Genomic DNA, 143154 nt, shown 5'->3' with positions numbered 1-143154 from the left:
CAAATCTGTTGACAAATTAACCCTACATTACTGTTAATATTATTAAGCCATACAAATTCAAAAAGGGGGGCTTATTACTTTATTGGACGCTCTCAAGGATCTCAAAGGCAGACAAATAATTATAAGAGACCAAAGTAAAGGACAAAAATAAAAAATTCAAAATAAAAAAAAATCAGCAAACCAATTATAAAAAACACACAATATACCATTTTTAATTAATTATATTATATATAAAAAACACGAGGAAAACCGTAATCGAAAACCGTTAAATCGCAGGTGCGAACAAATCAAAGTTAACGCTAGGGATAAATATATCAACAATAGCAAGATCGGCTGGATACCATAGCTTTGGAGAGTTTGATCGTCCTTTAGGATCCGACCCTTGTAAATCAGACGCTGTTGATCGGCGGGGATGTCGCAGTTGCGAGCTACAACATCCTTGAAGGATCTGACGGTCGAATCGAGGCTAATCTGAACAGAAAACTTGGAACCATTGGAACAGCGAATGTTGATGTTGACTCCTCCAGCGGCGTTGGGCTCCGTCGTGGCACCCTCAGCGGCAGCGTCACCTCCCATGGCGTCCTCCGTACAAAGCACGGGAGGGGAATCAGGTCCCACACTCCTTAACTGAATGCGCAGATCGAATCGAAGGAGAAAGGGGATCGAAACCCTAACCCTAGAACGATTGAAGCCGAATGGGAATTTGAGAGCTGTGGATTTGAGGGAAAAAAATAACAGAGAGAAACGGCGACGAAAAATAATTAAGAAAAAAATAAAATAGCCGAGTGTTATGCTTATGCTATTTGCTATGTAATCGGAAAATTAAAATAAATAAATAATAATAAATAAAGAGAGAGAGAGAGAGAGAGAGAGAGAGAGAGAGAGAGAAGAAGGACCCTACACTTCTTAACCCACCTAAGCCGGGAAAGAATTGATGTTGGTCTTTTTCAGGAAACTTAGATCCACGTGCTCAACCTGCGCGTGACTAAAGATGGTAACCGTCTCATTATCTTTTATACTTTCGTAACGCTAGAGAAGGAGTTCGAGACAAGCACGCTCTTTCGAAAGCGCGTGAGGATTTCTAGTTATGGGTTTGTTTTTAATTTTAAACTGTGTTGGGGTGTAAATAAAAATACTATTAATATAAATGTAGGACTTTGATGAAAATAATGGTATCTTTTTATGAGAAAAATCAATCAGTAATGGAAAATGGTGATGCCACTACTGCATAAAACCTGAATGGAGGATATATAAATAAATGTAAATATAATAGTATTAATTTTTTCGTACACTATATAAATATTATTAAATAATAATAAAATTTAAAGTATATTGAATAATTTTAATTACAAATTTATATAACCACATCCTAACATTAAAGTTGTTTTCAAATATTTAACACGATTTTGAATTTCTATTACCAAAAAAATTAGTTATTACTTTTTAATTAAAATTTTAAAGCAACGCACCTTAAATCCAGTGAGCAACACCAAATAATGGCAAAAAGTTAAAATTGTGATTGACTCCTTACATGTTTAACACTATTCCTATCCTGATTTTCGTCAAATTTGTGACTATATTTAATTTCAATTTTGCCAATAAAATAAGAAGACATTAACTTATCAAATTCAGTGGATCAAGTAAATGTTCTTTAACTCATTCAAATAACAGATGTTTTTCAATTAAAAAAAATAACAGATGTTTTTTTACATTTTTATTGTATTTGTTATATTTTTTCCTTTTTATCTGACATCTCATCACAATGCGGTATAAGAATTTCAACCTTTTAAAATAAATTTAAATGTAGATACGATGCATTAATTTAAGTTATAAATAAGAAAAAAATCTAATTTATTATGACATTTTAAATTAATATGGTAATGCAAATATTGTTAGTTTTAAAAACTTTTACTTATCACTTTTTATATTAAAATATTTTACGATGCATCAATAAAAAAAATATTAGCAACACAAAAGAGTTTATTTAACGTCATTTAAATCCATAAATCCATAAATCCATAATCCATAAATTATATGTATATTTCACCAACTCTTCTTTAAATACCATTAATTATTTCTTGTAATCTGAATTTTCTAAAATATCTAAATTATACGTCAATGGAACAACACCTAATAGACATTACATTCATAAAATGGCAAATAAACACATACATCATATATATATGTTATTGTAAAAAAATAAAATATAAATTTGTACTTCGAATAATAATATATAAAATACTTACATTATTCAATGTAGCATTTACATATTCTTGTACTTCGAATAATAATATATAAAATACTTACATTATTCAATGTAGCATTTACATATTCTGAGAAAACCATTCACAGACATCAAAGTCATATTTTAAGAATACAATATTTAAAAAAAATATAAGTTACACGTTGCATGCGTAACTTAGGTTTTCGCATATTCAGAGTTCAGGATATACAATTTGAATTTAGCCATATCTCGCAAACACAGCTAATTGTATAATAACACGTTTTTATAACAGTTAAATGATACTAACATAAATTATTATAATCTGATAAAAAAAATCACACACAGTTAAAAAAATATTTATTTTAAGAATTTTATTAACATTAACTCTTAAAATTGAATTTAAATATTTATAAATAAAAAAAATTATTAAAAAAAATACAATTATTATATTAAAATTATAAAAATATAATAAATATTTCTCTTATTAATAAAACTTTACTGCTTATCTTCGTCCCTTTGACAAAATCCTTATTTTAAATATTAACATAATCAGTTTTGATCAGTTTAATACGATTAAAATATCTACGAACGAATTAATTTCAATAGTATTTAAACCAAAAAAAAAGCGCAACTATAAAGCAGGGTTTACAACTTTTAACAACCAGCAACTTTCCAAGCAGTGCCGTTCGAAATGAACGAAGGTGGTGGGAGTTAGTGGTTAGCGCTGAAGTAGTTGTTTGATGCTCCAATTCTAATAATGGTGAATCCCCTCAGAGTGAACAACAACAACAAGCGTGGTGTGCTTGCTCGTTTGAGAACCTTCATCAACTCTCAGGTTCACTAACACCCACTAATACTCTCTTACTGTGGTTCAGGCAATTTATCAAACACCTTGTGACAATTCTCAAATCTAAATCATTGGTGCAGGGCTTTCACTCCCCTGCGCCCAGAGGACCAGTGCAAGATCAATCCTCTCCAGAAAAGGGCTCCGATTACTCCATTTACCAAGGTAAAATTATTGCACGTGCATTTTATTTCATCTGCTTAGCACCAGGATTGGAAGTTTTTCTTTTTTTACTTTGGTTCGTGTTTTTTGAATTTATTTTTCTCATGAAGTTACTGTGATATTTTCAAGCAGAATGCACATAAACACATTTGTAACTCTCATATCTGATACTGAGGGGAAGTCGTTACCCAAAATCAGTTTTCAGACCTGTGTAGAAAGTAGAAACGCATAGTAAAGTTTTGGTCATGTGCATTTTGAGACCCGGTCATAATTTTAAGCTGTTATTCAGGCCGCATTGATGTCTCGAAATGGAAGACTTTGGATGCAAAGAAGCTTGGTGTAACTAGTTCTATGATTTCACATCCATCTTGGCTTGTCCTGAAACTTCTTCGGAGCAAAGGTGAGATTTTTCTCATACTCTGTGACATTTTACTTAAGGGAGATCATATACAGGATTGTAAATCTTTTATTCTTCAATTCTTCTCGTCTTATTCCCTAATCTATCACTATATATAAATATGAGTTTTCATTCTTAAACGAAAACTTTTTCAAAAGTTAATTCTTTTTTTCATTACGCCATGCGACTTGTCTTATATTGGGTATTTAATTTTTTTAATTTAATATTAATTTTTATTTTTAATTGTAAGAATTATATTTCTTTAATTTAGTTGTATTTAATATAATAAAATATGTATTATTAATATTTAAATGTTTAATTTTATAAAAAATTATAAAATTTATTAAATTAAAAAATAACTGTATGATGTATCTTTAATTTATTATTTAAGTTTTTTATTTTAATTAAATAATACCTATGCAATGTACGGAAAACTCACCAATTACGACAAAAGATGAGCATTGCCTTCCTTGCCGGTTTATTTTGATTGTACCTTGATTTTGAAAGTCTGATCTTAGTAACTAAGTTCTCTTACTTGTTACTCCTAATCTCGTAGACAGTAGAATTGTAGATACCTGGAGCCTTGAGCAGTTGATTCAGCTTTGAGCTGATGGAATTGCTAGTCAACGAGGTTAAAGGATAATTCTGTTGAAATATAGGGCTTTGACAGAGAAAAAGAAAGAGAGACAAAAGGAATAATCAATATGAGAAGAATATAATGAAATGGTGTGTATAGCATGATACAAAATACTGACTCAATGGTCCAATTTATATTAGCTATTAGGTATAGTAGTACTACTAGTAAAAGCCCAAGCCATTAGTACGGTAAGAAGACTAACCGTATTTAAATAAGAGAGCAACACATAAACCATAATAAATAGGAAACAATTCTTAAGATTGTTTCCTCAATTTGATGACTAATTGATTCTATGATATAATCGAAAGGTTGCTAAGATATCAGAGATATGTTAAGATATTCTAAAATGTTCACAAGATAATTTGAAATATTGTCAACAATTTCCTTGTTTCCCCGCACATTTTAAAAAGGGTGCTTGCTTGATCTTAGTTGAACTAGGGGAAAAAAGCATAATCAGACTGATCTTGGAACCCCTATTTTCTTTTTTAATAAATAGATTCTTTCAACTCTTACAATTTGCAGGATTTGAATCCTATTTAGTAGGTGGGTGTGTGAGAGATCTACTACTTAATAGAACTCCAAAAGATTTTGATGTTATCACAACAGCAGAGCTTATGCAGGTTTTATGACAATGACTCAATTTATCAACTACATAGAAGCACAATGTACTTTTTGTACTGAGTTTCAAGACGCCTTTTTCCCTAATGATATCTAACAGGTGAGAAAGCAGTTTCGACGTTTAGGTCGTGCTCAAATTGTTGGACGACGTTTTCCAGTATGCTTGGTCCATATAAAAGGTTCTGTAGTTGAGGTTTGTCCATTGGGTTGTTATACAAGATTACCTTTGTCCTTTTCTTAAGCTACAAATTAAGCATGATTTAATTTGCTCTTCCTTTGGAGGGCCTTCTTTGATTAACATAATTTCAATAAATGAATTAACCTATTTATTTATATTGTATCAGGTAACCAGTTTTGAGACATTGGCACGAACTTCCAATGGTAAGGAAAAGATTTTATATTCTCTGTTGCCCAAATGCAGTAATAAAGAAGACTTATTTCGCTGCAAAAACTCCTTGAGCAGGGACTTCACAATCAATAGGTATTGTTGGAATCTTATTTTTTTTATTCTTTTAAAAAAAAATATATAGCTTATGGGATATATGCTTGCTTTGTACATAGTTAATGTTTTAAACGTTTACCTTCTCTTTAAGATGGGTTTTTGGATTATGTTGCAAAGGTGGGAAGTTGTTATAACAAGTTTTCAATTTTATCTTTATAATATTTAATCTTTAGCTCTGTCTTATTAATCCGTTTTTTTTTATTGTGGAAGCAGTTTATTTTATGACCCCTTTGCCAGTAAAATCTATGATTATACCAATGGAATGGCCGATTTGAAATCCTTAAAGGTAACTCTTTATTTGATTTGTCAATGAATTTTTACACCCTCCAACATGATTGTAACTTGTTAGTATGCTAATATATAATTATTCTTGGTGATATGGATTCAGCTTGAAACCGTTATCCCTGCTCAGCTGTCCTTTAAAGAGGATCCTGGTAGGTAGCATCATACTCTCATCAGCATCTTGAAGTTAGGAATCAGATAGATTAAATTTAACATCCACTATGAAAATGTTGTTGCATGTAAAATTTGTGTGTAGGAAGAATTTTGCGCGGCTTCAGAATTGCAGCTCGTCTTGGTTTATCATTATCAAGAGAGACTGAGGATGCAATATGGACATATTCTTCACTAGTTAAGAGCTTGGACAAGGTACCTCAATTGGAATTTTATGATGATGATGATATGCTGCCTGATTTCCGCATTAGCATTTTCCTATCATCTTTTAGTTTTACTGGTTTTGCTTCTCATATCTGTTGCCCATGGGCTGTGTAGAAATGCTCTCTCTTTTTATTGCACTTCATTTGTATTCTTTTCATTGACATTTGGAAAAAATGTAAATCTGTCTATTGCACAATATACTTGTAAGGTTTTATTTTCAGATATCAAATTAATTATAGTTTTTTACTCTCTCATTTCTCATCTTCTTGTTGCTCTTTATATATTTCAGAGCAAAATAATGATTGAATTGAACTATATGCTGTCATATGGAGCTGCTGAAACATCTCTGCGCCTACTTTGGAAATTCAAATTGCTTGAATTTTTCCTTCCTGTACATGTAAGTGGATTTGAGTTGCCGACTTTTAGTATTATGCCTATTGGCCAAATACAAGTATACTCATTAGTTGGTTATAGGCAGCATATCTCGATGAGCAGGTGATTGAAGAAGATGCTCAGCCTTCCAATATGTTGATGGTAAGTTAGTTTTGCAAAATAATGGTAGAACAAGCTTTTTATGATATTATTTTGATTTGATTCAAAGAATCCAAACTTGCAAAGATAAAGTCATTATAAGCTATATGAATATGCTACAATAATTTGATTGTTCACTGTTAACTGGATTAGGATTTGAATGCTTTGCTGTTTATAGACAAATATTGCAATTAATAATGAAAGATTGTTATTCAAAATACAATTATTTGATCAGTGAAATTGATTGAGTAATCCTATAATTAATTTGCACACATAACTAGCTGAAATTTCACTTAAAAACTTTGAAACCTAAGGACGTAGTAGACTGTTATTACCACTTTTCTGATTATTGGAGAAGAGATTGCTTTTTAAAACTAAAGATAAATTGGATAGTAAGTTACATGATATCAATCTAACACTAAGAAATGTAGTACAACTATGGAGAGAATCACACATATTCATAGGGTATATTCACATGAGTGGGCAAAAAATTGAATATGTATGACACAATAAAGTCTAGATGAAAATAATAATACAAATATGGCAAGGTATGAGGACTTGATTGTGCCCAAATACTTACTATTTTTTTCCTCCTCATTTCCACAGACTCAAATGAGCATGGCCCTAGTCATAATCATAACAAGAGCACATTTGGTATCAAAATTTTCTGCTTTCACCTCTTATGGTTCAGTTACTTTTGCAGAAATTATTCTTCCATCTGGATAGTTTGGTTGCATGTGATCGACCTTGTGATTGCATTGTATGGTGAGTTATTGTTAGTGCTGTTTGTTACACAAATCCCCTCTCCAACAGAAAAACAAATATATATATAATTAATTAACCCTAAAATTGGATTGTGATGGGTGTTTGTGCATGATTGTTTATTTGTATATATTGCAGGATTGGATTGCTAGCATTTCACTTGGCATTAGTAAATAATCCTCAAGATGCTCTTGTAGTGTGGGCATTTGCTTCTGTTCTACGTCATGGGGAGTGGGAAGAAGGTGTTAAATTTGCTAAAGAATGTGCAAAGTCAAGTGTTAATTTTGCACCTGAAATAAGAACGTCCAGTATATACAAATCAGATGAAGAAATTGCAAAAGCAGTCACTAAATTGGCATCTTTGGTGATGCACTCCATACCCGCTCTGGTTGAAAATAATAGTCTTGTTCAGTTCATGTCTAAATACCCATCTTTTCCAAAATCTGGCATGGTAAGTAAATCTACCTTGATGTTCATTTATTTAGCTAAGGTTTGAAAATTACAAGGTTGATAATTGCATAATAGTTGCACCAGTATCAAGTGCATAATGATTCATCTGAGTTTGAGATGTGTCAACTCATTCTGGGTCATGTTTTACACAAATTGTCATCTAATGCATCAATGTCGTGTTTTTGTGATTTAATTTTGATTTGGGGCATAAAAGGATAGAGTTAGTTCGTGTTCAGTCTGAAGTAACCAATATTAGACAGAAATCTCAGATGGATCAATCCCTCAGAACAAGGTCTTGAATGAGAATGGGCTAAGTGAAATTCGATAATATCAATGTCCAAGAATAGAAACTTTGCAATGAAGTTGGTTTCATTCATTAGTGTTCTCCTAAAGGTGATCTGAGAACACTGTTCTGATGATCTCTGGATATCGACTTCTGGAAGAAAATGTTTCTGCTATATCTTTGAGAACTCATTTGGTAGCTTATTTTTGCGTTGTTTCATTTTCAAATGATATTGTAAAGTAAGAAAAGGAGTAAAATTTATCCAAATAAAAACAGTTTCTTGGTGTGTCACATTTAGTCCATTTGCACTAGCAAGACATACCTCTAAAAGGTTAACATTATTTCTGTAAGTAACTTGTTAATGAATAACGTAGCTTGAGAAAAGAAAAAACATATACAATTTTCTTTTGATGAAGAAACCAAGATTTGAATGTAAGTGGCCAAACAGTCAACGGACATCACATAGCTTATTGGAAATTGGAACAAGGCAGTAGATAATTTTACATTTCTACTGGAATATTATCCTTCTGTGCTCTTTTTAGCAAACTTGTTTATAGTACATGTTTATAAACATGTCTCTTAGGTTTGATTAAGACATCTTTTACCCTCTGCAAATCAATCATTTATGTCCATTTGAAGATGTTATTTTGTGGCAATTATAAGGGCTCCAATCCAACTGAATTTTTTCGGATTTCAGGTATTTGTGTCAAGGAAAACAGCAAAACTTGTTTCTGCAATTTTTAAAGCGATGGCCAATGATGTTGAATTTTTCAAGAGTGAAAGAAGAAAAAATTCAAAGATAAATTATGCCTTGCTTGGGAAGGGCGACCTTTCAGAGACTGGATTTGTTTTGGGTAAAATTATTCTTCAAACTATGAGTAGTGGAATTGTTGGGGATGGGGAGGATTATGAAGCTGAAAAATGTCACCTTAAGACTGCGGGCACTGAAGAAATTGGTCAGTTGCAACTTTCAGATTCAGTAAACCATCAATTGGTGGCAAGGAATGAAGAAGAACAAGTTCTATCCACACCAAATCCAGAATATAGGCAAGAAAAAATCAAGAAACAGAAATTGGTTGAGAATAGGTGTATTGCAGAGGAGAAAATGAGCTCAGGGAATTATGATTTGTTTGGGAAAATTGAATACAAAGAAAGTAATGAAGAGTACCAGAAGCTAGTTGAGTTAACCCAGAAGGTTGATCTATCTAGGACAAAGGACACTTCACCAAAAAGGAAAAATTATAACAGAAAAAAGCTGATAAATGATAGGAAGAATATCATTAATGCCAATAAAAGCTCTTCAGACCAAGCTAGGCATATGAAGAAGATAGACGAACACAATACATGTACTCCACCACAATCTACAGTGTCTGAGAATCATCAGGTGATAGCTAACAACTACAACATAGACGAGGATGAAGAGACAGCAAGTGAGTCAGTTTTAAAGAAGAAAAGACCGCATTCATCACTTGTTGACATCTTCAACAGGAAAGAAAGAAAAAAACCACATAAAAACAAGCATAGTGTGCCACAACTCCCAGTCTCCAAGTGATGAATGACAAATTTTGGCGGTAGAAAATATTTTATTTCCCCCAGCGGAGTTCAAAGACGAAATAGGAAGCAGATGATATTCTTGCTAGGCCTTTGGCTAAAAGCAGGATCAGCCTCTTCTCCTTTTTCCGATTGAAACTTAGGGGTTCAAAACTAGGCATCCAGTTTCTTAGATTGTTCTTATGCTTGTACTTTATAAGGCTCTCCCGGGTCTGTATGTTGTCACCATTGGGAGATACCCCTTTCATCCACCTTTTATTGTGACAAAAAAGAGGGAAAAGTGGTTTTTCAGGTATCCGCATGAACTGCAACACAGTAAGATGGAGTTGAAAAAAAGAAAAAAACAATACTACATGGGTTATGCGAATTCATCAAAAGGATATAAACCTATAAAGAGATGAAAGTGCCGTATTGATCTATCGTGATTGCTGGAAGGTTGCATGAAAATCACGTGTGTAGTTTGATGAATAGGAAGAAATACTTGCACTTGCATTTTGGTATCATTTATTCTACTAGTTTCAGATAAAAAAACGTTTGCCCCCAACACATTTTAGTGAATGTCAAAATACTCTCACGCCTTGTTGGTGCAATGAGTGCTAGATGTTATGTAGTTTAATAAGAGTTTTTCACATAATCTTTAGACAAAGTACGCAATTCTTGTAAATTATGCAAGTTTGCACTTCAGAAATTTTCGTTCTTATGACTTGTCTTTGGTTGCAATTATGAAGAACTTTTTCTCCAAATGTAATTATAGGTAGGTAATATGGGTGGGTTGATTCAGCCTGTTCCGTTCCACAACTAAATGATTAAATTAATTAGTTTACCTAAGTTTACATGGTTAAATAGGTTGGCCTATGAGCCATCCTACACGCACACTAAATAATTTCTTTGCTCTTGGAACTAGAAATGCAGTGTTCATGGCTACAGTTTATTTTATTTTATTGTTTAAAAAATAAAAAATATATATTATTCTATTAAGATAAAAATATATAATAAAAAGTTTTGATTTTTAAGTTAAATTTTTTTTTTAATTTACTATAAAAAATTTATATTATAGCAAAAAAATATTTTTTATATCATTTATTTATTTTTCATTTTTTTACCTTTTGGTTTCAATTTTATTCATCCAAACAATACATCATTTTTACTCTATTTTCTTTCTGTTTACACTATTCCTATTTCAATTTTTTTATATTTGAATCATCTCTATTTCAACTATTATCGTAGGAAAGGCTTAAGTTTCGAACACGTTGACAGTTCTTTAGAGAGAATATTTTTTAAAAAAATAATTTTTTCGTTTTTATAAATTTTATTATTTTTATAATTAATCTTTGTAAAAAAAAATATTTATAAATGTTGAACCTCTAACTTTTTTAAATGGTCAAAAGTTAGTTTTTATCATTAAAAAAATTTGTTAAAATTTAGTCTTTAACCAAAATTAATATTTTATCTCTTTAAAATATTAAAAAATAAATAGTAATTTTTTTATAAAGACTAATTTAAAAAATAATATTTATAATGACAAAAAATTTATTTCAATCTTATTCTTCTTTCTATTTTTTAAGTTATCTCTTTGTTTGCTAGTGAAGTATTTTTTTTAATTAGATATGTTATATATGTCATATCTCATCCCTTTAAAATATTAAGAACTAAATATTAATAACTTTTTTATAAAGAATAATTTTAAAAATAATATTTATAATGACTAAAACTTTAGTTATTTATTTTTATTTTCAAGCTATCTTTTTATTTGCAAGTCAAAGTGGTTTTTTTAATATATATATTATATTTGCCGCACCTTTATTTTCATCTTGTTAGATCTTTAGCTTTTAGTGGTTTACTTTTAACACCTAGATTTAAGTGTCCTTGGCAATATTCGGATTCATCTCGGATCTCATAATTTGAATCAGTGGACCTTTTCTAAGATCAAATTTAAATTCTTGGGATGCTTATTTTCTTATTTACAAAATTTGTATTAAGATTTTGTTAAAAAAAAAGAAGAAGAAAAGAGTTTCTTATCACTAAAACTATTTAAAGTTGGTTTATTTACTCCACTTCTTTTGTTATTTATCATAAATATGCCAAAAAACAAGAGGAAAATAAAACTTATTTGGGTAACAAGCACTCATGCATAATTGTTGTCATTGACTTTCACAATTTTTTCGAAGGAGAGAGGATAAATCGCTGGCCAGATGTTAGATTCCATGGTTGAATGCCCAACCTATCATCAGATCTAAGCAGAGGTATTCATTCAGAATTTGAAATCCACCAAACTCAAATTAATGTGTTATATTATTATATACTCTAAATATCTAAAAATGTGTCATGTATTAATCTTTGTAGCAAGGAAGTGGAGTAGACCTGATAAATGATTTTCTTTTTGGTATTTAATAAATATATCATTATTTTATTAAAAATTTTAAATTATACTATTATTATTAGTAAAATTTATAACATAAATATAAAAATATAAAAATTTCATTATTATATTAGTCATATTTTATATAATAGTTAAGAATAAAAATAAATTAAATTAATTTAGACTTTGTAAAAGTAAGCCACTTATTTAATAATTTTAAAATATAAATCTAATTTATTATCTGTTATTATATATTTTCTATTTAGTTGACTTTTTTTTTTTTAGTTTTTCATCCGATTTAATCTGAATTTAACTTAGGTTATGCACCTGAATGTAGTAAATAAGTATATCATTGAAATTTTTTTGCATACATAGAAGCTCAAACTTAAGACCTTACTTAATCGATGATATTTAATTGACTCTTTTAAAAATATGATTTAATATACTTTGTGTTGAAATTTTTAATAAATTATTAATTTTTTTTATAAATAAATTATTAAATCATATAAATATGTATGACTCTATAAAAGTTAAAGATTTATATCTAAATAAGTTATAAAAAAATTATTTAACACTTTAAATATTTATAATTATATTACATATTTTTATTTATTATTTTTAAAATACATATTTAATTTAAACAATTAAATCATTAAACATACAATAAATTAAGATTCACATTATATAAATAGACAGATTAACCAGTAATAATGCAAAAGACTTTAATAAATAACTCGTTCTCTCTTAGAACATATATAATAGAAATACTTTCAAATTCAAACAAAAATATTAGAGTTTTTATTTCAAGATTTTATTTATTTTTAAATTTAATTTATTTAATATAATATTATAAAATTTATATAAATTATTAATATATTATTATAAATTTTATAAATTATAAATAAGTTATTCTATTATGTCTAATAGCTTTTTTTTAAGCTTAAATATATCATATTAATTTATTAAATATTTTAAAATAGATTAAATTGAGTTTTTTACTTAAATAAATCAACTTAAGTCATAAATTCCTGTTGGATGACTTAATGACTATTTCCATTTCTAATGGTAATGATAACGTATTTATTTAGTTACAAAGTTAAATTATGTAAATAAATAAATTTATTTGTGAGATTAACAAGGAAATAAAATTATACAGATATAAACTAATAAAAAAATTAGTACCATGAGAAAAATATATATTTTATTAATATTAATGTGAACTCTTCAGCTAAAATATGTAAATTATAAATAAAAAAATTAAGTAAAATTAATTTCTGATTCTTATAATTTCATAAAGAAAATGTAACCAAATTTTAGTTTCAACAGAAAAATTCAAATACAATTTGCAGACAATCTAATTATTTTCTGAAAAGAAGAAACGGGAAAACCGCTATTGATACTATTGAAAGTTGCAGTTCCAATGTGAATTTATTATAGCTAACAGAATCTAATTTTATTTTTTGGTGCATTTGATTTGATGTTTTTAAATTTGCATTCACCCTTCAATTGAACCAACAAAGTGCACCATTATCATGAATATGAATAGTATTGTTTTGCAACTCTTGTATTAGGGTTTTTCTAACAACTGCATTTGTGTTTACATTTGCATCCTTTTCCAAAAAATGAAGAAATAAAAATGAAAAAGTGACATAAAAAGAGTAAAGCTCAAATGGCCAAGTGCGGTAGAGCGCAGATAGGAGCGCACATGAGTTACCGTTGAGAATAATAGAAACTCACAAAGAGAGAATCACAGCAGCAAGAATGGCAATTTTCAACTCAATCATTGGAGTTCAGACTCTAGAATTTTGTCTCTTTTTTTTTTTTAAATATTATTTTAGCATATTATATTAGATAAATTAATATTAAGAACATATATTTTATCTTGTATTTGAATATCATCATATATAATTTTTTCAGACTAACAATAATTATAAATTATAAATAAAGACAAGTCTTCAACCATTAAAATTTAAAAATGTTTCATTGTCTCTAATTTATATTAATTTTTTAATAATTGCATAAATAAGTAACTTTTTAAAAAGTATTATTTTACACTAATGAAGGTAAGTTTTATTTTTTAAAAATATATCAACAATAAAAAGTATATTAAAGAATTACTAACATTTTAATTTCACATATCTATTTTTTATAACAATAAAACTAATTATTATATTTACAATATAAGCAAATAAAAGGATAAAATGTAAAGAATAAATAATTAATTAATGTTTCAGTAAGTGTGCATGCATGTGCATATGTATTCTGATAAAAATTCATTTACTTTATGTATTATATAAAAAAAATTGTTAAAAGTTGTATATAGTTAAATTATTTTATTATTTTTAAAAAATATTTAATTATTAATTAAAAATAGTCTTGATATATATATATATAAATTAAAAAAAATTATAATTTTTAACAAAACGGTCACCAGTGAATCCTTAATTTTTTGGTTTAGCTAATTTTTTTCTTAAGAATATTTATTGTATTAAAAATATAAAAAATATTTAATTTTTATTTTAAATAATTAAAATATTTACTGAAGTACACTAAATATTCTTATCCATTAATTTTAAAAACACATATTAAAAATAACTTTTTTAACTGAGCAATATATTTTGAATAGAAGTTATTTAGTGCTTTCTTTACTGTAAATTATCTTAAATAATAAATATAATTTAAAATGAAGAAAATATTAACGTTCACATATATTACTAAATGTAAGAACATAAATTATGTCCTATTATACTCTATCCACCTTGAACATTTATTTTAAGATTTTGTAATTTATAAATAGATACCAATATTTTTAATAATTAATCAACACAAATCAAGCTCTAGCATTACAATGAGGAGTGATTCACACGCAAGAGAATGAGGATGTATATATATTATTTACCTTAATGAGAAATCCCAAAAAGTCATATAGTAAAATTGTGATTTTTGAAAAGCCATTGGTGGGTTACTTACGGCGACACGCCTCTCTCCACATGGCAACAATGTTATTACCGTTAATAGGACTTAGGACAGACAACAACGTAGAAATAGAAAATAAAGTAATGTTTTTGCCAGCAAAACGATCCAACGGTCACTAGTGACTAGCCGTTGAGTTTTGAAAAGTGGTCTCCCCAGACAAATACCCCATGGTTTCAGTCTCTTCAGTGTGTAGTAGTGTCACTGTTATTGGTGTACCCTATCCTCTGCTACCTCTTCCCTATATTACCTTCCATTGTGTCACATTTCATTTGATGCCCTTCTTCTAGGACTTGGATTTCTCCTTCTGTGGGTGTGTGATTGTTTGTTTCTTCATCCAAAACATAATGGTGATTTCAGATGAGAACAGTTCTAAACCAATCAACCCCACAAATTTTCAAGGTATTGGATTTATGGGGTCAAGTCAAGTTTTCAGTTTCAATCTTGTTGCCAAGTTGAAGTTTTTTTTTTTAACATTGGGTAGTGACCAATTTTTTATTTTATTTTTATTTTTTTTGGGTTGTGATAGGAGGGTTAGATTGTGTGGGTAACAGAAAGGTGGGGCAGAACAGAAGGGCTTTGAGCATTATCAATCAGAATCTGGTGGTGGAAGGTCGACCTTACCCTTGCGTTGTTAACAAGAGAACTTTGTCAGAGTAATTTCTTTAAGACTTGCTCTTCAAATTTTTCTTGTAATTTTTCTGTCTTTTTTAGTTTTTAATGTTGATGGATCGGTTTTTGTTTTGTGGGGCACACAGAAAACATGAAGTTTGTGAAAAGAAGCAGGCGGATCCGGTGCATCGACCCATCACAAGGTTAGAGGATGTGACCCTTTTGTGTGATTTGAAGTTTTGTTTGGTGGATTGAAAAAAATGGTATTTAAATTTTGAAATTGAAATGAGTTTCAGTGCAAATTGACCCGTTGTTCTTGGTAATGAAATCTTATGTTTATTTCCTTACAAGTTCCAATGTGGCGGATTCATCTTTGATTTTACTGTTGTTTTAGGAGGTTTGCTGCACAAATTGCCAGCACACAGCAATGTCGTGCTGAGGTAGAGTGTTTTATTCTTGTGGTGAAATCGGATGCTTTGCACATATCTTTGACTATTTGAAAGTTGAAACTGAAATTCTTTAGTTGTGGGGTGTCAATGTGAACAGGAAAGCAAGAGGTCAAACATGTCAAATTCAAATTCGAATGGATTTGGGGAGTGTATATTTATCGATGATGAACACAAGCCAACTGAAGACCAGCCAGTGCCTATGGCTTTAGAGCAAACAGAACCAATGCATAATGAATCAGATCAGATGGTATTTCTTTGATATGTCTTTTATTTATTTGTTTCTGTCCCTCGAATCCATTTCAAAATTTAGTTGGTGATGGTGCAATAATTGGTTTGTTAGGAGGAGGTTGAGATGGAGGATATAATTGAAGAGTCTGTTTTGGACATTGATATCTGTGATGCAAACAATCCTTTCGCAGTAGTGGACTATATTGAAGATCTTTATTCCTACTACAGAAAAATGGAGGTACATTTGGAATGAATGAATAGTTTGGATTTGGAACACTTTTCTGACAATTTGAACTCCTTTTAATAACTTTAAATGGATAATGACTGAATTTTAGTTATACAATTCACTTTGAGAGCACTGCCTCTGAAGTTCAACCTACTATGTCCTAATTTTTATTAGATCCATGCCCTTCTCGTGTCCCAAAGCTTGAATTTTTCCTACTAAAGCAAGAGTCTATATTCTCATGTAGGCATTCAGTAGTGTTTGAATGAGCAAAGAAGATCCCAACACTTTTGAGTTGGATCTAAGAGACAATATTCTCACTGCATTGAATTAGCATAAAAATAATTAAAACTTCCCTTTAAATTTTGGAAATCTAAATTGATTTAAGAATGCCAACTAATGTTGGAATGTCTACCTATCAAATCTTCTTTATACCTAAGTGTGCTTTTGCTGCATGCAGAGTACTAGCTGTGTCTCACCGAATTATATGGTACAACAATTTGACATCAATGAAAGAATGAGGGCTATACTGATTGACTGGCTTATTGAGGTATGTTATAAAAGTTACCTCCTGAATCACGCTATGCCAAATATTGATATTCTTGTTGAACCTTATGGATCAAACATAATCAGTGATTTTATTTTCAATCAATCTAAATAGCTTCCCAAATGTTGATATTCTTGTTCTGAACCTTCAGGTGCACGACAAATTTGACCTCATGCACGAGACGTTGTTTCTTACAGTAAATCTAATAGATAGATTTTTGGCAAAGCAGAGTGTGGTAAGAAAGAAGCTTCAGTTGGTTGGCCTAGTTGCCATGCTTTTAGCATGCAAATATGAGGAAGTTTCAGTGCCTGTGGTGGGGGATCTAATCCTTATATCAGACAAAGCATACACAAGGAAGGAAGTTCTGGAAATGGTAGCATTTGTTTTTCCCTATTTGACACCTTTAACATCCACATTCGTGAAGCCACTCTACATGACAAATAACTGAGATTCACTGTAAAATAAATGCAGGAGAAGTTGATGGTCAATACATTGCAGTTTAACATGTCTGTGCCAACAGCATATGTTTTTATAAAAAGGTTCCTAAAGGCAGCTCAAGCAGACAGAAAAGTGAGTCCACATATTTCTATCAAATATTCTTTTAAAAAAATATAATATTTAATATGAAATATATTTTATAATTTTATAATTTACTATATATAATTTCTTATCATGCACAATTTTGAATAAATTATAAAAATTTTAATAAAATATCATAAAAAGTATAATGCTATGTTTCAATGAAAATATATTATTTTTAATTTTTTTTATGATTTGTCATTGGATGCACGTTAAAAAAATTATTTTTTAAATCATAACCATCAATGTCATGAATACTAACTTCACCATTTTACTCTTGATGAAACAGCTTGAGCTACTTGCTTTCTTCTTGGTAGAGCTATCTCTAGTAGAATATGAGATGTTGAAGTTTCCTCCATCAATGCTAGCAGCAGCTGCTGTCTACACAGCTCAATGCACTATTTATGGTTTCAAACAATGGAGTAAGACATGTGAATGGCACACCAACTACTCAGAAGATCAGCTATTGTAAGCAACGCTATATGCATTGATTATTATCTATCATGACATGGTAAATAGTAAAATACTAATGTGTGATTGAATATTTGTGACATGCAGAGAGTGCTCAAGTTTAATGGTTGATTTTCACAAGAGAGCTGGGACAGGGAAACTTACAGGGGTACATAGGAAGTATTGCTCATCAAAATTTAGCTACACTGCAAGATGTGAACCAGCAAGTTTTCTTCTGGAGAACCCATTGTAGGTGCTATGTATAGCCACTAACATCAAACATTATTTGACTTTCATAATTGGGTTGGGGTCAACTTCAGCAACTTTTGGGTTGCACTGTTAAATCCTCTGATGTGTTGTTTTACGTATTTCTGTTGTTTTTCTACCCGAAAATTTCTGTTTTGTTCTAAGTGAACATCATACTTTGTTGTCCAATTTGAGTCTGTATTTCTCATGTTCCCATTGAACAAAATAATGGAAACGATGGCATAGAAACAATTCCATTCATTCATGATGAAGTATTTGATTGTTTTTTATTTTTTTATTTTTTTTCTTTCTGCCACATATTCTGCTAACAAAATATGATTTTTTTACTACAGGTGAAATATATCTTATCTTTCTTTTTAATTTTCCTATTTTTTATTGCACATCTTTTTATAAAATATTTTTTAAAGAATTCATATTAATTTCTGAACAAGTGAAATATATATATATATAATGGATGTTGAAAATTAAGCTAAATAAAAAAATATTTTTAATTAATCCTTTAAATAATATTGCTTTTTTTTAGATATATGATTTTATTCTTTCAATTTGAGATATTAAGTACTTTAAATAATATTACTTATAATTTTAAAATTGCTATTCTTATTCTTTACTGAAAATTAACCAATTAAAATATTAATTTAATCCAAAACAAAAAACTTTAATTTTTTTAGTTAATTAAGTTTTTTCAAAATTTCAAAATTTAGAAATTTAAATGTTTTGTTGATATCTTTCTTTTTTTTTTTATCTAAAACTTATAAATTTTATTTTTTACTTAAAATTTTAACTTTTATAAGTTTTTAAAATAAAGAAATCTAATGTTTTAACTTTTATATAACACTTAAAATTATTCTTTAATTGTTTAAATAACTAAATATTTCACCCCTAGCTTAAAATATTTTATAAAATAGGAGGTCCATGTTAATTCCACGCTGGACAATGCAGCACATCGTTCATCACCGTGCTTTGTGCAAATTGGCCCAAAAATAAATGCTTTCTTTAAATGTCTCATTCATTTAGTTCTCTGACTCTTGTGTTTATTGGGTTCCACCAGCCCAACAATCAAGCATTCTCCAACAGTTACCCTCTCTTTTACTTTTAAAAAATAAATTTTAGAGCAGTAAAATAAGGATATGATGCTAATAACAAAAAATAAAAAATAAAAAAATACTATTTTCAAATTCAGTGAATATCTATTTTATTTTGTATATTCATTCTAATTTTCAGCATAAAAGGTTCCAAATTTCAATTTGTATACTCTCACTGCACGGTAGAAAAACATTATTTTATAAAAAATTAACTTAATTAAGCATTATTTTATTAATCTTGTCAATGGGTACCTAAATTATATATTAAAAATTGTTAATATGAAAATTTATTATTAAATAACAGTATAAATTATTATATATTTATACTTTTTGTATAATATTAAATATTTCTGAGTCTGAGTCATTAATATATATTAAAAAAAATTAATTAATATAAATTTATGATTCTTAGAAAATTCATTCATGTGAATATCAATCAGAAAAAGAAAATATAAATTTAATACTATATGATTAAAATATTAGAATTTTTTGCATTTTTAAATCTAAGAGAGAGAAAAAACAAGGCTTTGAGTGAGATGTTTGGGTGGTGTGACCCGCCAACAAAGCCCTCTGTCATTTGCAATAACAAGGAGCGCCGCCAGCTTTTAAAAAGGGCAAATTCAGAATTGGGAGTCCAAAGTCCAAAGTATATTATAATTATAAACCAAAAAACAAATATCTCACTCCCTTTTTCCTTCTTTCCAATTACAAAAGACACACCAATTTTGTTCCACCAACCACAGATTTCACAAATTGCACCTGCTAGAGTGCTAGATACCACTTTCACCATTTTTTATGACCAAAATATATTGAAAGACCCCTCAGTACTTACCCTACAGGGTTAAGGTAACCATTTCTAGGACAACTAGATACCAATTATGTTTGTGTACTCAGTAAAAGAATTTACAATATACTAAGAGTTACAAGGTTATCCACTGATACTAAAAAAATGTAATTACAGAAAATTACTGGGGGTGCTAAAAATATATTAATTAAAAATTTCAATTAATTGAATAAGTTTCATAAAAAATTCAAGAAAGATTTGTAACACATTAAATAAATTAATATCTATTTTAGTTTCTTAAATTATAAACATTAATCACTTTAATTTATAATTTTGCAAAAAAAAAACTTATTTTAACTTAAACATTTTAACAATAACTCAATTGAGTCTTTATTTATTTTCTTTATCATTTTATATAAAAAATAAATAATATTTTATCAAATTTAAGGGAAAAAAAAATTCTAAAATCAAATATTGAAATAACTGATGCTTGTAATTTAAAACATTAAATCATAATTTACCCCCGAATAAAACTCACTATTGGGTAGGTAATTGAACCCACCAACATCCCATCTCAGTATAAATTTTCCCCACTTGAGATTCAGATCTTTGCCATAAACATTTCCGACTCCATAGACATTAAAAGAACACACCAAACTCTGCACAAACAAACTCTCTCTCACTCTCTCTCCTCTGAAACAAAACAAAAACTCGGTAAGCATCACCATGCCGATGGCAACTTCACCTCACACTCACCTCCTCCACAACCCCACCAACATCAACAATCACCGTAACAACAACAACCCTTTTCCCATCTTCACCCCCAAACGCATCTCCTTCAAACCCACATCCATCAAATGCGCCACCCAAGTCCAGACCCAATCTCCACCTCTCACCCAAGGCCAAGATCGGGTCTTTAACTTCGCCGCCGGTCCGGCCACCTTGCCGGAAAAGGTGCTTCTCCGGGCACAATCGGAACTTTACATCTGGCGCGGATCCGGCATGAGCGTCATGGAGATGAGTCACAGAGGAAAAGAATTTCTCTCCATAATCCAAAAAGCGGAAGCGGATCTACGCACTCTCTTGCAGATCCCGTCGGAATATTCCGTTCTCTTTCTCCAGGGTGGCGCCACCTCCCAGTTTGCCGCCGTGCCGTTGAACCTCTGCACCCCAAACGACGCCGTTGATTATGTTGTGACTGGTTCATGGAGTGACAAGGCCTTCAAGGAGGCACAGAAGTACTGTAAACCCAAGGTGATCTGGTCTGGGAAACCTGAGAAGTACACAAATATTCCGTCTTTTGATGATTTGGAGCAGAACCCTGATTCTGGGTATTTGCATATTTGTGCCAATGAGACTATTCATGGGGTTGAGTTTAAGGATTACCCTACTCCCAAGAATAAAAATGGGATTTTGGTGGCTGATATGTCTTCTAATTTTTGTTCCAAGCCTGTTGATGTGTCCAAATTTGGGGTTATTTATGCTGGGGCCCAGAAGAATGTGGGGCCCTCTGGTGTCACCATTGTGATCATCAGGAAGGACTTGATTGGGAATGCTCAAGCTGTGACTCCTGTGATGTTTGATTATAAGATCCATCATGAGAACAGTTCACTTTACAATACCCCTCCTTGTTATGGTATTTACATGTGTGGTTTGGTGTTTGAGGACTTGTTGGAACAAGGGGGTTTGAAGGAGGTTGAAAAGAATAACAAGAAGAAAGCTGAGATTCTCTATAATGTCATTGATGGGAGCAATGGGTTTTATAGGTGCCCGGTTGAGAGGTCAGTGAGGTCTTTGATGAATGTGCCTTTTACTTTGGAGAAATCTGAGTTGGAGAGTGAGTTTATCAAGGAGGCTGCTAAGGAAAAGATGGTTCAGCTCAAAGGACATAGGTCAGTGGGAGGAATGAGAGCATCCATTTACAATGCTATGCCTTTGGCTGGGGTTGAGAAGTTGGTGGCTTTCATGAAGGATTTCCAAGCCAGGCATGCTTAGAGGAGGAAGCTGAAATACTTGCATAAATCTATTGATCCCAAGTTGGGGTGTGTTGTTTTGATGTGTCATTAGAGAGCACACTACTTGGGTACATTAGCTTTTTTATGTGAGCATTTCTTTGCCATCCATAAAGGGTCACTATAATTCAAAAATGTCTTTTGTCAGTTTTTGCTTTCTTTATTTAGTTAGCTGTCTCTTTTGTCACTTTATAGTGCCATGTTTTGATATTCAAATTTGGGTCGGCAAGCAGTGTTTTCATTGCACTTTACCGTTGTCGACTACAAGTTTAGTAATATAGTTCGATTTATTGATGTATCCTCTACAAGTTTGTATGGGTTGAGTCCCATGTGATATTTTCCTGGATGTAACATGAAGTATATGCTCAATAAATTAAATGAGGATGGAAACGTAGAACCACTGTGTTATATTATGCACAAACTACAAATCCCTTGATTTGCACTACAACGTTTAAGGGATGGAGAAGTTCTTGTATGTATGTATTTATTTATAATAACGGGTAATTTGTGCATTGAATCAATCAGAGTTTTCAATCGTGTTACACGTGTAAGAGTTTCTGTCTTGTAATAATTTTTAAATTCATTGTTTATTTTTTATTCAGCAATTATATTCACACACACACAAAAATTATATCATTTTTCTACCTTATATTTTGTGTTTTTTTTTCGCTATTCTGTTTTATTTCTTATCATATTACGTTATTAATCACATTTTTATTTTTTTTTCTTTCTACCTCTCTTGTTTCCACGTTATACACAAATACTATCCTTTCTTATTCTAGTGATTCCCAACTTTTCGGCTCTTTCTATTGTCTCGTTGCTGCCATACCATGCAAACAAGCGATCAGCAATTCAGCATCTAGGATCAAGCAAAGGAAGTAATAGAATGAAAGCTCAAACTTGTAATTAAAATGACTAACGAGAGACGAGCCCCACTAACTAGGAGGTGATACAATGAATTTAAAATTCTACATAAGTAAGAATTTGATAATTTTTATGCCCCATGGCAAATATCTATTTCATTTATTGTATAAATAAGAAAATTAGAGGCTACAACACTTTCTGCTAGCCCACTACTTTGGTAACTATCCCCAGTCTGATGTAGTTTTGTTTTTTCTTTTTTTCCTTCTTTCCTAATCACCAAAAGAAAATGAAAAATTCAAGGGAAGAACGGAAATAGAGGTGAGTTAAAACTTTTTCTTGTTGAAGGAAGAAAACAAAGTTTCTTTGCCCTTCGGACATGTGCGTGATTATTTGATAATTTTGATTTAACAAAAAAAAAAAAAAAGGATAATGGACTTTATGGCAGGATTGTAACAAGCAAAGAGAGATAATAGACGAGGTTTAGAATCTTAGTTTACCGAGTGAAAACGCACTTGGTCTCAGGATACCCAATTGCTTCGTATTTGGGGGTGGGGTCTGGGGGTACCTCAATCAAATTGACTTATATACTTTATAGAACTTCATTTTCTTATAATTTCACATGTCTACGAACACACAAGTAAAATCTGAAATTTGACTTACACCTAACAATCTTTCCACAAGAAAACGGAGTGCTTACAATATCAAGCAACAGTAATTTACTAAGAAGTTGTTCGAGAGCCTGCCGAATCAATCTTACCGGACCTCCGGTAAGCCGTTAACATGACCAGATTGAGCAACTCAGCACGCCCCGAACTGGCCTATAATAACCATACAGCTCCACCCAATCATAATATAATACACAAAATTTCTGATTCACCAACGAAAAGCAAATCTTTGTGAAGCATGCCTTATCATTATTTGCAAGCCTGAACTCAGAAAGAGAACACATTCCTTTGGCATTGTCAATTTGAAAATTTGTATATAAGGGTATGATACAGTTTTTTAGCAATGCTTTTTGACTCAACATATTCTATGTTAAAAAAATGAATTATATTGTTGCTTCCTCAGCCAAATAACAAGTAGAACATCCCGTGAGTTCTCCTTCCCTGTTGTGATATTTGTTGTATTACCCTTGATGCTTCTTTACAGCTTGTCAGCTTCCAAACACTTGCAGGGGACAATTGATGTTGTAGCCAACAATTTTTCCCCCTAATTACATAAACAAACCTGCTTTCTCAGCAACAGCGAGTAAACAAACATACTGCTGCAGCTGGATGGCAGAGCAGACATTCTAACAAACAATAAAACAATTCTCCAGCACTCCCATTTATGCCATTAAGTAAATGAGAATCTTGAGAAAAGAGAGAGGCCAGATCCTGAAGCATCACTTGCAGGACTTGGCGGCACATCTGTTGAGTTGTGATATGCCTGTTGACACTTCTGCATCTGCACACAATTAAATTGCAGAGAATTGTTTCCTTTTCATTACTTTTGGTTTTAAAATAACGTACATACATTCTATTAGCCATTAAAATAATTTGCTGAAACATAAAAAACAATTAAGACACTTTTGACTTTTCTAAAAGACAGCATTTTAAATTATTATATCAGGAAAATTATGGGAAGACAAGAATTATATGGCTGGAAAACAGATTTAGCTGAAACATACTGTTTTGAGCATTTAGTGACCATTCAATTGAATGCTTGAACATATATTTGAAATTCTTATGTCTCACTGGACCATATTCACAGTTTTAGCCAAAAAAATTTGAATGTCAAAAATACATCAAAGTAATTTCATTTCTAATAAAAAGCCTTAATTTAACTTTTGAGATGTAATAGCATTGCATAGAGTGCACCTCTTTACTTTGCAGAAGTTCATTACTTCCCTCATAAATAATACTCTTGGGCATGCAAAGTAGATGACAAGATTACCTCTTCTGGACTAAACTGAAGCAGCATTCCAATAACTGGTAGTAATACCTCAACTTCACCTGGTTAAAGGGAACATTTACATTATCTAGTTTCTCAATACTAGTTAAAAATGTTGAGATAAAAAAGGACCTCTTCACTTTGTTTTCAAAATTCATACCAGTCTCAAGCAGCTTTAAGATAACATTTTTCAAATATGTCATATCTACACCTTCCCTTTTCTTTGATCTTTCCATGTTGCGAAGCTCAGCCTTTAACATTGTCTCCTGCAGTCAGAATATTTAAAAACCCATAAGCATAGTTTGCCAAAAACTGAAACATATAATTAAAATAAAATACTTCTAAAGAATGCTCATTTCTTCATTTATTTTTCAATAGTCACAATTCTAAAATTGATGTAGCCAATTCATCACTGTACGACTCAGGTGAAATGAAGCCATTGAATAATTGTCAGTGTAAATAGAACATAATAACAAACATCAATTCATTCCACCTATCAATTTTATGTTATTCATCCTGACCCTTCCACTCTAAATGGTATCAGCATTTTACTTTGTCATTAATCACTTTACAAATACATCTGGAAATACAATTACAAAATTCTGGCACACATACCTGTTGGCTGTGGAGACGATTCTCACGTTCAAGCTCCTCAATTTCTTCCTAAATTACCAACATAGATTATATAGTATTACAGAAGAAAGGGAGGCAAACCAATGGGGGATAAAAGATAAACATTCTAAAGAGATCAAGACATACCTGAAGAGCTAAAATATGGCGCTGTGACTGTGCTAGCTCTTCCTCTCTTTGGGCTTGTTGTCTAGCCAAAAGCTGAAAGTACGACAAATATAAAAAAGAAAAAGATGAAATGATAGAATCTCAAAATATACAAATGGATGCAAGAGTCTGAAAAAATAGTCCTAAATTTTGAATGAAAAAATCTTTCTTCCACTTCCATAACCACTAACCCCCTTCCAAAAAAATAAAAAAGAGAGAAAGAGGGTTTCAGGGTCATGTCAATGAAGCAACTAAAACAGTTGCTTTTTCTCCCATAAACCTGACCAAATTGCTATACACAACTTTCTAAATAGAAGGAAATATTCTCTACAATATGTTACAAAGATAAATGAGTTAAACTATAAATTGGGAAAAGTAAATGCTTTACCAGAATTTGCTGTTCTGCAGCTGAGGGACTTAAATTTGTTGAATCCAATTTATGCAAGGCTGTACATAACAGTTGAAGAAAGAACGTCACTCATCATCCCTAAATGCTTGACTTGTGGAACAGCTACTTTCATACTATAAATAAATCAATACCTGTTGTATGATTATCATTTTGATCGACCTGAAATCATATGAAAGAATTGTGAAACCAGCATAATGAATATGCCAGACCATGTAAATGATAAGTATAGGGTCCATTCCTTATTCTCATGATATTGAAAAGGCAGATAAAAAAACATACTCGAGGTCTTGATTGAAGAGACTGACGAAGATTCTTATTTTCATCTAGAAGTCTGGATATTTCATTATCTTTCTCCTCAATCATCCTATCAGCAAGATCATGAAATGAAGCATGCTCTTCCTACAAGTTTTAGATTCAGTTAGCACAAGAAGGGTCAGGAAAAAACTAATTTGGGAGGGAGTCCAAGCACAGGTTCAACAATTTGCAGATTACCTTCAATTTTTTACATCGCTGTTTGAGTTCTTCCAGTTCCTTTTGCCTATCTTTTGTAGCAGTTGCTTCATTTTCAGCCTTCATTGCCTCACATCTGACTGAAAAAGTTGATTTAAGTTAACATTCTAATACCAAATTCATACAGATAGAAGAATCAAAGAAGTATAAGGTATAAACAACTATTTAACCAAGTAGCAGAGTGTATTACTTCTCCATGTTTCTTCCACATTTTTAAGGCTTAGTCCCCAATCCTCTTTCTCTTTTAGGTGCTGAGCATTAGCTGAGTCAAGCTTTATTTCTAAGCTCCTTAGTTGTTGCTTGACATTTTCAAGGTCTGTGTCTCTGAAATTCATAAAATGAGATGAAGCAAGTTTTTCACATCAGTTACTTGTAATGCATCTTTTGCTTCAAATTATATGTTTGTAACTAAGTAGTATTCAAAGTGACATATTACGCAAAAAAGCTAATAAAAAATTGTCATATGATACCTTTCTGCTAGTTCTTTCTCATGATTAGCCATAGCAGATTGAAGATCTTGAAGAACTCTATCCCTTTCTTCTGTTATAGATAATACTTCATTTTCAACCTCCTGAAGAAAATTAAGAATGCAATTGGTGATTCATATATACACATTAATCAAACAAAGTCTTCCACAAAAGATTGTGATAAAATGTACTTTTAGAGTTTCCTCAAGAGCTTTGAGTTGTTCAGAATCTTTAGCAGCAGCCAGTTCAGCATCCTTCTTTTGAAGAAGTGCATGTGCACGAACCTTGTACGAAGAAAATTCCCTCTCAAGAGAGCTGATCTGCAGAGGCACAAAATCCCATGTCACACACATGTTAAGTTGTAACTTGTAATTAATGTGCCTAGTTAGTATGTTTTGCTGCAAATGTAATAATCAACAACCATTCAACTGTGTGGATTAAATACAAGCATATTTCCATAAACACTTATCAATTAAAAGCTGTAGTGTTATGAAATTTATATTATGAAGAGATAAAAATATCAGATTCATTGAAGCAATAACCATCTTGACACCTAGTAGTGCCTATAATATGTTTGTCAAAAGATGCCAACAAAAAGCTTTCAAACTGTATCAAGATACTGATACAGAAGAATACCAGATCCAGTTTAGAAACAGGGTTCTCTCCCAGAACAGAAATGTCATATGACATTACATAATTAAATAGCATACTTTCTAATAAAAGCAAGAAAATACACTAATTCAAAGCAAGAACAAGGGTTATTAATTGATATTTTTATCAAAGTACATTTCCTGGACAAAGAAGAATTTCCTAACTCTCACCCAACTTCAAAGATAGACAAGAACTGTTATTTTTATTTTTTTTTTACGCTTTTTAAGATAAAAGAGCAAGCAATAAATCAACATAATTTAATCCTTGTTTAATTTTCTACGAGCTAATTAGTAAAGGAAAATTAATTAGAACCTCTTCCTTGGAAGCCAACAATTCAGTATCTCTCATGTTAAGGAGCCTTGTTTGTGCAGATACCTCTGATTCTAGCTGACCTGACCATTGCCAAAAGCATAAATATGCCTATTAAAATAATATGAGAAAGCTTACAGAAGGATTGATATGTACTTCTTATTTTTGCTACTTCAACTTCTGAACGAATACAGTTGCTCTCTGCAGTTTCAAGTTTTGCTTTAAGGGCTTGAGATGCAGTCTCCCAGCTTTCCCTCTCTTTCTCCTGAACACACCACAGCTTACGAACTAAGAAATCATATAACAAATTAATCCAGCTACAGGTTCAGTGACAATAAGACCTCCAAAATTTTAGGCATTTCAATTTCTCTTCAAATACTTGTTATCACCTATGCATAAACCAATTCTGGCAAAAGGCACAGAAACAGGCTAAAATCACAATTTTCTTCCATGTATAAAGGGAAAGAACATTGATGACAATGATTATACTAAATTAACATATGGAAAATTTGAAGACAATGAGCAAGATAAATCAGAGAGAAATTTAATTAAATGATTTAATCATCTATCACATGCATTTCAGTTAAGTCAATGCATTATGGGCAACTTCATTCCTGCTTGTACAAGCATTATTTTAAGGGATATCTGAACCCAAATAATTAGTTAAGGAAACCATTCTTCAATTCCAGCATATGTAATGCATAAGTCAATGCAGCATTTAGAAGTGCATAAACATGATCATTTATGATCAATAAATTACAATTCCAGATTCTTCCATGTATCCAAGACATGAAAATTGGTGAATAGAAAAGGTGACAAAAGTGCTTCTCATACAGCTGTGTTGTCAGTTATTAAGCAGATTCAAATTTTCTATAGGGACACAGACATTATAGTTACCTAACAAGACATTGCACATAATAAGATATTTTCATCACCTAAAGCAACATATTATGTACTTTTGGCCTTTTTTATTTTGTTTTACTTTATTTTAACTTCAAAATGGGATTTATGCTTCATTGAACTCATTTTGAGCATGGTTTAAATGTCAAAAGTATGCACGTACATGTATTACATAACATCAAAAAAAACTTTCTTGGTTAAGGAGAAGGGGAAAACAGAAGAGAAATCCAACACACAATCGAACACCAATTTATACATGCTAAAAGACAGAACCATACATGCTCCTGTTTTAGGTGAGAAAGCTCCCCCTTTACACTCTCCACAGATGCTCTGAGTCGTGCTGCTTCCCCAGATGATGCTGCTTCCATCTCTGCAATTCTAGATTCTTTTTCTGCAACTAGAACCTGGAGTCATATTAGTGGATTAAGCATGGTCAGGTCATCAGCTGGAAACTTCTGACATGTCCAGGAGCACGTTTATTTATATATGAAATGATTGACACCAGTTAACTAATGATGAAAAGAATTTTCATTCTTCAATCACAATTCATTTAATTATTCACTATAAAACGAGTCCATTGAAGATAAACTTAATATTCAGAGAGAATTTAAATGTAAGTTAAATATGCAAGACAAAATAAATGCTACACACACAAAGAAACTTATATGGAATGTAAAGAATAAGAAACCTATCAGCTGATTCAGCTCATCCTCAAGTGTCTCTCTATTCAGACCAATTCAAGGCCTAGTAACAGTTTGAAAGTAAAGCCTGAACCCTATTAAATTAAATTGGATGGTAGTTTCTGAACCCAAATCCACCCACAAATAGTCTGGTTAGCTAGCCCTTACAGACCTTTATTTAAAAGTAGAGCTACTCACTAAAAAAGCTAACCATAAAATAAAAAAGACAGCTATATTTGAATAATCATTAAGACCTGGTTATCAATGCCCCTTCAAACACCTCCCTGCCAAACAAGGGGAATGTATGAAAAAAGTTCATAATCATTAAACTCACTCACCTGCAATGAAGAAATGGATTCAGCTGCCTTACTTCTATCGGACAATGCATCATTAAGTTGAGCCTCCAAACTCTCTATATTCTGCAGGAACAAACATTGAGTTGAAGCCAAAACACAACTAGATGCTAAATACACAATACAGATTACAAAATATAACCTTTTATTCAGTAAAAGAAGAAATTTGATGAGGGATGAAATAAGATGCAAGAATATGGTGTCCTCCCAAAAGATTAACTGTGAAAACAGTCAGCCAAAAATGCTAAAAGATTCATGTGTACCTTTTGATGTTTAGCTGAGAGCTCAGCTAGTGCAGCTTGCCTTTTTTCGTCAGCAGCCTGAAGCAAACCTCTCATATCTTCCAACATCTGAGTTGTCAATTTTATTTTGGGATATCCAAGGAACATAGTTATATATAACTGATTTTAAAGGTTGTGCTACCAAAATAGTAGAAATCCACAAGGTTCATGACACAATTATGACTGCTAAAAAAAGTTAAAACAATAGGCATTTAAAATATTACAAAAAAATCAGTGAAAATATCTAATATCTCATCATAAAAATTGTTTCCAGAGCATAAAGAACATAAAGCAAGCACTTAAAGTTTGACAACAGAAATTCAATTCCTAACATGTTATCTAGTCACATAAGAGGATCCCAATGGATTCAGAAAGAATACCATTTAAAGGAAGGGAGGCAGACATGTGATCCAACAAAAAGATCAAATATTAATATATTTTGGCCTAAATGCAAACATGTGGTTAAGAAACAAGTTGGGTATAATATCTAATTTGGTAAATTAATCAAATGCAAGCATCAACCATTTAGTTTATAGACATATGATAGTATAACCATCCCTAGTACCACACTCACTACCTCAGAAGAAGGTACTCAAAGGCCCATTAGTTCTGGCCCAAGCACAATAGCTGACATCAGTGAAGAGAAATCTAGAAGAAAGATTCAAGTTCTTATCCATTTGAAGGATTACATTTGCTATTAGCTACATGTAGGGCCACCTCTGACAATAGGAACCAATTCTATTATTTTGCATGAAGTTTAATGATCCAGAATCTTCTTTTACGTTATTACTTTCCCTATTATAGTGCATATAAGGCACTCTTATAATATGTATCGAGGTATGCAAAAATGAATTAAAAATATTCTCCCTCACTATCTTATTCTCTTCTCTATGTACACCCCTTTCAACATAATAGTGCACAGAGTTAAGTTATATATGCAAACATCCACAAGAGACAAAGTCATAATCAGTCATTGGTATTCAGTAAGAATATCAATAAGCACTATAAACAACAGGAGATCCAAATCAAATAAACACTTCCAAAATAACATAAAAAGATTGTCTGTACCTGTTCCTTTTCTGCAAGTGACTGTTGCAATGCCTCAAGAGCAATCTCTTTTGGTTCCAATGACCGCCTTAAATCCTCAATGGTATCTCGAAGTCTGCGAAATAGAGATTTTTAAATTAATAATTAGAAATGGGACACACCTAATGGGATATTTGGTTGTTATTGTTGCTTATAATTAGAAATGGGATACGATACTCTTAATTCTCCCTTTTATTTAAATTTAGAATTAGTGTAGGCCCATCAGAAACATTCAATTATAGTATAGACAAATCTTGAAAGAAATCTTCTTGGAAATAATTTATGATCAATTCAACACAAGGTTGCTGTCTAATGATTCCTACATGGCCTAATCAATTAAGATCAGGGGTTAATATGCCACATTTGGAACAAAGCATTTAACTTTCACTGAAAATGGGAGAAAATGAAATTTCTTTCACAAGTATATTTATAACAAACATTCCAAGGGAATAACTAATCAATAAGACATGCTGATCCCAACCCAAGAGAAGACAAAAAAATTCCCCCAGTTTGTGCATGTACGTGTGCGTCACTGTAAGTTTCTACACATTACATAATCAATTTGATTCTTGCAGCACAAATACCCATAAAATAAATAAGGTTTGGGTGATTTCCCATTATAAGCACAACTAATTTTATTATGCATATCAGTCGTACAATTTACTATAAATGAGAACATAGCTTCTCCTGACACACACCTAAAGCTACACAAGTTTCTAACTAATGGATGTACTCGATGAAAAGCAGATTAGTATCCTTACTTGTTGTTTGCACTTCTTAATTGTTGCCTATCACCATCCATGGCTTTCAATGCCTCATTTGCTTGCTTCCTAGTGCGCTCTAACTCTTGTTGCAATGCTGACTGTTGGGATGATGCTCTCTCTGCAGTTTCATTCACCTCAGATAAGCGGGCCTCAATATCATCTTTTTCCTGCAAATGAAATTTCCCAAACAATAAATTGAACTCAAACATGTATAAAATAATCCAGTGAAGTCCTTTAAAGAGTAAGTTGCTTCAAGAGGTTGTGTTGAAGCACTAAATAAGAACCTTTTGTGATTATATAGAAATTCTGGAGTCCAGGGTTGATCATTAAAAGACAGACAACATACAACTTTTTTTTTTTTTGTGGGGGTGGGGTAGTAGTCTAAGTGGGAGCACTTGATCAGCAGTTTGAGCACAGGTTGTGATAAAAGATTGAATAAGTAGGATCACTTCAAGGAAATATAGACAACAGACAAGAACTATCTTTCTAACAAAGGAGAGAGTGTATTATTAATGAGAATAGTATAGGAATTACAGGAAAGAAGAAGAGCAAATGCCCCCAGACAAGCAGAGCTCCTACGGCCCCAAGTTATACATCTGAAAATTGATTTAAAATCTGACTACCCCAATTCTTCCTAAAACCTCCCTATATAACAAATTCCGAGGTCTATTTTCTCTCTCCTATAACCAAGTCTTTTCCTCCCATTTGTTATATACAGTTTAACCTCTTGTCAGTCCGTTTCTTATACCAAATTAGGCCCAATAACCTATCAACAATATCAGCATAAAAACATTAACAAGCCAGAAAAGAATATAGCAATAGTCACCTTTTGAATTTCTTGAATGCGCTGTTTTGCTCGTTTGTGAAGCCTATTAAACTTTGAGTCAAGTTCAGAGTACTTCTCTTCACGCTCTTTAATTTCTTGGTCCAACTTCGTTTGAGCTACACCAAAAAGCAATACAGTGTATTCATTCTAAGATAAAGCCTAATGAATGATTTGTGACGTTCACTGTTTCATACATGTAACACAATCAGACCTTCTGCAAGCTTTTCAGAGAGCTCTTGGGCCTTGGCTTCAGCCTCTGAATATGCTATTTGAAGGTGCTTCAAAGCCTCTTCAGATGCAATTCTTGTTTGTTTTTCTTCCAGAAATTCTTTATTTAACGATTGTATCCTTTCCTGTGGCTCTTTCACAATGTCAGATTCCCGATCTTCCAGGTTACCAACTCCTTTCTGCATATTAGAGTCACTATGTACAGTGTTTATATTGCTAAATCCCTCAAATTGTGACTTCAAGAATTCATTCTGAAATCTGAGGTCCACAACCATTTGTAGAAGCTGATCGTGAGCGTCATCTGGACCTTGATTGCCATCAGACAAACCGTTTTCCAATATAATATTTCCATTGTTTTCATCTTTGTAATGATGACTCACATCAGGCAACTGTTCCTCGGGTATAGAAGAATCTTCTGCATGAGTTTCCATCATTTCACTTGTATCACCTTCACCTGATGCCATTGACTTCTAGCAACACAAATCTTACCAGCATAAGCTGAAATGAGTCAAATGACAGCCAATAGCCATGAACCGACTATGTAACATGAGATATAGATAGCAATTTTCAAACGGCCATCCATTCATAACAAAGCTTCTAAGAATATTAACTTCAAATGAAAATGTTAAAAGTGATAACATCAAAAATATTTTAATACTTTCGATCAAAAACCACTCCAACGGAAAATCGAACATAAAAATTTTTCAATAACTTTCACTTCAACTTCGAAATGCTCCACACATAAAAATGCATAAAATTGAACCAAACTCATGATTTTTCACGATAAGATACAAACAGGTTACATAATCAGCTAGAAAGAAGCCAAAACAGAGCTTAGTTTTAGTGTCATTTGATTCTCTTCCTCAAAATGTTGTGATAAATGGAATGGAATTCGAATTCAAAACGAATCCAGTAACGTCATTGAATTAGGATAAATATCCAAGCCTGAAGCTTCCACAATTGAGTGTACCTTAGTGTGCGGAACCTGTGCTACAGAACGAATGAGGAAGATGATTTAGCAAATAAACGACGCAAAATCGATTTGAACGCGGAAACCGCCGGTGGTGGTGAGATCGCCGGTGACAGAATGGATCTCACGCCGGCGAGCACGGAAAGGAGAGGAGAAAACGCTGCCGTTTCAGAATGTCCCCGTCGGTGCCTCTGCACAGATTCTATTCCGAACTAGGAAAGAGGATTTGGATCCAACATCGACGATGTAATATTTTTATTAGACGAGGGTATTTGAGTAATCGTGCGCTTTTTAAATAACAAAAATAGAAGTATATTTTTTAATAATTGGAGAAACTATATTCCAAGTTATATTCAATTTTTAAAAATATATACACTAAATTAAATAATTTTGAAATGAAAAATTATTATATTAAAGAAATAATAGATAAAAAATTTGCTCGCTTAAAGTTAATGAAATTAAAGAATATTTGTTCACTATAGGTGTACTATTAAATAAAAAAAATTTAAAATTAAAATTGAAAAATTATTATCTGATTAATTTTAAATTTAAAGTTTAAAATAATGAATATTTTAATTATTGATGACAAATATTTTATTATATTAAATAAGATAAAAAATTAAAAATAAATTGAAAAGTATAAATTAAAATTAAAAGATTACATAATTAATGCAGAAAAAAGGCATCCGATGTAATAAAAAAAATTAAAACAGTTTCTTTTAACATAACTCGTAAAAATACTCTAATTTAAATAGTAAGACTCATACATTATGTATAAAGGTAAATTAATTTTGAATTGTTAAATATAATTAATACTTAATGTGTTTATATATTAAAAATAATTTAAATAAGCATATTTATTTAGTTTAATACTTATCTATGCTTAAAACCAAAATAATAGATCAAATGGACCGCAAGAAAAGCAAAATAGAGAGTTTAGTAAATATCATACTTAAGATTAAAAAAATAATAAAGCATAAAATTGAGTGTATTTGATGAAATAATCAGAATAATCCCATATGTCTATGTTAAAGATTTGTCTAAGCTATATTATGAGATAAATAATCACATTTTAGGTGAACGAATAATATTTTGTTAATAAAAATTAATGTAATTTTTATTCTAATACCGTAAATTCATTAGTTCACTTTATTTGAGGTCTATTCATCTCATGTAAATCATAAAAAATAAAAATAAAAGTGATTTTATAGACGATAAACAAAACAACTTAAAAATAATTTTCACATAATATTTTAAACATACAAATATTTATATAATTCATTATTAATATAAGCAAATAGTGTAAAATTTTTCGAACACTTATTAATTATGAAAATATTTTTTTACGGCTAACGTAAAAACACACTAAAGCTTAAAGAGAGTTACTAGTTACATATTTTTATTCGTACAATTCATTTGTCTTCACTTGTAAATTTCAATTTTAAGAAATACATTTAGCATATTTTATAAATTAAATTTAAAATTATCATATATGAATAACTTGCAGAATTTAATTTTGAAATATGTCAAATATATTTTTAAAAATTAAATTTCAAAAAAAAAAAAAAGAGCCAATACAACTAAAAAGAATGGGCTGTACAAAAAACAATAACCAAGTTTAAATTAAGTTCATCAAGAACTTGGATGTGCTTTAAGCCCAAAGCAAATTATCTACGTCGCCACCCATTTAATTATCGGCTTTTAGATGGTTTTTTAAGACTATTTTTTTCTAATTACACCATTTTTTTCCATAAACAAAATTTTTAAGTTTATTAATCACTTTTAAAAAAGTTTATGCAAAACCCTCTTGTGCTTTGATAGCAAATAGCAGGCCAACTTGTTCTGTTTGTTTTTTTGTACTTTTAGTTACTGCTTTCTCCAGCTTGTGCTGCGTTTTTTTTAAGAAAATGTATTTTATAATATAATTTCAAAATGATAAAAATATTATAATTTATTATAGACTTGTATATAATTGTGACTAAAAATAACTTCAATATAATTTACAATATATAACTACAATAATATTAAAGCTTTTGTTTTATCTACAACTCAAAGCAAAACATATGATAACTAATATAAACTAAACTACAAACTTATTTTAAAATTAATATATTAATTAATAAGTTGAGGAAGCTTCGAACCAAAAGGAAGGATGATGTTATAATTGAGGTCAACAATTAAAATTTAACATCATATATAATTGCACATATTTTTATATTTTAAATACTTAATATATATATATATATATATATATATATATATATATATAACTAACAGCATATTTATTTACATTTTTAAAGAGTTTTCTCTTTTTAAAACTAAAAAATACACTTTTTTGTTAATTTTTTTTAAAATGTAATAAACATGCTCTAAAAGTGTAACTTCCCAGCATTAAAAATCATTACCGTTCCCAAAAACGCATTGCCAAAGAAAAATTACATTTTTCTAATATTTTTTTATATATAAGATTCGGTGTTTTTTTAAAGAAATTACAGAATTATAAGATTGAAAAAAATTCCAAATGTCAATTTTTAGTATAGGTATCAATAAAATAACAAAAATTACAAAATTTCAATACTTTTTAATAACTATTTTTTGAAATATAATAATAATTTAAAAATAAAAACCTTCGATAATAATTTTTAAAATAATAATAATAATTTTTTAAAGTACCACAACAATATCACTGACAACGTTTGAAAAATTATCGTATTTTTGTAGTTTTTTTCAAAACACTGAATTTTGATGATTTTTTCATTTTTTTTTCCATAAGAAGAGCCATATTTTTTTTGTTAGAAGTCAGTTTAGAAGTTCCAAGCAAATTCTGGTACCAAATAAACTTTATAATAATGTTTAAATCGTGCTAATAAATATCAGTAACATTAACAAATAAAAAGATTATTAATAATTATAATAAAAACACATTAATAATATTTTTTATAAAAAGAAGTTTCACTTTTAACATATTAATCCGTGCCAGTAATTATTTGTCATAACGTTTTTCCAATAAAATTTTTTGGCTTCAAACGGCCTAAAAACTAAACCGAAGTGCCTTATGCACAGAAAAGAAAGAAAGAAAGAAAAAGTTTATGTTCAGCTACATGGCTGAAATAAAAACTAAAATATTTGAAGAGCTAAAGATACTAAATCAGACATCGCCCTTTCCCCCTTACAAGATCACCAGGAATAACAGGTTAAAATTAAATTTAGAAAAAAAGAAGCAGAAGATAGAGACAAGTTGCGTCTGCTTTTAAGTTTGTTCACAGGAATTCGCTATACTGGTGCAAGAGCCTCGGCACCATAAATCGCAATTATGGGAAGTATAAAGTACTATTAATACTAAACTAATCAAGATCGAAGTTATCATTTTGAACTGGTTCTTATTCTTCCCTTTGAAGGCAATAAATGGCAAATGAGACCAACGCTATCGAACCTCAAGTGTTCACTTCATCTCTATCTGGATTCTGAGCTCCTGAAGCATTTTTAAGATTTTAGATAGGTAGAAAAATAAGCTTGGTAGTTAACAACTTGAACAAGGTAACGAGTAATAGGTGAATACTAATAATCTTAAGCATGGGAATTTTTTGGTCCTAGAGAATTTTTTGTTATATTCAAACAGAAGGAAAAGACAGGAAGAAAGCTAACCACTGGGCTTTTCATCTCTGAAGTTTGTAGCTACATGTGTGAAAAATTCTTTTGTAGCATCTACACAATCACGAGAACAAAAATTATGTGAGATATAAGGAACACATGTACATTGAAATATTTTGATAACAATAATTTATACTACGAAAGTTGCCTAGAGCATAAAAGACAAGTTAAAAGTGCAATTGAAACCAGAGTAGGATAATCTATTTGCCCTAAAGTACTCCCTATATGACTCGGAGAGGTTTCTTTTATGGTGGATTTCTTACAATATGAATTAAAATGTAATTTCAAGAACATTTTCATTGATAATGGGTACTGAAGATAACTAACTACTCCAATGATGGGATAAAGAGAATCCTAGAGTTACTGGTTGAAGGAACTGAACTGCCATGCTAGAATAAAGCCAGCCTGTACCATAAATAAACATAATCATATAACAGCAAGAGAGAATGTGACACTAAGCATAACTTCTGTAAACAACTTTTGGCCAATTCACTATAATAGCAATCGGGAAAGCATACTGGTCTAATGAATCACGGGACAAACGAGACCGAAGAATTTAGGCCTTGACCCCTTATCTTTAACAAAGCGAGAGAAACAAGAAATTTTCAATAATAAGGCAAGCTCCAAGTGTTGCTTACCATGCTTCATTGTTAAAGACGGATCATGCTCCTGTAGACCACTAATAACTTTTGCCGGTATTCCTGCCGCAATGCTTTAAAAGAAGGAAAATGTTAGCTTCTACTCTAAGTAACTAAAAGTGGTAAACTTTTATTGGTAAAAAATATTTATTATCTTAAGAATATAAAAGTATAATAAATGTTATACTTTTCAATAAAATTTTATTATTTATAAAGATATTTAAACTCAATCTTAAATCTTAAAGACTGAAGTTAACCAAATCTCTAAAACAATAGCAAATAAAACAGCAGCTATCCAGTAATACCTGTGGGGTGGGACCTCTTTTAACACGAGGGAGCCAGCAGCTATCATGGCACCTTCACCAATCCTAATATTCCCAAGTATAGTTGCACTTGCTCCAATTAGTGCCCCTTCACCTACTTTGGGGTGACGATCACCTATTTCCTTCCCTGTGCCTCCTAATGTTACACCCTTTCAAATCAAATATATCATGCAAAAAGCATAATGAATGGGTTAAAATAATAGCATTGGTTAAAAATAGCTTTACTAATAACAAGAAGAAACCAATTTCTTAAATGTTCTCTCTTAGAAATAAAGAAAAGGGAGCAGAGTTGAAAAGTGGAATCAGAATAGCTTTCAGAAACTGTTTCCAGGACCATTGTGTCAGTGGAGTTGTTAGATATTTAACGTCAGTTTCTTGTGTAGAAAATATGAACTGTTGAAAACATTTTTATTTCAAATAATTTATAACTCCTCTTATGCAAGAGCCAATTTGTTAAAATGACATCATTCAGGAAATAATAAAAAAGCTAATTTATTTGACATGAATAACGTTTGAAAAAGAACTATTAGCAAATATAATCATTAAAAAAATCAATAAAGAAACGCACTCACATGCATCAATGAAACTCTGTTCCCAACAATAGCAGTTTCACCAATAACCACACCTGTCCCGTGATCTAATAAAATTCCCTCCCCAATTTTCGCAGCTATATATATAAAAGAAAACATAAAATCAAAAGTTAAATAATAGTAATGACCAAGACAAAAGAGCTTTCAATATATTCAGTAGAGAGACAAACATCCTTCAAGACAAAACTCAAGTCATCAGCTCTCTCACTAAATAAAAGAAAAGGAAATCAGTTATCTACATGCTACCAAGAACTAAAGATAGAACCCTCGAGAATATTTTCTATTTTATTAATCTCTTTAATTTTCCTTAATTTAGAAAATTAAGTTGGTGGCAGGCATAACATGAATCTATTTGCAACACTAAACTGCTTCTCTTAAGGAATAGAGGAAGTATTTGGAAGCAAATATGAAAGCAGCATACCAGGATGAATGTCAACTCCAAAAACCTGCGTGGGAAAAGACGAGGGATTGGATTATGGGCAACAGGAACACGAAACACCCTTATATTAAAAAGTTTAAGGAAGTAGAAAAGAACCTCACTAACACGGCTTTGCAAGGCCAAGGCCAATACTTTGCGTCCCTGGTGCCACAATGCATGTGCTACTCGATAGACTTGGAGAGAATGGTAACCCTGTCAACCCCACAGATCATGAATAGCAAAGCATTAAATACCACAAATGAATCCTATGAATGAAAACAAAGGCATAGAAAGTTACTTACTTACCTTCATATACAAAAGCGCAGAGCAATAGGACAAACAAGCAGGGTCCCGATCCTTAAATGCCTGTTCAGATTAAATTACATAAACACAAGAATTAAATGAAATTCAATTCTATTCGATTGAATGAAATGGGAATAGGACAAAAACTTATAGTGTTCTTTAGGTACTATTAAGACCGGTTTGGAAAAGTTTACTAACACCTTACCATAACAACTTGTTTTAATAAGCTTCTTGTTACATGTATTAAATCATCTCAATAAATTTTACTACTATATTTACGAAAACGTATTAAATAAATACTTAATTGAGCAGTATTTCCAAACACACTCAAGCGTTGTTTCTCAATTAAAATTAAAACCCTATTTTAATAAAAAAATTGTATTCACCGTCGTTATATATCATCGAAGCAAAACTCTAATTTTAATGGATAAACATGGCGAACATGCGTAAACAACGACGACGAAAATACCTGGAGATCGAGGCGAATGGATCGCTGGATTGCTTGGTCATGCATAAAGAGATTGGAGAAAATATCCATAAGCTGAGTGGCTAAGAGAGTAGGGTTTTGGAGACGGTTGGCAACAACAAAGGCCAATGCTTGCTCCAAGCAATGGTGCGACAAAATGCTAGCGTACAAGAAGCTACTGAGAATAGGCTCCTTCTCTGCCTGCAAGCAAAACGCGATTAACATTTAACAAGGAATGAAAAGCATAATAAGGAATAAACGAACCTCGAACTTGGCTTCGTCTCTGACAGCATCCCAAATGGGGTCAGAGGCGTCCAAGGCGGGTCCAGGATTGGGGTCGGGTAGGCCCATGGCGTAAACGGGGAAGATGCGATGTGCGGAGGAGGGAGAGGGTTGGGGGAAGCGTTGGAGCATGTCGGAGGGAACCGGCCAGGTGCGGTGGTGGCTGAGACAAGCCATGAGTAGGGAGTAGAAAGTGGTTCTTCTTCTGGTTTTGTTTTTAAAGGGAAAAAGGTGGCACAGATGAAATATGAAATGACAGAAAATACACAAAAAAGAAAAGTGCCATTATGAATGGTTGAGATTGTGCCTCTCCAACATGCCTTCCTTGCCTTCTCTCTTTCCAATGCCCAAGCCCCCTTAAAGTGGATATCGTTACTCTAATATATATATCTTAATTTGTGCAGAGAATTTTCTATTAATAATTATTATTATTTCAATCAAGGTCATAAATACTTTAAAATAATAATAAAATACCCATATAAAAGAGGGTACTTTTTTTATATGGTTTTTATTTTTTAAAATACAAAAAATATGAATTTTTTTGCAAAAGTACAGAAATATGGAGTTCATGCAATACAAATATTCAGAAATAAAAATAATATAACAGTGATAAAAGTTAAAAAGTCGCTAATGACGATTTTTTTAAAAAATATTAAAAAAATAAAAGTTGCTAATGATGATTTTTAAAAAAATAATTAAATATTTAAAAGGTATATTAAAAGTTATCAATGGCAATTTTTCAAAAAATCATATTTCTGTAATTTTGCAAAAAATTCATATATATAAAAATGTTCCATATAAAAGAAGATACTACTTCTAAAAATATTTTTTCAAAAATAATTTCTATTTAATATTTTGAGTTAGATAGATTTTGTCATATAAATAATTTTTAAAACAATTTAAATTATTTAATATCTTATTTAAATATATCCAAATTAATATAATATTTTTTAAACCATATACAAATATGAATTATTTAATTATTATTTTTATAGTTGTTTAATTTTTAATAAAATTTAACACATATGATTAAAATGATTTATAATTATAATTTAATAATTAAATTAATAAAAATCACAATTTGTATAAAAAATTTTATGATAATTAATTAATGTAACTCGGTGTATTTTGATTTTAAAAATAGTGATTAATAATTTATATATTTTTAAGTATATATAACTAATTTATTCATTAAAATTATAATTTTAAGTGTATTAGTTATAATACTGAATTTTTTTAAATTTTATAAAAATTATATCTTATTATCAACTTCTAATTACAAATTATAAATAAATTTTTAAACAAGAACATTTTTAAGACTATTCTTAAATATGAACAAGTTTATAAATTATTACTATTATATTATCATACTAAGAGATTTTTTATATACGATATACTTATTTGTTTAATTTAATATTAATTTAAACTTAAATTTTTATAGTTTATTTTAAATTTTATTTAATATAATAAACTTTTTTGTTGCTAATGTTTATAATATTTAATTCTTCATAAAAAATATTTAATTTTAAAAATTACACAGTATATTTTAAATTTAATTAATGATACATGTATAATGCATATAAAAATATATTTGTAGTTATATTTGTTTTAAATTAATTAAAAATTATTCTTATACATCATAATTTTTATATTTATTTTATTTTATTTTTATAAAAAATCAGTATAAGAGATAATAAAATACTTTAATTATCTTCTAAAAACTTAAAAATAAAATTATAAGAACCAAATAATCAAATTAAATTAAATCGAGATTAAATTAAATTTTTACAAAACCTAAACCAAATTTAATAATAACATATATATTTTTTATATCAAAACAAAGAACTTAAATTTAAAAAACAAGTAAATCCAATCCATAGACTAACCTAACTAGAACAATAGCCAAGAATTTTAGTAGCTTCCAAAAGTTGGGACGGTGCAAGATAAGGGGAACAGTATCCACCACCTCGAGCCATTCTCAGGAACGTTGAAAGCAAGATACCATTGTTATTAACATGTTATTTTTATGTATTCATTTTTAGTCAAAAAAAATATAATTAAAATAAACTATCATTTTGTGAGATTTAATAATTTATAATTAAATATAAAAGTTACACTTAAAAGAATACATGTATCAAATATTATGCATGTTATTACATTTAAAAATCTTAAAAATAAAAACGAAAATGATCAAAGTAAAAAAATTTCATTATTATTCTAATATATGCTAAGACATTATTTAAGATAGAATCTTACTAACTAATATTTTTAAAATAATAATTAAGAAATAACTAATACATTGAAAAATTGTTATCAATGCATTTTATTAACTTTTATAATAAAAAAATAAATACAAAACTTATAATAAATAGTGTTGATATTATTCTCTAATTAAACTTGAAGTGTTTATTTCAACAATCTGCAAAATAAATTAAAAATTAACCTATTAACGTAAAAATTTAACACACATCGTCAAAATTAAACTCCACTTGAGACATAACCTTATTGTAATTTGGAAGTCAAAAAAGGACAAACACTTAGTTGATTCCCCAAATCCATCATAATAAACGACAATCTAAAAATGCAAAATAAGTTAATCCAACTCGATTTTGCAGAAAACACAAAAAGATTGAGGACAATACTAAACCATTATTCAACAAACCAATAATTAATAAGATCTAAGCAGCATGAACTTGTCTTGTCTTCAAGTTGTGGTTGAGCCACCGTCAACTCTCCACAACTCTACCACTTTTCTTTGATAAATATTAGATTAAAATGTGCTTGACTGTGATAAACGATGTGGCTGCTTTTGGATCTGTTTCGACACCTTTTGTATATGACTAGGTTGTATGTGGTCTTTTACGCGTCCACAAACATTCCCCGTTAAAGCCAAGTCCCACCTCTTCGGCTATCAAGTGGAGTGCCACTCACATACCTTTTAATACATACTTTTTAGCACAATTCTTTATTAATAATTATACTTTTTTATAAAATACAATTTATTAAATTAACATTATTTTTAATGAATTTAAGTTATTAAAAATAAAAGTACTGCTACAAAGAATAACCAGACATCACTGTGGATCCTTACAATGGAACCTCGTACGACAGTAAACCCAGGTTCTTTTCTGATCATAGGAGCTTTCTTGGATATTTTGTCTTGGGCAGCATGGTGGTATTCAAACTAGTTTTTTGAAAAGCAAACCCAAGTTCTTTTCACCAACATGTTTTAATGTGTTTTGTTTTGGGTTCATTCACTTATGTGTTTAGAGGTATTAGAAGTATTTGATTTTAATACGTTTTTGCCTCAAACTTTATTATCAAGCATTTCAGAAGTGTGCTTGTGGTACTTTTTTAATAAAATATACTGGCTTATGATAAAAAATCCTTGAATTATTTTTTAATACAAAATTATATATTTGATAAATGAAAAAAATTAAATGAGAGTTATAACTAATTGAAATGATTATTTATATAAAAAAATAATAAATTAATTCTAAAACAACAAAAAAGTTAGAACATAAGTAAAAATAATATATATATATATATATATATATATATATATATATGGAAGAAATAGTTGACATCTTTGATATAACCCTAACACTTTGGAAGATGGAAGAGAAAGAAACAAAAAGAAGAAAAAGTAGAATTTGTTTGTTTCTGTTTTAGTTTTTAATTTTTAAAAATTTTAAAAGATTGTTTTAAAAAAATAAAAAAAAATTGTTTTTAAAGATAAAAAAACAAATAAACTCCAAGTTTAAGTGGATTTTTTTAAGTTCAAAGATTTAAAATGTTTAACGAGGTTTACAACTAATAATGCTAAATAAAAAATAATATTATAACTATACATTAAAAGCAAGTAACCACGTTTATATCTTAATTAATTTAATATTTTTAATACTTTAAAATAACAATTGAATTCACAATTTCCTTTGTCATAATTTTTTTTTTCATTTTTTTGTCTTTCTGAATAAGCATAAGTTCAAAAATAAATCAGTTATCAATGCAAAATTAATAACTAAAAATTTAATTTGAATGGTGTGAAGCCTCTTTTTTCTTCAAGCATAAGCAAAAAAAAAAAAAAAAACAACTATCAAAGTTAAATAACCACACAAAAAGTAGCTTAGGAAAATGGTATGACGTGGTAAAGGTATAATTTAATTGAAAAAAAACCAATAAGATGAAGAAAAAAAAAAAAGAGGAAATAGTTTAGATAGAAATTTTTTTACAAAAGACAAAAAAATAATAATAAGAAAAGTACTCGAAAGAAAAAAAAAAAGGTGTTAAATGTAAAAGTTATAAAAGAGTGATTGAATTTTTGAGATTGAGCACATAAAAAAATATTCTCAAATGAGATAAAGTGAGAGGAGGGACAACAAGTACATTTTTTTTAATCTATTTATTAAATTACAAAATACTGTTTTTATAATTAAAAAATATTTTTTTATATAATATTATAAAAGATTAATTTGTTGAATTAATCTAATATTTTTATTTTTTAAATATAGTTTAATTATTTTTATACTCTCTTTTGTATTTATTCAAATAATACTTTTATTAGTTTCTATCATTTTATTTTTCAAAATTTTGTATTTTTCACTATTTATCCTAACATAATAATACAATCTTTGTAATAGTTTAAGGTTGTTCAATATTATTGTTACACGCTATTTCCTGATATATATATATATATATATATATATATATATATATATATATATTATTTTTAAATTTTCTTTATCAATGAATATTAGTCGTTTTTTCTTAAAAAAAAAGTTGACGAAACTTCCCCATCACTCTTTATTAACAAAATTAATACTGTCAATCTAATTTATTTATCGCCAATGTCGTGTGTTTCCAAATGCAAATATAATTCATATTTACTATTTAATAAGTGGAAATTCAATTTTGTTAAACTTAGGGTTTGTAAAACTGTTTTTAAGAAAAAAAATAAAAAATTAATTAAAATAAGCAAATTTATTTATTTTATTTAAAACACGAATTTTAAAAATAAAAAATAAATAAGATCTTATTCATTTTAATATTTTTATTAATCTTAAACTTTATTGATATAATCATTTGATTGAACTTCTTTAAGCATATTAAGTTTATGAAAATGCACATAATTTCGAAAGTAATTGATACTTCAATAATCATATTTATTTTAATATATACCAGCAAAATAATAAAACATCAATATTTGTTTTTATTTTTTAATTATATTTTATACTAATTTTATATTCTAGTCTCATCATATTCAATCAACGTATCAATAACAATATTGTATTATATCTGCGTCCCTTATTTTGTTCATTAATATCATATTCTTTTAGTACACACATTTTTTCTTCTTCCTAGCTGGTAGAGGTAGATAATAACATTGCACTTTTATTTTATAAAATGAAAAAGAAGCTGCTTAATCAGTTAAAGTTTAAGCACATTTGGGAATTTTAACAAAAGTTTTTTTTTTTTTTACACTATTTGATTTTTTGTTAAAAATTACAAATTTTAATATTTTTCCAATATAAATTATTTTCCGACATAAATTAAACTTAAAAATAAAATAATAGTCTTACTACAATTTCGCTACTTGATTCCTGCGTTTTCTCGCAGCGCTTTTGACCTTTTACATGGCTTCTCGAATCACATTCACATCATAGTCACTGGGACACCCAAAATCAACGCACCGAAACATCAAAACCCTAACGCGCCACCTTCAATGGCGACGACACGATCCGCGCCGCTCCTCAAGCAACTCCTCACCCGGCTCAACCCGACCCGCTCGGTCACCTACATGCCCCGACCCGGAGACGGCGCCCCGCGCGCCGTGACTCTCATCCCCGGCGACGGGATCGGGCCTATGGTGACCGGCGCGGTGGAGCAGGTGATGGAGGCGATGCACGCGCCGGTGTACTTCGAGAAGTACGAGGTGCACGGTGACATGAAAGCGGTGCCTCCAGAGGTGATCGAATCGATTAAGAAGAACAAGGTGTGTTTGAAGGGAGGGCTCGCCACTCCCATGGGTGGTGGCGTGAGTTCGCTGAACGTTCAGCTGAGGAAGGAGTTGGATCTCTACGCTTCTCTCGTTAACTGCTTCAACCTACCTGGTCTTCCCACGCGCCACGAAAATGTTGATATCGTCGTTATCAGGGAGAACACTGAGGGAGAGTACTCCGGCCTCGAACACGAGGTCGTTCCCGGCGTTGTTGAAAGCCTCAAGGTACTTGCATTTTCGCATCTTGTTTCCATTACCTTGGTTACTCGTGCTGTAAATAGCTAATAATTGAGTATTACTGAAATCAATTTCAAAGCGAAAAAATAATGGAACTGTTTTTTCGTATAATTAAGCGAATTCAAACATGCTTAGTGTCGAGAATTGATGATTAGAAATGTGAGGATTTGCGGAGTTTCTATTTTTGAATGTCTAGGTCTGAACCGTTTGATGATTGGGTTGTGATTGCTGAATCGAGTAGTGACTGATTTTTGAGTATTGAAATAGTTGGGTTACTTGTATTTTAATTCATACATGCGTATAGAAAAGATTGAATGAAATGGAAACAGTTGATGTAAAACTGCTTGTAGTTTGTTTGGAAGTTGTAGTTAGAGATCTCAAGATGTGCTTGGGATGTGAGGAATTTTTTCTGACTTGTTTCCGAATTCCGGATAGGAGTTCATAGAGCAATTTTATCTATAAATTAATAGGCGGATTGGGGTGCCAATTTAAGTGCTAATTCTTTCAAAAGCAATAGTAGAGGAAAATACTAATTGGTGGTGAAACACGTTTATTTAACTTCCTTTTGGAATCAGGTTACCGTAGCTCCTTATATAATATATTAGTATTGCATCTAATGGAAGTGTTTATAATCATATATTCATATTTGTGGCAGCTGGCAATCATCTATAGAGTGCCTGATAAAAAGGCTAACAGTGACAAAAAAATTAGAGCAGGCACTGAATTAATTGAGAGTGACTGTTGCGTATTTGTTTTTGTCCGTTGTATGAGTTGTGTATGTGCTGCCCCACATCGCCGTCTTTCCAAGTTCTTTGACTAAAGATTGTTATTTGTGATTGTTATTCGGATATTTCATGATTTCTAGAGGACTATTTATGGACGAGTCATTTTCCCTTGTAATGTTTCTAGATTATTTTTTTGTAAACTTTCAATGTATATCTCTCCTGAAGTTTGCACCTTCATATTGAGAACTATGGGTTTTATGTTTGTCCCTCATACTAATATTTTGCTAGGTAATAACAAAGTTCTGTTCTGAGCGCGTTGCTAAATATGCTTTCGAGTATGCATACCTAAATAATAGAAAGAAGGTGACTGCTGTGCACAAAGCAAACATTATGAAACTTGCAGATGGTTTATTCTTGGAATCCTGCCGAGAGGTTGCTAGAAAGTATCCTGGAATCAAGTATAATGAAATTATCGTAGATAACTGTTGCATGCAGCTTGTTTCAAAGCCTGAACAGTTTGATGTCATGGTATGTGAATTTACTGTTTCATCCTGATTCTCAAATATTTATCCATCTTTTGATTAATAAATTCATGGAATAATTATGGGGGATCAGCACTTGCTTTCTATTTTTTCCCACTAGGTATATCACTTTATCAGTGAGATTAGCTACTCTTTTATTAAACTGTGACCCATTTATGTTTTCATATTTTCCTTTCATTTCTGTGGAGAATTAGTACTGTGGGTTTTTCCTCTCTTTGTTTTCTTTACTTTTGCAAGAGAAATCAGTACAGGAAAGACTGCAGAAAATTATATAAGCAAAGTTACGAAGCTTATGATGATTTTTTTTACATTTATCTTACGTGTGATTTTATTACTTTTAGTTTTAATTGTTCACATTTAGTTCTTATAATTTTTTAATTGTTTAATTGTTTAATTAAGTTCTTCACCTCAAAATTTCATTCAATAATTAACAAAAATATGATGAAGATATAATATATCATTGATTTATACAAATTTGCAAAACAAAAATATATAAAACAATAAAATAAAAATAAAAATATTTTTATAATATTTTATACTATTTTTATAATAAAGATTTACTTATCTCCCTTTTTCCTGTGGGAATAAATAAAGAATGGATCCATAATAATGAATGGAGTTGTAACAGCCATATTCTGTCAGTTGGAAATAAAGATTTACACTTATCTCCCTTTTTCCTGTGGGAATAGATAAAGAATGGATCCATAATAATGAATGGAGTTAAAACTTGCTTTACCTTGAGGGGCATGTAGATGTACTGTTACTACTGTGTGGAACATAAAAAAGACACAAATTTTGTCCTTTTTTGTGTGCCACTGTGCTAGTTAGAATCATTGCAGGAGATTGCTGATTGACCTGATGGGTCTTTCTTGCAATTAACTGGCCTTGATCCTTTTTATTTTCCCTTTGTTTTTCAATCCAAAGAAGGATTTTGAAGTTCTTCTGCTCTGTTTCCACTTGCTAGGTAACCCCCAATCTTTATGGAAATCTTGTTGCAAATACAGCAGCAGGTATTGCTGGAGGCACTGGAGTCATGCCGGGAGGTATGGTTCTTATTTACTATATATTGGAGCTCTAGAGTTTTAATTTGGTTATGTTGCCATTTTTCTCATTAAATGCTTTCTTACTTCCACATTGTAAGTGTTGTTATGAGATGTGTGTGTGCCAAATACTCAGAACTTTTGAGTCCTAGGCTCAGAGTTCATTTACTGTGTATCACTAGTTCTTTCAGATGATCATTCTGGGGGACATTTTCATGCGATCAGAAATCTGCAACTAAAATGCATTAGTAAATTAGAGATTGCATTTTCGCTGAAAAGAAAAATTTAGAGGCCATATAAAATTCAAACTGGAAGTTTATTTGTCTACCACAACATCAGGTTGCAGTGGTGGAGGCAACCGCTGCCACTTTGGGGTAAAGCAGTTGTCAAATGGTAGTGACAACTGGCAACCTAAATAACAGTAGGTCAAGGTTGTGATGCAAGCAGTGCTACTGGTAGGATGGAGAATTAAATTAGAGTTCATTGTTCACAGAAAAGAAAAAATTAGAGGTCATTAAATTCAAACTGGAAGTTCATTTGTCTACCTCAATGTCAGGTTGCGGTAGTGGAGGTGATGGCAGATGGTGGGGTAATGTAATTGTCAAAATGGTAGTGACAACCAAAATAACAGTGGTGAAGTCAGTGAATGGTGGTTTTGGGGCTGGGTGGTGGCAGTGCTGCCAGTAGGATGGAAAAGATTTTAACGAAAATAGTAGATAGAGCTAATGAAGATAAGTGATAATGAAGATAAATTGTACTTAATTGAGCATCTCAAAAATGTAATTGCCATGCCTTTGCAGGTAATGTTGGGGCTGATCACGCTGTGTTTGAACAAGGTGCTTCAGCAGGAAATGTTGGTAATGAGAAAGTAGTGATTCAAAAGAAAGCCAACCCAGTTGCTCTCCTCCTTTCTTCGGCCATGATGCTTAGACATCTCCAGTTTCCTGCATTTGCTGACCGATTGGAAACTGCTGTGAAACGAGTCATTCTGGAGGGAAAATACCGGACAAAGGACCTTGGAGGGACAAGCACCACCGAAGAGGTTGTTGATGCAGTGTTAGATGCTTTAGATTGATATAATTTTATTTGCTGATCTCTCAAATGCGGTCAGCCTCGTATATTTTTTGTGCCCTCTAGAGGTGAAATTGTCATTGTTTTGGTCCAAAATAAATGTTTATTATTTAACAGAGAATGATATGATAATAATTTATTTACAGAGTGTGATGACTCTCGTCTCTTTATTCTTTTTTAAACATTAATTTTATGCATGTCCTTAATTATCAATGCTGTTTACTATTAAGAGTAGAGAATAAGTTAAATTATTTTGAATGGCCATGTAGTTTCACTAAATTTCTAATCAGGTTCCTATAGCTAATAAAAATTAATTAAATCTTTATGGTTTTAAAATTTCCTTTTAAAATTTGCTCTAGCCCCAAGGTCCTCTGTTTAATACATGTCTGGAGATAACCTTGTCATTATATAAACATTTCTCTTGCCAAGGAAGTTATAGCCGATAATTTTAGAAAATAAATGAAGAAACAATGACTAATTTAAAAGGAAAACTTGGCAAGGACCAGTGTATAACATCATTACCATGCATGAGGGAAAACATATTTATTTCTAAATTTCCATGATGTCCTTCACATCCCAACAGTAAAATTACATTTTAACTCTTATAATCACAATTTCCACCGTCAACAAGGAATCTAATTTAAAATGATTGGATAGGTTTTATCCATACATCTAGCTTTACTCTGGTTTTTCGAAACGAATCCTTCTTCAAGAATGCACAGGCAGAATGGTTGTCGCCAAAAACTAAGATAACGAAAATTTGTAAAAAATTTAGGAGTAAGCCTGTTTTTAAAAACGTCTAACTAAAACCATGGAAGGAAATAAAGCTTACTTTTTCGCATGTAAATTGGAACCCAAACCTCAAACACAGGCATGTATGCTCTGGTATCCTTTCAAATTTGTCTTTTATAAAACATGTTCGTGCATTATTATACCATTAGACGATGTTAGGCCATTTCACTTTTAAAAACGTATAAAAAAGAAGAAAAAAGACACTATTATTGTACCATTATTATTTTTCTTCACGCACTCTTTCTTTAACACGATAATACTCGAAATTTCTCTCTCTACAAAATAGCTTGAATACCTTTGCAAAAAGACTTGGTCTGGTTGAAATTTGGCGTTTGGATAAAATTGAGAAAGGACATGCGAAAAGTCAAGTTAGCCTCTGTATGAGACGATTTACACTTGCGTATATTTATAAATTATTGTTATGTCAGAAATATCACTTCAGGAACACTTACGAGAATTTTAATAACGTTATCTTTTAGGGACTTTGCCATAACATTTTTAAATTGTAAATATTTGATAAAAATTTTAATTTTTTGGGACTGAAATAAAAGTTTTAAAATTATGAAGAGTTACAAAATTAATCTAAGTTAAAATCTACTGTATTCAAGGTTTGTTTCTCTCTTTTGTACGTGAAACAATGGTTCGTTAATTATATATTAATAAATAATAAATTTAGTATTTTAATTAAAAAATATTAATATTTTTTAATTTTTAAAATATTAAAAAAATCACACTTATTAATTAAAAAAGATATAAAATGCTTTCTTAAATTTAAAGATACCGTATAGAGCACTGTTCAGTTAACCTAAATTATAATATACTGAAGGTTTGTTAAAATTAAAATAATTTTAAAAAATTTCACATTATGCTTCATTTTTTTTATTCAATCGGCTTAGTATCATTAAGTGTTTTTTTTTAAAGCGACAATTTCTTATTATTTGTTAATATTTTAACATGTTATACTAATAAAAATTTTAATATACATAACTGTTTTTTTTTCTTTCAAAAAACTAAGTTCTCTTTCAAATAAATTTTAAAAAATATAACTTAAAAAATTAAAAATACATAATTTGTGTTTTATTTTACTCTTACAATTAAAATTAATATATATTTTGTTATTACAGAAATTCTTTGTTCTCTCTTTATATTTGATAAGTTGAGTCTTAAATCTCATTAATTTAAACATTTTCAGAACATTTTCTTTTGTAATTTTTAAACTTTCTGATAATCTACTTATTGAATTTTTAGCCCAAACTGAAGTTTTGTTAAAAAAAACGTAGAAGTTTTAAAATATCGCAAATGAAACTAATAGTAAGTGTATCGTTAAGGTACATTTGCCTGCTTATATGTGCGTATAGGGTATATACATACATAGAATATAAATTGTATGTATAAAAAAAGTGCTATTGGGAAGAGGATCTCCTCTCACACGTCTCTAAATGGATTGATTAGTTAAACATATTTTAGTCACTTTTATCTCTATATAGAGAAATCTTGGTTTTGTATCCTTCCCATTATAAAATATCACCTTTCAAATACTAATTTAAGGTAACGCTGTTAGTATTTTTATTTATACATTGATAGTATTTTTTGGTTGGTTGTAATTTTGATAATCTAAACCTATATCAGCTTGTCTCTCTAATTGTCAACTCTTTTAATCTTGCCACTTATCCTAACTTAGTTACACATTTACAAAATTAAATTTTAATTTAATAAAATTTAATAATTGAATTAAAATTTGTAACAATATGAATTAATTAAGTAGTAGTAATTTTGAAATTGGAAAAAAATTAAATCAGCACCATGAAGTTAACAAACTTATACCAATAAACGAATTGCCAAAGTTGTAGCTTTATCAAATAAAGTTGCCGAATTACTTTACTACCGGCTAATGTTACAAGCAGATTACATAATTTTATGAACAGAAAAAACATTGGACTTCCTTGGACAACTATGTGTTGCAATTAAAATCAAATTGTAGAGTTCCCTCATCTACATACAATAAATCAAAGTCAGACCATAGTGTCACTGCTTGGTGCTTCTCGGGCTCTATACTGTTCTGGAAGGTAAGTGTCAGCTGAACCTGCAAGTAGAGTCATCAAAGCTCGCACAAAGGATTATTATTATTTTGAAAAATGTGACTGAAATATCATCCCAATTATATTTGCATTGATAAAATAACTAGTGTATGGTTCAATATAAATTTTATTTGAAGGGAATAAAACACAGGAAAAGTTGAAAACAGAATATTAGTGAAACTTTGATTAGACCAAAGACAGTAGGATCTGTAATCCATCTAATAAATCAAAGAACTTAACTAGTAAGGCTGAACGAGTGCCCCAATTTTCTCATCCAGAAAAACGTAACAGGAGATCACTTAATTGATGTGCATGGCAAGCCACTTAATACATGTTACACTATTTTGAAAAAGCAAATTAACATATTCTTGTACTAATGAATAAGGTTGAGTGGAAGATCACGATTCAGCAACATCTATAGTATTTGGTTTCACAATTCACATGTTTTTGGTAAATATGCAGTATAGCTATGCATAATGCATTTGATCCTAAACTATTAGAGACCTGTATTGTACACCAAAAAATGTAAAACTCTAACAAGTACAATTACTATTGTTCAGTTCCTTTATCCTAGTAAGAGTTTGATGGAAGAGAGCGTTCCGGCCAAAAAAAGAAAAAAACACTCCCAATTAAGCTCAAATCAATAGGGATTTTCAGAGTTTTGGTAGGGTAGAAACAACGTAGCTATGACGGAGGGTTACTTCCTTTATATAAACATGAACTTCTCTATAATGAGTTGTTTGTTGAACCTTTATTCAGTAATTAGGTGAATAAGTCCATTGTTAGTTTAGGATTATATGTGTTATTCACATGGACCAATAAAAATAAGTTTAAGGTAGCTTTGTTTGAAGTTTAGCGTGCCTAAGTGATGTGTTACTTTAGAGAATTAGTTTCAGTTTTGATAGTGATGACTGTTTTGTCTCCCTATCTAAGTGATTTTATTTAAATAGTTAAAATAAAAAAATATTTACACATAATTTTAAGTGATTATATGATATTTAATCAACTTTAATTTTTTATAATTCATATATAATTGTATAATCTAAATTTATAATAATTTTTTTCGCTAAAATGGAACCAAGATAGACATGCATGTGTATCCACTTTATATTACTGTCAACCAGCATTTATGCAATACTTGTCTGAAATCAAATTCCCAAGCATCTCTTTTAAGAAAACCGTACTGATATGACTTAAATTGTTCTTATTCCTTTCAAGCTTTTATATCTCCTCTTTTGTAATTGACACTTCCAATCCTGCTTAAGATAAAAAAAAAATAAAAAAATCTACCATAGAATTAATCATTGAAAAAAAAAATTTCCTTCATGTGGAAGCAATAAATTATTGAAGAATATTTATAGAGCATAAAAAACCTTAAACGCAAATGATTCACTCATGATGGAACTCTTATCTTCATACAATGAATCCTTATCTATGGCGTGGTCAACAACATAAGGGACTTTGGTGCAACTGTGCAAGGTTTCTTATTTTTTATCTTCGCAAAATATATCTACTAATTAAAATGTTAATTAGAAAACAATTCATCTCGTACTAATAAAGCCAAGTCAATGAATCATTCAGAATAATAGAAAAGTTCATTAGTATGTGGTTCAATTCCAGGAGTTTGAAATCAAAGATTCAAAAGCGTAACCAAACAACAAACAGGAACAAAAAAAAATCACAATAAGCTCATCAACTACTATTAAGTGCTAGAAATTCATGTTTTATTATTAATTTGGCATTCCTTTTGGGTTAAAATGTAAATAATTTTAGGCATATTAATCCCTCGAGTAGATAAATTAATCTAATTCAAGATGTTACAAGAGTGGTAGTATTTTGGTTTAAAATATCTCTCTTTTTCTACAGAATTTGATGAAGTCTGAAGTCCAGAGCTACAGTCCTAAATTACAACTGCAGCCATGAAATTGTACAACAAAACAAGAATTCCAAAGAGGTATAGCCATGACTATGAATCTATAGCCTCAGCCGTAAGAGAACAAAGTAATTAGGATAATCCAGATCTTTACAACTGCAGCCGTGAATCCATAGCTACAGTGGCAGAATTAAAAAATCCTAAATTTTTCTTTTTTCAAAGATACATATAAAAGGGGATTTTGAGGAAGACACAGAGGGGGGACGAATAGAGATCGAAAAAAAGAGAGACCCAAGAGAAAATGGAGCACAAGAAAGACGTGGAAAACTGATCGCTTGGGAACAATGAGTCTTCTTCATTTCTTCTTCTTCTTATAATTTCATTTTGTATCTTGTTATGGCCCTCACCATGAGTGGCTGATTTCTCTTGAATTAGATTCGATGTAACTACTAACTCTATTTTTTCTTGAGTTTATATGATATTTAGTTACCTTATGTAATGAATGAAATTAGTGATGGACCTGTATCAGTGTCTATGCAACAAGGGGGAGGATTGAGACACGTGGCAAATGATCATCGTGAGGCTGAGAATAGGAGAAGTACACGTGTGAGGTTCACTAATTTTATACTACGTGGGTTTCAGTATGGAAAGTAATGGGTATAAGTTTTCTGTTAGAGGAGAGAGAAGGGGTATGGTATGAGTGATTTCATTCTTTTCTCTCTCTGGGTTTTGTTCCTGAGTGGAAACATTCTTCTGTCATTGCGGAGCTATTATGATATTATTGTGCATGGTTCATTTCTGTTGCAAGGCTTGATTCAGCAATAATATACCAGGCTTCCATTTTCATTTCATTATACACTTAATTCCTTATTTTTTCTCGTACTTTTGATCATAACAATTTGGTGCTTTCATTACATGGCTGATAACACACGTCTTAAAGATCTTGCCAATGACGTCAAGAAGATTTTGGAGCTTATGGAATCGCGGAATGCGGATTACAACATGCGTTTAACTACCATTGAAGCTGCCATTGATGATTTGATTAAGAACAAAGTTGATACAGTATCTAGCTCAAACGATAGGGGGCCTACGACTCCGTTTCAGGTGCGTAATGTTAAAATCAATTTTTCAGGATTTGATGGTTGCGATGTGTTGCAGTGGATCTTCAAGGCTGAGCAATTCTTTGATTATTATAATACACTGGATAATCAAAGATTAACCATTGCGGCTATTCACTTTGATCAAGAGGTAGTTCCATGGTATCAGATGATGTCCCGAACTACTCCGTTTATGTCGTGGATTGGATTGACCAGAGGTCTTGAGCTCGAATTTGGACCTTCACCCTATGAATGTCCTAGGTCGGATTTGTTTAAACTCATGCAAACAGGCTCTCTGCAGGACTATTATGTTCAGTTTATGAAATTAGCCAATCGAGTCCAAGGTGTTACAACAGAGGCACTATTGGACTATTTTATTGGTGACTTAAAAACTGACATACGTCGTGATGTGGTGGCTCAAAGTCCTACAACCTTGATGCGATCAGTATCTTTAGCAAAGTTGTATGAAGAAAAGTATTCCTATAAACCCAGACACTATAACCCTTCACCTTCTTATAAAACCCCACAGTGAAATCGACTAGCCTTCCTCCACTTCTCCCAACACCACCTAATTCTAATTTGAAATCATCTAATGTTAAGCGACTGTCACCAGCTGAGGTCCAACTCCGAAGAGAGAAGGGGTTATGTTTTACTTGTGATGAGAAATTCTCACCGGCTCATAAATGCCCCAATAAACAGTACATATTTTTGCAAGTGGTTGAGGATGAGAATGTAGTTGTGGAACCTGAGCCACCAGATTCGGTTGAACAACTGGATATTGCAAACACTTTTGATCACCATTTATCTTTCAATACTTTGAAAGGGTCATCAGGTGTGGGCACAATGAGATTTAAAGGAACTCTGAATGGCATTATCATTCAAATCCTTCTTGATAGTGGAAGCTCTGATAATTTTCTCCAACCACGATTGGCTCACTGCCTTAAATTTCCTATTGAACCAATTTCTCATTTTCAAGTTTTGGTGGGCAATGGTAGCTCTTTAATTGCTGAAGGGTTAGTTAATAACTTGCAAGTTTGTATTGAGGGTCATACATTACAATTATCAGCCTATCTTTTGCCTGTGGCTGGTGCTTATTTAGTCTTAGGAGCAGCGTGGTTAGCTACTCTTGGTCCACACATCTCATACTATAGCATACTAACATTGAAGTTTTATTTGGGGAATAATTTTATCACTTTGCATGGTGACAAAACAATGTCGGCCAATCCTACTCAATTCCATCAATTGCAACGAATGTACACTACTCATGCTATTGATGAGCTTTTCACTTTACAAGCTGAACCACCAGTTTGCTCACAGGATAATTGGTTGGAGTTACCTGCGAATATGGAGCCTGAAGTAGCTAATTTGCTGTGTACATACAAAACTACTTTTGCTGTTCCTAAGGGTCTTCCCCCTAGTCGATCTCAAAATCATGCAATTCCTTTGCTGCAAGGTACTGGTCCTGTCAAGGTGCGGCCTTACAGATATCCCCACAGTCAAAAGCGGCAAATTGAAATCATGATACAGCAGTTGCTAGAGGAGGGCCTTATTGTACCAAGCAATAGTCCATTTTCTTCCCCAATTGTTTTGGTTAAGAAAAAGGATGGTACATAAAGATTTTGCACTGACTATAGGGCTTTGAATGCCATCACAGTGAAGGACAGTTTTCCTATTCCGACAGTGGATGAGCTCCTTGATGAATTATATGGTGCACAATTTTTTTCTAAACTAGGTCTCAGGTCAGGCTATCATCAAATTCTGATGAAAGCGGAGGATACACATAAAACTGCGTTTCGGACTCACCAAGGACATTATGAATGGCTAGTTATGCCGTTTGGATTATCAAATGCGCCTACCACGTTTCAATGTTTAATGAATGATGTTTTTAATAGAGTCTTGAGGTAGTTTGTCTTAGTTTTTTTTTATGATATCCTCGTATATAGTCCCTCTTGGCAGTCCCATTTATAGCATTTGGAAGTGGTACTTCAATTACTGCTTCAGCATAAATTATATGCTAGACTTTCCAAGTGTTCTTTTGGAATGCAAAATATTGAGTATTTGGACCATTCGGTATCGAGATCTGGGGTGTCCATGGATAAAGGGAAGGTCCAAGCTGTGTGGGAGTGGTCTGTGCCCAACAATATTAAGCAACTCAGAGGATTTTTGGGGCTCACCGGGTATTATAGACGATTTATTAGAGGCTATGCTTCTATTGCAACACCTTTGACTGATATGTTAAAGAAAGACAACTTTAATTGGAGCAATGCCGCATTAATAACGTTTGATTCTCTAAAGACAACAATAACACAAGCTCCTGTTTTGGCATTGCCAAATTTCAGCAAGCCTTTCCAATTGGAGACTGATGCGTCAGGTTTGGACATCGGGGCAGTTTTGAGCCAAGACAATCACCCCATTGCCTTTTTCTCGAAGAAGTTGATTCCTAGTATGCAGAAGAAATCAGCTTATACCAGAGAATTCTATGCAATCACTGAGGCTATTGCAAAATTCAGGCACTATTTGTTGGGCCACAAGTTTGTAATTAAAAACAGATCAAAAAAGTTTGAGAAATTTGACTGACCAAGCAATTCAAACTCCTGAACAGCAGAGTTGGCTGCACAAATTGCTTGGTTATGACTTTACCATTGAGTATAAGCCCGATAAAGATAATATTCCCGCTGTTTGTTTGTCTAGATCTTTCCATATGGCTTGGTCTCAGCCTAAATTTCACATACTCACAAAATTGAAACAAGCTTTGCTGAATAATGATAAATTACAAAAACTCCTTGAGTTATGTAGAACAAAACAACTTTTGGATCCTCATTACATGGTGCAAGATGACTTATTATATTGGAAGGGGTGATTATGTATTCCTAATGACCCGGCATTAAAACAACAAATTTTATATGAATGTCATAATTCATTACAGGGTGGTCATGTTAGATATGTCAGAACTTTGGCTCGAATTACAGCGCAGTTTCATTGGCAGGGCATACATAAATCCGTCAAAGAGTATGTTCAAGAATGCCTCATCTGTCAGCAGGCCAAAATTGCCACAACTACCCCTGCAGGATTGTTACAACCCCTGTCGATTCCGGAACAGGTCTGGGAGGATGTTGCAATGGATTTCATAACTGGGTTGCCTTTGTCCCATGGTTATACAGTCATCATGGTGATAGTAGATCGATTGTCAAAGTATGCCCATTTTTCTGGTTTAAAAACTTATTATTCCAGTGAGGTGGTGGCTGAAACATTCATGGCTATAGTGGTTAAATTGCATGGGTTTCCTAAATCCATAGTTTCTGACCGAGACAAAGTTTTTACTAATCAATTATGGCAACAGTTGTTGAAATTGAGTGGCACTTCTTTAAATATGTCCACAGCCTACTATCCACAGTCTGATGGGCAATCGGAGGCTGTAAATAAATGCCTCGAGATGTATCTACGTTGCTTCACATTTGATAATCCTAAGGACTGGTATAAGTTACTACCATGGGCTGAGTTTTGGTCCAACACTGCTTATCATACAAGTATTGGTATGACTCCTTTTCGGGTGGTGTATGGTCGAGACCCCCCTCAATTATTGAGATACACTCCAAATTCCCTGGATTCAGTTGCTGTTCAAGATCAAATTATACTTCGTGATGCTACTTTAGCCAAGTTGAAATGCAATTTACAAAGGGTTCAACAGGTTATGAAGAAGAATGCGGATGATAAAAGAATTCATAAGGAATTTGCCATTAGTGATATGGTTCTGGTGAAGCTTCAACTTTATAGACAACATACTGTTGCTTTAAGAAAGAATCAGAAGCTAAGCTTAAGATATTTTGGGCCTTTCCCTGTGGTGGATAGAATTGGTGCTGTTGCATATAAATTGCTATTGCCTTCCTCGACCAAGATTCACCTAGTGTTCCATGTTTCATAGCTGAAGTTTTGCCATGGAAATCACACTCACCCATATGTTCCCTTACCACTCACTACTAATGACCACTTATTTGTTATTCAACCTGTGGCTATATTGCAGGATCGAGTTCTTTTGCGAGGACAGCAACAGATTCGACAATTGTTGGTTAAATGGGAAGGGCTGGATGATTCCCAAGCAACATGGGAAGATAAGGATGCCATGGAAGCAACATATCCATCGTTTAACCTTGAGGACAAGGTTGTTTTTAAAGGGGGAGGCAATGTAATGAATGAAATTAGTGATGGACCTGTATCAGTGTCTATGCAACAAGGGGGAGGATTGGAACACATGGCAAATGATCATCGTGAGGCCGAGAATAGGAGAAATACACGTGAGGTTCACTAATTCTAGACTACGTGAGTTTCAGTATGAAAAGTAAGGGGTATAAGTTTTCTGTTAAAGGAGAGAGAAGGGGTATGGTATGAGTGATTTCATTCTTTTCTCTCTCTGGGTTTTGTTCCTGAGTGGAAACATTCTTTTGTCATTGCGAAACTATTATGATATTATTGTGCATGGTTCATTTCTACTGTAGGGCTTGATTCAGCAATAATATACTAGGTTTCCGTTTTCATTTCATTATACACTTAATTCCTTATTTTGGCTCGTACTTTTGATCATAACACCTTACTTGTATGTGATTATAATTTTAATGCTTATTTCGGTTTGATCAACCGTTTTATGAACTAGGGTTTGAAATTTTGTTGGAAAACTTTTCTTAATCTGAACTGAATTATCACACCTAACAAACTATTGTACTAGGAATAAACTTAAATTTGTTAGTCACTTATATTCAAGTTAATGTTCTTAATGCATGGTGTTATTCTTAATCACAGAGGAATCATGGTTTAAGATTAATTACCCTATGACTTAATTTTAAGGGATCTGATTAAGTTATTCAATGAATGTGGAAGTAAAATAGTTGAAATCATATTTATTCATTGAAGATAAAGTGTTAACAAGTGCATTTGAATTCAATCTCTTTCTTGTATAAGATTTTCTACTAAATTTTATTCTATTTGCTTTTACTTAATTTCGTGCAAACCATTATTTTAATCATGTTTTCTATTTCTATATATAAACAAGAAAGAAAATTACTATTATTATCAAATCCCTGAGGACAATATCAATTCCGCTTGCTAAGTGTAACAAAAAATGTTACCAAGTACATTTTTTTATTAATTATCTATAGGATCCAAACAATTACAAAAATGGAAAATCACAAAAGGAAAATTGAGAAGAGGATGAACATGAAGGACCTATTTTTCCACTCTATTTTTTCTTGGGAAGAGTTTGAGAGATAAATATGAAGAGCAAGTCTTAGGCAACAAGAGCCAAACCTCGGAAGAAGTTTGATGACCCACAAATTGAACCAAAAGCGGGCAAAGGAGACTGTGCAACGTACACCACGATGCTGAAACAGTCTCCACAACGTGATGAATAGCACTACAGGAGGCTAATTACGACTGTGTATTAAGGAACTTTGAGACAAAGCACTGACTCAACGTGATTGCGTGGCAAACTTGGTATTGCAGATGAACAAAACTAATTTCGATTAGAATTAAAGTTAAAGTGTTTGGAAGAAAATTAGAATTAGGATTCATGGTATGCTAGGATTAGGACGATAGAAAATTAGAATTAGGATTCTTGGTGTTCTAGGGTTTGTCCTGCTGATGCTTAGCCCAAAAAATCAAGGGCTAAAGAATTGTTTTATTAATTAATTAAAATTAAGTTTGATATTTGGGTAAAAACTACTCATTTATGACAGTTTTATACTTTTATTTAATAGAAAAAATCTGAATCAATTCCTATTGATTTATATCTGGGCATGTATATTAATTTGTGTTAATTTGAATAAATTAAATGTATTTAAGTTAATTTTTGAGTTGTAATTGATTTGTTAAAATTTATTCACATTAGTTTATTTTAATTTGTTTTAATTGCCTTATTTGTTAGTATTTAATTATTCAAATTTTTTTAATAATATCATATTACCAAAGTTTAATAGAAAACATTTTTTTGGTGAAAAAAAAAACAAATTGAAAAATACATAGATTATCTAAAATTAAAAATTTAAAAACTGCATTTGAAAGATCATATGTACTAAGAATAAGATCTTCAAACAAAAATTGTAAAAGAATTTGCTGATAAAAAGTGCTAAATGAAATGAATTAACCTCACTAACCATATGATATATGAATATATGAAAAAAAAATTTGTATAAAATGATAAATATTCTACATAATACCCTACATAAATTGAATTAATTTTAATTTTTTTAAAATAAGGTTTAATGCTTTTAAGCAATTAAATTTTAAAATTATTTTATGATAACTTTTTAATATAATTAAATAAAAATTATAAAAGATTGTTTTCGATTTAGCATAAAGAGTAAATCTATTGCTATTAAAAGAAATAAATATTGTTAATCATTTATCAGTATAATATTATATAATACTATTAGAATATATATATATATATATATATATATATATTTTATCCTACGATTTTATAATATTCAAAAGATGGTGGGTCACGTAATATTTCTAAAAAAAAGATAAATTTAATGACTAATTTATCTAAAATTAGCATAGAATAAATTTTTTTAAATTTACTAATAAATTTTAAAACATGATTGAATCTTAAAATTTATTATTATTATTATTATTATTATTATTATTATTATTATTTATAAACAAAGAGAAATATTTAAAATCAAATTATATTGAATTAACTATGCCAAAATAATAAAAACTAACAACTACAAAAACACGTATTTAGTAAACTAACAACTACAAATAAAATCAACAACTATTGTATCGTAAAAAGAAAAAACTACTGCAAAATTTACTTATTTTGCAACTTGGGCATTCTATAGATTAATTAAGAAGGCTATTTTCTGAACCTTATATTACTTCAACGGCGAGCAAAAGTCAAGAAAACACAGATTCAAATAAAAGACATCTAGAAGAACCAAAGGGATTTGAAGGAAAAAAAAAATAGAAAGGAGAGTTTTATCCATACAATGCACCTTGTTTTTCTAAATGATGAGACATTTATACTTGAAATTTTACTATGAAAACAAATTTAAAATGTTGTAGATTAAATATAAGAAAACTCTTAATTTTAGTGAAAAAGGAGTGTGAGTTACATTTTATAACTTTCTTTTCATCAAACTTTGTCTTCTTTGAGTGAAAATTGAAAGAGATTATGTTTGCAATGTCTTTGTGAAAGAAGAAAGTACTGTATATTCTACTTTAGATTTTTGTGGAGAAAAGTTTATCAAAAATCTTATAAACAAAATTTAACCTAAAGTATAGAGGATATCAAGTTGTTACTCAAGAATTAGACGTACGTAATACATTTTGGTTAAATCATGATAAATTAACTAGACACATTTTTTTTAATCTTTTTACTCTATTATTTTGATATATCCATATTAATCTTGTTTTATTTCCATTAATTTTTTTTATTTCATATAGTTTTTAACTCATAAAATAATTTCACCTCTTCTTCATTCTTTAAAATATAAAAATATTTTGAAGCTTAAATTAAACTATTGTTGTAAGAAGAATACTACTACAAAGGGGTCCTATACTAGAAGAGGTAGTTACTTTTCTTGCAAATAAAATCAGGTTGAGGGTGTGACCATATCTCAAAGGATTAGTTTCTTGTGTAAAAAGTGTAAGAAATAAGGAAAAGAACTCAAGTTCAGAGTATATAAATATTATATGTATACATTTCTAATGGTGGATGAAATGAAATGTGATAAACTGTAAGTGAAGTTACCATTTCATTAATCCAATATTTATATGATGAATTAAAAAATTGATTTTAACCTATATCTCTCAAATTAGAAGGAAAAAGAAAAAAGAATTATATATTAGATGAGTTGAAATGATATGCATTCATCAGATTAATTCCGTTCAATCTGAATAATATAAGCAATAGATTTCATTACAATATGAATGTGAACATATATTAGATTAGCTTGTTATCTAGTAAGTGAGAGATACTCTGGGGGTGTGTGTGTGTAAAACATTATATGTGTAGACAACTAATGGTGCATGAAATGAAACAAATTATGATGAATAGGAATAAAATAGGAAAAAAATCAATATTTTATCGTTTCAAAATTTTTATAATGAAATGATATAAAAAAAAAGTAATTTTATTACGTATCTCTCAAATTAGAAGAAAAGAGAGAGAAGTGTTGAATAGATTGAAATGGAATGCATTCTATCTTTGTTTATATGATCTAAACAACGGTTCATTATGTTAAGAGTGTGATCATGTTTAAGATTAATTAGTTTATTATCTAACAAGTGAGAGTCTGAGAGATAATATTAGAGGAAAAATCATATAAAAATGTAATAAAAGTATTAAGTGTTTTATTATTTAATGATGAATAATGGAATAAAGATAAAATTAAAAGCGGCGGCTCCATCCTATATATCTCTTCCAAAGGGAAATCAAAGGAGGACTGTTGATTAATTGAATTAGAAAATATAGAATGCATTTCATCACATTCCATTAATTACATCTTATTTTAAATAATCTAAACAATAATTTAGCAAATGTCATTAGTTGCATTTTATTTTATTTTATCCTTTTCATCAATTCAACATATCTTGTATAGAGTCAAATTTCATACAAATCAATCACACACAAAAGTCTATTTGAAATTAAAATTTATGCAGTAGAAGGTTTCCAAGAAGTTTCAGGCATAACAAACGTAGAGGAAAAACCGACCTATCCTCAGGAGATGAACTTCAGCCACACGGCCATCTCAAGTGATTAGCAGCTTTTTCAAAGTTTCAAACTTGTGAGAGATGATTTAGAGGCTGCTTTGTTCACATTGGATATAAAAAAGGTGTGCTTTGTTCAAACTTATCTGGAATAGTTCTATTCTTGTTTAAGACGTATAGCTCATAGATTTAGACCAGCCACCGATTTTTAGAGGCTCTAAAATTACATTATAACAAGCCAATCTTACCATGCAACTAATTCTTTAATGGTGTCATCAAACTGTGCAAGTTCATGGAAGCTACATGAGAGTACAATCCACAGTTACTAAAACTCAAGCCAGATATTCCCAATAATTTATGAATGAGAAACACCCTGCTAGGGCATAAATGTCAGGTACATTTTTTTATCATAATGTACCCCAGAAGAAAATGTTTGATCACTCACACAATAGCCAATCAATTCATCAGCAAAAAACAAAACATTCACCATACATTACAATGTCACAGAAAAAAAAGGAAAGAGGAAAATCTTGGTCTATTTCACACAACAATAAGAACAGTATATATGAATGGATGAAAAGTACGTGCTGATAAGATACATACTTGCTACATTGTTGGTAGAATCTCTGATGAGTGCTAGAAGCTACAACGACAGAAGTTCATCCCACATTCATCATCTTCGTTGTTTCCGTTGTCCATTGCTTTCTTTTCTTCTGGTGCTTTTGCAACTGAAACGATGCTATAGATTTAGATTTTAGAGTATTGTTACGTACTTTTTTTTATATAATAAGTTTTTAAAAGATAAAAATATAATACTTGAATGAGATGCTAAATAATATTAAAATAAGTATAAGTTAGTTTATGTTAAGTATTTCTCACGTATTAAATAGGGTAGACATCCCAGTGAATAATGGGGCAGTTGCTTTTCGTTGGTCCTTTTTCTCCTTTCATCAGTATTCAGCTCTGCGATAATTTATTTTTTATATGTTACAGTCAAGGGCTGCACATTCTTATAAGTTCAATTCAAAATATAGTTAAATACATTAAACACGTATATTGTTGATTTAAATAAATGATTAATTATAATAATTATTTATCAATTGATAATATAATTTACTTAATACAACCAATTTAAATATATATATTCTTTTTAGTGTCATTTAAGTTAACTATGTATATGCTTTTATTTATCACTATAATTAATCAATGCACAAAATATATAAAGCTTTGAGGTGTTCATTGGATTGGAATGATTTGATGAACTCAATAACTCAAATTAAATAAAGTATATTAGTTTTGTTTGCTTTTGTGATTTAATGCTAATATTTTTTGTAAGAAATAATTTTACTTCAATTGTGTATTATCATTATTAATGACAATTTTTTTAGAATATTTAATGTAATTATACATTTAAAATTTTAATCTAAGACTATTATTTAAGTTAAAATAATTTCATGCAACTAATTTACTCATACTATCATATTAATTTGGATTTGTTTGATTATATAATTGATTGTTTTACTTCAAATTTGAATGATAATTAGTTTGATTCTTATATTTTTTTTAAAAAAATTTGAACTTTTTAATCACAAAGTTAACTTAACATAAAAAAACTATTCATTTATTAAGTCTCTTTTTTATTTTAATAATCATTAATTTATAACTTACTTTTATAACAAGTGTATAAATAATTAAGAATTGAATAAAACTAAAGATACCATTAAAAAGTAATTTTTTAAACTAAAATTTCAAATGACATATAATAAAAGTAAACATATTTTTTTTAAAACTTCAATTAACATTAAAAAATATTGACTTTAACTTTATTAACTTTAAAAAATTAAGGTTAATAATATATTTTTAATTTTAATCATTAAATAAATTTGATGTAAATCATGTTAAACAAATGAGTTTTGAATTATTAATTAAATTTGTATAAAATTTATCCTCGCATGAGATAAAAGAATATACAAATAATTATATCAGTGTAAGGTTTAAATATGTTTTCTATCTTTAGTAATTTTTTGTTTTACTCTTTTCATGTGAAAATTTTTAATTTTAATCTTTTATTTTTATAAATTTTTACCGATTAATGTAACTTATTAAAAAAATCATCGCATGTCTATTTTTAGAGGTAAAAAATTTAAAACAAAACTTTATAAAATACAAAGATTAAAAATAAAAAAAATAAAAAAAACTAATCAACAAAGAAAGTCTACATAAATAAAGAGCATAGGCATGTGGGAAGTAGAGCCAGTACGATTCTTAATTGGGGCTTAGCGTACCATCTCAACGGCAATTGAATTTCCACCGTCCATTGATTTGAGCTGTCTGATGCACGACCGTTGGATTTCCTTTGATAACTGCCACTGATATGTGCTGTGTGATGTGCCTCCGTTCGATCTCTTTTGCTGGCAATTTCTTAAGATAACAATTTCGTGTCAGTTTGATGATGCAATACCAATTTTTATTACAAACTTTTTTTTTCATTATTATTATATCTAAGTAATTTAATAAAGATTGTAAGAAAATTTAAATAATTTTTTTCTGTAAACTTTAGTTGACTTGTTATATTTTTTTATCTATTTTAAATACTTATACAAAATTAAAATAAATATAATTTTATGAATTTAAACACTAATTAATTACTAATAAGTTATAGTCATTTTTATTTTAAATTATTAATATTTTTATTTAATCATACTGCGTCTTAATTGATTATCATTTTGATAATCTAAACTTTTATCAAGTTGTATCGTATCAAACTTGTAATTGTCTACATATACTTTCTTATTTACACATTTCAATTTAAATATTTGATTTGTTTAAATAGTTTAACTTTTATCAATGGTATGATCAAAATATCATCACTAAGAAAACACGCAAAATCACATTGAAGTGGTATAGAGAAGCCTCGACTATTATTTTGAAAGATTAATTCAAATATATTTCAGAATCATAAATTGATTTTTTAAGAAATAACAAATAGTTCCTTTTTAAAAAATCATGTTGGGAGCGTGATTATTTCTTTGTAACGAGTGAGACAGACTAGCATGGGTGCAAAAGTTATTTTTAACATCAATTAAAAACGGTAATTAAAAAAACTAATGTAAATATAACTAATATAAGAAGTTAAATTTTTTATATAATTTATAAATAAATGATCTAAAAAGTATTTTTTATCATTATTAGTTTTTAATATGTTAATATTTTAAAGTCATTAATAATGTTATGTTAATATTTATTAATATTTACTTATAATTTAATTTTTCTTGATTTAATATGTTCCTAAATGTCATAACAAAAATCTTAATAAAATTTAAGGATATAAATAAAAATTTATATTCATCATTTCTAATTTATGTTATTTTACTTAAACATTCATTTAAAATATTTTACTTTAAATTGAGTTTGTATCAATTACAAAAGAATGATATATAAAGTAACATTCAACACTGATTCTAAAATAAATGATATAAAAAATAATTTTTAAGTCGATTATTTAACAAATGATCTAAAAAGTTATGCAATTTCCCACATTCATAGTAATAAACTTTTATTTAATTTTTTATAAAATTTTAGAGAATTTTAACAAAATTTTTAAAATTTCTAAATTTTTCTAATTTTTTAAATATTTTTTGCTACATCATTTCTATTAAAAATATCTTTTACATAAGTTATTTTGACAACTAATATTAAAAAGTTTGTATTACTTTTAAAAATATCACTGCATTTTTTTATTAAATTAGTTAATATATCAATGTAAAAACTCATTGTAAAAAATATACTCGTGTAAAAAAAATACATTAGGAGTGTCAAAATATTATATGTTTAGACGTTTAATAGAAAAAGAAATAAAATGAGATGTAATAAAAAAGAAATGAAGTAAAATATATTATTTTATATTTTTGTATTTTATGATAAAAATAAATAAATTAATGGGAAAAAAAACTGTGATTTCAGCATATACCTTCAGAGGGGTAAAAGCTGTTGAATAGATTGGAACGTGACACATATATTAACATTACTTTTGTATCTAACAAATGACAAATACTAGGGGAAAATTAAGAAATCACATTAGGAATGTAAAAATACTAAATGTTTAAATATTTAATGTTGAAAAGAATGGAATGAAATATTATGGAAAGAATGAAAAAGAATAAAGTGAAATAAAATAATTATTCCTTCGTTTCAATATTTTTATCATTAAAATACAATCACATTCAATTTCATTCCATCATATTTTAAACAACCTAAACAATAAACCTATTCTATCAACCTATTTTATTCTAACCCTTTTCATAATTTAAGCACAGCCTAATATATTTGCATGTACAGAATAAAGTTTGCATAATCTAATTCAATCGCAGACAAATATTTAAATTTCTTATATATCAGAACATTAGTTTTATATCTAACAAACTGAGAATATTATGGGGAATATAAATCACATTAAGAAAGTAGAAACATTATATGTTTCAAATCCAAGTTAAGTAAAATGGAATGCGATGAAAGCACAATAGAATGAAGTGGAATAAATTAAAATGAAACACATTCAATTTCGTTCTATCATATTTTAAACAACCAAACAATAAAACCTAAAATCTATCAATCTGTTTCATTCCATGCTTTTTTTATCATAATTTCAAAGATAAATCTAATTCAACCACACACAAAGGTTTAAACTTTCAATAGATTTTGAATACCAAATCTTCGTAATTGTAAAGGTGTAAGTTCAAGATCTGTAAAATTATATATAAATGCAATTTCACTTCTTTTTTTATACTTAGCCAACACTCTTCAAATAAACAACCTTTTTCTTGTATCCAAAGGCCAAATAGCCTTTTGTACCAAAATAATTCTTAAAATTATCGGAAGTTTGAAGCTATTAGTCACTTGAGATGTACACGTGACTAATGTTCACCACCTAACTAAGCATAGGTCTAAATTATATTATACTCTATCTTATTTTAAACAATTTGAACAACAGATAGATTTTATTTTATTATTATAAAGCGATAAATAATATTCAATGTTATTGTTTAACCTATCTACCACCGAAGGAGCGTCGCCATACACATTCTCATCGTTGATGATTCCTTTTGGGATCTTCGAATTTAGAAGAATGAAAAAAAGAAAAAGTGAAGTCATCGTTGTTGTCATCGTAAGCAATAATTGAGAGAAATAATGCTTCAAGAGCAAAGCTATCCAGGGATGCAATTCTTATGGATAACGATCCAGACCACGAGAAATTTTAGCGCAATTAGTTTCTCTTCCTAGACCAAAAGGACCGGTTAGGATATTGGTTTCCGTTTGTTGGTTGAGCCTCTAATCGGAAGTCTTTATTGGAATATTGGTTTTTTTTATTTTGAGATTTGATGTATCTAATTCCCACTCTTCTGTAAACGCAAAAGAGAAATTGAAGAGTTTAATGGTGGAACGAAGGCCTAGGGAAGGGAGTAAATTTGGTGGATATCTTGGAAAAGTTTTCCACAATTCCACGTCTTACTTTTTTACGAATTTTTCATGTGTCACTGATGTCTCGGCCTTGTGACGGGGGTTTCAACGGTGGGGGAAGGTGGTTGATGTTTTTATACCTTAAAAGAATGACAAACTAGGACGTCGCTTTGGTTTTATGCATTTTGAAGATGTGGTGGATGCCAAGCTTAGATCCATTGTCATTGGCAGGACGCGCTTGTCTATCAACTTGACGAGGCATGTAAGGGAGAAAATAGTGGGTACAAAGCTCTCTGCGAAGGGAAGTGGAACGACACGCTCCTATGTCACAAGGGCTACAAAAACGTTAGGAATACATATGCGGACAAGCTTAAAGCACCCCATCCAGTTGGGACACACTAGAGATAAAAGTGGGTGGAAAAAAAGAAACCTTGGGCTCACCTTGAGTTTGAGGTGGATGAGGAGCGAATTGAGGAGTGTAGAGGTGTTATAGTCGGATGTCTTCATAGAAAACAATATTTGAAAAGTATGCAAGGGGCTCTTCTACGGACAAGTATGTTGGATATTAATCTCACAACCATAAGTAATAATATGGTGCTATTGGAATCTGATGCGAGAGTAGATTTAGAGGATACAGTATCGCTCAACAAATTGTGGTGGGAGAAATGGTTCTATGATCTACGGGAGTGGCACCCAAGTATGGTAGCTGCACGGAGGGTAATTTGGGTACGTTGTTATGGGGTCCCTTTGCATGCTCAGGGCGAAGTATTTTTTCGTAGGTTGGTTTCTTCACTTGGTGATTTTATTCAGATAGACCAAGTCACGGCAGAAAAGCAACGATTGGATTATGGGAGGATACAATTAGGTACTACCATTGTTGAGCTTATCAAGCAAAATATTACAGTGAAAGTCAATGATCGTTTTTACTCAATAGTCATGTTTAAGGAGCATGCATGTAATGTTGGAGCCGCAGTAAAAGAAGATGTGGCTAACTCTTCTGAGGATGGCAATGAGTCTTCTGAGGCTGGTTCAATGGAGTTAGAAGCGTTGGATAACTATTCTAGTGAGGAGGAGGGTGTGCTACAAGGCGATATCAGAGATAAGGGTCGTGTGGTTGATTCTGTGTGTAGGAGTGAAGTGTCAGTATCAGCAAAAAGGTGTTTGGTGGATGAGGGTTTGGGGGCTGGTGGTATAGATGCTATCAATCCGACGGTGGTTATCTATGATGCTGTGCATGAGCCTTCTAAAAATGTGGAGAAGGAAGTCCAGTAGCAAGAAATGAATTGAATTTATCATATCCGTTTGGATTAGACGCATTAATTTGAGAAAATCCAGAATCAAGGGGTAAAGAGACAATTGGGATAGCGCAAGTCGACCCCTTTCAATTCAAATCTTGTATTGGGTCAATGTGCGTGAATCCCTTCGGAAGGCACGCTCTGTTAAAGGTAGACGAGGTGATGAAGGAGTGAAGAGAGAGAAAAGCGTAGTTTCCATAGAACCTCCTCAAAAAAACCATAGGGACCATAGTAGAGAAGTACCGTCACAACTTATAAGACAGGGATCGCTAGTTAATGAAATATCGACTAATGCTTTTGAGGACTACTACAACTCGCATCATTCCGATCCTTCAATGGTGGTGGGGAAGCAAATTGCTGCTACATATTGTGATGATGGGGTCGTGTCGTCGAGGTTACTAGACATTGGCAAGAAGGTTGGTATGGTTGTACATGATAATGATGAGCAGGTTCGAGAGAAATTAATTGAGATGGAGGTACGCGATAGAATCACTGTGAAAGAACATGAGGTTCGCTTTGATTCTAAATGAAGATTGACTCATATAATTGTCGAGGGCTGGGGAGCGAAGTGAAGCGAGAGAAGGTGTGTGAGATTGTTCGCTCTGAAGGTCTGGAGTTTTTGGCGATTCAGGAAACAAAACTTGAGACATGTTATCGTAACTTATGTGCAGATTTGTGGGGTTCACTAGATTTTGATTGGATTGCCTTGCCCTCCGTTGGTAGAAGCGGGGATATGCTTTCACTTTAGGATACTTCCAAAAGTAAAATACTTTTCTCCTTTTCTGGTACTGGATTCTTAGGTGTTTGCTTGCAGGTATTGGCTACTGGGAATCTATGTGTTGTGGTGAATGTCTATGCATCATGTAGACTAAGTAAGAAAAGAAAGTTATGGGATGGTTTGCTCAAGACAAGAAGGAGTTTTGGCAAATTTATATGGTGCATATTGAGTGACTTTAATGCTGTGAGGCAGGTGAAAGAGAGGAAGGGTTGTCAAGCAGACCATGGTATCTCTGAAATGGATGGCTTCAATTCTTTCATTTAGGAAATGAAACTTATGGATCTTCCACTTGTGGGTAAGAAATTTACATGGATTAGCGGGGATGCTTCTATGATGAGCAGGTTGAATAGAGTCCTTGTTTCTAGTTCCTAGCTCAATTACTGGAGAGATGGTTTTATTTAGGTTATGAGCAGAGATGTGTCTGATCATTGTCCCATTATTCTAAAGCACAAAGTGGTTAATTGGAGTCTGAAGCCGTTTTAATTTAACAATTGTTGACTGACTCATAAGGGAATTGTAAAGGTGGTGGATGAATCGTGGAATAGAGATATTACCCTTCCATGAGCTGCCCAAAGAGCTAGCCAGAGGTTGAGGAATGTGAAAATTGCATTGAAAAAATAAAATATTGAGATGTTTGAAAATGTTGATAAGGTGATTTCTAATTTGACAAATGAGTTGAACTTAATTGATGATAAAAATTCTGTGAGGGAACTTTCTGATGTGGAGAAAGAGCGTCAACAGAAATTGGTGAGTGATATTTGGAAGGCTAGAAAGAATAAGAAGAGTCTCCACTACGCCAAAATGGAGATCTAAGAGCGGTTCCGTTTTGAATTAGAGAGCGTTTAAAACTGCTTTAAAATCTTACGCTATCTGATGTATTATATTTAAGAGAGCGGTTAAAGAATTGCTATCAGATGTTAATATTAGAGATCGATTCCAGATGGAACCGCTCTCTAAAGTATAGGTGTAACATTTGAGAGCGGTTTTGCGTGGAACCGCTCTCTAAAGTATAAATTGAAATCGCAAAATTTGAAATTGATTTCTTTGTGAGTTTTCTGTTGTAAAATATAAAAATTTATTATTACGTTTAAATCAAAATTTAGAATTAATTTCTTTGAGTTTTTTTCATTTTTATCACAAATCAAAATTGAATCTTGAGTTTATATATTTGGTGTTAACCAAGCAGCCCACATCTGCATGAACGAAACACAAGTAAGCAAAGAAAAAAGAGAACAAATTAATAGGATAATTTTTAACATTAATATAGAAAAAAAAGAAAGAAAGAGAGAATGGATGATTCACTCTTAACAAAGAAAAGAAGAAAGAAAGAGAGAATAAAGAAATACATATAGATGTAAAAAAAAACTAATTTGTTAGCGTAAAGAAGATGAAGAGAGCATACTAACACAGATTGAAAAGGTACTTACATATGAAAAAAAAATTAATTTGTTAGCAAAAGAAGACGAAGAGAGCAGACTAACAAAGAAGATGAAGAAAACATAAGAGAGCAGAGAAAAAACTTACAGTGAAAGAGACCAACTTTGTTAGCTATGAAGAAGAAATCGATGAGCGTGTTCATTTATAAATGACTTTAATAACATTAGAAAGTGGTTCTTTATTAACCGCTCTCTAATGTGTGACTTTAGAGAGCGGTTAACTATTAACCGCTCTCTAAATATATAATTACAAATTGGTTTTTATTAACCGCTATTTAAGTTAGCGCTTCAAAAACTCATTTCTGGCGTAGTGAGATAGCCCAAAAAGCTCATGTACGATAGGGGAAGGAGGGTGAGTTAAATACAAAGTTCTTTCATTTGTGTGTTAATGGGCAAATGCAACGAAATAATATACATGTACTTCAATTTGAAAAGAGATATGTTGAAGATGTTGATAAGATTAAAGCAGGTGTGACGTCTTATTTTGCGGATCATTTTAATAGTAGAGGTTGACTTCAACTTACTATTGATGTTAATGATTTATCGATAATCTCTGTTCTACAAAATGAAGGGCTTGTTAATGCTTTCTCGGAGGAGGAAGTGGGGAGAATAATTTTGTAGTGTGAGGGGGATGAAAGTCCGAGGCCTGATGGTTTTAATTTTGTGTTTCTGAAGAGGTTTTGGGGAGTGATCAAGGAAGAAGTGATGGGTATGCTTACTGAATTTTTTAGAAATGAAAAACTATCTAGGTCTTTGTTATCCTACTTTGTAGCACTTGTACCAAAAGTGTCTTACCCACAACAGATATCTGATTTTTGGCCTATCTTATTGCTAGATTGTATTTATAAGATTGTTTCCAAGCTTTTGGCAAATAGGTTGAAAGGGGTTCTGGATTTAATAATTTCAGAACAACAATAAGCTTTTATCCCAAGAAGAAACATGTTAGATAGTGTGCTTGTGACTAATGAGGCAGTTGATTATGTGCTGAGATATAACAAGAGGTATTTTGTGTTAAAGCTTGATTATGAGAAAGCTTATGATTCGGTGGAGTGGAATATCTTTTGTTTATGTTATGTAGCTTTGGATTTTCAGAAAAATGGGTCAGTTGAATGGAAGCTTGTGTGTGGGATAACCTATTAGCTTTGATTAATGGTTGTCCTACATTGGAGGTTCATATTAGGCGGGGCCTAAAATAGGGGATCCTCTCGCCCCTTTTCTTTTTCTGGTGGCAGCGGAAGGGTTAAGAGTTCTTATGCGGAATGCAGTGGCTTATGGGTTGTTCTCTAGTGTGACGATTAGGGTAGAGAGACCAAATATTTCTTTGCTGCAGTTTGCAGATGACACATTGATTATGGGAGAGGCTTCGGTTCAGAACCTGTGGACTTTGAAAGCAATAATGCATAGCTTTGAGTTAATGTTAGATATGAAAATTAATTTTCATAAAAGTTGTGTATTAGGGATTAACACTGGCGATGAGTTTGAAAACTTGGCTGCGAAATTTTTACATTGTAAGATTGGTAGTTTCCCATTAAAATATCTTGGGTTACAGTTGGGTATTAACTCAAGAAAATCAAGTGCATAGAAGGGTGTGTTAGAAGAATTTAAAAAGAGGTTGGCATCATGAAAGCATAGGTATTTATCAATTGGAGACAGAGTGACTTTGATCAATGTCGTTCTTAATTCTATGTCATTGCCCTCATTATAAGTCGGTGATAAAGGAGATTATCTCTATTTAACGAAATTTTTTATGGAAAGGTGTTAAGGAAGGATCTAAAATCCCTTGGGTAAAATAGGAAACAGTTTGTAAACCGCGAAAGAATGGTGGCTTGGACATTAGGAATGTACAGTGGTTTAACTGGGCGCTTTTTGGTAAATGATTATGGTGAGGTGATAATTGTTCTAGTTCAATGTAGGTGTAGGTATTGGAAGATAGGTACGGCAGATTAGCTTCTTCTATTCATCGTCCATCAGTCCTCAACAGATGTTCTTTGTGGTGGCGTGATTTGCTGGAGGTTATTCATCAAGGAAATTCATGGCTGGATAAGAAGTTAGATAAGAGTGTGGGTGCAAGTTTGCACACTATTTTTTAGAGAGATAAGTGAGTAAGCAGAGTGCGATTGTGTGAGGCATTTCCGTGATTGTTTGCGGTGGCGAGAAATGTTGAATCTTGTATATTGGAGAATGATTTTCATAATGACATTAGGTGAGTTTGGAATGTTAGTTAGTGAAGAGGACTATTTCAACATGAGATCTCAAGCTTTAATTTTATGTTAGAGCTTATGGATAGAGTTTCTATTAAGGTACTACAAGAAGATAAATCGGTATGGAGAGCAGATTCTTCAGGTTGTTATGCAGTGAATTCTGCGTATTTATAGCTATTTAAACTTTTTGGTGGTCCAAATATGATAAATTAGTGTACAGCGGACGCCTTGCAAAGGCTATGAAGAAGAAAGGTCTCTCTGAAGTATTTAGTATTTTTTAGCAATTGTTGAATGTACTTCCTTGTAAAGATTTGCTGATTGATCATGGTGTTCAAATTGATGATATAACTTGTTACTCTTGTCATGGTTTCGAAGAACTTCCAACTCATTTATTTTTAACGTGCTCAATTTTATTCCAAATATGGTATTTTATTGCACGTTAGCTTAGATTCTCACTGATTTTCCCTTCAAATTTATCGATTCACTTTCTTGAATTAATATTGATTGTAGTAAAAGAAAAGTGATATGTTTATTAATTATTTGGATAAATACAGTGTAGTCTTTGTGGTTACATAAAAATAGAATTGTATTTTTCAATAATGTTTTAGATGAGAAGAAAATCCTAAATTCTATTTTTCTGATGACTATCACTTGTTAGTAAAAGAAAAATTATTTTGTTAACTGATTAGTATTTAAATTCACAAAATTACATCTGTCTTAGTTAAGTATAAATATGTTTTTATTTTTTATTTTTATTTTTTTTAATAAGTATTTATTTTTTTTATGTTTATATAAATTTTGAATTCCCCTTGAACTCTATAATAATATATTTTTTTATAAAAAAATTAAACAATATATAGATTTTATCATAATGAGTATGATCATATATTAAAAAATTAATTTTTTATTTATGAAGTGAAAATATTATGATGAGAAAAATAAATAGCATTAGGTAAATATTATATATTTGAATATATTTAATATGGAATAGAATAGAATGAAATGTGATGGAAACAAAAAGCAATAAAATTATCTTTTTTTTCATATTTCTATTGAAAAAAATTAATTCTATTCCATATCTTCCAAATTAGAAGAGAAAAGGAGTACTAAATAAGTTAAAATGAAATCGTTTTCAAATTTAATCCATCACATTTAAAACAGTCTAAACAATAAAACCTAGTACGATATCAATCTATTTCAGTTTGCCCCTTTTTGTAATTTCAACCATAACCTAATAAATTTGCATGTACAGGATAAAGTTAGCAGAATCTAATTCAATCTCATACAAATGTTTAAATTTCCAAAAAAAAAAACTCTCATAAATCTTCGCAAATATAAAAGTTACTCTGTAGAAAGAGTTAATAGAATTTCAAAAGAAGTATAAAGACCAACTCAATTTCTTTTTCTTTTTCATACTCAGTCAACATTCTTCAAAACAAACAACTTTTTCTAGTATCTAGAGTAAAAAAAAGTCTCTTGTACCAAGATAATTCTTAGAAGTCAAAAGTTTGAGACTGCTATCAAGCTGCTACTCACTTGAGATGGGCATGTAGCTAATGGTCACCACCTGAGGATTGATCTGTCTGTGTTTTCCTTCTACGTTCATTATGACCAGCCAATCTTGCCCTACAACTTCTTTTTTTGTTATCAAACTCCGCAAGTTCATGGAACCTGCATGGCATTTAATCCAAAACAAAATTACATTTATGCAACATTAGCCCCCAAAAATAGCCATCCCAAAGTCAACAATTTATGTGGCAATGACACACACCAAACTTACAACATTCAAACCACACACACACCCCATCTATTTATGAATGGAAAACAGGCTGCTAGGTATAATTTTCAGCTACTAATAAAGTTTATTGTCAGAATGTGCCCCCAAAAAAAATTAATTAAATGTTGGATCACTCAAACACACTAATTAACACCCAATCAATCCATCAACAAAAGAGAAACATTCACCATAAATAATAACAATCCCATGTAAGAAAAATGAAGAAAATAGGAACATCTGGTCTATTTTTATTTCACACAACAACATGAATGGATTAAAAGTACGTACAAAAAACACACATACTTGCTACATTGTTGGCAGAACCTCTGACGAATGCTAGACACTAAAACGACAGGAGCCTTAGCATGTCGTTCACAAACCTTGTGTCGCCTATTGTAATTCTTGGCCATGCTCAAGTCCACCCCACATTCATCAGAACGACAAAAACTGAAGCTTGAAGAAGACGAAGATTTTGTCGAACCCTTTTCTCTCACTACCTTTATCGTTATATTAGGTACTTTCTTATCCCCATTCACTGCTTCCACCACTTCCCCATCCTCATTATTCATTTCTTTCTCTTCTTCTGTTGATAACATTGGGAATTAGTCACGTCGTTGCGTAGCCCTTAACAGTAATAAAAAATGTTATGCAAAATATTGTATTCTATTCTATTTGTAGTTTTTATTTATTTACAGTGAAAAGTGAAATAAGCAGTGAAGCAGAGTGAATACGGTTCTCAATTGGGCACGTATAAAGTGAGTGATGATTCCACGTTTGCTTCTTTTTTAATTTATTTTGAGCACTTCCGTACCATTTTTTGCTGATTGAATCTCCACCGTTTATTCTGCTATTCGCTGTGTAATCCTTGGCCGTTGGATTTCCCTTCCGGAACAACTTGACATGATCCATCAGCAATCGCCTGCGCCAACATCTGCATGTAATACAAGTTATATACACTGAATCAGTTACACTCGAATCCTAATTAACAAAGGAATGAAGAGACTGTTAAACGACCGATAAAGAATACGCGTATAAGAAATTAAAACAAGAGAGTAAAAATTGTTATTCAGATAAAAAAAAAATATATTTTTACTTATTTAGATGAATACAAAATTGAAAATAATAAATTATACAAAAGAGTTTTATAATAAAAACTAATTTTTCTATCTTTATAAAAAAATTGTTTTAATTTTATATTACAGAAAACTTATTTAACATTAAAGTAAATAAAAAATCTATGTCTTTCTTGTCCAGATCGGATAGGAATAACTAAAGTTTACTTTTTATTTAAATTATAAAATAAAAAATTTTGTTAACTTTATTTTTAAGACTAAAAATAAATAACTAATAATAATAAAATTTTATTAAAGATTAATCGAATGATAAATAATTTAATATCATTTAAACATTTTTATATATACAAAAAAAAATTTAATAGTAAATTTACTTACTTTTAATGTGTAACTCAAATTAAATCTAAATTAAATTAGATAAAAATTAAAATAATAATAATAAATTTTATTAAAAAAATATTTATTATATTTTTATAACTTCAATAAAATAAATATCTAATTTTTTTATAATTTTTTTATTTATAAATATTTAAATTTAACCTTAAAAATTGAGGTTAAAAAAATTTTAAAATAAAAATATACATACGATTGAAAATTCATATTTTATATTTAAATAGACTGATCGACTTAAATTTTATTATAAAAAAATGAATGAAAAATGAAAAATATATAAATATAACTTAAGCTAAAAATTTAAGAAACAAATAATCTTATATTTTAGGAGATTTAATCAAGTCAATCCACCGGTTCGTCTCAATTTTACCAGCTCTGTCCCTTCTGAAACCTTTTTTCTTCTTCCCCAACCAAACAAAGTGATAGCGAATTGGATTTGTTGAACTTCCACCTCAATGCTGTGAAAGAAAGCTTTCATTTGTCTTCATGTCCATTCTAGTCAACAATGAGCATTTTAATAGGAAAAATAAACTTGACTGAGATAATGATTTTTTTTTCACATGGGTGTAAAATGAATCTATAAAAAAAAGAAGATAAAATTAAAATGATAATCAGTATAATATAAAATTAAATAGAAAAAGAATATAAGATTGCTATTTGGTTTAATTCCTAGACAAGTGACTGATTATTTTACTCGAATGGATAATGTTGTCATAAATTTTGCGAGAGAAATAAAGAGAGAAGAAATAGAAATATTAAATAAAATGAATAATGTACATGATAGAGTAAGATAAAGAGGAAAAATAAATAACGAAATGTTGTAAAAGTTTATGAAAAATATAAATCGATGATATTTTTCAAAGATAGAAATATCAAATATAAATCGATGTTCTTAAATTAGAGATTAAACATCCCCTGAAAATGAAAATTTAGTATTCAAACTGGAAGAAGTTGATTTGAGGAGGACAGGGCCACAAGATAGGGTTCAAGGAGCGAAGTGAGTGAATAGAGATGGTCACTGGTTAGGGCCTGTGAAGGGGAAGTGCATATTCAAACGAAATACAGATAGGAGATATGAACAGAGTTTAAAAGATTGAATACCTAAAAAAATGAAACAAATGGAATGATGCAATTGCAGGTAATGTGGGGACTTACGACGAATCGATGTCTTTGAAGAAAATGCTTCGGCAGGAAATGAGAAGAACTGAATAATGATTCTCTTTGGTCCATTCCAGAGCTCATTCTGCAGAACCAATCACCTTTCAGGGACAAGAAGCGCAATCTCAGGGGTTCGAGATTTATAAAACAAACCAGGACACTTGCTCTTCTTTTATTTTCAGAGAAATGCTAACAACATCATTTTTAATATATTTTTAAATTCAAGTTTATTAAAAATTATAAAAACATGAGAGAAAAATATTAATTTAGAAGTAAAAAAAACCATGTAATTCACTTTTTTTTCAACAGATTTTAATTAATATTTAAAAGTATGTTGAAACATTTTAAATATTTTTAGTGATTAATTTTTGTAATGAAATCAGCCTCGTGTATTTTTTTGCTAACTGATTTTATCGAGAGTTTTTCACCCCTTAAAGTTGAAATTGCCATTTTTAGTCCTAATTATTCAACATAGAAAATTATGTAATAAGCATTTATTTACGGAGTGCAATAGTACTGTTGTTTGTTTACCGTTCCTTTTTTTTTATGTATTTATTATTTGGAGAAAATTATAGATTAAATTATTTTATCAGCCATAATAGTCGTTAAATTTTTTTAAAAAATAATGACCTGTTCATAGTTCTAATACTTTATTAATAAGTCTTCATAATTAAGCTTGTATATATAAATGTTGTTAATGTGACATCTTTTAATAGGAAATTGCTTGTATAAGTGTATAGAAACTTACAATGTTTTATAAAACTAATATTAAGTTCATCATTTAGGATTATTATATAGTTTTTTTTTCAGATTTAAACTTACAGTGTTTATACATAAAATTTAAATTGTCTGTAAGAAGCTGCAGTTAGGAGGAGAATCTCCTCACAAACGTGTCTAGCTAATTTAGGTAAATGCTATTATATTTTTTTCTATTTATATTCATACTATTTTTAAATTGGATATATTTCTCATCATGTAAGCCTTTATCCGTCTGTAGCTGTAATTAATTAGTTATCTCTTTAATTAATTTTATTACTTAAACTTACTTTTTTTTGGGTAAGCACATCTATTTAGGTTAACTATTTTTTTTAATTTAATACAATTACATTCAATGAGATATTAATTTAACATTATAAATTAAGTTGGATCAATTTTATGTCAATTAATCTATATGTTTAATGATTACTTACACACATTTAAATACCAATATTTAATTTATTTTAACAACTAAATTTTATTTTATAGTAAAATCGTATGATCAAAACATCATCATTATGAAAACACGAGAATTTTATTTCCTCATAATATTTTTTTCTTTACTTTTTTTTTGTCAAACTATTAAAGAAAAATGTGTTATAATGAAGAGGTGAAAGTTAATCAATTTAATAAAAAGATTTTTAAATTGAAGCAAAATAAAGAAGCTTTTTAATATTTTTGAAATTTTATTCTTAAAGTCATGTTAAAAGAAATATACATAAAATTTTCTCCTAATATAGTTTTGCAATGTATAGGTAAAATTTATTCATACGCTTTAGTAACTGAAATTAAGTTTGCTTACAGTTAAATTAGAAAAATATCAAGACAAAAAATTCAAATATACTGACACGAAAATAATTTTTAATAATTTTAATTTATGATTTCATATATATATATATATATATATATATATATATATATATATATAAATACACTTCATGGAGCATTTAATACATGTTTTAAAAAGCATTACAACATTGTACATTTTCTCATTATTATTTTGTTCTATGCATGATTGACCTTTATTCAGATGTCCTTAGAGTCTAGGGTTTTAATTTGTATCGACGTAAGAGAAAATTCATTTATGATTTACTCATTTAATTTGTAAAACTGTAAATTAAATATCAAGAAAGAGGAGAGAGCACAAATTCTTATATATCAATTATATCATTTTAAGAGAGGATATAATTTACTTAAATTTTTTGTTAAGTATTTATTTATATATCAATTCAAAGTCATCAAGTTAATATTTACTTATTTATTATGAATATTTTCATTAGTAGACACAATAAATTTATTATTCATTATTGAAATATTTAATGATAAAATAAAAAGTTGTAATTTCATCTCATATCTCACAAATTGAAGAAAAAAAGAATTACCGAATAAATTACAATGGAAGGCATTCCATGTATCGTAATCAATTCCATTCCAAGTTATTTTAAATAATCTAAATAGCGGATTTCAACATATTAAGAGTGTAATCATATTTAAGAAGAAGAATTTATTATTTACAAGATACTATGAGGGAAATAAAAAAAAATACATTAAAAATATAGAAATAGTTCACGATTGGATATTTAACGGTGAAGAAAAATAACATAAATTTAACTATTATTCTGATATTTTAACCATGGAATAGGGGGGAAAGTACTTTCATTCCATCCTTCTCAAATTGAAGGAAAAAAAAGAATGAAGAGAAATGAAATGCATTTACATTCTAGTAATTCTTTTTACTTCAAAGAGTCAATAATATTTGAATATAACTAATATCATTCCATGATATTATTAAGGAGTATTAGTAAGTACTCTAAAAGTACAGAATAATTATATCCTTTTCATCTATCATAACATATCAGAAATACATAATGAAATCTAATTCAGAATAAAGCTTACATAATCCAATTCATCACACTCGGTGTAAATCCAAGAGCTATAATCTAAAGCATGAGTGAAGTTCCAGTTAAGTATAAAGACAAACTCAGTTCTGATAACCTTCAAAATATACATACAACTTTGGTATTGAATGTTAAGAAACCTTCTCATCTCTCACAAGTTTGAACTTTCCAACAAGTTGTACACTACATTGTCGAGTGGCTAAATCTAGATAACCTTAGGTCTGCATGGGCTTTTTATTCTACGTTCATTATGCCCTACAAATCTTACCCTGCAAATTCTTTCAGTATCATCAATTCATTGCAAGTTTCATGAAACCTTCATGGCTAATTCAATCGAAAACAATAACACTTTTACCCCAATCCATTGTCAGCCCCCAAAACTTCAATGACTCTCCCCAATTGAGCACGAGACACGGAGACAGTACGATTCCTAATTGAGCACCAAACTGACCGTTGCAAATATTTCCACGCGCTTTGCTTTTTCTTTTGTCTTATTATTTCAATCTCCACCGTTTACTCATTTGCGCTGTATGAATACTCGCCGTTGGATGTTCTGTGCTCGCTGATATTCATAAGTGCTGTGTGATGCATAACCGTTGGATCTAATTTCTGGAAGATGGACGGTGACCCATGCGCCACTCGTCCTGCTGCAGTATCTACAAGTCATGCAACTTACTGTATCAGATCACTAATAAAACTTCTAGGGATTTGGGTTTGCTGAACTTCGATAACTATCGTCTATCAGCTCAGAAAGCTCTCATTTCTCTTCTTATTATTTTTTTAACAAATATTCTTATATATCAATTTTTTATATAAATATTTTTATAGTTTTATTTATTTATTTCTTTGCTCATTTTTATCTTTTATCTTGTTTGTCTTGTTTCGCATTAATTTTGTTGAAAGTATTGGTTGGTACAATGATTATACCATAACATGTTGAAGTTAAAAGAAGTGTACTTTGGAGATTGAAACTAATATTTTTCAAAAGTTTATTTCTTTGACTATAACAGGATGTATCATAAAATCACAAGCTGTCATGTTTTCATAACATGATGCAATTTCAAGGCACTGGATTTTCTGGATTTTTTTTTCTAAAACTGTGAGATGTAATGATGTATTTAATATATAAAGATTAATATTGCGTGAATTATTCTTATTTTTATTACTTTATTATAAATATTTATTTTTATATGTATATCATTTTAACTATGCATGATCCTGAAATCGTTATCCTATTTTGGGGGCTATTGGCTCAGCTATGTCTACCATCTTAACTAGAAAACCGTTAGGTTTATTCAAAGATTAGCTTTCACCTGTTAAAAAGGCTCTTTCAATTAATTACTTCAAAGCAAAATCGCAGCAAACTGTATATTATACAATTAGATCATATTCCTTCTTCTTCTTTTTTCTGGTTGCAACAAAAACATTAACTTCAACAAAAAGTGACACCCAATCCATCCATTATAAGAAGTGGATGGAAGTATTTTGATCAAAATAGTACAAAATTTAAAATAACTTATCAGAAATAGAAATTAAAAATAATTTTTTCAGAAAAAAATTTGATTGCATTAATTCAACTAGCATAACACATATCACACATTTATATGTTGTGCAACAATTAAAATATTACTACCAGACAATTGGATGAGATTTTTAATATAGGTAGTAGACCTAAAGTATTATGATTCACATAAATATTTACTTGATAAAAAAGATAATAACATTATAAAAAAATAATTAAAGAAAATTAAAAGAAATACTATTACTACTTTTCCCATGCAAAGCAAGTGGCGGTTGATTTGTGTAAACTAACTGGGCCCAACTACTGATGAAACAAAAAAGCCCAATACAGAAGTATCAGTATCACGTTGCAACCCAAAAAGGCAAGAAGCCCTTTTCTCTTACCATAACAAACATTGAAAGTTTATAACTTTTATGAATACGAGAAAATAAATTGAACTTATCAATTTTGGGTTCAACAAACAGGCCTCTTCTTATTTATTATTTGTACAATGACAATAATGATGTTTATGCTATTACATAAAGTGATAAGCAGCATCAAATAGATTTTATAATAACTAATAAGAAAGAATAATAGGAGCTTCACATTACAGACACCTTTTTGGACGAACAAAACACTACTTGATCCATATTATATAGCAGAAACAAAGGAAAATATTCTTGTATTTATAGTCCTATTCATATTTCTGTCATGTCCATATTGAACCATTGTGTCTTCAGTAGACAAGACTGTTCCATTATTCTGTCTGAGCACTTCTGTAATGCGATTATTCCAGAACTACAACTATTGTATATGATAAAAAAAAACTGTTTTAAGCACTTAATGGAAAATGAACGGAATACCATAATAAAAGAATCATGCTTTTTTTACTAACCTTTAATTTGTGAATGTTTGGTTGCAAGAACCACCATGGACCATTTTTTGATAATAATCTGAAAAATCCAAATCAAAAGTTACATAGGGACTAAACATAGCTGATGCGTTCTTCCACTAATTATTAACATGCCAAATTACAAGTTATTGACAAAGTAAGTGTAAAAGGCTACTTACCTTATACTTCCGGCCACTGTCCGCAGGCCCATGAAAAGAGCTAAACCATACCAGATTCCTTGTAGACCAAAAATTGAAGGAGAAAAAAGCAAAAATGCAGAAGAGATTGCCCCAACAAGCATCTGTTGACATATTTATACAAATCTCAGAATACATCCAGACCAACTAATCCAAATTTAGTGTAAAAATGTTACAAACTATGTGACTTACCATAGAACAAGCAGCATAAGAGAAGTCTGAAATTCCATAATGTAGGCCATCAAAGACATAAGCCAAAGTAGTGATAGGCTGGCTGGCACTGACAAACTGTGCAAGTTGCCAAGTTTTATATATATAAACAAAATTAGAAGACTTCAAAGGGAGCTTAACAATTGTTTCACATGTGAACAAGAAAGAAATGGTCAATAGATTATGAAGGAGATAAGTATTATTGTCTTACCAGTAAGCCAGATTTGACAATGCCTAGGACCTCACTGTCCTTGGTGAAAAGGGTTGCTAGGGAACCAAAAGAGGCACCCAATGTGATAGCTAACATAGCACCACTGAACAGTCCTATCTGCGGAAACAGACACGCAAATTAGAAGAAAATTAAACCTACAGGCAAAGTGGCAGAATTTGATGTAGCAAGCATTACAATCACCTTTAAAGTGGAGAAAGTTACTTCTTTTACAGTTTTGTAATCACCCTTGGCCAAGAAACTTGCAACAAGAGCCTGATAAGTAACAAAGTTTCATTGATCAATAAATTTATTGAAGTAGAGGTGCTATCATCATCAGAAATGAACAATTACATAGCTACTACAGTAAGGAAAAAAATGATGACTTATTGATAACTAATTTACCTGACCAGCAGCTCCTTGTGCATCTGCAAGGAGGGATACAGACAACCACACTTGCAAGCATATCTGATGTGCTGCTGTGGCTAAGGGTCCAAGACGAGCAGCCATTGATGTGCTCAAAGTAATGGTCATTACAGCTGCTAAAGTTCTCCCAAGAAGGAAACCACCTACACAAAAATTTCCACTATGTGAAACTAATCGGATAGGCACTGCTCCAAAATTCTCAAGTATTTAACATACAAAAATTTAAGATGCACTATTCACGAGTGCTATAAGTAATGCTTGATGGCACTATTCACGAGTGCATCAAGCACTTTATCATACTTGTGTGATATGTGTATATGGGGTGTGGGTAACTAGGAAGCAATATATTTCGTTTTTATGATTAAAACCTTTTTAGAAGCTATTGCTTCATGAGTTAATTTCAACAACAATGTAATTATATTTTAAAATTGTAGCATTTAATGTTATGAATGGATCATATATTATAATATTGTGATTTTTAATAACAACTATTATGTATAAATTTTTATTACGTGTCCTTCGACACATTTTACAAAAACCGCGTGATAACCTTCATTGACTAAGGGATATGTTGTTCATTTCAGGCCAACTAACGAAGCAACAATATCATAATATCCATCAATTGCATGAATCAAGCTTAAATGTGTAACAAATATATTCATGCCAAGTCAGAAAAAGCAGATGCTCACCAGAGCTTAAGTATCCACCGAAGTGTAGACTTTTAATATTGGGAATTGAGAGTATAGTTTTCTTATTGAGACTCCAGATCATCAAAATTGTGACAATGTACCTGAAATATTTTGACCAACTTTAATAATTACCACTGCTACGTTGGAAAGATGCAATAGGGAAGAGCTCATACTGAGACATGACAGTGGATAGGGCAGCACCAATCACACCCAAGTGAAAAATATACATAAGTAAAGGAAACAAGAACACTGCTGCCAAATTGCCAAAACCTGCAGAACATTCATTAACTTCAGTATTAATCAAATGTAATGTGAATACCATGTTAACCATACCAAACTTTTCTTAATGATAGTTTCAGAAAGAAAAATGAAACGCTTACCTAAACATAGTACAGGAGTTCTAGTGTCCTTAAACCCCCGGAATATTCCTTGGACAGCAAGAGAAACAACAACTGCTGGAGCACCAATGGCTCTGAGTGATAAAAACTGCTCTGCTGGAATACGCATAGGTGAGGCCTATGAAGGAAAAACAAATTCTTAAAAATAGTATAACAAATCATGGTAATGGATTAAAAAATGAAATAAGGAATGTAAGCAATAAAGGGTTGTACTTAAATTTAGAGGATAAGAAAAAGGACAAAACTTATGTGTTGTTCTTTACATGCTGTCAGTATTATTTACCGATTAACATTAGATTTTCACTTTAATAAAATGTTTGCATTTAATGTTATCACAAATTATCGAAACCAAACTCTAATTCTGACTAATAAAAGCATTAACAATACATTAAGAACTGCAGCTAAGTTTTGTCTTTAGGAAAAAAGGTATACTATGCCATATTTAATGCATTAGTGTCAACATTGGTTTACTAGGTCTAGGATAGAAACAAGCAAAAGTATTTGTGCATCTGATGTGGACTGTAGATTTTAACTCACTGTTGATATTCCCACCATGTTGAGAAGCAGGCCACATCCAAAATACATAGCCAAAGCCTCAAGTACACCAATTCCTGTTGCTAATATTAAAGCAGTGGAAACTGAAGATAGCAACTTCCTCTCACCAGTATCATGAGAAGTTTCATTATATATTTCAGTCACATTTGTGTTACCTGTAGAGAAATGATGTTAGAATTAGGGAGCACTCTCATTTCTTATGAAGGATATTCCACCTGAAGCCCTGCCTGTAGCTAATGGGAATTTCACCTGAAATGGATCTTTTGATTGTAGTTGCTGCAATGTCTTCTGCCACAAATGAAGTTGCCACACTAAGGAGAGGAATATTGAAAACCTTGGACAAGATGTTGAAAATTGACATGGAAACACCAGCAGATGCTAACTCCAGCACTCCTATTCAAAAGCAAAAAGTTGATTTAATAGCAAGAAAACTCATCCATACGATACATCAAGTGCATCAGAGTAAAAAGGTCAGCACAAAGGTCAAGAAAGATTAATAAATATTCATAAGTTGCAGAACTTACCCAATCTGCCAATATAAGCAGTCTCCATCAATTGTGCTAAAGGCTCAATTGCTTGCCCAACAATTGCAGGTAAAGAAAGCATTATAAGCTCGGTTGTCACACTTGGAATTTGGGGTCTGTGAATAGTAAAACAAGGCTCAATATACGTGATTATCATTGGATAATTAAAATGACTCATGATGAATGGAAAATTCAAGTTAATTTGGGGATAGAAGATCATGAGAGTTCCATATCATACAGCATTTTCTGTTTCATCAAGTCGCTATTTTCTGATGCAATATCATCCTGCACATTAGAATGACTTAATCCAGCATTAGATATGGATTCACCACTAACCAAACCACAATGCCTCAGAAAACTGTCAAAGGTCACTCCTCTCTTATTAACCATCCCAATGGAATGCCAAAGCCTCCCTTTTGTTGATGCTTTCAAACTAAAATTCTCCACCACATTGGCTATAGGTCTTTCAACATTTCCTCCAATGTTGAGTCCACCAAAAAGTGAACCAGCAACACTCATATTTAAGTTATGATATGTCTTCTTCCAAGGATTTCAACAAAACCTCAGCCTCCTACAAGATTTTCTCAAATGAAAAAGTATCAATGTACCTTTATTTAAAGGAGAAAGCGTACTAGAAGAAGACAAAATATCAGTTTGGTTCATGAGAAAACAAAGAAGATAAGACTACCCAAATGAACTAAGTTTTCACTTTCAGCGTTCGTGGGTCATGGCATTGCGGAAGATTACATGGACAGGGAATGCAAGTATGAACCTTTGTCTGTTTTGCTTCAGAGTTAAAATCCAAGTATCATGAACTTGATATCTTCGTTATAACCATATTGCAGCTGTTGAGAGAGATCAGAACCTCCTTTTCTTTTGCAAGTGAAATTTTAGCAAGATAAGCATAGAAAAATATGAGAAAATACAAAATGCAAAACTGATTATGAGTTCTTCCCCTTTATTTATCACTTATTTTAACACTAAGTTTCTTTTTCATTGGTAGGCCAAGGCTATCTGACCTACTTGGTACTATCACAGTACCAAATAATTGGTAAACTACAAACTACTACTTGTGACATATCTGTGCATATATAAATTTATCAACAAGCTAAACAAAATTATTTCCCCCTAATTTTTTTTAATATTTTATTCCATACACAAGTTCTAACATTTCATTCCAATTCTAATAATAAACACATAAATCATTACACTACTTTTTCAATATATGTAAATACTTAAATATATTTATAAAATAAAAAATAAAGTGATATTAAAAAATAATAAAGAAATATATTATAATTATTGTAAAAGGAAAAAAAGATAATAAAATAATATTATGCTTAACAAAATAATATTATAAAATAATATAATCATATAAAATAAAAAAATGAAACTCAAATAACAATACAAAAAGTAAAAATAATATTATAATCTGATAAAAGCTAAAATTTTGAATAAATAGTAATAATAAAATATATTGAAGGTAATAATATTAAATTAAATATCAAAACTCATATTTCATTAAATTTTTAATAAATAATTTAATTTATTAAAAAACTATATATAATTCATTGTTGATTTAATATTTTTATTTCACTTAATAAAAATTTCAAAAAATAGTAATAATATTAAAAAAATATTCATGTTTCTTAATTCTTAATTAGAAAATTATAATCCACAAACTCTACAATAAATATTTTTAAATAAATGAAACTATATAAGTCCTTGACGCCTTGTTATGAATTGCCCAATAATAGCAAATTCCATGTTCTTCACAGAATCAATCACTTCCAAGCACGTGCTTTTCGAATCCAGCACATCATGTCCGTTTAACTAGTTTATGTCTTTCCAATATTCTCATGCTTCTAAGATGGTTCTGCTATACACTTCAATAAAATTGCTTAAATTCAGTTTTTGCACCATCAATTCTTTTATTTAAATAACAAATCTTCTTGCAGTTTATTATTGATTATTGATTGATAATTTATTAGTAAATTATAATCGTTTCATGGGAGAAAAAGAAGCTTAAAAAAACTTTCCTTATTTAAACCATGTTAGGTCTGATTATAAGTTGGTAGATAACGAGTGTATTTAGTGACACAAATGTTGTTGTACTTCAAAGATTAACCATGCTAAAATTGCAAAATTCAGAGTTATAATTATAATATACGATCTGAATAAAATTTTGTAATCCCTTCCTTACAATAGAATCGAGCAATTTTTGGCCTTCTGCAATCCTAATCGCTTAAAAATTGCTGTGTTCCAACAGAACTCATAATTATTGGATGGTGTGACTATAGGATGAATGTGTCTTGAATCAATAGATGAGTTTAAGATTATTACATGCTTGGTAACTTGTGAATTTTCATCTCACTCTTCTTATTTAGAGTTTTGTTAATTTCAATTTTTAGAGCTGAAGATAAAAAATTCTTATAAAAAAGATATATCTTTATTGTATTAAAGTTATAAAAATATAATAATTTTTTTTTAATAAATTTTTTTTATCTGTGAATACTTAATCTCAACCCTAAAACAGAGTTTTCTTTTTTTCTTTTTCTTTTTTTTATAATCCAAGCTGAAAACCACACTTCAATTCATTGAGTGATAGCACTAATTACTTCTGATCTTCTCCTTGATACGAAATTTCTGTACCTTCCCAGTTGAATTAACAATCAAATCACCGAAGACCACACTCTTAGGAACCATGTGAGTAGCCAAATGATCTTCACAAAACTTGATGATATCTTCAACAGTGGCATTACACCCATCTTTCAATTTGACAATTGCACATGGTGATTCCACCAAGCAATCATCATATCTACCCACAACAGCCACTTTCAAAACCTTTGGATGATTCAACAACACTGCTTCTACCTCTAGTGTGCTCACAGCCTCTCCTTCAGAATATATAATATCCTTTGCTCTATCTTTCAATGTTATAGAACCATTATGTTGCCTAATAGCAAGGTCCCCAGTTCTATACCACCCACCCCTAAAAGCTTTTTCAGTTGCTTGTGGATTCTTAAGGTACCCCGTCATTAAACTATGCCCTTTGAACATAATTTCACCTATTGTTTTCCCATCATGAGGAGTACTCTTCATAGTTTCTGGATCTTTCACATCAACATCTTGCATGAAGTCTAGAACCCCTTGTTCACCATAATTCAACTTTGTGTAATCATCATCTAAATTGGGTTTCCATGGTCTTAGAATAACAGGACCAAGAGCCTCTGTCATACCATATCCAATGTTCACATCAAATCCAAGTTCTGCTACCTTGTTGAGAACATGAAATGGTGGTAATACACCAGCAACTGTGACATTCACCCTGTGAGGCAGAGACCTTTGATCACTAGGTGATGCATATGCAATCATTTCCAAAAGGGTAGGTGCACCACAAAAATGAGTCACCCTATGAAGGTGAATTGCATCATATATTCCTTTTGCTGAGACATTTCTTAGGCAGATATTGGCGCCACCAAGTGCAGACATTGCCCAAGTGAAGCACCACCCATTACAACGAAACATGTCAACTGTCCATAGGAACACTGGCATTTGTTTCATGTTGAAACGAGCAATTGTTGCAAGTGAATTAAGATAGGCACCTCTATGACTATAAACAGCACCTTTAGGAATCCCTGTGGAGCCTGATGTGTAATTCACTGATATAGGATTGCATTCATTGCTTGGTATTAAAGCCTCAAAATCTAATTGTCCCATTGCAAGAAATTCCTTGTAGTTTAAGGAACATGATGATGAAATACCCTTCATTAAGAATGTTGGTTCTTGGCCATAATCATGTATTAGGACAATGAGGGGTGGCTTGCATTTTCTCTGGGTGATCATTTCGGATGCTTTGATGACAGAATCAATGAACTGATAATCCACAAATATGATTTTGCATGGTTCTGATAGTTCCAATATTAGCGCCAATGTTGTTACATCCAATTTGGTGTTGAGAGCAGAAAGAACAGCACCTACCATTGGAACACCAAAATGAAGCTCGTATAGTGCAGGAATATTTGGTGCCAAAGCTGCAACCTGAAATACATCAAAGGAAATTCAAGTCTTCATAAGCATATATAACAAACCTTATTTTTTGGGTATGTTTATTTCATGTTGGAGATCGTGGTTTGGTAAATTTATTTCCTGATTGGAGACTCTGATTGTAATCTATTTTCCTTTCCAACACTGGTAGAAACTTTTCAACAAAGACAAACACAAATTCGAGTGGATAATTAACCAATAAATTTGGAAGAAATGTTAGGCAGAAAATATATTTGACAGAAAAAAAAAAGTAAAAATTCTTTAACGAAATCTTAATTGAATCTTAACAAAAAAAGTGATTAAGAACTCTATTAAAAAATAATTTAAAATTTTTAAAATAGTTCATGCATCTACAAATTAATTTAGTAAATTCTACAGTGTTATGAGTTATGAGAAATGAGAAAGTATTTTATTCTATTGTATATGTAGAACAATTATAATTATTAATTTTAGTAATAGAGTTAACAGTGTATTTAAAAAAACATAAATAGTTTTTAATTTTTTAATATAATTAAAAAAATATTTAATATTCTTCAAATTTAAGAGTATCCTAACAAACAATAATTAATTTTATTATTAAGTAGGTTCAACCCATATTTATTATCATTAGTTTTTTTTATAATTAATTTACCCTTGTCATCTATCTGCTTAAACTGAGTTATAATAATTAGTTTTTTAACATGTATCTTAAGATAAAAAATTAATAAATAAAAAATTATAATATTTAATATTATAATACATTAAATTTGACAATTTTATTATGTTTTAAAAATTGTATTATAATATAGATTAGCATTTGTTAGTTAGACAGCATAACAAGCACATGTTATTGTAAAATAGATTTTTTTAAGGAGGCTTGATTCTATGAACTATGAAGAGACGGTAAAACGACAAAAGCATGTTAGTTGTTTTGGAATTTGGTAGCGGGGTCATAGAATAGCACATAGCTCCATGGTGAATGATGATGGGCTATTAGTTATAATACAAAATCAGAATCTAGTATTATTAAAATTAGAAACTCTTAATAATGTCATCACGCTTTACATGTTTAATGTTTGGTTAGTGTGTCGTCGGAAAAATAGAAATACACGAAAAACACAAATTTGAAGAATACTAACGTGCCTTTAGGTAACGTTTGGTTGCGGGACAGAGATACTGAGACAGAGACACGAAGGTATGCGTATAATGTTTGGCTAATATTTCGCTATAGAAACAGAGACACAAAAGACACAAGGGACACAAATTTGAAAAACACCAGTGTACTTCCTAAAAAAGGGGACACTAGTGTCTCAACTCTAGAGACACAGACAGTAAACTTATAAAAACAAAAATAAGAACACTAGTGTCTCTATCTTTATTGTCTCAGTGTTTCTGTTTCCAGTGTCCAGTAACCAAACACTGCCTTAAAGGACACTAGTGTCCCAACTTTAGAGATATATAGGCTATATTTTTAAAAAATCAAAATACTTAGATAATCATACAAAATTACATATACTATCCTTAACTTTCATTTTTTGTATTTTGACTCTTATATTTAAACATAATACAAGACGCAATACACAACATTCTATCCTCACTTCCTCTAAATACAAAACACAAACATAAACATTAGTATTTTCTATCCTTCATTGTCTTTGTGTCTCTATCTTAATGTCTCTATCTATAAACTAAATGCTAAAGACACTAACCTAATTTTTTAAAATATTTTTTCATTTCTTAATTTAGTACTACTTTAAAAAAATGGTTAATTTTAATTCTTAGAGTTGAATTAAAACATTTATAAATAATTTTTTATAAAAAGATACATATTTATTATATTGAAAATATTTTATAATATTGTATTATGTAATATATATATATATATGTATAATTTATATAAAATATATATATATATATATAATAGGAATAAAATTTTAAAAAATAGATATTAATTAATGAGTAAAATAAAAAAAAATCAACATCAGACTCCCAAAATGCTTCTTTGATTTCAACTTATCCAATTCAAAATCTTTTCATTCTATAATTATCCTCTGCTTTAAAAATTTTAAATTTTTATTTATTTATTGCTTTAAAATTATTTATTATTATTAAAGTGCTTATTGAATATTGGTTTGACAAATCACCCTCGTTCATATCGCTATGGGATAGAGTTCGTAAATCAATTGGGTTCATTGTGTGTTTCACGTGAGTTACTTTAAAGTGGTGTTTTATTAAAATAAAATAAAAATCGGCCACTCTCAAATTTTTAACGAAAAATTATTTTTTAGGATAATAATTAATGTGATAATTTTGTTATTATATTGTTGTTTGATTATTTACTCCTTGATTAATCATTATTGCAGGTAGAATAAAAACTATAAACTCGTGTTTAATAAAATAATAAGTTAATGGTGTTAATGGGTAAGTATAAAATTGAAGGAGTTTATAATTTTTTACTTAATATCTATCAATAATTTTATGCCATTTTTATTTTTATTCTTTTAAATAAATTATTTATAGGTACAAATTTTAAACCTGTAGCTATAATAGGGCTTTAATAATTATTTATTACAAAGGTTTCTAATTTTTTTATTTAAAAATTGAATTTGAGATAATTTATGATTTTAACTAGCAAAAGATTACAAAAATAATAAAATTATATTGAAAAATTTATAAATGTAAACAAGAGATATCAAATTGCTGTATTTTTTTTTTTTTGTTGTATTTTTTTTAGTGTGTACTTTTAGGGATAAATAAGACTCTTCTGATATAAGAATTAATAGTTTATTATTAGACCGAGATTTTGACAAAAAAATATAAATAAATAAATAAAAGAAGTTGATTTTTTTCCCTTTCACAAGTTAAAAAACAAAATATTATTTTAATAAAGGAAATATTACAGTAGAGTAAAAAACTAAAAGAGTTTTGACAAAGTAAAGAAATATGAGATTTTGAATGGAAAGATATCTTGTTAAGATACCAGTGGGCTATTCTTCTTAATCATACATTAAATAATAAAATTATGTTAAAAAAATGTAAAACACACATTCTCTTTCTCTCTCTACTAGGAGTGTCTATCGAATCGGGTAATGCAAATCTATTTAAACTAGAAAATGATCTAAACTAATGTTTAACAAGTCCATCTAATCTAAATTGATCAAACCCGAAGTGGTTCGATTCGGATAACAGGTAGCACCGTGCCAACCCAATCACCCAAACATATACTCAATTAACTCGATGAATACTACTTAATGCTTATGTTATTGTAGGGTGGTGAAGAGTCAAGAGTGGATGAAGAAATGAAGAATAAGTGTTTATGTTATTGTAGTGTTTGAATTATTTTAGATTTTTAGAGATTCCATATACTTATTTTTAATTAAGACTTATTTTGAATTTGTGTATTTATGTCAGAATGTTATGTAATTATATTGAAATTATGTATCAAGAATTATTCGAATGAAAAAAATGATATTTTTTCTATTTTTTATACATTTTTTATTTTAGATTATTTAATAAAATAATCTGATGATCCATCAACCAACGCATTTGTATTTGGTTCGAATTGATTTCTATTTTTTTTTCATAAATCTAAACTCAGATTATTTTTTTTCTCAAATTCGAACCAAACTGACTTGTCGACACTTCAACTCTCTACCTTTATGTATTTTTATTAGCTTAAAGTTTAATTAAACAGTGATTATTCATGAACAATTAAAATTTTTATATTTTGAAATATGTTTAAATGAGCTTAAAAAAAAAACCTTTTTTTACTATATATTTAATTTGTTTAAAAGTTTACACAACTGGGTTATAAAAAATGATTTACACAACTCTCAACATTATAATACATTAGTATAACAAATAAATTTTTTTTATCAGTTTGCATAAGAACATCTTTATCCTTGTATATAAAGAAGAGCTGCTTAAATTTTTTCATTTTTAATTTGTATATATATGTGTTTTTCATTTATATATATATATATATATAACAGTTGTTTACATAAGTGATTTTTTTTTTATTTTTAATGTAACTTTCTCCTTTTTACCTTAATAACTTTAACGCTATAATTTACTATACAGCAATTATTTATCATTAAATTTTAAGTATCTCCCACTAAACTAACTATAATTACATGACTTTTTAAGAAAATATTTTAGGTACATTTTGAATTACTGTCTAGAAACACACAAAAAAGGGCCTTAAAAATTGAGTTTTTGGAAGACTAGAAGTGGACCATTGACTCTGCACTTTGATAATGTCAACGTGGACTCCGTCGTAGAATAAAGGAAGTTGATTTTTTTTCCCTTTCACAAGTTAAAAAACAAAATATTATTTTAATAAAGGAAATATTACAGTAGAATAAAAAAACTAAAAGAGTTTTGACAAAGTAAAGAAATATGAGATTTTGAATGGAAGGATATCTTGTTAAGATACGAGTGGACTATTCTTCTTAATCATACATTAAATAATAAAATTATGTTAAAAAAATACAAAACACACTCTCTTTCTCTCTCTACTAGGAATGTCCATTGAATCAGGTAATAAAAATCGATTTAAACTAAAAAATGATCCAAACTAATGTTTAACAAGTCCATCCAATCTAAATTGATCAAACTCGACGTGGTTCGGTTCGAATAACAGATAGCACCGTCTCAACCCGATGAATACTACTTAATGTTTATGTTATTTTAGGGTGATGAAGAATAAGTGTTTATGTTATTGTAGTGTTTGAATTATTTTAGATTTTTAGAGATTCCATATGCTTATTTTGAATTGAGACTTATTTTGAATTTGTGTATTTATGTTAGAATGTTATGTAATTATATTGAAATTATGTATCAAGAATTATTCGAATGAAAAAAATGATATTTTTTAATTTTTTATACATTTTTTATTTTAGATTATTTAATAAGATAATATGACGATCCAAACCGAACTAATCCATTTGTATTTGGTTCAAATTAATTTAAATTTTTAAATTTTTTTTCATAAATCTAAACTCGAATTATTTTTTCTCTTAAATCTAAACCAAATTGACCTGCAGACACCTTGACTCTCTATCTTTATGTATTTTTATTAGCTTAAAGTTTAATTAAACAGTAATTATTCATTAACAATTAAAATTTTCATATTTTAAAATATGTTTAAATGAGCTTAAAAAAAACCTTTTTCTAGTATATGTTTAAAAGTTTACACAACTCGGTTATAAAAAATGATTTACACAACTCTCAACATTATAATACTTTGGTATAACAAATAATTTTTTTTTATCAGTTTGCATAAGAACATCTTTATCCTTGTATACAAAGAAGAGCTGCTTAACTTTTTTCATTTTAAATTTGTATATGTATGTGTTTTTCATTTTTTTTAATATATATATGTAACAGTTGTTTACATAAGTGATTTTTTTTATTTTAATGTAACTTTCTCCTTTTTACCTTAATAACTTTAACCCTATAATTTACTATACAGCAATTACTTATCATTAAATTTTAAGCATCTCCCACTAAACTAACTATAATTACATGACTTTTTAAGAAAATATTTTAGGTACATTTTGAATTACTGTCTAGAAACACACACAAAAAAGGGCCTAAAAAATTGAGTTTTTGGAAGACTAGAAGTGGACCATTGACTCTGCACTTTGACAATGTCAACGTGGACTCCGTCGTAGAACAAGAACAGCGAAATTTAGGAAATTATGTACAAAATTTGGTTCGTAAATCCAAATTGCAGAAAATTTACATAAGTTTCCGCAAAATGGAGGTGATAATATAACAGTAACAAATAAAAACTCGGACATATTTTAAAAACTTTTCTATTGAATGAATTTAGATTCTGTGGATTGGTGAAAAGACTTGACACGATCAAGTGTTTGAATCCGAGAGTTTATTCCTATAATGATAATATGATAGGATTGGATGCAATGAAAAGTATACTACTGAGGATCGGAGGAGATAAATGGAAGATGAATGAACTTACAATATCGCCCTGCAAAATCCCTACCATTAGCAAAGCAGAAGCAAGCTTGAGGCATCTTTCATAGGTTTCCCTCCAAGAAAATCTCACACGATCATTGTAGATGATGGAGGTCTTATCACCATAGGCAGTGGCTGCTCGTTCTAGGAAACTGATTGGTGACAATGGAGTGGTGTTTGTGGAGCACTGAACCAGGTCTTGTCTCATGGTAAACGTTGTCAATGGATCTAAAGAGATAATTACTTAATGCAAGAATCAAGATACATACATACATACATATTTATAAGTAATGAAATAAATAAGGAATCGAATATTCGTTGCTCCTCAACATTAAAATTATGAGAAAAGTTTATGTTAGTTAAGAGATAATTACTTTACTAATTACAAGTCAATTCATATAAAATTTGAACTTGTATCCACCGCCAGTGTTCAACTTGTTTTTTTCCACGGAGAATCTTTATGTTTTTAGGAAGCCTTTATGAGAGATTATAATAAGCATTGATAATTTTTATAATGTTTGCGTTACTTAAAAAAAACATCAAAATATGCAGTCAAATAATTAAATTCTTCTCCCAAGATCGAGATTTGTTTAGTCATGAGCAATTGACCCTTTAGAAAAATATTATTTCTTTTCTATTTGTTCACTTTCAACACAACACACATATTTTAAACAATGCAATTAATAAAAATGTATTTAATGAGAAATGAGTGGCTTGAATCCTGATTGATAATATTTTTAACTAAATATTAAATCATATTTTATATTATATGATTCCTAATAAGGCTTAACACGATAATTTTTTTTCCATAATTATATAATCAGAGATAAAATAGAACTAAAATAAAATCAAAATAAAGTAACTTAAACAAATTAATAATAGTATTTACTAATTATTATATTATACTTTATAAATATTTTTAAAAAATTTTTAATAATAAAAAAAATCTTTGAATTAAAGATATGACAAGATCTAAAGTAATTGTCCAAAAAAATTATAGAGTAATATTTAGTTTTTTTAAAACTTTTTAATGATAAAAAAAATTTTAAATTAAAGATACAATAAAATAATTTAAATAAAAAATAACAAATAATTTGAACTATATTTTAAATTATATTTTATATTAAATATTTTTTAATTAAGTTTAACACAATAATTTTTTTTCTATAATTACTCTAACAATGCATAATAAGAAATAAAATCAGAACTAAAATTAAATCAAAATAAAATACCTTAAATAAAATTAATAATAATATTTATTACTTATTATAGTATACTATAAATTCCTTTGATAATTATATTTATATATTTTACTATAAAATAATGATCACACCAACACTAATAATACCTATAATGATTAAAATTAATAAAAAAAAATCATAAGAACAATATATAAATATTTTAACTTAATTATAATACTGTAATCTTTCCATAATTTTACAAAGTAATTGAATCCTTTTCTTACAATTACTTTAATAGTACATAATCAGACATGAAATCATATATAAAATTAAATTAAAATAAAATATTTTAAACAAGAATAATAATATTTACTATATTTTAAAAATATTTCCTATAATTATTCACAGCTAAGAACTCAGTTTGTACAAGTCGCTATTAAAGGATCAACATCAACATAGAAAATTAAGACAAAGGTAATTTGTAAGTGGAGTGTGACTAGATATGGTGATGAACACAATATTATTTTTGTTGAGATGATTTTACTAAATGTTTATGTGAGTTATATTACTATTGAATTAGTCATCATTTTACAGTGGATGATAATAGTTTTTTGAACTAATTTATTTTTCTTAACAACCTCATAGGAAGGTCGAATACAAGCATCTAACAAAAAAGTATTTCTAAATAAGTTTAAGTACATGCTGTGCGAAAGTGAACTTTATGTTTTAAATAACTTTGGAGTAAGATAAAACACATGAAATTATACTAGTCACACTTTCAAGATCAACTTTCAGTTTTCAACTTCCAAATTATTTGTTAAAGTTAAAGATTGAAATTTCAATAATATACTTAGAAATTAATAAGGCTTATGGACTTTGTAATAGTATAAAAATATTAGTTTCTAAGATGACTTCTTAGGTGATTGAGCAAATGTCATATCTACAAATAATTTTAGTAAAAATATTTTGATACCACACATAATTATAAAACTATCAAATACAAAAATGTCTTTTAAGTTTTAGCTTCGAAAAATTTAAACTCAGCCCTTATAGTTGAAATTAACAAAACTCTTTTTAAAATTGTTATTAGTAACTTTTTGTCAAAAACTGCTAACGACATTTTTGTATGAAGGAGAAAGTGTGATGCGGGGTTGAATTTGAAGGGACGTTTTATCCTTGACGCTTGCTTGCGTTGTCAACACTGCTAATGACTATGCCTGCTTATGCCATAAAGTATGAGAAGCCTTAGTAAAAAATCTGTCAGAATATGTCAGCAAAAAAAAAGAATATGAATAATATTTTTTAATGAAATTTAATTTTTATCAAAAAATATTTAAAATGTTTTTAAAAGTTATAGAAAAATTATTAAACTAAAACAAAATTAAGAGTTAAGTTAAAATATAATTTTTGTCTTAAGTAAATCTCTGTTAATTTTTTTAAAGCTTTGAAGATGAAAGATTTTCTGAAAATTTGAGCCACCTGATTCGATTTTTGAATGGACAAGATACAGGCACTTGCGTAAGATGAGGTTTTGAAGTTTGAACTAATCAATATAATGTTAGTCTTATTTTTTGGGTACATATGGAAGTGAATATATATAGAGTCGTGTGTAATAATTTTATCATAATTTAATGTATTAATATCATAATTTTTAATAAAAAATATTATATAAATCTTCTTAATTTGTAATATTACACATGTTAAAATAAATATATTTACTTAATTAATTATAATGCAAAGATTATAGATTGGGTAATTAAGTATAGATTAGTTGTATTTGTTTTCGTGAGTTAACTTAATATATTGTTATTTTAATTCTTAGTTTTGTTTTGATTTAGTTATTTAATTTTTTCACTTTAATCTTTTACTTAAGTATTTAAAATAAATATTTTTTTGAACAAATATTAATTCTAAATGAGATCTTCTTTTTCTTCCTGAACTCATGTAAAACAGCAAATTTTGTTGTTGTTTTTTTCTTCTTCTTCCTTTTCTCATAATATTGCAACATGAAGCATGCTAAAAATCTGTTTTTTTTAGATTTTTTTTTCCATTAAGTCTTTCTCTCTCATGTGGACTAAGATGCTTTGGATAATTCTTAATTATCATTTTGATGACCAATGATTTTTAAATTAAAAGGGTTTACAAATTCTACATATGAAAGTCAATGTCACAACTTTTGTATCTAGGTTTCTATTGTTTCACGTGAGGAAATAAAACATTGACTTATATTTAGCTTTAGTATTGTTCATGATAAATAGTGTAATGGCATGGTTGAGAGATAAAAAAAATAACTAAAAATTTTATTATTTATTTTTTTTGTTTGATTTTGAAAGGAGAAAGAATATAAATAAAAAAAATAAAGAACCAAAACAAAATAACATTAAGAATTAAGATAATTCATCTATTTAACATTTTATTATACATACATAAATTTTAAAATCCAACTCAAAAATTGTTAGAGTAGAATAGATTCTTAATATTAATTTTTTTTTTAAATTTAATGAGTGAGTCTATCATTAATTTTTTTTTATATATAAAAAATTTAAATATAAAATATTTCTTAAATAATATCAAGTCGCTTACTATTTAAATCAACTTTCTTCATTTGATTCTTTTATTTTAACCACTCTATTTTGTAATAATGTGATCGCAAGAAAAATAAAAATACTTAGATTGTTAGATATAAATTCTATAACATAGGTAAAAAAAGAAAAGCTCAATATTTTATACGCCAAAAATCAAACAAGTAGTTCCACATTCGGTGTTGTCTCTTGTGAATGTGAAAGAGAATCCGAACAACCTAGTTAGTTTGTACCCACCGAACAAGGCAAGAATTGCTCACCTCAAATTTTTCATACATCTAAAATATTATCTGAATTGTTTGTTTTGTTGTGTATTTATCTGAATTATAAAAAATATTAACTTTAATTCTTTAAATTAAGTTTAAGGAACTAATGATAGTCTAAAATTTATTGATATAAAAAACTATTATGCTTTATAGTTTTAATGTAATAATTTTTAAAGTTTTAAAATATTATTCTCTTGGTCATATAATTTAGTTTGTTCTATTTCAATTTCGTGTTCTAGAACAAAAGAGAATAACAATTAGGTTGCTACGATTGGTTACTACTGTTGAATAAATTATAGTCATTTTCTGCAAACCCCCACCTTCACTCATATCATAAATTAAAAATGTTTAAAATATTGGAAATAATTGCCTGAAATTAATCTCTTTAAATAAAAAATAAATAAAAATAGAATGAAATGAATCTTGAGAAATGTTTAAAATATTTATCATACACACAATATTTAGAAAAAAAATGATTATATTATAGAAATAAAACAAAAAAATTAATTAACAAATAAAAGAAACTAATTATATACAAAATCATGCACTACTTACTGACAGACCCACACTTGAAACTAGAATTACCCTTTAAAGAAGGCAAGGTGATGTCGATGAATCGCCTGAATTTTGGTCTCCTGTGTTGTCTTGTCTTCATTTACGATCATTAATTATGATTTTATGAATAATATTTTGTTGATTAAAAAATGAAACCAGTAGAGATGGAATATACTGATCTCAATATTTCTTTATACAAAACGGTATAGAGAAGAGGGAGAAAAAACCTACTAAACAAGCTTTCTAATGCACGAGATTTCCTTTCTCTCAGAGAATATACCAACAAATGTATATTCTTCTTTCCTTGATGAACCTGTTGTAGTAGCTGAAACAATAACAGTAATTATAATAATAATAATAAGAAGAAGAAGAATAGGAGGTAAGAACTGTAAACAACAATAATAATAGTACGCAGTAATAGTATTACAATGAAAAAAGAAATCTTTCATCTCTATCCATCAGACTAGGATGGAAGGAAGATAAGCAGTCCAACAAGAACACAATCACAACAACCCATCTCCATAATTAATCACAAGAACTCATTGACCCATTCCTTAATTTCTTTTCTTTCAATTTATGGTAAAAATTCATCCTTTGATTTTTTTTTTCTTCTTTGTCTCTTCTCTTATTTTCTTCCCATTAACTCAGACATTGAGATAGTGCTTAAAAGATATCTTTGGTAGTACCAAATTTCTGCAACTGCCAACTCCACTAACTCATCAAAATCCACCGCTAGATATTTCCAAGATGATGTCACATAGCCCTATTCTAAGAACGGGAGTTAAGGGATAAACACACCATGAAAGGGACCATTGTCACTATATAATGCAACTTCGTGCTTACCTACAAGCACACACAATTCCATTCATAACACAATACAAAATATGAAGTTAGGCGCTATGTTTGGCTTGGCCTTAACATATGTCCTTCTGGTAACCTCATCAAAGTTCCTTAGTGTTGCTGGGGATGATGTTGGAAGTGTCATCAGTGCTTCTCTATTTGAACAATTGTTGAAACACCGAAATGATCCAGCTTGTGAGGGAAAAGGGTTCTACACATACAATGCTTTTGTCACCGCTGCTAGATCATTTGGTGGGTTTGGCACCACTGGCGATTTTAACACTCGTAAGAGAGAGATTGCAGCTTTCCTCGCCCAAACCTCTCACGAGACCACAGGTTAATACTTATACATTTGTCACTTCTTACATATTAAGGTTCTTGTCACCAACAAAACACAACAAAAAAATGAATAACGATTGTTACTTAGGAATATTTAGTATGGTTTTTTTGAATAATTATAATTACGTTTACAAAAATAAATTGGAAAATATAAGGGTCAATGCTATGTGTTTGGCGATTAAAAGTTATAATACAAGTTAAAAAACTTTTTTTATCAAACATTTTAAATAATGAATACAATTTTGTATATTAACTTATAAACTTAAAACAAGAATTTGTTCTGCTTTTATATTTTTACTATTTTTCATTTTTAATCAGTTTCTTGTAATATTTTATAACAAAACTATATACTAATATACCTAGCCACTATTCATCTAAATATTGGTGAATTCTGATATTAATTAGATAAATTTTATTTATGATAATAAGTAAACTTTTAGGACATATTTTTAAAAATTCATAAGTAAACTTTTATATATAAATAAGTGTTCCTTACATTTTTATATAATATTTTTTTGTAAGAAAATCATTTATAGTTGCTTAAAACCGGAAGAAAAACATATTAAGATTAGTTCTTGCGAGGATATCCAGTTGAAAAACCAAAAGAATCTCTATATTAATTAATGTGTGCAGCTTAATTAAATAACCGGGGCTTATTAATTGTGTACAATACTGATGTCTCTCGTTATAGCATTGTATTTGATTCCAACGTTACTTGCACATGATTGATGACAGGAGGAGCTGCAAGTTCCCCGGATGGGCCATATGCATGGGGTTATTGCTTTGTCACTGAAAGAGATAAATCCAACACCTACTGTGATGCCGGTACACCGTGTCCCCCCGGCAAATCATACTATGGACGAGGACCCATTCAACTCACCCAGTAACTCTCTCTCTCTCTCTCTCTCGTGTTTGTCCTTCGTAAATAACCATGTGAACATCCAGCTATTTTCTTATTTATTAAGTAAAAATATTATTTTTTGGTACATCTTATAAATACATGAAATACACCACCAAATTTGTGGATGAACTAGTAAGAACTTGTGCTAACTCAACTAATGATTAATAGAATGATATTATAAAAATGTATAATATTATTCTAATAACTAGTATTATATAGTTTGTATATGTCATTCTGTAAGCTAGTGACCCTATGATGTTGTTAATGGTTATTTATTTAATTTTTGATGAATTTTGGAAAAGCAACTACAACTATGCTCAAGCTGGAAGAGCAATAGGAGTGGACTTGATAAACAATCCAGACTCAGTAGCAAGAGATGCAGTAATATCATTCAAGACAGCAATATGGTTCTGGATGACACCACAGGGTAATAAGCCCTCATGCCACGACGTTATCACCAATAGGTGGACACCATCTGCTGCCGACACAGCAGCTAATAGACTCCCAGGTTTTGGTGTGATAACAAACATCATCAATGGTGGGATTGAATGTGGTCATGGTCCTACTGATGCCTCAGGTAATAGGATTGGGTTTTATAAGAGGTACTGTGATATTTTGGGCCTATCATATGGTCCCAACTTGAATTGCAGAGACCAAAAACCCTTTGGTTAAGTTGTTCTCTTTGCTTTGTAATGGCCACAGTTAACCAATAACTATAATAAGAATGTAATTTTCAATAAATTTGCCTATGTAATCTCCTGTGTAAGAGATTTGTAATAAAATTGCTGTTCTTTGCAATTTTCTCTAAGCGAATAGTGGTAACATTTCTGTCAATTACTTCTTGCTGCTATAGACTCTGAAAATTTTATATTAGTTTAAAAGTATTTAATATTTTATTGATATAAATTAAAATAATTATTGTAATATACTTTAAAATATGTAAAAAAATCTTGTAATTGTATTTTATTTTTGTTTAATGTTGGCAAAATATTAATAGACAGCCAAAATGTTATATAATTATAATTTAACAATTATATTGATAAAAAGTTATATTGAAATTAATGATGATATAAGATTTACGTGACTTATATAATATAAGTTAATTTTTATCATTAAAAGTATATATTACATTCATTTGTAGGTATATCAATAGAGAGATCAACGTACATCAATATATTATATATATTTTTAATCACAAATCAACATGATAAAAATTACTATTTTTAGTTTGCCACAATTTTTTTATGAGAGATTATTTTACCTAACACAAAGTTTTTCAGATATTAAACATACTTGCCTCTCTCAATGAAAATTTGATTAGTAGACAGTAGTTCACCATTTCAGGAGAAACTAGCACCTTCTACAAGACCCACCACCCTCACTAATAAATCTTTTTTACTATATGAAGAGATGAACATTTTTAGATATATAGAATACCAAATATTTCAATAAAATAAATAAAAAACAATGAAGTTTGATCAATATAATATAGCTAGAATAATAGTCATAAATATTTAAGTTTACCTGGCTATTAGAGTAAAAATATATTACTTAGATTGTATTACTTACCAGTATAAACAAGTTAAACAGATTATAAAAAAATAATTTGATAATTTAACTTTAAAATATTGTTTCTTCTTTCTTGTGTGTAATTATCCTAAAGCAAAACAACCAGGGAACTAAGCATGGTAACAAAATTACCGATTATAAAACTAGGGGAAAATAATATTTTTAATGCACAGGACTTCATTGAGGAGAATATACAAAAATATAGATACTCTTCTATCCTTTGACTAGCCTCTCTTCGCCATTTTCTTCCAATAATAGTAGCTGAAACAGTACTAGTAATAATAATAATAATAATAATAGGATAGATTATAACAACAATAAAAATAGGAATAGTATCAGTAAATGATAAGAGTACACAATAATAATAACAATAGTAGAAACTTTTTTCTTTACTTGCTAATAATATCTACTATAAAAGAAAGGTTATTGTAAAAGCAGTAGTAGTAATAGTTTCTATTAAGACCATTAAATATTTTATCTATTTATTTTTTAATATGATTTTCTACTATATTATTATTATTATTATTATTATTATTATTATTATTATTATTTGCTATTTTTCTGTACTTTATATCATATTTTATTATTCATTAACATTATAAAACCATAAAATCATTAAGAATGTTAAAGAGAGAAAGCTTATAATAATTAAACTAAAAAATGTTTAATATTACTTAATAACATCACTTCTGTTGTATAAAAATTTAAGTAATTAAATAAATTTTAATATCAATATGTTAATTGATAATAAAATTTATTGAAATAAATGAAGTGATTGTCACTTTCAAGTCAACGATAGTTCTAACTTTTTCACACTAAAATATAATAGAAGTCATCGAAGACTATCTAAAAATTTCAAGCCAATTAAGAAGAATTAGAATGCCGGGTATACATCACAACAAGTCATTCACCCATTCCTTTATTTCTTTTCTTTCCACTTATGGTTTATTTAAACAAGAAAAAAATAGTAGAAAATAAGATACGAATAATAAGTTTTTATTTCATGAATAAAAAAAGAAAAAAAATACTTTTGAAAATATAAAAATATTTTTTAATCCTCGTTTTTATTTTAATTTAAATCAGACACTGAGATAGTGCTTAATTAAAAAAACTCATCAGTAGTACCAAATTTCCACCACTGCAAACTCCACTAACTTATCAAAATCTACCACTTGATATTTTCGAGAACTGAAGTTAAGGAACAAACACAGCATGAAAGAGACCACTGTCACCACTATAAATCATGCAGCTTCGTGCTTTAACCTAGAAGCACAAACAATTTCATTCATAACATTAGAAATTAATCTCTTTAAATAAAAAACAAATTAAAAATGGAAAGAAATGAATTTTTAGAAATGTTTAAAACATTTATCACGCACACAATATTTAGAAGACAAATGATTAATATATTAGAGAATGACTTTATTGGAAGATATTAATTCTTTCTACGCGTTTATCCATTAATTTTTTAAAAAATAAATATTAAATTGCTTTTAGAATAAACGATCAATTTCCATTAAAAGAGTAAAGGGAGAGAAATGAAAATAATTAAAAGAAGAAAAAGAAAAAGAAAGAGATCATCATAAAAAAAAAAGAACACTATTTTTTGCATCTCAAGTGTTGAACGATAGAACATGACTTGATAACTAACACTGGATGACCCACACGTAAAATTAACAGTGATAGAAATTAACAAGAATAAAATTAATTAACGAATAAAAGAAACTAATTATATACATAATCATGCACTACTCACAGACCCACATTTGAAACTAGAATTGCCCTTTAAAGAAGGCAAGTGACCTCGTTGGATCGCATGAATCTTGGTCTCGTGTATTGTCTGTCTTTATTTACTATTATTATTTATGATTTTATGAATAATATTTTGTTGATAAAAAAATGAAAACAGCAGAGATTAATAGTATCTCAATATTTCTTTATACAAAACGGTATAGAGAAGAGGGGGAAAAAACTACCAAACAAGCTTTCCATGGCTATCAATCCCAGCTTTTCTAAATCCAATCTCTTCTCTCAATCTTTCTAATGCACGAGATTTCCTTTCTCTCAGAGAATATACCAACAAATATATATATTCTTCTTTCCTTGATGAACCTGTTGTAGGAGCTGAAATAATAACAGTAATTATAATAATAATTGAGAAGAAGAATAAGAGGTAATAACTGTGATCAACAATAATAATAGTACGTAGTAATAGTAATTTTTTTCCTTACTTGCTAATATTATATGGTATAAAAGGAAGGTAGTTGTAAAATCACTAGCAATAGTAGTAGTTTCTGTTATTTTTCATTATATTTTATTATTCATTAAACTTATAAAATATCGTAAAATCATTTAAAAATTATAAAAGGAAGCTTGTAATAATTACAATGAAAAAAATTCTTTGCATCTCTGTACATCAGACTAGGATGGAAGGAAGATAAGGAGTCTAACAGGAACACAATCACAAGAACCCATCTCCACAATTAATCACAAGAACTCATTGACCCATTCCTTAATTTCTTTTCTTTCAACTTATGGTAAAAATTCATCCTCTCATTTTTTTTTTCTTTCTTTCTTCTCTTATTTTCTTCCCATTAACTCAGACATTGAGATATAGTGCTTAAAAGATATCTTTGGTAGTACCAAATTTCTGCAACTGCCAACTCCACTAACTCATCAAAATCCACCACTAGATATTTTCAAGATGATGTCACATAGCCCTATTCTAAGAACGGGAGTTAAGAAATAAACACACCATGAAAGGGACCATTGTCAATATATAATGAACCTTCGTGCTTACCTACAAGCACACACAATTCCATTCATAACACAATACAAAATATGAAGTTAGGCACTATGTTTGGCTTGGCCTTAACATATGTCCTTCTGGTAACCTCATCAAAGTTCCTTAGTGTTGCTGGGGATGATGTTGGAAGTGTCATTAGTGCTTCTCTATTTGAACAATTGTTGAAACACCGAAATGATCCAGCTTGTGAGGGAAAAGGGTTTTACACATACAATGCTTTTGTCACCGCTGCTAGATCATTTGGTGGGTTTGGCACCACTGGTGATTTTAACACTCGTAAGAGAGAGATTGCAGCTTTCCTCGCCCAAACCTCTCACGAGACCACAGGTTATACTTACACATTAGTCACTTCTTACATATTAAGGTTCTTGTCACCAACAAAACACAAAACTTACACACAAATAATGATTGTTAGTTAGGAATTTAATATGGTTGTTTTGAATAACCATGACTACGTTTTAAAAAATAAATTGGCAAATATAAGAGTCTATGCTATCTGTTAAGCGATAAAAAGTTATAATACACGTTAAACAAATTTTTTTTATCAAACATTTTAAATAATGAATACAATTTTGTATATGAGCTTATAAACTTAAAACAAGAATTTGTTCTGCTTTTATATTTTTACTATTTTTCATTTTTAATCGGTTTCTTGTAATATTTTATAACAAAACTATATAGAGTAATATGCCTAGCTACGATTCATCGAAATATAAGTGAATTATGATAGTGATTAGATAAACTTTATTTATGATAATAAGCTCAGTTTTTATAAGACTGATTTTAAAAAATTATATATATATCTATATATATATATTTCTTACATTTTTTTATAATAAATGTTTTTTTTTGTAAGAAAAACATTTATAGTTACTTAAAACCGAAAGAAAATCATATTAAGATTAGTTCTTGTGAGGATATCCTATTGAAAAACCAAAAGAATCTCTATATTAATTAGTGTGTGCAACTTAATGAAATAACTAGGGCTTATTAATTGGGTACAATACTGATGTCTCTCATTATAGCATTGTATTTGATTCCAACGTTAGTTACACATGATTGATGACAGGAGGAGCTGCAAGTTCCCCGGATGGACCATATGCATGGGGTTATTGTTTTGTCACTGAAAGAGATAAATCCAACCGCTACTGTGATGGCGGTGCACCATGTGGCCCCGGCAAATCATATTATGGACGAGGACCCATTCAACTCACCCAGTAACTCTCTCTCTCTCTCCCCCCATGTGTCTGTTTGTCCTTCATAAATAACCATGTGAACATCCAGATATTTTCTTATTTCTTGTAAAAATATTATTTTTTGTTATATCTTAAATATATTAAATACACCACCAAATTTGTGGATCAACCAGTAAGATGTTGTTCTAACTCAACTAATGATCTCAAGTTTGAGTTTAAATTCAGATAAATACTCAGATTGAAGATTTTAAAAAAACATTAAGTACACTTATTTTTTGTTTAATATTTCCTCTGCAAAACACTGAAAAGATCAATAGAATGATATCATAAGAATGTATATTATTATTCTAACTAGAATTATATAGTTTGTATATGTCATTCTGTAAGCTAGTGACCCTATGATGTTGTTAATGGTTATTTATTTAATTTTTGATGAATTTTGGAAAAGCAACTACAACTATGCTCAAGCTGGAAGAGCAATAGGAGTGGACTTAATAAACAATCCAGACTCAGTAGCAAGAGATGCAGTAATATCATTCAAGACAGCAATATGGTTCTGGATGACACCACAGGGTAATAAGCCCTCATGCCACGACGTTATCACCAATAGGTGGACACCATCTGCTGCCGACACATCAGCTAATAGATTCCCAGGTTTTGGAGTGATAACAAACATTATCAATGGTGGGATTGAATGTGGTAATGGTCCAACTCCTGCATCAGGTGATAGGATTGGGTTTTATAAGAGGTACTGTGACATTTTCGGCCTCTCTTATGGTCCCAACTTGAATTGCAGAGTCCAAAGGCCCTTTGGTTAAGTTGGGCTCTTTGCTTGTAATCGCCACAGAACACCAATAACTATAATGACTATAATAAGAATGCTGCAGCTGGCCCTGTGTGTTTTTCAGTAAATTTGCCAATGTATTGTGGACCAAAAATATACAAAGAGAAACTTGTGTGGAAAAAAAGAAGAAAAACTCGTGTAAGAGTTCTGCAATAAAATTGCTCGTGTTTGTAGTTTTTTCTGAAGCCAATAATTGAAACCTTTTCTATCATTTATTCCTTTGAGCAAGACTCTCACAATTTTATATTAATTCAAAGTTTTTTAATCTTATATATATATATATGAAAATTATATGAAAATAAGTTTTTTAATTGTATTTTCATAATTATTTAATCTGGCAAAATTTGACAAACAATCAAAATAGTATATAATTATAATTCTATAATTACATAAATAAAAGTTATATCATATATAAATTACGCGATGGTCAATCTGCAACTGATTCTGTAACATACTGCATATGATAAAAAACCAGATGATTGACAAAAAAAAAGAGAGGGTCCAATTTGTATTAAGTTTGAGTCAATCAACCTGAGGATTTACATTACCGTATTACTTGGTTTGGGCCGATTTTTACTTTTTAGGGCCCTCTGTGATAGGAATTTTCTTTGTCTTTTGTATTGATTCCAAAAGTTTTCTCTGATTTCATTTTCCATAACGAAACTTCAAGTAAATTTCATTTTATCGACAGAAGAAAACATTTAAAAAAAATCAGCTGATACAAAATTTTAGTACAGAAGTCACGAAAACGGTTTTTAACCATTATTGCATGATTTCCTTTGATAAATCTATTTTTAAATTTCAATTATTTAATTTTGAATCAAAAAAGCATACAAATATCCATTAGTACCAAATATCATCTTTCGTACCAAATAGCGGCACTCAACAAAAAATTTGAAATTCCAAATTAAGTGGCCATTTCCTATGTTAACGGGGACGGTCAACCCAAAAGTGTAGCCATGTTCATAGTCTTATATATATATATATATATATATATATATAGGGAGAAAATACTTATTCACATAACTTCATAAAAAATCTGAATTGCTTTTTCTGTGTTGAGAGGTTGATCTTAAAGATACCTTTCACGGTGAATTATCTACCAGACCCTCTTTTATTGAACTAATCATTGGAGACAACAAAACTGGGAATTCCTATTAAATTTGAATGTGTTGAGAAATGGATGCATGTTGTAACATTTTTATGGTACAGCCACTAAACTAAAGCCTCTATCCTAACGTGAATTGTATATTTTGATTAACCATAATATTTTGTTCTACGTACTTTCTTTACAGATACAAACAAAATTGGTCTCGGATCCTCCAGCACATGGAATACAAGTTTAGAATTAAATACCCAAAACATGAAAAATTTATATGCATTATTGAAGTTTGACGGAATAACACTATATCAAAGCCAAAATTCTTACCTATATTTCGTGCTAGATCCTGCCTTGTTTGTCATTTTCGTTTTACCCTCTTTCATGTAAATTGTTATACTTTATTCTCATTAAAAAAATATGACAATCATGCAATGCCAGCTTGTGAATTTCATGAACAAATGCCACAGGTTCAATTGAATCTTTTGAGCAGATCCTACTGCTATTTATTGGGGAGACAAGAATGAATGTTGCTCTTCCAGCTAGTACATGTCTACATTTCCAAGCGCATAACAATTTGTTATGTGCCACATGTTGCCAATGGAATAACCAAGAGACTAAATAAAGCATTTGGTGCTGAAAATTGTAGGCCAAAATGACAATAAGATCTTCAATATTGGTAGGGGGATACTTTACTTGTACTACATTAATACAGCATATTATTTGGCTTGAAGGGTCCATGCTGGTCTCAAAAAAGGGTTATAAATACATAGTATAAGTCCCAAGCCTAAGTAGTTCATTTCAGTATTCAGAAACATAGGAAAAATGGCCATAGAAGTTCATTACCATGTTAGATCCATTAGCTTGCCTTCTAGGCTACATCCATCATTACCCAAGATTGAAAAAGAGTTGAAAAGGCTAAAGACATGGGATGCCTCATCTCAATCACAGGCCTCAACTGACACAACAAGCTCTTTGCAAACAGTGGCTATCAAAGCAAGTCTAGCAGGGCTTGTAGAGTTGTACAATTGTGTACATGAACTCATTGGTAGCCCACAAACTCAACAGGCTCTTCGACGCCATGAAGGAAAGCATGTAGAGAAGCCACTTGACATGTCCATTGGCTTGCTTGATATTTGTGGATCAACAAGAGAATTGTTGTTATTGATGAAGGAACATGTGTTGGACCTTCAATCAACCCTTCGTAGAAAGGGTTTGGATTCAAGTATCAATAGCCAAATTTGTGCTTACATTTGTTTTAGGAAGAAGGCAAGGAAAGACATCTCTAAAAAGCTCAAAGCATTGAAGACAATGGAAAAAAACAACTCTAAATCATACCCTCCTTTAGATGTAGACCACCATCTACTAATGGTGATCAATGTTTTAAGTGAATTAAGTACTATCACCATCTCATTCTTTAGAAAACTCTTACTTTTTATGTGTGCCCCGGTATTCAAGAAAAACACTAGTGGGTGGTCATTGTTCTCCAAAATGGTTTCCACTGAATCTGACAAAGAAACGAGGATCATCAATGAGATGGGAGATGTTCATGTTATTCTTTGCTCATTCCATAAACGTTTTAGAAAAAATGAAGCAAAATTTGATGTACAAATAGTGAAGAGGAGATTAGGGGAATTAGAGGTGAACATTAGAGAGTTGGAGGTGGGATTAGATTACCTCTTTAGGTGTTTGATACAACAAAGAGTATCACTTCTTAATCTTCTCACACCCTGAAGATTTTGAGTTTTTGTACATCTGTAGCATAATGTGAGGTCGTATTTTTTGCAGCCTGAAATTTTCTTTTCTAATATAGGAGTTTTTTTGTCATATTATAAATCATAACGCAACAAGTTAAATTTCTTCAGGGTAAGAATAATAATAAATAAAACCATAATAAAAACCATCGTATAATCTTAGTAAAGTCTTCTATAAAGCAATACTTTCAAAATTCAGTATTTGATTATACTTTTATTTATTTTTTTAAATTAAAATTTTTTTTAATATTTTTCAAAAAAGAAAAAAATATTTTTGTACTATAAATATTATTGGTATTATTTTTTAATTTAAATTAGAGGCCTTGATTATCGACATAATAAAATATTAACGATCAACACACTAGTGTTAAAAGTTGATATACACTACGTTAAACTCTAATTTTAATTAAAGAACAATACCACAATAATATTGCACTTAAGTTTTGTTATTTTAAAAAGATACTTGCTTTGGTTCATTTGAATTATAAGAAAATTTGGAACATTTTATAAGTTGGTCAATAAATTTTAGACATATGTATGGTGTTTTTTTCACCTTGTTTATCATTCAATTTTATTTTTATTTAAAATAAAATTTTAATTTATGAAATTTCTTTTAAAAAGGCTCATAGTTTATTGTATAATTTTGAAATGTTTGAACCTATGCTTGCAAAATCATTCCTTCTTTACAAAGAAAGTGTCGCCGGAAACTGAAAGACATTATTATTAGAGATTTGTTACCATTAATGACCACTCAAATTTTAAAGAAGGGGTTGGGACTCACTGTATCTGTGCCCATTAATGCTATCGATTTCGAATCAGTTAACTAATTAATAACAAAAATATTTGATTTAGGTGTTCCTTTCTTCAAATGATGGAAGGAAGGCAAGAACACAACAAACGACAACACGAAATAGAATTTTACTAAATGCATGTCTGGTTCTGTTGTAAAAAATAGTAGACACGTGTTTAATTTGGTTAATTTTCTGACGCTCCATTTGAAAAGCTTAATATTTGCCAAACAATCAAATAGAGTTATACTATAATTATATAAGCTTTAGAGGGTTATTTTTAAATATAAAAAATAAAGCAATAATTTTATATAACTCACTTTTACTATTATGAATCTCTTTCATTTAATTTTCAGAATCTCAATTAAACAAGTTATAAGTGTATATAAATCCAGCAAAAAAGGGAAAATGAATTGACGATTGGAGCAAAAAATATTATTAAAAAAAAAAAAGGGTTTCCCTGGGTTGGAATTGAAGTTCCCGCGTGGGAGTGATTTAAAATTGCCCTTTTCTCATTCTCGTATTCGTTTCGCATTCTCTTGTCTTCTCTTCCAACGAAAGCAGCGACAACATGGGAAAACGCGCAACGCCACAACCATCCAATTCTCAAGACGACACCGTTTCGCTGCTTCCCTCTCAACGCAAGAAGCCCAACCGCTCTACTCCTAACCTCGACGTTTGCTTCGTCGGAAAGCCCATTCCAGCCACCGACGCCCGCGCCAAATGGCCCCACCGATACTCCTCTAAGGTTTTCTCCTTCTCATTCCTCTTCCTTCAAATCTCTTTATTGTTTCTTTCGCTCATTTTCTTCATGCCTCGATAACCAGGGCGGAAAGAAAGCTTCGGCTGGAAGCTCAAAAGAGTGAGTCTTGTTTTTCTCTCTTTTCTTCTACTCGATCTACACGTTTCGTATGTGTATTTATAAGTGTATACTGTGTAGGGATACTAGCGAAAACAGTGGGGATTTGTTGGCTCGATGTCATTTCTACCAAGCCAAAGTGGATGGGATAGTCTATAAACTCTACGATGATGCTTATGTCAAGGTATTCGGATTTCGGCGTTGGAATCGCATATTCCGTTTTGGTGAAAGCAGAACACGTTTGACATTTATCTGTTATGTTGGTTTTTTCAGGCTGAAGATGATAAACCTGATTATATTGCGCGTATTGTTGAAATGTTTGAAACTGTTGATAATGAGAAATATTTCACAGCACAGTGGTTTTACAGAGCGGAGGATACTGTGAGGCTAATTTTTCAGTGGCTTTTGTTTTTTCTCTTAATTGTTTTGGTTATTCATTTTCGGTTTTTGAATTTGTGCAGGTTATCAAAGATCATAGTGATCTCATTGACCAAAAACGAGTATTTATATCTGATGTCAGAGATCAAAACCCACTTGACTGCATTGTTTCTAAAATAAAAATTGTTCAAATCAGCCCAGATGTACGTGCTTCATAATTTATCAATTTCTTTTAGGGATGTTTGAAAGGGCTCATAGAAGTAGCTTATAACCGTTATATTAGTTTTTAAAAAAACTTATTTTAAGAGGCTTCACAGTGAAGTTGATGGGTAAGGTCTGTCATCTGATAATACCCTATTAAATGAGTATTTATTTAAATTGTTTGTCTTGATCAATTTCATAACTTCTTTATAATGTGGTTGAATCAGTTTGCGTTTTGCATACTGTAGGTGGACTTGACTATGAAGAAGCGAAAAATTCTTTCTTGCGATCACTATTATGATATGAAGTACACTGTTTCATACGTAACCTTTTCAAACCTTGACAATGGTAAGAATTTGCATTCTGATGGGATGATGATTTGTATAAAATTATTATGACTCATGGTCATTATTACTTTTGTACTACCTTGCTGAATTCTGGCATTCATGTAGTTTCCTCTGATAATGCAGAAACAGCTAGAACAGAAAGTGATGCAACTTCAACAATTTCAAGCGAATCTGGATCTCATGGCTGTGTTGACGATGTTAATACAGTTAATGAAAAGACTATTCAAAATAATAGTTCTGTTTCGTCTCAGTGGACTTTATTAGATTTGTATTCTGGATGTGGGGCAATGTCTACTGGTCTTTGCTTGGGTGCTTCTATAGCTGGCATCAAACTTGTCACTGTAAGTAGAGTAGTTTAACTTGACCAATCTGATTTATTTTAACTGTTCTTTTAAGCAATTTATAATGCTTTTGTATTTGATTTCAAAGAGGTGGGCTGTTGACATAAACACACATGCAAGTAAAAGTCTAAAGTTAAATCACCCTGAAACTCAGGTAAGTTTTATTGGCATATTGTAAGAACGCTTGATATCTTTATTCCTGTACTGATATTGTTTCCCAAATGAAAATCAGGTGAGAAATGAGCCAGCAGAAGATTTCTTAAATCTAATAAAAGCTTGGGCTAAACTTTGTGAGGAGTTTTCATTGTTAGGATCAGAAAGATCAGATTCTGATTTTGACGTGGATGAGGATGATGTTGATAATGTGAATAATGAAGTTTCAGTAAATCAGTCTGACTCTGGGGAATTTGAGGTGGAAAAGTTACTTGCCGTTTGCTATGGAGATCCCAACAATGTCAATAAACCAGGACTATATTTTAAAGTATGTTGGCTTTAACCCTGCACAATGCTTTAATTCTTTTACATATGCAGTTTAATGAATTTATTTGGATTGGCTTATTCATCTGAGAGTTCTTTGTTCGACCTTCTGAACCTTCAAAAATTTTATAGTTGTCTAGTTTTCCGGTAAACAAATTCAAGTTTGAGAATAAATTAGGTTAGCAGTTGTTACACAACATGCATGTACAATGCAATGAAATAATCATAAAATATCTGGCGTTGATATATTCATATTTTGAAGGGTTGTTATATGATGAAAATCATGATATAAATCCTTTTATCAAAGGATACTAAAATTATCTCTTTATTTATTTAAATATAAGTTCTTAAATAGTGTCATAAATATAATTATTTTATTTTAGGTGATATGACATGTGGATAACTTATTTTACAGATATGGGACATGAATATGATGAAAAGTTTTAAAGAAAAAAATTTGGGTATCAATATTTAAAATGCTTAAGAATATAGTTATTGTTAGTGGCGGAACTAGACCAATTTAATTGGAGAGGCTAAATATGTAAAACGCTAAGAGAGAGAGAGAGAGAGAGAGAGACCTAATTTATCTGTTGCTGTTGTAAAACTTTATATATATTGGATGATAATTACTTTATATATTCGAAGTTCCAAAATTTTATTTTATATTTAGGGTGTTAATTTAAATGAAAAAAAAAAAAACCAAAGTATTAAGATGTTCCTCGTTTATTAGGAATATTCTGTGGATGCTTATAAATCATACAATTCATATATTAGAACAAGTTTGCGTAATTCGAAGAGTATTTTTATTGGAACAATATTAGTCCAACTAAAACATACAAGTTACACTACAATGCACGTATAATGTACACATGGAAACTACTATCTCATATGATCATATGAGATTTGGTCTGTAAAATAATTTGAAGTCAAAAGTCGTGTATTGTAACACCTTATTAAGTTTTTCTTTTCTTTATATAACATTTTTTTATCGTTATTATATGGTAAAATTTTGTAAAATGTATAACTTATAAATACTGATAGATGTATCACATGAGATAATAAAATATTAAATCAATTTTAGTGATTTATTTTGCTATATAAAAAATTAAAAATAATTTTACATATAAAATAAAGAACAAAAAATTGGGGTGGGTGTGCTTGAATATAAGATAGCTTCCCCCTGGTTATCCTCATTTTTTAAATCATAATTAACGAAATGCAATTTTTTGCAATAACTATTCTAACAATTAAGTTCATATATTGCTTTAACTTTGATACTTTCATTGGCTTAGTCATCTTATATGCTGAGATGCCAAGAACATCTTGAGTTGCTGACTCAACAAATATTTGTCAAAGAAGGTGACTTGCCTTTATGTTTTGTCAGCTAGTCCCAGTGTCATTGATTTGATTTTATCGATTTATTGTTTATGTAGTCTCTTTTAATTATCCGGTGCAATGAAAAATTCAGTTAATAATCAATCTTTCTGCTGTTAAAATGACGACTTAGGTGCGTTGGAAGGGTTACGATTCCAGTGAGGACACATGGGAGCCAATAGAAGGCTTGAGGTTTCCCCTTGTCATTGAAACTTCGATTATTGTTCTGCATAACTTCGCTTTATGAAAATTTGATCTCTGCAAGATTCTGACTGTAATTTTTTTGTACCAGCGATTGCAAGGAAGTTTTGAATGATTTTGTGAAAAATGGATACAAGAAGAAGTTATTGCCTCTTCCTGTGGGTATCTCCATTCCTGGATACCATTAAATTCTTGGATGACACGGAAGCACTTGGTTCACTAATAATGATTTACAATTGATTTTGTCCTAAATGCTTGTGCAGGGCGATGCTGATTTTATTTGTGGAGGACCCCCATGTCAAGGGGTTAGCGGTTTCAACCGCTTCAGGAACGAACAAGCTCCATTAGAGGATATAAAAAATCGGCAGTTGATTGTTTACATGGATATTATTGATTTTCTGAAGCCAAAATATGTTCTCATGGAGAATGTCGTTGATCTTTTGAAGTTTGCTGGTGGTTTTCTGGGGCGTTATGCCATAGGTCGTCTTGTGGCCATGAATTATCAAGCAAGAATGGGCATGATGGCAGCAGGGTCTTATGGTCTTCCACAATTTCGCATGCGAGTTTTTCTTTGGGGAGCACGTCCCACCGAGGTAAAGTTATTATATATGCTTCTAGAATTTCTTTTTTCTTTTGACTATATATGTGAATGTTTTAAATGAAAAAGTTATTGATTTAACTACATTTTTTACTGGATAGAAATTGCCTCCATATCCGTTACCAACGCATGAGGTGGTATCAAGAGGTTTTGTACCAACTGAGTTTGAAGTAAGGACTAAGGACTAATAGATTCATGCATGTTCCCTTCATTTTCTTCTACTAGCAATGTCTGAATCTGATCGGTCATGTTACAGGAAATTACAGTTGCTTATGACAATAAAGAAACTTGTCAGTTGGCTGATGCCCTTTTTCTTGAGGATGCAATATCTGATCTGCCTTCTGTATGTTTATTTTGCTCACAAATACATGTTAACTAAGGGAATTAAAATTAAATTATGGTTTTGATGCCATTTCTTGCCTTGGAATTTTTATTTTTTCCATCAATTAGGTAACAAATGATGAGAGCCGGGATGAAAGGAACTATGGGACTGCTCCTCGTACCGAGTTTCAAAAATATATTAGATTGAAGAAAAACGGTTTGTTTTTATATTTGCCTTTTCGTTTGAGCATGCTTCTGTTGTTTATGCTTCGCTGAAAGTCTTTGCCTTTCTCTCTGAGTGGGAAACTAGATGTCTAAGAATTACCTTTGCCGTGCTCTGCATTGCTTCTGCTATAACTAGAATTTTGTTGTGGTAGTTGACTGTAGTTTAATGGTGTAAGAATATGTCACATCACGTCCACGCATTAAGTACATAATATTAGCGTACAGGAATTATTGCCTGATTATACGTTCTCTATTTTCAGAGATGGTGGGTAATATGGCTGCTGCTCAAAGCATATCACGTAGAATACTGTATGATCACCGTCCTCTGCAATTGAACAAAGATGATTATGACAGAGTTTGCCAGATTCCTAAGAAGAAGGTTTCGTAACTTGACCTTACGTGCTATCAGAACATTCTTGTTTCTCCTGTTAAAATATAGATGGTGCCTGCTTACTTTTGTTAGGGCGCAAACTTCAGAGATTTACCAGGTGTACTTGTGAAAGACAACAAAGTGGAATGGGATCCATCGGTTGAAAGAGTGATGTTAGACTCGGGGAAGCCTTTGGTATTAGTCTTTCTCACCTTTTCTTAGGGACATTTATTTTGACCCTAGTCCTTTGTTGAATATCAGAACATTTTTCTCTAATCTATATTTATGTTATGGTCTTGCATAGGTTCCTGATTATGCTATGACATTTGTTCGCGGGACCTCCTCGAAGTAAGTATATGATTTCTGTTATGTCTTTGGTCGTCTCTTAAAATTCCTAAGGTAACTAATTGGAAAAAACAGGCCTTTCGGTCGTTTGTGGTGGGATGAAATTGTGGCAACAGTTGTGACAAGGGCTGAGCCTCACAACCAGGTTATTATTTTCGCTGTGTGCATGATTTGATTTGCATTGAAGTACATTATTTACGAAAGTGCTTTATGTATGCGTTTTTCATTTAAACTCGTCATGTTAGTTGTTTGGTATGGATGAGAGTAGTAGCTTGCTCTTGGTCGTGTTCTTTTGCGTGTATCATTATGCATTGACTCAATCAAAAGGTTATTTTATCGTAGGTCATTCTCCACCCAACACAAAACCGAGTACTTACAATTCGAGAGAATGCGAGATTGCAGGGGTTTCCTGATTGCTATAAACTTTGTGGACCTGTCAAGGAAAGGTATGTTTAATAGGGTTCAGAATCAATTCTCAGTAAAAGTAAATGTAAATGATACTGGCCCAATTTGTTTGAAAAATTAAACCTAGCACAACCTTTAGTATTTTTTCAAAAATATTGTTATAGTTTATCACTTAAATCTTTTTATTTTCTTAATCTTTCATTATCACCTTCATTATCGCTAAACCTATATTAAACTTTTTCTGCACTCAATGGTTCTATCTTTACCAAAGGTACATACAAGTTGGAAATGCTGTTGCTGTTCCTGTTGCGCTGGCGCTGGGATACACATTTGGTTTGGCCTGCCAAGGATTGTCTGATGACAAGCCTTTGACAACAGTCCCTTTCAAGTTTCCAAGTTGTCTTGCCCATTCATCTTTAATTCAAACTGAGAATGATGATTCAAGTTGATATTGTTCCCACACAATGCCTTTCTCGCTGCCATTGCCTTGTTAAACAATAGCATTTCAATTCAATGTTTTCATTTTAAGGTAATAGTGGCCGAAGAAGGTATGCACGATTGTATGTACACTAGTGACATTGTTTACAACGATATAAAAATTTCTTTGGAAACGATTTTGCGCACTTTGAGTTGTTTTTAGGAACAAAATGTATTTTAGAATTACTGGCACGGAAACATTTAACTGATTTCAGCAGTTTTGTATCAATGTCAACGGAGTTTCATTACTTTGATTTTAGTTTTTCTGACCAAACTTAATAATAATTGTGGTTTTGTGCTTTTGTTTAGTGAGATCGAGATTTGAGGGTTTGAGCTTGAAAAAAGAACATGAAAACAATTTTAAAAATGGGTATCCTGTAGTATCGTCTAAAGTTCAAGACTTATCTAAATTGGAGATGGTAAATAACAAGGTTAAGATCTTGATTACATACTACATGGTTAGAACATATTCGCATTTTTACAAACTTGATTAATTTTAAATTTGTAATTCAGATGAAAAATGTAAAGTGTGCTCTTTTGAGGTTTTTCAAGTCAATATTTGTCAATAGTTCAAGTATTATTCTTTCAAGTTCTAAATTCTATGCTAATTTAAGCCTTCAAAAACTCCTTGGACCTATTCTATACATGCATGACAGCATGAATCACTAACAAAATAAGAACGGCAGAAACTATTAGCTACTATCTTTTTATTATAAACTGACAATATAGTGAAACGTTTTGACTAGAGTATGGTTAATTCATACAAATAAAGTTATACATTGGACAATGGATAGAAGCAGTTATTTTCATGGTTTGGATTTTTTTTTTTAGTTTTTATTTATTAATAAATTACTATTTTAAAATCTATTTATTATGACACAACTTTAATTTAATTTTAAAATTAGATTAAGTAGTAGTTCAAAAATTGAAATAAATTTGTTGAAAATTTTAAAAATAAAGATAAAGATGTATTGACTTAAAGGATAGAATTATTAAAATAAATAAATTATTCATAGGGGGAAAAAAGTAGAGATACTTAATTGAAAAAATAAGAGTTTATAGCAGTTAAAAATATCATGTATTTATACAATGTTATGCTAAAGTTCAGTAAAAATAATTTTTACATAAAAATATAATAAATGTTTTATAAATATATTATAAGTTCAATTCAATTTTAATAATGAGAATTAAGAATTAAATTGAATGTCAACATAAAGTAATTTTTTATTTTTAGTTTGATCTATTTTTAATTTTTATAATAAATTTAGCAATTTAAAAACAATATAATTGAATTATAAAAATATTTTACAAACAATTTTTAAAAAAATGCCATGACTTTCATTATTGTTTTCCCACAATTCTATCGTAATAGATTTTTGCTTATTATAACAAAACTTGCGGAATTCTGCTGGAAAATGTGCTAATGATTATAATTTATCCTTACATCTAAAAATGAATCTTTTATTTTTATATTTTTATATTAATTTTTATAATTTATCTTTATTTTCTTTATCACATCGTTGTTTTATCTTATATTTTTCTCTTCCTCTTCCCATGTCTTTTCTAATTATAATAATTAAAGAAAACATAAATAGAAAAAATTTCCTCTATAAATTTGTATTTATAAATGAAAACATTTTTAATAATTATTATAGTTTCCTTAGGCCATGTGGCATTTTTTCCATTAAATATCTCAAAACCCTCTTTGGATGCATTATATTTGGTGTTTCCCTTTAACCCTTATGGATTCAACAATGTCATGCTCTGTATACAACAGGCCTACCATACCAATGCATTGGACTGAACATATTACAGAACAGTACCAAGTTACAACTATTTAATTTTCTCACATATCATTTTTACTTTATTTTAATTTTTTTTATCACATATTCATCATATTTTTATTTTATTTCCCTTCTTTATACTTATTTCACAGCCATTAAAAAAAATGAGAAAATCATTATTCGTCAAATTATTGTTACTCACGAAGTATAGATATAGAACATGCTGGCATGGCATAACGTGCATCCTTTCATTAAAAAGAGAAAAAAAAGGTTTTAGTACTTGAAAGATGCAAATTTTTTTATTTAATATGAATTTATTATCGCTTAATTTAAATATCTTACTTAGCTACTTTAGTTCAAAATAAGCATTTAAGACAAGAAAATTGTACGAAAAGTATGATTTTTTTTTTAATGCGAACCATTAATGTTATGTGAAACAGATATAAGGAGTAAAATTAATTTTTTGATTGGTAAAACTTAAAATGGATATATAATTACACTTTTTTTCATAAAACTGGTAAAAGATATTATTTCTTTAACATAAATCAAACTTAATATGAAATGAGATTAGTTAACTCTTTTATAAAATTTATAAAATTAACTGTAAATAACTAAATTAAGAAATGCATGTATTGCAACGACAAAAATAATATATATTTTTTTATAAATCAAACAATTAGTAAGAGCGGCTTAAATAAAATTTTTTATTTTAATTTTTTTATGATATGGTAAAAGTGAAAAAAAAAACTTTGAGATGTAATTATTTATACAAGCAACAATTTTATTTTAATATGTGAGATATTTGATAGAAAGATGTGGAATTTTAACTGTAACAAGTTCCTTACTCATAAGCTACCATCTGTCAGAGAATATGAATCTTAGGTACATTGCTCTTTAAACATAATGTTTATTTTTTGGTCAATTGAACATAATGTTATTTATGCTGCAAATGCATGCAGAAGCACCCAACAAAAAGAATCAACTTTTTCTTGTCCAATCAACATGTGATTCCTAAGTTTGCCCCTCTTTCTGGGCACCTCTTTATACAAACCCCCCACCAAACCCAAAGTACCAGAAATTATACAAAGTTCTAAGCATTTATTAGTTTTTATAACACGTGCCCTCTCATACATAATATGTTTTTATTAAAAATAATAACATATTATTGAATTTAATATTTTAATAATATTAAATATTATAACTTCTAATAAAAATTTATTACTTGTAAATTTTTCAGCATATGTCCTCTAACACATGTTTAACAAAATTGATTTTTACATTTCTAAAATTTTGTTAACTTCAATTCTTAGGGCTGAATTTAAATATTAAATAATTTTTTTATAGAAAAATACATATTTATTATATTAAATTTATAAAAGTATAATAAATACTTTCTTTCTTTTTAATAAAATTTTATTATTGTCAAAACTCAATTTTTCAAGGGTACTAGAAATTTCATGGTTAATTAAATCCATCAATTACTACTTTTTGAAGGAGGGCATGAATTGACAACATAAGCTGATAGAAGAATATACATTAAATAATAATACACATGATAATTTATATCATTGAATAATGGTTGACAAGATGGAATTATTGATGCCTAACATCAGCAAGCAATTCTCTGTATCCGTTGTAATTATGTTATCATTGTGTTTATACGTTGCTCATCTCATGACCATGAAATTAATGAAATCACTAGAGCTACCGAATTGCTGACCTAAAGTGTCAGAAAGTCATATGATACTTAGAGTGACCCACATTGCCATCACATGTACACATCACACACCCAAATAGTTCATGTTCATAAATATGGTACCAAGTTAGGTTCTCCAAACCATGTTCCTATATAATCAGATTGAATGAAGAATAGTTGTCAATCAAGCATCCTTGTGTTAGGAACACCATTCTAGCTAACAAATAAGAAAAGATGGAACCCATTTCTAAATTTCCCTATGCACATCAACCCATAAGATCCAATAGTTTTTCCAGTAGAGTACACCCTGCTTCTGAAAGAGTTGAAGCACTTCTAAACCACCTTAAACCTCATCATTCTCAACATGTCTCAAGTACTATTTGTTTGGAAGCTGAGACAGTTCAGAATGACTTAGTTATGCTTGCAGAGGTATACAATTGCATGGAGGAACTCTTCCACTCTCCACAGACCCAACAAACCCTTCTTCGCTACCAAGATGGGAAACTAGTAGAAGAAGCATTGAGTGACTCAGTCACATTGCTAGACACATGTGGGTGTGCAAGGGACTTATTGTTGGATCTCAAGGAACACATGCAAACCCTTCATTCAGCCATACGTAGAAGAAGAGGGGATTCAAGCATTGAAAGCAGCATTTCTGCTTATGATAGCTTCAGGAGGAAGGCAAAGAAATTAATTGCAAAACAACTTGGTCAGCTGAAGAAAATGCAAAACAAAGTTAATTCATTTTCTCTTGTGGATCAAGATCAGCAGTTAACTTTTTTGGCTAGAGTTCTAAGAGAAGCAAGCACCATCACCATCTCTATATCACGTTGTTTATTAGTATTCTTGTCTATGCCAACACTTGGAACAAAAGGGTCCTCTTTGATCTCAAAATTGAAGCCCATGGTATTGTTTTCTTCCCAGAAAGAACACAAGAACACCAACGGGGTTGCAGATCTCAGCAATGCTCTTAGCTCCCTACTTGGAAGAGAGAAAAACCGTGATTGCAATGGTGAATTTCAAAGGGCATTAAGAGTGTTAGAGACACTAAATGTTAATATTGATGGTTTGGAGGGTGGGTTAGATTGCATATATAGATGTTTAGTGAAAAATAGAGTGTCGTTTCTGAATATGCTTACTCAGTAGCTTATTGATGAATGGAGTGAAAATCAGTATCCTTTGTAAATGTAAGAATGATCATGTAATCCGCATTTTAATGGGTTTGCTCTCCGCAAATCAATACACATTTGAACGAGAGCATCATGGTTGATTCAAAATTTTATCAAGTTTTCTCAACATTTCCCTATTCTACAGTTCATTGTTTTCATTTCTTTTTTGAAAACCGGCAATTGAAAACCCTCAGACAAACTATAGTTGACTTTCAAGATTTATTTATTTTAATTATTTATGATTTGGTTAACATTTTATCTACTGAACAGTTAATCAGACATCTTCCACAAAGGTGGAATCTACCGATACTAGTTACAGGTTTGACCAGGTATCAGTAAAACACAAGTAATTGATTGAATTTATACACCACTAAAGAATACAATGATCATTTCAATATAATGTTTATCACTGAATGAAATAAATTTTTGTTAATTAACTTATAAAAGTTTCAACAGAAACAACACTTCTTAGGAATAAAATGTATGAATTTTTGCAATGTGAGTTGATTAAACCGCCTGAATAGATTCATATCACTTATCAAATGTAGGCTTGAATCCCAAGGTGTTTCTCTTGATGAACCTCTGTTCATTCCTCCGAGATTAAAACCTTCTCACCGGTGTATTAATAAGTAATCTTGAAGATTAGATAAACTTTTTAATAAATACTTATATAAATAAAAAATGGAGTAAAAAAATGAATTAAACCCCCTCCGTAAATTAAAATCAACTTATGATTTATTATTTTTTTAGAAACTTTTTCATTTAACTTACTGAAAATTTGAAAAAATAAATTATTTTTAATAACAATTTTATTAATTTTTTAAACTTTAAAATCTATTCAAACTGAGCCAAAGTTTGTTTATTTTACGGTCAAGTATAAATAAATCATTTAGGATTAACTTAAACTGTCGATTTTAACTATAAATTTAGAAGGAATTATTTTCATGATTTTGGCAAACAGGAAATATGCAAAGAAGAAGGAGCACTTTCCTAAATCCACCACTATTGATGGGCCTTGGCTCCATATTTCACCAAAACTAATGACTCCACCGCTTCAACAGAAGAGACTGTTCTAGGTCCACTGGTATTTCATTGGGCCTTCTTCTTTTGTGACGTTAACAGAGGCCTCATATGCAGAGCCCAAAAAATAACAAGTTATCGACAATGTGTCTTTCTCTGTTTATTTGTTATGCACCATTCAAACTATATTTCATCCTTTTTTAAACAGTATTAACGCATTAAAAATTTATATATTCTTTTCCTCATTTATTGTTGTGTGTTATTGTTGAGTTCAATCTCGGTGTCTAAAACTGCTGAACTCTTCAATATATGTTATTAATACAATATATTTTATTTTAAATAAAAAGTTAAATAAATGAATGGTAAGATAAACATAATTGATAGTGTCTAATTTTTTTAACACTTGCACATATTCATCTCTTATATTATTTATCACATCTTTTATTTATTTGTTCTCTTTCTATTTCACACTGAATATATATTGGTCTCTTTCCCTTTGTATTATAGACAGTAACAGTGAAAAAAGATAACAAGGGGAATTGAACTGAGGAATATGACCAAGAAGCGACATAGACAAATGGTAAACAGAAATGATGTCTGCACAGAATCCCTTGTGAACCTTATTACCGTTGATTTCAAGAATTGCACATTTGTGATATTTTCATGATCTTAGTTTTCCCTCTCCCGCACTTGATAATAACATTGCCATTGACAGACATAATGTGACCGTAGGATATTTGTCCTTTTATATGTACGTACCACAACATTTAACATGAAAATCAAATGAAACGATATAATTCTTCTTTGGTTTAAAACATAACGAAATAATAAGAGTTGGTAAAATCAACAAGGGAGACATGTGTTACATGCATTCCTGCACACGCTAAATCTCATACCCCACATCATTTTGTTCCCGATATTAGTTATCAATTCATGTATAACTCAAATTTTGTCCATTTGTCATATCCCACAAGATCCGTATCTCATGCTTCCAAAAGCCATTTAATACATCATTTTGCAGTTGTAGCTCCATGACATTGAGACAAACCTGGCAGTGGAAATCTCTTAGGTTGAAACAACAACATTTTTATACTGAAATCAAGAGGGTAATGTGGCAGAAAAGGAGGCAAACTAGATGATGACTAATGAGGTTTTCTAATTGCCAACACTCGGAGGACAAGCCAGTTATACACCTCAAACCCATTTCAATATCATCGCTGCCAATATTATATCACAAATAATAGAGCACAATGTTTGGCAGAGATGTGACAAGTTTACCAAATTCCAAGGAAACACATGCGGGTACCACATGCTTACCTTGGTTATGAGAGCCTAGCTGTGATGCTTATTTTGTTGCCCAAGAGAAATGAATCACTGAATTGCACCCATATATATAGAGTCAAGGACTTGGTAAGAACACACAAACATTGAGCTTCTTCTGGAAAATATAACCAAAAAAAAAAAAAAAAAGACTAATCATGGCAAACAAGTTCCATGTTCGCTCAAATAGTTTTCCTTGTGGATCTCATCCTAGCACCGTTAGAGTAGAGGAGGAGCTAACCAAGCTCAAAACATGGGAAGCCACATCCACATCCACATCAAAGTCAATTTCAACAGGCTTGTCCTTGCTTGAAGATTTGTATATTTGCATGGAAGATCTTCTTAATGTGGCATCAACCCAAAAGGTTATTTCCCACCATCAAGGTGAGAAATGCGTGGAAGAACTGTTGGATGGTTCCGTGAGAATTTTGGATATCTGTGGCATCACAAGGGATGTGATGTTACAAATCAAGGAAAATGTTCAAGCTCTTCATTCTTCCCTTCGAAGGAGAAAGGGGGATTCAAGTACTGAAAGAAGTGTAGCTGAATATAATTTGTTCTCAAAAAAGATGAAAAAGAATGCCAAGAAGTTGATCACATCTTTGAAGCAGATGGATAGCAAATTTGGAGTATCCCCACTCTTGAATCAAGATCAGCAACTTGCTTCTTTGGTTAAAGTGCTTAAGGAAGTGATTGTAATAAACATGGCTATCTTCCAATCCCTTTTAGCTTTCCTGGCCGTGCCTCCTTCAAAGTCAAAGGCAACAAAATGGTCGTTAGTGACAAAGTTAATGCATAAGGGGGTGACATCATGTGAAGAAAACCAAGAAAGCTTCAACGAGGTCCAGAGTGTGGAAGCATCTCTAAGCACCCTTTTAAGTGAAGGTACAAATGTTGCGAAGATTCAGGTTGCACATGAAAGATTGGAAGCTTTGGAGAATGCCATTGAAAGCATAGAGAATGGTTTGGAGAGCTTATTTAGACTCATAGTAAAAATGAGAGCCAACCTTTTGAACATAATGACTCAATAGTGTGTGCTCAATCATGATTCTCTCTCCAAATCCTTCAAAGCGTCCAAATTTTAGGGATACGCTGAGGATTGAAATTTTTTGCCTCATAAATTTGTAGATGTGTATACACAATTCAATACTTATACTATCAAATACAACAAAATGTTTATAATCTATATTTGGGAATATTTTGTTTTAAAATATTTTGAAGACCAACAACTAAAAGACTTCTCCCAAATAAACTTGCTGGTACTTAAGATTTATTTATTTTAATAATTGTTTAAAATTTTATCTACTTAAACAGTCAATCATCCATCTTCCAGAAAGGTGGAATCTGTCAATACTAGTTATAGTTTTAACTAAATATCATAAAAAGTAAGTAATAGATTAGACTGAGAAATTATTAACAAAAAACAATAATAATTTAATATAATTTTTGTTGCTAAATTAAATACTCTGTTGTTAATTTGTTTTATAAATTAACGTAAATTTAATTAAAGATGCAAGTGCAATGAATCTATCACAAAAAGGGCCTTGGCACCTTTTTCATATAAAACAATGAATCTTTCTATTAGTTTTTATGGACGGGACTTGGGAGGATTGGAACCCCAAAATCAGATAGGCGTCCTTTTCCTTGTCATTTGCGTCTTTCAGCAAATTACAATTAATTTTGATTGAGATTAATAGTAATTAGAACCGAATTTAAGGAGTATTTATAAACAAATATTTATAATTGAAATATAATTTTAGTAATTTTTTATATTAATTTTTAGTAAAAAAAATATTTTTGTTGATTTCTTATCTTATATCCTTAAACATATATTAAAAAATTATAAATAAATTTAAGTATAAATATATTTATTTATAAAAATTTATAGGGATAAGTAGAAGTACGCACACTTTACTATCCAACATCGGTTCAATACCTACATATTATTTAATATATGAAATTTAAAATAAAATATTGATGTTATAAAATCACTTTGTACAACTAACTACATAACAGTAAGAGGTCTATGACTAAGCAGCGAAAGTACCACATGCATAGTAAACAGAAGTGATGTCCGCACAGAAAACCTTAATCACTGTAATGTTTATGTAATCATATTTTTTTCTCCTAAGATAAACATAATGGAACCAAAGGATATGCGTCCTTTTCTATGTACCACTAAATTTCTCAAGAAAACAAAATAAAGGAATAAGATTCTTCATATTGGCTTAAACATAATATTGAAACAATTTGATGAAATCAACGTGGGAGACATATGGGTTACAAGCCACTCGTGCACACGCGAAATAACTAATCATTTTGTTCTCGTAATTGTTACCAAAATCATATATAACTCAAATTGTTGTCCATTTATCATATTCTGCAAGATCTATTACACTAATTTACAGTTCTAGCTCCTTGACATTGAGACAAGCAAGGCAGTGGTTGAAACAGCACTACTTTTATATTTGAAATCAAGAGGGTAATGTGGCAGCAAAGGAGGCAAACCAGTTGATGACTAATGAGGTTTTCTGATTACCAACACTCGGAGGACATGCCAGTTATGCACCTCAAAACCCATTTAAGAACCATTGTGGCCTGTATTATATCACAAATAATAGTTCACAATGTTTGGTAGAGATGTGACAAGTTTACCAAATTCGTAGGAAGCACATGCGGGTACCACATGCTCACCTTCATTGGTTATGAGAACTTAGCTGTAATGCCTATTTTGTTGCCCAAGAGAAATGAATCATTGAATTGCTCCCATATATATATAGAGGCAAGGACTTGGTTAGAACACAAACTAAAACATTGAGCTTCTTCTGAAAAGCAAAACCAAAACAAACACAAAAAAGATTAATCATGGCAAACAAGTTCCACGTTCGCTCAAATAGTTTTCCTTGTGGATCTCATCCTAGCACCGTTAGAGTAGAGGAGGAGCTCACCAAGCTCAAAACATGGGAAGCCACATCCACATCCACATTAAAGTCAATTGCCGCAGGCTTTTCCTTGCTTGAAGATTTGTATATTTGCATGGAAGATCTTCTTAATGTGGCATCAACCCAAAAGGTTATTTCCCAACATCAAGGTGAGAAATGCGTGGAAGAACTGTTGGATGGTTCCGTGAGAATTTTGGATATCTGTGGCATCACAAGGGATATCATGTCTCAAATTAAGGAAAATGTTCAAGCCCTTCATTCTTCTCTTCGAAGGAGAAAGGGGGATTCAAGTATTGAAAGAAGTGTAGCTGAATATAATTTGTTCTCAAAAAAGATGAAAAAGAATGCCAAGAAGTTGATCACATCTTTGAAGCAGATGGATAGCAAATTTGGAGTATCCCCACTCTTGAATCAAGATCAGCAACTTGCTTCTTTGGTTAAAGTGCTTAAGGAAGTGATTGTAATAAACATGGCTATCTTCCAATCCCTTTTAGCTTTCCTGGCCGTGCCTCCTTCAAAGTCAAAGGCACCCAAATGGTTTCTTTTTGCAAAATTAACGCATAAGGGGGTGATAGCATGTGAAGAGAGCCAAGAGAATTTCAATGAGTTGCAGTGTGTAGAAGCATCTTTAAGTACCCTCCTAAGTGAAGGTAACAATGGTGCAAAGATTCAGGCTGCACGTCAAAGATTAGAGGCTTTGGAGAATACCATTGAATGTCTAGAAAATGGTTTGGAGAGCGTATTTAGGCGTATGGTTAAAACGAGAGTCTTCCTTTTGAACATAATGACTCAATAGAGAGTGCTGACTCGTGATACTCTCTCCAAATCCTTCAAAGCATCCAAATTTTAAGGATCCGTTGAGGATTGAAAAATTTTGCCTCATAAATTTGTACATTTATACAATCCAATAAAACGAAATGTTTATAATTTATACAAATATTTCGGTGTACATATTCTGTTTTTTAGTCTCCTTTTGTCTGAACTATGAAGAACATACATTTACATTTATCATGTTTCTCTGCTAAACATTACAGTCACTAATATTGACTGGAGAATAATGTCTAATTAGCAAGTGGAGTAATTAATTTATCTTTAGCATTTTGAATTGAAAACTTAACAAAGAAATGATCAGTTCATGATTGTTTTTTACCATAGTTGTTTAAGGGAGCAAAAATTAATCCCAAGTAATCTACCAGTGGTCATGTAATCTGCATTTTAAAGATTTTAAATCTTATTTTATAAATAATTATAAATAAATTTTTGAGTTATGCATTCTAAATCGTTTTAAAATTATTGCTTATGAATTAAGTAACTAATTTGTTAATTGATAATTTTTATCAACTTAAATTTAATTAAAGTCCCGAGTACTATGATTGCTTCATAAGCTACAAACTACAGAGTATAACTTCAGCTAGTTTTTTTTAAAAAAAATTTCTACAGTATTGTGTTGTATTAAAGATCGGGTTTAAGCCATTAAAAATTGATTAGGCCTTAAGCTAATGTGATAGACACTGGAAGAAGATTTACAAAATTACTTGTAGCAATGGGAGTGGATTTAATAGTCTGCTAGACGCTTATGACTCAATCCGCATATAAAAAATATAATTAAATTCGAACTCGTGAGGATATCCATTTAGTTTGACTTGATTTTGACCCCCAAAAAATATGTTTTAACTATGCTTGAGCTTCAACTTTTTTTTTTTTTTGAAATATGTCAAAGCTTAAAGAAAGTACCTTCAGAAAAATATAGTTACAATATCCCAATGAGTATTAAATAATAATAATAATAATATGTTAAACAAAGTGAAAACTTGGCTCAAAGCAATCAAAGCTCCATTAAAATGAAGACTACAAACAAGGGGGAACGCCCCTCTTGCACACACCTCACCAATATAATGCTATAATTTGCGCATCATTTTGTCCATTGAATTGCAATCAACTTATCTGTCACTTCAATTATTGAACATTTTCTAGTATATCATAAAATCAAGATCTCAATCTTTATAATTCATTTTCCAGCTCCAGCTCTGAAGCAATCAACAGAACTAATTTTATAATTGAAATCAACAAGGTAATGTGGCATCAGAGGAGGCAAACTAATTGATGACTAATGAGGTTTTCTGATTACCAACACTTGGAGGACATGCCAGTTATGCACCTCAAACCCATGTTACTATAGTCTTGTTCTGCAAAGTATCACATGTAATCGCACAATGTTGGATAAAGGTGTGACACATGCTTGAATTTGTTGCTTGTTTTATTGGCCTATAGGAATAATCATCGTTAGTGAATTATGAATGACCCCTATATAAAGTGGGTCAAGGACTTGGTAATACATAGCGCACTAACATTGAACCTCTAGAAAAAGAACAAACAACAAAAGAGAAACCATGGCTAGCAAGTACCATGTTCGCTCAAATAGTTTGCCATCTGGATCTCATCCTTGTTGCATTAGAATAGAGGAGGAGCTAAGCAAAATGAAGACTTGGGAAGCCACATCCACGTCCACATCTGAGCCAATTAGCACTGGTTTGTCCTTGCTTGAAGATTTGTATATTTGCTTGGAAGATCTTCTCAACATGGCATCAACCCAAAAGATGATTTCTCACCATCAAAGTGAGAATTTCGTACAAGTTATTAGATGGCTCAGTCAGAGTTTTGGATATATGTGGCAAAACAAGGGACACCATGTTACAAATTAAGGAAAATGTTCAAGCCCTTCATTCTGCTCTTCGTAGGAGAAAAGGAGATTCATGTATTGAAAAAAGTGTAGCCGAATATAATTTCTTCACAAAAAAGATGAAGAAGAATGCTAAGAAGTTGATCACATGTTTAAAGCAGATGGAAAGTAAATCAAGATGAAGACCTTGTTGCTGTGATAAGAGTCCTTAGAGGGGTCATCTTATTGAACATGTCTATCTTCCAATTCTTTTTGACTTTCTTGGATATGCCTGCTTCAAAGTCAAAGGCATTTAAATGGTTGAGAGTGGCAAAGTTGATGCACAAGGGGGCAATATCATGTGAAGAGAAGCAAGAGAATTTCAATGAATTGCAGAGTGTGGAAGCATCTTTAAACACCCTTTTAATTGAAGGTGCTAATGTTGCGAAGATTCAGGCAGCACATGAAAGATTGGAGGCTTTTGAGAATGCCATTGAAAGCCTAGAAAATTGCTTGGAGAGTATATTTAGGCGCTTGGTCAGAACGAGGGCCAAGCTTTTGAACATTACGAATCAACATTAAGGATATACCAAGATTGAAAAATTTTGCCTCATTAACTTGTACATATGTGTATATAATTCATTAGTTATAGAATCAAATTTGAGAAGTTTAGATCTATAATTTGGTATCTTTTGTTGCAAGTCTCTCTTTCTCTGAAAGACCTTACGATGACATCTATCATGAACATTGTCTACTAAGCAATTGGAATAATTAATTTATCTATAGACTTTGAAGAGAAATTTAACATAAAACGATCAATTTATGATTTTTTGGCCAGAGTTGTAAGAGAAGCGTAAAGCAGTCCCAAGTAAATGTTACGAGTGATCATGCAATCTGCATTTTAAAAATCTTTTTTCTTCATTTTAGAAGTAACTAGAAAAATTATTTAAATACAATAAATTATATAATTAAAATTATATTACGATGTATTTTAAATTATTGATATAATAAAATTTTTACTGATAATTCACCAAAATTAAATTCTTATAAAAATATCATATTATATTTTATTTAAGTTTATTTATTAAAGGGTTTATATGAATTTATTTTGATTCTAGTAATGTTAAATTTTCTTAGAATAGCTAGTATCGAACAAGTTAACCATCCATCTAATTGTAATCCATAATTATGCAGCAAAATAGTTACAAAAACCTAAGCTGAGGCTGATTTTTCACAAAAAAATATAGCAATTCTTATTCTCACCAAATACAGGTGTTAATCCTACAAGGTTATAACAAGAACAGTATGCGTCGTCCTCTACGTACCCTTAGATTTTCCAAGGGAATCAAGGTAAAGAAAATGTCAAGATTCTTCATATTAGAACAAAATGAAAACTTTGGTAAAATTGAAAAGGAGACATGAAGAGTAGGTGAATGCCACTAGTGCAGGCCCAACTAACGAAATGCAAATTAATTTGCTCATCATTTTGTCCATTGAATTGTAATCAGCAACATATCTCTCACTTCAATCATTAAACATTTGCTATATCATAGGATCTGGATCTCACCCTTGCAAAATCAAATTTTGCAATTCTAGCTCCATCATATTGAGACAAACACTTAGAGGACATCTTTGAATCGATAAGCAAAACCAATTTTATATTTGAAATCAAGAGGGTATGTGGCAGCAGAGGAGGCAAACTGGTTGATGACTAATAACATTTTCTGATTACCAACACAGGACATGCCAGTTATACACCTCAGACACATTTTACTACCGTTGTGGCCTATTATTATATCTAAGTTATATAATAGTACACAATGTTTGGCAGAGATGTGACAATGTCACCAAATTCGTAAGAAAACCATGCGGGTACCACATGCTCACGTTAATTATGATAGTTAGTTGTGATGCCTATTGTGTTGGTCAATTAATAGGAATGAACTAATCATGAATTGCATCTACATATATATAGAGTCAAGGACTGGCCAAGAACACACAAAAATTGAGCTTCCATTAAAAAAAAAAGCAATATACAAAACCATGACAAACAAGTTCCATGTTCGCTCAAATAGTTTTCCATGTGGATCTCATCCTAGCACCATTAGAGTAGAGGAGGAGCTAACCAAGCTCAAAACTCGGGAAGCCACATCCACATCCACTCCAAATTCAATTGCCACAGGCTTGTCTTTTCTTGAAGATTTGTATATTTGCCTAGAAGATCATCTCAATGTGGCATCAACCCAAAAAGTGATTTTTCACCATCAAGGTGAGAACTTCGTAGAAGAGTTGTTGGATGGTTCAGTGAGAATTTTGGATATCTGTGGCAACACAAGGGACACCATGTTACAAATTAAGGAAAATGTTCAAGCCCATCATTCTACTCTTCGTAGGAGAAAAGGAGATTCATGTATTGAAAAAAGTGTAGCTGAATATAATTTCTTCACAAAAATGATGAAGAAGAATGTTACGAAATTGATCACATGTTTAAAGCAGATGGAAAGTAAATTTGGAGTATCTCCAATATTGAATCAAGATGAAGACCATGTTGCTGTGATAAGAGTTCTTAGGGAGGTCATTGTAATGATCATGTCTGTCTTCCAATCCCTTTTGACTTTCTTGGCTGGGCCTGCTTCAAAGTCAAAGGCATTGAAATCGTTGGTGATTGGAAAATTGATGCATAAGGGGGTAATATCATGTGAAGAGAAGCAAGAGAATTTCAATGAATTGCAGTGTGTGGAAGCATCTTTAAGCACCCTTCTAAGTGAAAGTACTAATGTTGAGAAGTTGCAGGTTGCACATGAAAGATTGAAGGCTTTTGAGAATGCCACTGAAAGCCTAGAAAATGGCTTGGAGAACATATTTAGGCGACTAGTCAAAATAAGAGCCAAACTTTTGAGCATGATGATTCCATAAAATGCTCTCAAATCCTGCAAAGCATCCAAATTTTAGGGATTTGCTATGGGTGTTAAAAAATTTTGCCTCATCAATTTGTGACATGTATTTATACAATTCGATAGTTATACAATCAAATACAATGAAAAGTTCATACTCTATATTTCGATCTTTTGTTAAGTCACCTTTTCTCTAAAGACCAAATATAATACATTATGTTCTGATTGTTCTCGATTCTTTTTGAAACTTCAGGAAATAAATCCTATCAGCACTATTATTTATTAACGGTGACAAAATTTTATTGATCAATTGACAATTTTCTCTCTCTCACAAGTCATTACGGATAAAAGAAATCAAAATGCTTTTGCAAAATGTAGATAGTTTGCTAGTTGCACATGTCAACGAAGGACAATTTCCTTATGTGGAGGTGATGGTGACCAGCATAATGAGATAAAGCAATTCGTGTATTGGATTTTGGGAGCTTCTTCGCTCGTGCAAAGGTGATGTTCGTATTTGGTATGTCTACCTCCCTGTTCCCCACACGTGCATGCATTCGTGTGCATGTATGTTTACATGTGTGTGCTTTCCTCTGTATGAAATGTTACTGATCTGATCACCAAAATCAAGGTATCAAACTTGGTTTATACTTAGCTCAGTGAACGTTACTGATCACATGAAATTTTGCAGATGTTATTCTATACTTACATACATTTTATCATTTAGCTGCAATTGATTATCAAGTAGAGTTGGGTATAACAAAAAATGTTAGTCTTTCATAAAGTGATAAACCATTATTTAAATCCTATTGAGAGAGGCATCAACATTTACTGTCTATTAGTGTTTTGAGAAGAAAAAAATCTCTTATAAAGGATATATGTAAGAAAAAAAAAATGTATATATGTTAATTGATTTTACCCAAATTTTTACAAAACTCTATTCTGATTCATTTTATACACACGTGAACGCATCCTAAGTATAAGAACTAACAATGATTAATGCAAACCTTAAAAGGAGCAGTGTATGGAAGTGCCATTCGTGCAATTGAAAATTATAATTGTTGTCTTGTGATTCTTTGATGAATAACTCATTTATAAAAAGACAAAAGAAAATAAATGAAATATAACAAGTAGATGTGCATGTTGGCACTACATGGGCCATGTGGTGTATAATCTTGTAAGGAAGTTAAGTGGCACCACATGTGGGCTTCATCTGCTGAGAAGACTTTGTTTGAATTGTGTTTGATAGAATGGGCTAACCCTAAGTGACTTTGTCAACAACCTGTAATTAAGTAGAGTTTGTCAACAAGCAGATGAAGAATGTAAGATATACACTCTATTAACATATTTTTTAAAATTTATTTTTAATTATTAAATAAAAAATTACGGTGAGACTCACATGATTTTTGTAAGAAAAATATGTATGTTAATTTAGAAGAAAAAATAAGTAAAATCCATATAAATATTGAGTAGAAACTATAAGGGTAGCTAAACGAGGCCTTCTTGACCTTAATGATGAGGCTTGACAATATGTTTGATTGGAAATTATTTGTATTTTTTTAATTATTTATATTCTTTCTTTTTTTATAACTTATAAATTTTAATTTTTATAAGTATATTTAATACGTTTTGGAAGTTGGACTTTAGTAATTATTTATAAATTACTTTTAGAATTTATTTTTAAAATTATTTTCAAATAAGCTCTAAAATTTAATTTTCTGAATTTAATTTGGTACTCCTCAATATTTAGTGATTGGTTTGAAACTGCAACATAGTATTTCCGAAAAAAATTGACTATTATTCTCTGACACCAATTTGAGAGACAAAGGAGATAAAATTGATGTTAAATATAAATCACCGTTGTGTTTTTTTAAAAAACGCACACATCATCCCTATTTTGCCTAACTCTCCTCATAATAAGAAAGGGAATGCATAAGATTGTTGTATAATCAACTTGGATTATATCATCAAATTTGGCACAGAAAAGGTTAGGCATGAGAGACACGTAGGTTAAAGACTTAAGACTGCAATTTCAAGTAATTAAGAAACTAAAGTAATCACTCACTTCTTCCTTTTTCTCTACGTATCAGGTAACTTGATCTTTACTTCCTTTCATCTTCCCTTGAATGTTAGCCATATGTCCTTTGCCCTCTTATGAGTACTAATTGGTATGTGACCAATTAACTTATCATAGCAAGCAAACATTTTCATCTCTTCCTTTTCCACTCTGAGGTAGGGATGCAAAATCATGTAGCTTGGAAACAAGTTGATTTAGTTTATATGGGATTATTAAAATTCTAGACAAGTTTAAAAATTTGGAGTTTTCATGCTTGGGGTGTCGCTAGCCAAAGCTATTAGACTTTTTTATTGTTGATAATGTATTTGGTTTAATTGATATTTTAAGTGTGAAAACGAGTGAAAAATTAATTTATGTAAGTATATTTAATTAGTTATTCTATCTTTCTTTTGTTTATGTTATATTGGTGTTTGCTAATTTGGCATGTTTGTAACTTAAATCTTTAGTTTTTAAAGAAAAATGTGAAGATCTGTTTATGATTTACCTTAAGAACGAATATATATGTAAAGTGGTGAAATATGAACAATTGATATGCTAATATTATAGGTTTTCCTTTATGGCACTTTTTTTGGGGTCATTTTTTATGTTGAAAATTCAACTAAAAATGGATGAGTGTGTTTCGGACAAGACATGACAAATAAAAAATGAATGGTTTAAAATTCATACATACTAATACAAGATATCGCAACAATTGACCATTTAATTTATGACAATTTCCAAATCCATTTGTTGAAATGTACTCATTGTATTTTGATAATGAATAATGAAGTGGATAAAAGTCATTTCCTTTCATGATGTATTTAACAAAAGGAGACATGTTAGTTCTTGTCTAATAAATTAGTCGGTGGGCTATGACTCAAAAACATGAATAAAGTAGCAAAATTAATAATAACACCCTTAAATAAACTTTTAAAAATAATTTTTTAATTTATGAAATATTGTATAAAATAAGAAAATATATATAATATTTTTATTAAAAAATTATAAATTTAATGCAATTTAATACATTAATATTATTATATACTATAATTTTTAATAATATGCATGCAATGACTAAATTTAAATAAATAATTAATCTTATCAGAGAATATATATATATATATATATATATATATATATATATTCTAGAAACGAATTTTATTTTAAAATGGATTTTAAATGACCTAATTGAAAGCATCTACCTTATAAAAAAAAAGTATATACAAAAGAAATATAGCGAGTTAGGATTGGTGAATGAAATATATATTAAGACACTAATTAAAATGTCTGAACTAGAAATTAAATTAATTCATTGAACCGTCTAAAGATGACTTTGGCTAAATATTCTAAAGAAAAGGTAAGAAGTATTTGTCCATCATTATTATGATGATTAATTTTAGAAATGGATGTTTGTAAGTAAATAAAAGAGACAATAAGTTTGTGCTCATAGTGTGTTTTATAAATATTTAATATTTTGTATGATTGCTAATGATTAACGAAAATCAAGCTATCCACCCTTAAAATTTAGAATGAGAATCTCAAATATTTGAAATGACTACCTTAAGATATATATTAATATCTCATTGATGAATGCATGGTCATTTGTGTATTTTGTAATCATTCATGTGTTCATTTAAATTTTGATACTTAAAATTAAACATCTAAATGATTTAACTAGAGCCACTCTTTAGGTGAGTGCACGTGAAATGAAAAGTGTGATATAATGATAGATTTTAAAATGCAGTCTCGTGCATATGTCCCTTGCGAAGGTATTGTGCTCTACCTGTAGAATTATTTTGACGAGTCACTACTCGTTATTATTGATTGGCAAATAGTCATTGATATTGATATCAAATTAAATGGTTTTGAATGACACCAGACATAATACATTAGATAGAGACATCTGCTCCCACCTTGTGAAATCCTCTGTTGAATACTAGGTGTAATTGGCTCCATGCATTTATAATGCATACACATTATGAAATTAATGTAAAAATATTGTCAAAGTTATGCAGAAGCGAAGAATATATTAATTAATACTAATCTTCAAGCCATTGCAAGTGGATTCACGATTGAAGTTTTTGGTCTTTCTAAATCCTTACTTACTCAATCACGATAATGTGTATATTCTGAAAGAGAAGCGGATTTAGGATTGACTTAAGACAATGAGATAGCAAAATATTTATAAAGCTCTTCTATCATGGAATTCACTCTAAATATTCAGTAAAACCAAAAAATAAATACAGATAATGGGACAATGTGATCACATAATATCCCTTTAAAATTGGAACTGCAAAAAACTGAATTCGATTACTAACAATTAATAATTAATATTTCATCTATGTATATATAGATTATATGTTATTTATGAGTTGTTTTTTATAATTTTCACATACTTTGTGATTTGAAATAGTTGTGATGGGTCCAACAGAGTACATGATGAGATCCGTGAGACATTGTTGTCGCGCGTTGACGCGTATTATTAGAAGTTGTAAAAGCCTCTTTAGCTGAAAATTTGCTTCAATTTTCTTAGCTTAGTCTAAACATTTGTCAAATTATTTCAATTGGCCCATTGTATTGGTTCAACTTGATATTTGAAATCATGTTCCTTACCATTTATTCCAATAGGCGTAGCCTAATTTTAGATATTAAATTGATAAGATTTACTATGTTGGATACAAACTAAAAATAATTTCTATACTTTAATTATACATGTTTTCTATATAATTAATAATATTTTTTAGTTATATCTTTACCCCCATTTGCATTAATCGTACACATAATTTTCTCTTATTAAAATTTTTAAGTGAGTAAAAATATTTACTAATGAAAAGTCACCTTGGCAAGGATCCGAATCGTGTAACTTAACTGTAGATGAGTGTAGTTTTCATTCTAAATATTAAAATATATTATTTAATAAATTTTAATGAATAAGATTTTTTACGGTGAACAACTCCTTTTAAAGATCTCACTATGATATATTTAGATAATTTTCTAGAAAATATATGTAGGAGAAAAAATTGTATAAAAAAGAAATAAAATTTCTTTAAAATAACTTATTTTTTAAAATTTTAAAAATTTAGATGAGATAATTTTTCAAAAAATATATTTATAACTTAAGGGCTATA

At 30.2% G+C, this 143154-nt stretch overlaps 18 protein-coding genes and 1 pseudogene across 27 annotated transcripts in view; 13 read left to right on the top strand and 6 right to left on the bottom strand.

Annotated features, from left to right (window-relative positions):
• Positions 1-833, bottom strand: part of LOC113868843 (ubiquitin domain-containing protein DSK2b-like) — a 5549-nt gene extending 4716 nt beyond the window's left edge. The window contains exon 1 of one of the 4 annotated variants that reach the window (XM_027504781.1): positions 342-833. In XM_027504781.1, the coding sequence (XP_027360582.1) occupies positions 342-576 (235 nt within the window). In that variant the 5' untranslated portion in view covers positions 577-833. The remainder of the gene's footprint in view (positions 1-341) is intronic. The other 3 variants (XM_027504782.1, XM_027504779.1, XM_027504780.1) reach the window with 3 other exon arrangements.
• A 2054-nt stretch (positions 834-2887) lies between these two features.
• Positions 2888-9928, top strand: LOC113869404. 2 transcript variants are annotated; one of them, XM_027505713.1, is made up of 15 exons: positions 2906-3059; positions 3152-3233; positions 3520-3630; positions 4787-4884; positions 4983-5075; positions 5227-5363; positions 5598-5670; positions 5773-5818; positions 5923-6032; positions 6331-6438; positions 6516-6575; positions 7276-7337; positions 7473-7785; positions 8765-9041; positions 9102-9928. In XM_027505713.1, the coding sequence occupies exons 1-15, from the start codon at positions 2982-2984 to the stop codon at positions 9617-9619; spliced, it is 2166 nt and encodes a 721-aa protein (XP_027361514.1). In that variant the 5' UTR covers positions 2906-2981; the 3' UTR covers positions 9620-9928. The 2 variants fall into 2 exon arrangements, with proteins under 2 accessions (XP_027361513.1, XP_027361514.1); XM_027505712.1 differs by having other exon boundaries at positions 2888-3059; positions 8765-9928.
• Positions 9929-15297: 5369 nt separating this feature from the next.
• LOC113869450 (G2/mitotic-specific cyclin-1) lies at positions 15298-18419 on the top strand. The gene is made up of 11 exons (XM_027505772.1): positions 15298-15352; positions 15480-15606; positions 15709-15765; positions 15957-16002; positions 16109-16258; positions 16352-16477; positions 16923-17012; positions 17161-17382; positions 17481-17579; positions 17878-18056; positions 18147-18419. Exons 1-11 carry the CDS (start codon positions 15298-15300, stop codon positions 18289-18291), a joined length of 1296 nt encoding a protein of 431 aa, XP_027361573.1. The 3' UTR covers positions 18292-18419.
• A 1691-nt stretch (positions 18420-20110) lies between these two features.
• Positions 20111-23449, top strand: LOC113869202 (phosphoserine aminotransferase 2, chloroplastic-like). The gene has a single exon (XM_027505416.1). The coding sequence runs from the start codon at positions 20901-20903 to the stop codon at positions 22167-22169; it is 1269 nt and encodes a 422-aa protein (XP_027361217.1). The 5' UTR covers positions 20111-20900; the 3' UTR covers positions 22170-23449.
• Positions 23450-23724: 275 nt separating this feature from the next.
• On the bottom strand, positions 23725-34421 carry LOC113869998 (protein GRIP). Of its 4 annotated transcripts, none has more exons than XM_027506584.1 (22): positions 34194-34421; positions 33207-33721; positions 32996-33111; positions 32167-32336; positions 31388-31481; positions 30302-30388; positions 30024-30104; positions 29284-29409; positions 28262-28370; positions 28109-28188; positions 27337-27465; positions 27149-27249; positions 26869-27002; positions 26661-26758; positions 26448-26567; positions 26300-26327; positions 26148-26206; positions 25742-25813; positions 25598-25645; positions 25143-25248; positions 24986-25044; positions 23725-24496 (listed from the first exon to the last, which is right to left on the bottom strand). In XM_027506584.1, the coding sequence occupies exons 2-22, from the start codon at positions 33685-33687 to the stop codon at positions 24386-24388; spliced, it is 2409 nt and encodes an 802-aa protein (XP_027362385.1). In that variant the 5' UTR covers positions 33688-33721; positions 34194-34421; the 3' UTR covers positions 23725-24385. The 4 variants fall into 4 exon arrangements, with proteins under 4 accessions (XP_027362385.1, XP_027362386.1, XP_027362387.1 ...); XM_027506585.1 differs by having other exon boundaries at positions 33207-33707; positions 34194-34407; XM_027506586.1 differs by having other exon boundaries at positions 33207-33693; positions 34194-34407.
• A 2863-nt stretch (positions 34422-37284) lies between these two features.
• On the bottom strand, positions 37285-41220 carry LOC113869215 (serine acetyltransferase 2-like). 2 transcript variants are annotated; one of them, XM_027505434.1, is made up of 10 exons: positions 40847-41220; positions 40586-40783; positions 40120-40179; positions 39931-40026; positions 39817-39841; positions 39378-39472; positions 38788-38954; positions 38483-38556; positions 37839-37898; positions 37285-37665 (listed from the first exon to the last, which is right to left on the bottom strand). In XM_027505434.1, the coding sequence occupies exons 1-10, from the start codon at positions 41039-41041 to the stop codon at positions 37628-37630; spliced, it is 1008 nt and encodes a 335-aa protein (XP_027361235.1). In that variant the 5' UTR covers positions 41042-41220; the 3' UTR covers positions 37285-37627. The 2 variants fall into 2 exon arrangements, with proteins under 2 accessions (XP_027361235.1, XP_027361236.1); XM_027505435.1 differs by having other exon boundaries at positions 37578-37665; positions 39940-40026; positions 40847-41060.
• A 5234-nt stretch (positions 41221-46454) lies between these two features.
• LOC113868932 (isocitrate dehydrogenase [NAD] regulatory subunit 1, mitochondrial) lies at positions 46455-50660 on the top strand. Of its 2 annotated transcripts, none has more exons than XM_027504935.1 (4): positions 46455-47087; positions 48113-48352; positions 49331-49409; positions 50207-50660. In XM_027504935.1, exons 1-4 carry the CDS (start codon positions 46587-46589, stop codon positions 50479-50481), a joined length of 1095 nt encoding a protein of 364 aa, XP_027360736.1. In that variant the 5' UTR covers positions 46455-46586; the 3' UTR covers positions 50482-50660. The 2 variants fall into 2 exon arrangements, with proteins under 2 accessions (XP_027360736.1, XP_027360737.1); XM_027504936.1 differs by having other exon boundaries at positions 48125-48352; positions 50207-50590.
• A 26997-nt stretch (positions 50661-77657) lies between these two features.
• LOC113869781 (squamosa promoter-binding protein 1-like) lies at positions 77658-78737 on the bottom strand. The gene is made up of 3 exons (XM_027506253.1): positions 78699-78737; positions 78271-78550; positions 77658-77861 (listed from the first exon to the last, which is right to left on the bottom strand). The coding sequence occupies exons 2-3, from the start codon at positions 78534-78536 to the stop codon at positions 77744-77746; spliced, it is 384 nt and encodes a 127-aa protein (XP_027362054.1). The 5' UTR covers positions 78537-78550; positions 78699-78737; the 3' UTR covers positions 77658-77743.
• A 6684-nt stretch (positions 78738-85421) lies between these two features.
• LOC113869615 (protein DETOXIFICATION 45, chloroplastic-like) lies at positions 85422-89523 on the bottom strand. Its single transcript, XM_027506039.1, has 14 exons — positions 89084-89523; positions 88846-88961; positions 88571-88714; positions 88304-88476; positions 87749-87884; positions 87542-87638; positions 87369-87469; positions 86659-86822; positions 86458-86529; positions 86257-86373; positions 86028-86123; positions 85818-85939; positions 85642-85699; positions 85422-85550 (listed from the first exon to the last, which is right to left on the bottom strand). The coding sequence occupies exons 1-14, from the start codon at positions 89362-89364 to the stop codon at positions 85545-85547; spliced, it is 1683 nt and encodes a 560-aa protein (XP_027361840.1). The 5' UTR covers positions 89365-89523; the 3' UTR covers positions 85422-85544.
• Positions 89524-91455: 1932 nt separating this feature from the next.
• Positions 91456-99058, bottom strand: LOC113870314 (probable acyl-activating enzyme 1, peroxisomal). The gene is made up of 2 exons (XM_027506908.1): positions 98855-99058; positions 91456-92886 (listed from the first exon to the last, which is right to left on the bottom strand). Exons 1-2 carry the CDS (start codon positions 99056-99058, stop codon positions 91456-91458), a joined length of 1635 nt encoding a protein of 544 aa, XP_027362709.1.
• A 5161-nt stretch (positions 99059-104219) lies between these two features.
• On the top strand, positions 104220-106300 carry LOC113868816 (endochitinase-like). Its single transcript, XM_027504734.1, has 3 exons — positions 104220-104610; positions 105349-105496; positions 105817-106300. Exons 1-3 carry the CDS (start codon positions 104319-104321, stop codon positions 106184-106186), a joined length of 810 nt encoding a protein of 269 aa, XP_027360535.1. The 5' UTR covers positions 104220-104318; the 3' UTR covers positions 106187-106300.
• Positions 106301-109860: 3560 nt separating this feature from the next.
• Positions 109861-111903, top strand: LOC113869038 (endochitinase-like). Its single transcript, XM_027505145.1, has 3 exons — positions 109861-110216; positions 110959-111106; positions 111534-111903. The coding sequence occupies exons 1-3, from the start codon at positions 109925-109927 to the stop codon at positions 111901-111903; spliced, it is 810 nt and encodes a 269-aa protein (XP_027360946.1). The 5' UTR covers positions 109861-109924.
• A 1950-nt stretch (positions 111904-113853) lies between these two features.
• On the top strand, positions 113854-114762 carry LOC113870313. Its single transcript, XM_027506907.1, has one exon. It carries the CDS (start codon positions 113854-113856, stop codon positions 114760-114762), a length of 909 nt encoding a protein of 302 aa, XP_027362708.1.
• Positions 114763-116141: 1379 nt separating this feature from the next.
• LOC113870312 (DNA (cytosine-5)-methyltransferase CMT3) lies at positions 116142-122582 on the top strand. Its single transcript, XM_027506906.1, has 20 exons — positions 116142-116318; positions 116497-116613; positions 116703-116810; positions 116891-117010; positions 117257-117356; positions 117479-117696; positions 117785-117850; positions 117929-118177; positions 119681-119739; positions 119840-119906; positions 120012-120341; positions 120448-120516; positions 120603-120689; positions 120797-120884; positions 121153-121271; positions 121356-121457; positions 121567-121610; positions 121683-121752; positions 121950-122053; positions 122284-122582. The coding sequence occupies exons 1-20, from the start codon at positions 116142-116144 to the stop codon at positions 122459-122461; spliced, it is 2472 nt and encodes an 823-aa protein (XP_027362707.1). The 3' UTR covers positions 122462-122582.
• A 3621-nt stretch (positions 122583-126203) lies between these two features.
• Positions 126204-127115, top strand: LOC113870311. The gene has a single exon (XM_027506904.1). It carries the CDS (start codon positions 126204-126206, stop codon positions 127113-127115), a length of 912 nt encoding a protein of 303 aa, XP_027362705.1.
• Positions 127116-129636: 2521 nt separating this feature from the next.
• Positions 129637-130509, top strand: LOC113869925. Its single transcript, XM_027506454.1, has one exon. It carries the CDS (start codon positions 129637-129639, stop codon positions 130507-130509), a length of 873 nt encoding a protein of 290 aa, XP_027362255.1.
• A 1834-nt stretch (positions 130510-132343) lies between these two features.
• LOC113869924 lies at positions 132344-133216 on the top strand. Its single transcript, XM_027506453.1, has one exon. It carries the CDS (start codon positions 132344-132346, stop codon positions 133214-133216), a length of 873 nt encoding a protein of 290 aa, XP_027362254.1.
• Positions 133217-134810: 1594 nt separating this feature from the next.
• Positions 134811-135661, top strand: LOC113870310 (annotated as a pseudogene).
• A 1461-nt stretch (positions 135662-137122) lies between these two features.
• LOC113870309 lies at positions 137123-137995 on the top strand. The gene has a single exon (XM_027506903.1). The coding sequence runs from the start codon at positions 137123-137125 to the stop codon at positions 137993-137995; it is 873 nt and encodes a 290-aa protein (XP_027362704.1).
• Positions 137996-143154: the final 5159 nt, after the last annotated feature.

This window comes from Abrus precatorius, unplaced genomic scaffold, assembly GCF_003935025.1.
Source record: "Abrus precatorius isolate BTA unplaced genomic scaffold, Abrus_2018 Scaffold6, whole genome shotgun sequence".
Taxonomy (NCBI): domain Eukaryota; kingdom Viridiplantae; phylum Streptophyta; class Magnoliopsida; order Fabales; family Fabaceae; genus Abrus; species Abrus precatorius.
Note: the sequence above shows the minus strand (reverse complement) of the source record. Positions and strands in the feature narration are given on the sequence as shown.

Bases quoted from the DNA above. Each gene is read 5' to 3' on its own strand.
- LOC113869615 (XM_027506039.1), bottom strand. From the start codon at position 89,364: ATGAGTGTTGCTGGTTCACTTTTTGGTGGACTCAACATTGGAGGAAAT. The intron at 87,885-88,303 runs GTGAGTTAAAAT...TTTCCTTCATAG, and splicing joins ACATGGTGGGAATATCAACA to GCCTCACCTATGCGTATTCC. The intron at 85,940-86,027 runs GTAAGTCACATA...ATATGTCAACAG, and splicing joins CTTATGCTGCTTGTTCTATG to ATGCTTGTTGGGGCAATCTC.
- LOC113869998 (XM_027506584.1), bottom strand. From the start codon at position 33,687: ATGGCATCAGGTGAAGGTGATACAAGTGAAATGATGGAAACTCATGCA. The intron at 33,112-33,206 runs GTCTGATTGTGT...TTTTTGGTGTAG, and splicing joins CTCTGAAAAGCTTGCAGAAG to CTCAAACGAAGTTGGACCAA. The intron at 29,410-30,023 runs GTGAGTGAGTTT...ATATGACTCCAG, and splicing joins AATCCATTTCTTCATTGCAG to GTTCTAGTTGCAGAAAAAGA.
- LOC113870313 (XM_027506907.1), top strand. From the start codon at position 113,854: ATGGCCATAGAAGTTCATTACCATGTTAGATCCATTAGCTTGCCTTCT.
- LOC113870312 (XM_027506906.1), top strand. From the start codon at position 116,142: ATGGGAAAACGCGCAACGCCACAACCATCCAATTCTCAAGACGACACC. The intron at 119,740-119,839 runs GTTTCCCCTTGT...TTTTTGTACCAG, and splicing joins GAGCCAATAGAAGGCTTGAG to CGATTGCAAGGAAGTTTTGA. The intron at 121,458-121,566 runs GTATTAGTCTTT...GGTCTTGCATAG, and splicing joins TAGACTCGGGGAAGCCTTTG to GTTCCTGATTATGCTATGAC.
- LOC113870311 (XM_027506904.1), top strand. From the start codon at position 126,204: ATGGAACCCATTTCTAAATTTCCCTATGCACATCAACCCATAAGATCC.
- LOC113869038 (XM_027505145.1), top strand. From the start codon at position 109,925: ATGAAGTTAGGCACTATGTTTGGCTTGGCCTTAACATATGTCCTTCTG. The intron at 110,217-110,958 runs GTTATACTTACA...GATTGATGACAG, and splicing joins AACCTCTCACGAGACCACAG to GAGGAGCTGCAAGTTCCCCG. The intron at 111,107-111,533 runs GTAACTCTCTCT...ATTTTGGAAAAG, and splicing joins GGACCCATTCAACTCACCCA to CAACTACAACTATGCTCAAG.
- LOC113869215 (XM_027505434.1), bottom strand. From the start codon at position 41,041: ATGGCTTGTCTCAGCCACCACCGCACCTGGCCGGTTCCCTCCGACATG. The intron at 40,784-40,846 runs GTTCGTTTATTC...TTTTGCTTGCAG, and splicing joins GAGACGAAGCCAAGTTCGAG to GCAGAGAAGGAGCCTATTCT. The intron at 38,955-39,377 runs GTGAGTGCGTTT...TTGATTTGAAAG, and splicing joins ACAGAGTTTCATTGATGCAT to GGTGTAACATTAGGAGGCAC.
- LOC113869202 (XM_027505416.1), top strand. From the start codon at position 20,901: ATGCCGATGGCAACTTCACCTCACACTCACCTCCTCCACAACCCCACC.
- LOC113869781 (XM_027506253.1), bottom strand. From the start codon at position 78,536: ATGAATAATGAGGATGGGGAAGTGGTGGAAGCAGTGAATGGGGATAAG. The intron at 77,862-78,270 runs GTATGTGTGTTT...AATGCCATGCAG, and splicing joins TTCTGCCAACAATGTAGCAA to GTTCCATGAACTTGCGGAGT.
- LOC113868932 (XM_027504935.1), top strand. From the start codon at position 46,587: ATGGCGACGACACGATCCGCGCCGCTCCTCAAGCAACTCCTCACCCGG. The intron at 48,353-49,330 runs GTATGTGAATTT...TCCACTTGCTAG, and splicing joins CTGAACAGTTTGATGTCATG to GTAACCCCCAATCTTTATGG. The intron at 49,410-50,206 runs GTATGGTTCTTA...ATGCCTTTGCAG, and splicing joins CACTGGAGTCATGCCGGGAG to GTAATGTTGGGGCTGATCAC.
- LOC113868816 (XM_027504734.1), top strand. From the start codon at position 104,319: ATGAAGTTAGGCGCTATGTTTGGCTTGGCCTTAACATATGTCCTTCTG. The intron at 104,611-105,348 runs GTTAATACTTAT...GATTGATGACAG, and splicing joins AACCTCTCACGAGACCACAG to GAGGAGCTGCAAGTTCCCCG. The intron at 105,497-105,816 runs GTAACTCTCTCT...ATTTTGGAAAAG, and splicing joins GGACCCATTCAACTCACCCA to CAACTACAACTATGCTCAAG.
- LOC113870314 (XM_027506908.1), bottom strand. From the start codon at position 99,058: ATGAGACAAGACCTGGTTCAGTGCTCCACAAACACCACTCCATTGTCA. The intron at 92,887-98,854 runs GTAAGTTCATTC...GATGTATTTCAG, and splicing joins GGATTTTGCAGGGCGATATT to GTTGCAGCTTTGGCACCAAA.
- LOC113869450 (XM_027505772.1), top strand. From the start codon at position 15,298: ATGGTGATTTCAGATGAGAACAGTTCTAAACCAATCAACCCCACAAAT. The intron at 17,383-17,480 runs GTAGCATTTGTT...AAATAAATGCAG, and splicing joins GGAAGGAAGTTCTGGAAATG to GAGAAGTTGATGGTCAATAC. The intron at 17,580-17,877 runs GTGAGTCCACAT...TTGATGAAACAG, and splicing joins CAGCTCAAGCAGACAGAAAA to CTTGAGCTACTTGCTTTCTT.
- LOC113869404 (XM_027505712.1), top strand. From the start codon at position 2,982: ATGGTGAATCCCCTCAGAGTGAACAACAACAACAAGCGTGGTGTGCTT. The intron at 3,060-3,151 runs GTTCACTAACAC...TCATTGGTGCAG, and splicing joins GAACCTTCATCAACTCTCAG to GGCTTTCACTCCCCTGCGCC. The intron at 5,076-5,226 runs GTTTGTCCATTG...ATATTGTATCAG, and splicing joins TAAAAGGTTCTGTAGTTGAG to GTAACCAGTTTTGAGACATT.
- LOC113870309 (XM_027506903.1), top strand. From the start codon at position 137,123: ATGACAAACAAGTTCCATGTTCGCTCAAATAGTTTTCCATGTGGATCT.
- LOC113869924 (XM_027506453.1), top strand. From the start codon at position 132,344: ATGGCAAACAAGTTCCACGTTCGCTCAAATAGTTTTCCTTGTGGATCT.
- LOC113869925 (XM_027506454.1), top strand. From the start codon at position 129,637: ATGGCAAACAAGTTCCATGTTCGCTCAAATAGTTTTCCTTGTGGATCT.